Source organism: Brachypodium distachyon, chromosome 3 (assembly GCF_000005505.3).
Source record: "Brachypodium distachyon strain Bd21 chromosome 3, Brachypodium_distachyon_v3.0, whole genome shotgun sequence".
Taxonomy (NCBI): Eukaryota; Viridiplantae; Streptophyta; class Magnoliopsida; order Poales; family Poaceae; genus Brachypodium; species Brachypodium distachyon.
Window position 1 is genome coordinate 39994242 of NC_016133.3, and position 138876 is coordinate 40133117.

The following is a 138876-nucleotide window of genomic DNA, read 5'->3' on the forward strand; positions in this document are numbered from 1 at the left end:
TGGAAGGGAAAAAAAGCACTCTTTTTGAATTTTCAGTCTGCCGCCCCTTGAATTTACGAAATATTGCATCTTTCATCCTTTTCTACTGTGATGAGGCAGGTGCACGGGAGGGGTATTCCGAGGCTCGTGTCGCTAGTTTGCAAGCTTTGTTAAGTCAAACCTTTTATGATTGACCAAGTTTATAAAAAAGGTAATAATATCTATAACTTGGTCAAACTCTATCTACAAATGTGCGACAACAGTGGCGGCAAACTGCAACTTGAGGCTGCGGCGAACTGCAACTTGAGGCGGCCCCCTTCAGGCAACGCTTGCAGGAGCTCCTTTTCGGGATGACCACCAGAACCTCCGGTCCGCCTTGAACGACCATAAGCACACGTCCGGATTCAATCCCACCCTAGCCGCTGATGATTGACCGTGACGGTGGCGAGAACGTCCTCTATTTCTTGGCCTTCTCCTCCTCTTCCTCCTCCTGCGATGTTTGCGATGATCTCCTCTTCCTTGTGGACGATCTCTTCAATGTTGCAATATCGCCTAATAGCCGTCTTTTCAGCTTTGTTTTTTTAAGAGAGGTTGTGCCTTGCCCTCTTCATCAGTTGTGTTGTCAATCTATTTTTTTTCCTCGTCTCATTAAATAAGGAGTTCAAAAAGGCCTACCCTCTCGGCATGATACTACTCAGATGCTTAGCGCCTTTGAACAAACTAAGTGCCAGTTTTATTCTCGATCTTGCTGAAGATAATAAGCGGTATAGACGAAGTCTTCCGGAAGACCCTCTCATTAGTTTTTGACTCTAACAAGTTAGAGCAAAACCAAACTTGACACACGTTCGTTAAGTCAAACCACCCTCAATCTCCCATTACAAAAGATATATACCCATGACAGTTACACATGCGACATGACAGCATTGCTATTGCTAATTAATCTCTTGACAGTTCATCGATTGCTCACTTCTTCACCCGTGTCCTTTTCGTTCCTACAGAGTAAAGAAACCGATCGGTTCCGTGTCGTCAGGTTTTGTACGTCCGAACGTGCCAACAAGTGGACCGTTCGACACACGGTGATATCGCCGCCGCCCCTCCTCCATCTTTTCATCACCTAAAGAGCAAAATAAAAGGGCTCTCACCAATGGATATGATACGTTAGCTCGGTAGCTTGTACACTACTACTCAAAAGATAGATAGCGTTGTCAGGAACACACCAGTTTGGCTAAATATATAAAACGGCCGGTGTCATCCTCCCGCAAGATCTCTGATCGCGTATCCTCGATCTCGTGAATAATTCCTCCTCGATCCATTGCAAACCGAGACAGACAAAGAGGGGAGAAAGGGAGTGGTGAGAGCTAGATATCTGTGGTTAAATCTACCCTGGAGTCACCTTCGTCTACCTAATTCTGGCGGCTGGGGATAAGTCCTGGGATTTATAAGATAAGACCTCTTGGGGGCTGCCATGGGACCGAGCATAGCGATTGATGGGCTAGATCGTCGATCCGCCTCGACAGGGTCATTAGCGGCGGCCTGTAGCGCAATAGCGATCGATCCATCTAGCTAGCTGGGATCGGGGCTCTGTTGCACCCGATCGACAGAGGACAAGTTTGCTCCATTATGGAGTCCACAAACATCGATTGGCCAACGTATATTCTGTGGCCACATAGCCCGATCTCTCGCGACCAGTTGTCGATCGGTCCGGCCTGACTCATCCTGTTCGATCCACTAGAGATAACATTAATATGCAATCACTGCCGGGTTCCTATGCTTACACAGGATGATACATGGCATGCATAATCAACCTTTTTTTATAGAGTAGCTATGATCAAGAATGTGCAAACCCTCCCAAAAATCCTTAAGATCAAAAAACCCAGACATATATATGCCAAAGAACAGAGACGTTTTTTCCCCCTCTGGTTCTGCCAGCACATATACGCTCTGCTTTGCCGTCACTGTAAGGATGTTACGGATGCTTGCTAAATGCTAACGAACTCTGGCGCGAATCCGTCGCGATTCGAGCAGCCCCTTTCCTCGAGCACAGTTGGGAGGAGGAGGAGGAGGAGGAGGAGGAGGAATAGTTATCGTCGTTGCCAAAGTCCACGAAATCTGGAAAAAAAATTTAACGTTCGCGCCTCAAAACGACAGACCCCATCGATCGGCCCGTCACGTCCGATGTGGCCACCCCGCGCTGTCGATGTACCCCGCCACGACGATTCCGGCCGGGCTCACGTGGCCACCAGGACCTAGCACGCTGCGAAACCACGTCCGCTAGCGGCTAGCCACATCGAATCAACGATCATCCCCGGCCAGCCGGCCCCGATCGGCCAGAAGAAAAACGGCACCAATTATTCGTGTTCTCGCTCCGTTCCATTTCCCGAGTTCTCGATCGTCATCGGAGCGCGACCCCGGCCGCCTTCTGCACGCTTCCGGCTTTGATTCGCCGTCGTTGTAGCACTTGTTTTTTTCCAGGCCGCAAGCTAGCAGCCGGCGAAGGGAGCGCGCGGCCGGGCGAGCTGAGCACGAGACCGAAGAAAGCGACGGCCGGGGCGCGAACCAACGGCTCCTGTGTTGTTTGCGATGCGTACGTCGCGATCCGCTTCCACCGGCCGGATCGATGGGGGCTCCGTTTGCCATGTGCGGTGCCGGGGCACGTAAGCGTACGGGGCCAGGCCAAAGGCCAACCCCAGCCGGCGAAAACTACGCCGAAACGGAATAAAACGCCAAGGCCCAAGGGTACATACATGGGTGTGCAAGTGCAATGCAGACGGTTAACTGCAATCGTAGGAGAATCTAAGCGGGGAAGAGACCCAGCGACAGGGTGCGTGTCGCCGTCGTTGCATCGACCAGAGTCTACTATCTCTCTCCCTTGCTGCAGTCCTAGACAACATCCATCCCTTTGTCCTTGTCCCACCCCCCCCCCCCCCCCCCCCCCACACACACAATGTACTACCTAACAATGACCCCATTAATCATCATTGCCTTGCCCTTGCCCTGCCCCATCGTTCCATGGAGATCTTCATCATCATCACCCGTCGGCCCAGAATCAGCAGCAGCGTGATCGTCATCATTACCGCCAACAGCAGCATGATCGCCATCATGCACAGATCGATGGTCGCCCGAGGGCCATATATATAATTCTTCTCCACGGCCAAGAGCTAGCGCATTCATTCCTTGCTTGCTTCCCTTACACGATGACGCGGGCTGCCGCGGCAGAGGATGGGGTCCTGGGGAAGATCTTCTGGCCCGGGGCGAGGATCGCCAGCGGGTCGTAGCGGGCCTTGCGGTCCACGAAGCGGGCCCACTTGGTGGCGCCGAAGTGGCGCGCCCAGTCGGACTCGGTGTCGTAGTGCGGGAAGTACATCTTGAAGTCGTAGCCGTTGGCGTGGCATGCCTCGATGATGCTGCTGTTCTGCGCCACCAGCTCGTCCACCGCCGGCCCGCCCGGGTAGGGCCTGCAGAACCGGAGCAGCGCCACCAGGTAGAAGATCTCGCCCTCCGGCAGCGCCACCGACGTGTTCGGGTCCCACCTGCAGTCCGTGTGTGTGTTAATTAATCACGACAACAAAACTCAGTTATCCTTTAACAAATTGTGCCTGTGCGCTATCAGTCGCACAGCCGGGCCCGGGTGATAACAATAGTTTATCAATCATAGGACCTGGGTTTAGTGGCTGCTAATCTGAAGGCAGGGCTGGCTAAATCCAAAACAGAACGGGATGGAGAATTAGAATTATAAGTACGGCACTCTACGGACGGGCGGGCGAATCATCCGGTTTCCCGGTCAAAAACGCTGCCGCCGCAAGCAAAACGTCAGCGAGGCGAGAGAGCAGGGGAGGCTCAGGTTCACATGCGTGTGGGCTGCCCGCCCCAAATGGCAACTCTGCCACGAGAACGGCCGGGGGCGCAGTGCGGCAGACGAAAGCAATCGAAAACAATGGAGTGGTATAATAATGGCAGTGCATCGATCATCAGTGGTGGCAGAGTGTGGGTCAGCGCATAGGGGGAGTAACAGTAGCACTCACTTGCTGTTGAGCATGGGGTAGACGAGCATGGGCCCGTCGATGCCGTCGGAGAGCATGCCCTTGATGACGGTGGCGTCGAAGCGGGCGATGTCGCGGGAGGAGATGAAGAGGTTGAGCCACGGGTGCGGCGCCGCCCAGCTGCCGTTCCGCCGGGCCTCCTCCTCCACGTGGTTCACCCGCGACAGGAACTCCACGTACCCGACCTCCGCCGCGAACTCCAGGCCCCGCACGTACTTGAGCTGCCGCATCATCGCCCCCATCCTCTGCAAAAACACACATGAGCACGAGGTCAGCATACACAGTTAAACGACTGACGAGTTTTAGCTGTGCCGTGGGGACAAACAAGACGTGAAGGGAGAAAACCGAGACAAAAGAAGGGATCCTCGTCGTCACGGGCGGGCGCGCCGCTGAGGTGAGGTGGAGCCACATACATTGTTGTGTGTACCGCCTCGGCGCGCGCTCACCTCATGCGATCGGCCGTGATCCGGACGCAGCCGTGCGCACTGGGTTACTGCTGCGGTGGGTTGGTGGGGGCCGGCCGGGGCAGTTTGGGGAGAGGCACCCGTCATAGAATCCAGCGGGAGATACACGACGAGGCAGACATCCCCGCAGGCCGCAGAAAAGTACACCACCACAGCCCCCGCGCGCAAGTACGGGAATGCCCCCCCGCCCGTGCGGAACAAAATTTACTTACGGCGAGTCTTTTTTTTCTTTCTTGTTAAAGCCTACCTCGTCCACGTCGTCTTGCCGGTGGCGGTGCTGGTACAGGGCCACCTCCAGGCAGTAGAGCACCGGCCCAGCGCCGGCGGGCAGCAGCGACGGCTCGAAGTGGGCGCCGCCCGGGATGGGCACCGACGGCCAGCCGTTGACCGGGTCGTCGCTGCGCACGAACGCGAACCCTTCCACGTAATCCAGCGCCGACTCCGCCGGCCGCGTCACCAGCCACTCCGCGTCCGCCGCGTACTCCGCGAAGCTCGCGTACACCACTCGCGTCCACTTCACCTGCAAAAGCAGCCATGCCCGTCGTCCGTCAGCGTGCCGTGATTGGGCCTACGAGGTGTTCGGTAGATTGCTTTGCTTACCGTTTGTGGGGCGGGGGAGAGGGGGATGCGGGCGCGGGTGATGACGCCGAACTGGCCGAGGCCGCCGAGGACGGCGAAGAAGAGGTCGGAATGGGAGGAAGGGGAGCAGACGTGGCGCTTGCCGTCGCCGGTCACCACCTCCAGCTCCGCCACGTTGGACACCTGGGGCCCGTAGCGGTGGGACTGCCCGCTCACCCCGCCGTTGGAGAGCGTCCCGCCGACAGTAAGCCGGAGGTAGTCGGTCCAGGAGGCCGGCGCCAGCCCGTGGTTGGACACGGCCCAGTGGAGCACCTCCTCCCAGAGCGCGCCGCCGGGGACGTCCACGAAGGTGCCGGCGCCCGAGACGACGAGCTGCATCTGCGTGCCCCGGGCCACGGCGCGCATGTCCAGCACGAGCCCTCCCTCGGCCATGGCCTGCCCGGCCACCGAGTGCCCGTTGCCGCGCGCCGCCACGGTCAGGTGCGCCGTGAGCGCCGCCATGCTGACGAAGCTCGCCACGTCGTCCGCGCTCGCCGGGAACGCCACGCCGGCCGGGCGCGCGCTCACGAGGCCCCCGAAGTCCCGCGCCGCCGCGCACTCCGCCGCGTCGGCCACCAGGGTCAGCTGGAGCGCCTGGTCGGGCTCCGTGGCCGCGGCGGCGTGCTCCATGTACGCGAGCATCATCTTGACCTGGCAAGCGGAGCGCGTTTCTTGCTGCGGTGACTGTGTTTCTGTGGGAGTTGCCCGCTGAGGCTGGGATGAGCTGAGCAGACCTCTCTGCTCTGTAGTTTTGTGATGTCACTGTGCGCTCGCTTGCGCGCTGTCTCCGGCCTCTCTCTCGTGGTAGTTTGGGTCGCAGGAGTTTATATCGAGTGGACACGCGGACGTCCATTGCCATCACGCCTTTCAAAAAAAAGAGAAATCGTGCGTTACTACGGACCAACAATAAAAATACCCATATAAAATTTGTGTACATTGTGCCATCTGGGAAATATATCATGCCTTTTGTCGCCTCATGTTTTTTCTCCACCCCAGTTCTGACAGAATGCACCACCCACTGGTCCAGCCCCTTTGCTATACTATCATCTTACACCGTTCTTGTTTTCCAATCCTCTTATCTGGGAAATTTGAATTGAAAACGTTGCCATCTCTTATCTGGGAAAAGAAAACTTGCGACTGCCTTGTTTTTTCTCTTCCGTGTGAAATTCTTAAGAGAATTTTATACTTGTGGCAAGAGAAAACTAATGCAGCCATGCATTTATGACATATATATTTTTTAGTATACTCTAAAAATGTGTCTAGGTTGGACATTCGGATATGTCGTACACAATCTGTTAATATATGATCCAAACCGTGATAGAGATCTGTCGTTTCGTGAAGAAGTCACAAAGATAATACTCAAGCATGTAGACGGACAACAACGAGAAGGTAGAGCAACAACGATGAGAGGGAATTGGGATGGAAAAAATTTGGTCGCTCAACTAAAATTTAGATTTGGTCTCTTCTGTCTCAACTATTCAAAGTCTAGGTTTCGTCTCACAACTATTATGGAAGTCTAGATTTGGTCCAATTTGAAAAATCTTCTATTTTGTTCCTTTTTAGTCTGTTGAAAGCGATTTTCAAAGTGACATGATGAAGGTTTCACACACACGTTGACCTTGTCAGGTTTTTCTTTAAACTGAATACAATCAACAAATTAGGGAAAAAATATTCAAATGAATTTTGCAAAATAAAAAGATTTTAAACAATGCATAACATCTGAAAATATTTAGAAAATCAATAGAATTTGATAAGTTTAAAAGGTTTATATTTTTATTCCTCATGTTTTCAATATTTTATACTCTAGTTTTTCTACTATTATATTGTTATTTTTCTTCTACCTTAAGTAACACATTATTATTTCTTCCTAAAAAAATTTATTTTAAAAATATGCTTTTAGTGAATTCCGAGTATCCCCACAATATTATTCGTATTTTTAATTGTTTTTGGGATTTTTAACCTGCCTTCCTAATTTATATTGAACTCGGCAAAAACTTCAAAAACTTTACTGCTTTACCCTGTTTTTTTCTGACTTCGTGTCAAATCTTTTATGCTGCCTCGGCAGTTATATGTGCAAAACCGACGACGGGCCATTGTGCCGTGCAATTGTGCATGCGTGCCGCGGAGTGTGAGTGTGCTTGCATCAATTGGTACTCATGTTTTCAACAACAACAAAAAAACACTTTAAATTGTACAAATTAAGGGACCGATAAGTAGTTCTTGGTTAACTGTACAATACAGTGGCCCTTTTGTGATCAAACTCGTCTTTTTTGCTTTTTTCGTGTGACCATGGGATGACTGCGAGATTGATGTTAGGCGATCCAATCTAACGTTCGCCTGTTTGCCACTGTTGGGCTGAGTGAAATGAAAAGCGTAGGAGGGTCTAGCTATATATGCATGCATTTGGGACCTCGAAAACAATCTGGCGCCGATTCATCACTCCGCTGGAGACGACGGTTCTTCTCGATACGCAGAAACATGGGCACATGGCGTCTCCTGCTCCAGACCAGATTTGCCACGCTCGCAAAAATTTTCCTGGGGCATGCTACTGGTGCCTAGGCCCCCAACCACTAGAACTCCAAGTTCCATGACTTCCAAGGCGATTCCATCAGCTATCGCGGCTGTCTGCTGCTACACGCTGCGGCAGCACAGGCCACCTCTGTGGGCTGGGAAGGAAGTGTCGCCCCGTTGTTGCTTCGTTCGAACAGGTCCAAGAATCGTTCAACGGCATCCGCCATGAGGCTGTTCAGCAGCGGGTGTCGTTTTCCTGAAATTAAAATCTCTGGGGGCGCCCCTGTTCATGCTCAGATTAGCATGCAGAGATTTTTAAACTTGGCGGTGCTAGAAGAAGGGGAAGCATTCGTTTTGGGAATGCAACATCTAGGAGAGGAACCGGGGCACATGAGCGAATCCGCGAGACAGAGAAGAGAGAGTTCTCTGAATCTCTTTCAGGGATTCAGAAGGGAACAAGGGGGCGAGGAAGGTTTGCTGCGCTGTACGCTTTGAATCCTTCCGTCCCTTTGTGATAGTAAAACCGATTCATTATGCATGCATCATAACATCTTATCCTGTCCCTGTGTGTGACTGTGTCATCCGATATAACAGAGAACTTTGCATTTTTTTTCTCTCCGTCCTCAGATTTTTAATCGGCTCAACAGATGCGCCTAGCAAACAACAACTCCCTTCGTTTCTAAATACTTGCTGTTTTAGTGCAAACTTGCAACGTTAGGAGATGATTTGTGTGGATCTCATGGAGCCAACTCTGCTAGAACCTACAACATTAACATATGAGAGTGTCTAAAGCTCAACCGAACTCATTAAATCCTATGCGATGATGTGCCCCTTAAGATAGATCCAGCGATAACAAGGCAGTAGCATACTTGGGAAACACATTTTGGATTGCAGACAATATTTTGCACTAGTACCACTTGGCTGAAATCATGTGAGCCGTAATTCACCTCGGGCAAACTTTTTTTCTTTCCAAATGGTCATATTTTAGTGGACGCAGTGTGTTCTCGCAAACGGACAACAGGAAAACGATGTCCAAGAGCAGCATCCGCTTAATGCTTCTGACCGAAAATGTAGTTGTGTTTCTTCAACACCCTATGGAAAAACGTGTGATCTAAACGTACTTACGAGCACGACCCCCGTCGTGACCGGATCGGTGACACCGATTGGTCCGCGAGCGTGTACTTACAGTCTTAAAAACACCAGCTCAGGCCTCTCTGATTGCTCCAAATTAATTCAGCCGGGGATCCGTGTCAACGCACGAATGGTTCGACGCTTGCAGGATGCTGTCAAGGTCCAAGGGAAGGACCATCGAATCCTGTATAACTTGTCACTGTCGAAATCTGGGGGAGGCTATTAGCTAGCGAATCGTTACGCCACTGTTGCATGCAATAATTGCTGCACCGATTGCGGCTGGGTTTCGATCCCTTTTTCGATTTTGTTTGCACGTACGGGACTTTAAATCCAGGGTTCTTCACAAACGTCCTGGAAGGCTGGGAGTGTCCTTCTCCGCCTCTCTCTTCATGGCCAAAATTGCAGCAAAATTTCTAGGGATTCGGTAATTAATCATATGCTCCGTTTCATCTGCTGATTGGTGCAAAAATGCATTGTCGCGTGGTGCGGTTTGAATCGGCGGGGAAATTCCTCTTGCGTTTTATATGGACACGAAAGGGAATTCTCTCTGATGTTGTCATCCTTCATGTCATGCAGTCAGAATGCCACTTGCTGAGACGGCAGTGATTCCAGAATCTTTAACGCATGTCTCGTGCTGGTATTTGGCAACCATGATTTTGACGTCAATCTGGTGCTCCCTCCGTCCAACAAAAGATGTCTCAAGTTTGTCAAAATTTGAATGTATCTAGATATGACTTAGTGTATAGATGTATTCAAATTTGGTCAAACTTGAGACATCATTTGTTGGACGGAGGAATATTTATTTTGCATGTCACATATCAACTGTTATGGATTGCAGATAGCATGACGTGTTATGAGTCAGGCAGAAAAGATTTCACCGTGAATATAGAGAGAAATAAGATTGTCTGCAGTGTCTTTTACACCATACTGCTATCTTTGAACAACAAACATTTCAACTGAACACCCTTTAGAATAAGAGGCGTTAAGCTTTTACTCCGTATCATTCTGCCACGGTGCCACCCGAGTTATTTGCTGCTATAACATGTTGAACATCTAAAAATAGTTATCGCAATCACGCACCTCCATGCACTTTGGCATTTCCCGGAAAGCACGTGCTGAAATTCCATTGGTACACCAATGGTACAACACTAGCATCCTGAGAAATGGATTAGTTTGGATGCAGTACAGATGGATGCGAAGTATTACTACTTGCAAAAGAATTTAAGCAGATTCAGGATTTTTTTTTGGTAGAGAAACATATAATGGAAATTTGACTAGAAGGGGCCACTCCCAATCGAGCAAGTCCACCAATAATTCCCCTGAAAAGACCACTTGTGATAGAAGGCTGAATTGAGATAGAGCACAATAATTGGTCAGGAAATGTCAGTTTCACTAGGCTTAGCTTTCTTTCATACCCCCCTGAGACTTATTTGCATGGGTACTCCCGCAATCATTCCTTCAGGATGTGGATTTGTACAGAATTGCTCTTTTGGTGCATGGTTAGTACCTTGACATCTCAACTACAACTCACATGTGTTGGGCTCCGTTTGGGACTTACAATGCGCTGGGGTCAATACAAGGCTCCATTTTGAGATGACAGTGTGGTGCTGTGCAATACAGATATATTTCCCATATCTTTTTTTTGTTAATAGGCAAATAATCAATGACGGCATCCAAAGTGCCACATGAAATCGAGTTTTGTGAAAGATATTGTGATGCAGAATCAGAGCATTGATAAATTTGGATAATTTCATACGTACCTGCTCATCCATTGGATGTCCATGATTCTTCAGACTGGTAAGCATGATAGCTTGTAGAAACCACATCAAGCTGCATTTTTTATAAGTTAGTTGTAACACTGAACCTGCATGATAAGCTGAATGATTCCTACTAGTATACTGTATACGTCATGCACTCATGCTCTTGGAACATTGCTGAATTTCCGCTGCTCGTCTCTCTCTCGGGTTGCTCCAATTAGCATCCTCCTTCAAAGATGAACTTACTTGCTTCTAGTAACAGCTGTTCTGCACTTAACAAAGATGAAGGGAGAAAACATTTTAGTCAAAATACACATGGTGGCCCTATGAAATAAATGAAATTGATGTAGTTTAAATGATGTTCAAACAAAAAATGATGTTTTAAAACAATTTCAACAGCATGAATGCAAGATGTGCCCTAGATGTTCAAAAAGCTCGTATTATCTTGTTTCCTTGGGGTGAATCCTTATACGCCCCTTACAGAAAACATTAACCCTTTGTATGGCCCTAGGCCCACTTGTCATTTTCACTCGGTGACCTGCTTGTTATAGACACAGGGCGTTTTTTCAACCTTGCAGGGAAGATACAGATATAAACAAAACTTCTTTTAAGAATTGTTCTGCTTCATAGGGAAATGAACATTGGATTCAGAACACTTGGTTAGCACTTGGCAGCCCGATAGGCGAGAGGCCACCAGAAGTTAAACTAGCCGAAATAGCAGCATCCAAGTCCAAACTTAATATCTGTGCAACAAATATCAACTACAATTCTATCTTTATTTCATGCGTATCTACCTTGTTCCACAATAATTCGACACAAACTCAGACATGTGAACAAAAATAAATCGACTTTGAGAACAAAAAGGTAAATCGAAACAACTAAACCTACCTCAAAAAAAAGTAAAAAAAAATAAACCTGCTACTTTGTCTAGGATAGAATATGGATTGAGCACTATAGCGTTTCTGAATCACAATGCTTATCACTGTTGTATTGGCAAACGGAAGCACAAGTAATAAAAGTATTCATGTTTAGTTGGAAAACTGAAACTCCATAAAGTTCAGCCCCTGGAGAGGCATTACAATTTGCGCAAAGATAAGCCTGACAGACAAATCATGATCCATTAGCGTTTTGATCTACCTGGCAAATTTGCTAGACTTCTGGACTACCATAACTCCAACCCTGTTAAAAAAAATACACATGGAATCATTTGAATAAGTACTGAAATATGCACTTACTGGCGGTCGACATTACCCAAGTTTAAGTTGATTCAAGAATAGGTGCACCCAAGTAAACTGGTTGATGATAAATGTTGGATGTCTATCTACAAAAATCAACAGATAAGACTAACATCTTTAGGTTCTCAAACAAGAAAGAATGCCACTTTGGTGATTGAAATGTTGATTGACTGAAATTACATGTACTGATGTATCACATGTAATGTCTGATCCCTCAAACTGAACCATGTGGGCAGAGACCATTTTGTTACCAAATTAATATTCATAAGTGTTATGCTCAATATGAGCAAAGGATGTGTATTTGAGGAAAATACATAGAAATACCAAAATGGAGAAAATCATGCTCCAGATTATACTTGTATGAAATAGAAAATCTTTCATAAACCTGAACACCGTAGTTATTAATTACACAGGATTCTGGTATATAAAGCACATGAGAGTTCAACATAATTATAGACTGCACCAATTTATTTTAACATTCCCAACAGCAAGTGTGGCAGGGTCACAACTCTCTAGTCTCTACTACTTTGAACTGCAATTAGACACCCAAACTGAAGGAAACACCAACCACATCCAAAGGAATCGCTAAATTTGAATCTATGTACCGCAATGCAATCAATGATGAACTGGAATCCACACGTCCACCTGTGCCAACATTCCATTATCACGACCATGTCTTTCCGCTCAAGGTTCAAGGCTCCAAGGTGTTAAGAAGCACACAAACTACAGGTCAAGACAGGAAAATAAAAATAAAAAGTGAGGATAAAAGGCTCTCAGCCTAATTAAGATCTTCTAAATCTCATGATCAAGGGTTTGTCTTAATATCCATCACGAACATAAAATTGAAGGCAAGAAAATGATGGAGAAAAATCAGCTGCAGGTGAAAAAGATAGTACTGCTGAAACAGGAAGGAGGTCATCCTCATAAAGATGTTTGGGCGAGGCTCATGATCATCCATTCCTGCAGCCCTTCTTGAGTTGCAGCAGCTATGTTAGCAAGGCTGGTTTAATCTGCATGCGGCCATGTGCTCAAGGGGGCTTTTTTTGTGTAAACTAGCCAGTAATAACTTGACTAGAAATGCAATTTCTTGTGTGACCTAAAAAGGAAAAAAAAAAACTAAAACCTAGTAACATGTCGATTCTCAACACAACACATTTCATGCAACTCTAATTGTCATCTAGATAATTGAGGAATATTTATATTTATGTTATGTGCCTTTTCTTCACCTTGACCGTAGACAGTCTAGAAGACTAGAACCTCAAGTAAATACTAGCAGTCGCAATGATGTATGTGTTATTTATAAAATACAACAGACATCCAAATGAATAAATTTGATTATGATTTTTTTTCATAGTTCAATTGTAATTGTGAACTTTAATGGGGAAGTTTTCATACCTGAATTGAACTGAGATTGGTATATCCAATTGAACTGTGAAAACAACAATAGTGTAACTTTGTATCTTGCACCTAACATCAAGCTACAACTACCTACACATCAATCATAGGAGTTGACCTAGTAAACTCACACACAGACACGGCACTAAAGGTTTCGTGGGCTAATGTAACCAATACAGTTAAAAACTACAGAATTTTCACGGCTTACCAATGATAAGCAGGTAAGATGAATTTGAAGCCTGTGATGTAAAATTTACTAGGCTACTAGCATATGAAACTCGAGCAACCTGACTTGGGCCAAACGTCGGACGAAATTGCCTCCAATGTCTCTTCAGTACTGAATTCCCCGAATTGGAGAGACGAGCTCCGTCCGAGATATTTGCCACCGATAATAACCTGAAAGGCTGAAACAATAGTGAATCTCTGGAGATTCGGTGGTTGAATTACCCAATAGTCAGCAGGAATCCAAATATTCGGAACCTCCAGCGACTCAAGCGACGGCGACAATGCCACAAGCCTATCATCGCCTCCAGTTCTCTCTCCCCATTCTCTGGAAACCGAAATAAAGAGGGTTAACAAGATTTGTTTCAGAAACTCTGAGAAGCGCATCGGTGCATCTGGGACATGGGAGGCAGCAGGCAGGCAGCGCTCGAGGTGGATATTGGTGTACTCACGGCAGAAGGTGTCAGAGCGTACTACAAGAGAGGTGGCAGTGTGGCACCGGCGGCTGGAGACCAGGAGACGCCAGCAAGTCGAGCGGAACGTGAAGACGGCAATGAACAAATGAGGTCACGATTGTGCAGCCCAGGCCCATATTTGTTGCCACCCTTCTCTCTACCCAATTCGCTAAAGGCTGACGCGGCCCATCTCTAGCTAACAAATGACTAGGTTATTTCTCTTTTATAGGCCCAGGAACAAAGCAGTTGCGTAGGACCACTGCGCGGTATGGCCCCAGGCCCAGCTCTCGGGATGCTCACGCTCACTCTGCCACCGTTCTCTCTCAAAAAAAAAAAAAACGCCGGCACGTCCAAATTTACTGACGTCATTATGGGATCGACGAAGACGACGAGAGGAGTGACTTAGCAGTCATTTAGTTTTCCTATCTTATGTGTTTGTTGTGTGCTAGGTTAGTGTCTTGACCGAAAAAAGTGGCTTTTTGCGGCTGGTCTTCTCGTGCTTAAGCTTTTCGCAGTAACGTCTTGACAGTGAAGAAGTTTATCATGACTGTGCTACTATTTTTGTGACTCGTCTTCTCATGTTTTTCATAATAAAAATTTAAGATTTGAACTTGTGATGTGGTATTTATCCGGATATGTGTACATACTTTTTTGTTCCTATGAAAGTACATTAGCATATTCCGATCACGAAATACTTAGTATGTATTCCGTATTATCTTAGAGTGTCTGGTGTTTTTGTCCTTAACTAGCATGGTGCCCGCGCAATGTGCGCGGGTAGACTTTTATAATGAAATTATATTTAAATGTATTTATATTTATATTTTTGTTTTTCAAATAGATTCCTTATATGAAATTTAGATGTTATATTTGGAATTACTCAGTGATTGTTATACTTTTTTTACCTAACCAAAGTATATAGTTTTTACTTGTTTTTATTTATGTACATCTTCCTGATGATAAGACTGTTTTGAATGCTTAGATCAGTTCTAATTCATAACATGTTTTTGCAATAGAAAGGTGTTGAACTTGTATAGCTAACATATGTTTTTTTTGGCATTTCAATTTGCATGACAATGTTTTATTTTAGATATTCGAGAAAGTTTTTTTAGACCTTGATTAGAGATAGATTTTTTAATCCTCAAGTTATTTTCGTACGGATGATGCAATATGCATTTATTTTAATCCATACTAATCATATCTATTAGGACCACCATTCATTGGATGTATGACTTTTTCGTCTATTTTCTTGTCGACGTTCGACACGGAATCTCCCTTATCTCGTCATGTTTTTTCTGGTGTTGATGTTGATTTCAGTAGCCAGTAGTGAGAGCTATTTGACTTCATGTGTTCGATTTGTGGTCGTGGTCGTGGATTTGGGTGCGCCTACGGTATAGCGGGTTCTGTTGTTGGCGCAGGCATGGATTCAGCGACGGTGCATCCATGAATGTATAGAAGCCGAATATGCTTGCTAACCATGTCTTTTCATGCGGTACACATAGCATTTACGTCGCGTCGCAGTGTTTCATTAAAAAAAAATCAAATCCCTTCTGACTTTTGGTTTCCTATTTGTTCTACCTCCTCCGATTAGCATCAAGTCATTTGTTGAACATTCCATATGAGTTGTGGTTGTGGGCATGGCAGGACGTCACCAACAGCAGGAGTAGCTTGCCTTTTTTCGCTCTAGTGTCTTAAGGCATCAAACATCTGATAAATTTCTGGTAATCATTTTTCAGATTTGCTATATGCCATAATGGCTCTGTTAAGCATGCCGCAATTTGCCATAGTCAGCAATTTTAAACCTTGGTACTCGTTGACTTTTCGTGCCTGGTTATATTTGTGAAAATGATTGAATTCCAGCGTCTAGCCCATAAGGATGAATTTATTTCTATTCCTGATATTTTTTTCGAAATTCAGCTTCCATAACAACGTTAACTTTATTTTTTCCGCACATATGTTAACTTCGCTAACTTCTTACTGCCTCCATACCGATTAGAGTTAGTTATAACAAACCCCTACGTTAAACCCCTACTACTGCTGCTGCTGCTGTTGCTTTAAACCCTAAGTTATCTTAACGATTTTTTTTCTCCAGAAATTACCGATTAGTGTCTATTTGGGATTGCTCCATCAATACCGATCAGATCAGATATTAGTTTGTGACAAACCAATTTTTTTTTTTACAAACGTGTCTATGTTTTCTACGGCCCTTAGATCTTAGATCCAACGATCAAAATAATTTTGATGATGTGAATCAATGTGGAGACTCCCTTCGCGGTACCCCTCATGTTGCTTTTAGTATACAATAGAGAAATTGCGGAGTTGAACCTATTTCGGATTGCTCCGTAAATTAGATAAGATAACGGCTCCAATTTTTGTTTTCTTTCCTTTAATCTCACGTTAACTTAATGTTATGTTTCTCTAGTCATATGCCGATCTAATTCAATCTCAGTGGAACATGCCAATCTAATTCAATCTCAATGGTACGTTAACTTTCACAAAATCCTCACCGTAGAATTTTTGCCACTTTAATAAGATATTAGATTAAAACAATATTTGTTTTTATGTCGCCAAATGCAATATACTCTCCTAGGCGTATACCTCTCATTAAATCTTGACCATTATACTAATCGATCTCGTATTAGGCGATTTATAGGTCTCTACAGAACGTACGTGCAAAAGCATAGAAGTGCCAGATTTTTGTTTAATTTAAATTGTGATGGAGTGGGCCCTGATTTGTTTGTAGCAACCAAACGTGACACGTTCTTTCCTTGCGTCAGATTTGGTTTCCTGTTAGCGGTCAGCCGGTCCCGGTACATGTTTTCAACGAACAAACGTGTCTGCATTTTCTACGGGCCTTAGATCTCGGATCCAACGATCAAAATAATTGTGATGTTGATCAACATGGAGACCTTCCTCGGTACCCCACATATTGTTTTTAGTATGTAATAGAAGATTTGAAAATTTTATTTATATAGGACAATTCTGGGTACAGTAATCTGATTCCATGTCAGACCATGAGATGAAATTTGTTCTACAATCGATTTAGGTTGATTCATTTTTTAGGAGAAGAGAGACATACAAGAAGAAGCAAAAAAAAGGCAACTTTGCTCGGGAGTAGTAAATATCATGAGGACGCATAAAAAATTACTCAAATATACGCCTTGAATTTTATACATTTCTCAACTGGCAGCAATAAAGTAAGAAACACAGAAAGTACATAAAAATGGCAATTTATTTAAGGATGTATGCAATGCTTAACTACAGGATGTGAAAACAGAAAGAAAACAAAAAAATGAGAGAGTTCATACGAAACGGTCAACTTTGCAGATATTTTTGTGAGTTGTTTCCATCATTACGAAGCAAAACTAGATGAATCCTTGGCTTTATATATCACGATACCCTGGTCATTTGAGAACCAGTGGCAGACGTGTTTCCTAGCTGAATTGTTGTTGGAAAGTGGTGAGATATTCACCGATGGATCATTTCCAAGTAACAATATTAGAATCCTCCCTAGTCGATGAGAGCAATGATGGTTTAGTTGTGGTTCCAATGCCAGTTGCACCTCCAGCAACTTGGAACGAAAATCCTCATGCTGACATGCAACATGACAAAGGAACAATTGTAGAACAGGTATAGATGCCGACAAAGGAACATTTTCTAGCGAGTTATACTATGTGATGTATAATGAGTGCCATTACAATAACATTTTTATGGTTTCGTGATGCACAGCATGAGCGAGATGATATGTTGGATGAAATTCTTCGATATCTACACTTGCCAATGGTCGAGGCTGCAAAGGAACTAAAAATGACTCCCAAAGCACTGAAACATTTGAGTCGTAGGCATGGCATCAATCCCTGGCCCACTCAAAGGGTAATTTCTTCATCCTTCAATCTACAAACATGCCACTTGTTGTAGACTTGTTCATATGTTTATCAAATATTTTGAACTTATGAGTAAACTTTAACATTAAGATGTGCATACAGATCAAAGCTACAAACAAGAACATAACAAAGTTGTTGGATGCTGGAACACATGGAAATAACAAAAGAGAAGCTTCAATCCAGTTCAAAAACATGGATCTAGAGAAGAACAAGGAAGAGATGCATGAAAAGATTGCCACACAGTCGGCTGAACCTGAAATCTGAGATGTCCAATTTATTCGCTCGTGGAATGCCTTCAACAAATTAAGAAGTCGATTTAGCCAATTTCCTATAGTTCGCATGCCAACTGATTTGGCAGAGCACGAATTTACTTATACTTATTTTGTATCTCGAATGCTTTGAAGTTTGAGCTACATATCGTCTTCGGATATTGTGAGAACATGTTTGATTTTAGTTTTGCATAGAGATACCATATAAGAAAGTGCAAGTCGAGGTCGCAAAAGTTGGAAATAAACTTACACGAGCAGACTTAGGTCCAAAGCAAGTAGAGTTGTATTCTGCCCAAATTCAAGTGCATAATAGAGCCCAAGAATTTATTCACTGTTTGACCCATATTAAGAAACCTGAACAACACATTCCTTATTGGCCCACAAAGTCCCACCCTTGCACTGTACGTGATATTGCCAAAGAATAGTTTTGGTCATACAGTATAATTTTTTAAAGAGACTTGAAAACATGTACTATGCGATCGCTTAACTGTGCAAAACTAGGTTTAAATGGTTTTGCATGGATTTAGGGGATGTAATAGTAGTACCGGTTTTGCCGATAAACGTTGCTTCCTTAACTTCCGCGATGACATTTCCAGCTCAACTTAGTACCCTAAAAGGCTAAAAACAAATACAAGGACAGGGGTACACACAGCACATGACCACACCATTAGCCCATTGGGCTTCAATAACTTGGTGGGCTCGTATTGCCAGCAGACCCTTCAACAGGTTCGAGGGAGGACGGGCCTTTCTCAATCCAGCAACCAATCGGCTACTGTAGCATGCAGCAACGTCATCGGGGACACAACACTACAACAGTGATATACTCTCGCAGAAAGAAAAAAAGGAAAAAAACGAACAAAGATACTCACGGTAGAGAGCACCAGAGAAGATCCTGCTAGATCCAGTGCTCCATTCACTGCGTTGCAGCCTCTACGTACGTACGCCCCGTGCGTGCGCGTGTCCTCGCTAGCTCCTCACGGTTCACGCGGATCCGGCCTTGTTTGATGCACGAAACCCTCGCAGAATGACAATTTAAAGGGACTCACGCGCTCCGAACGGCCACCGTGCCGCATCTGCGTTGCCCCCCGTACAAATATTATAGCCCGATTTCGCGTACTGTACAATTCACAGGAGTGGAGCCTCCCGTGTGCGCGCGATTCATTGCAGCCGGTTATTAATGTCCCGTTGCGTGCGTGCGCGTCCTCGCACCGGCTCCGCTGCTCTGTCCATGCGACGCAGATCTACGCGTTCAGTACTTGCCCGGCCGCTGCAATATTGGCTGTGGCTGCCCACGACAGGATGACAGGATCCAGATTCGTGGGGACGGAGGGGAGCCGCCCTATCATTTCTTGTTTTCTTCTGCGTGCTCTTCCGATGGCTTCAGCATTGGTGTATCTCCCATCTTTTTTTTGCGGGTAAAGAACTTTCATTAACCATAGAAGGACGGGGAGTGATTACAGCATATGAATCTCACTTTCAGCATTGCTGTATCTGCATATTCTGCAAGAGGAAAAAACTTCGATGGGTCGTGTATGTGTGAAGTCTTTCAGTATCGGGCTGTTGAGGACGCAAGACAAGCTCCGTTACCAATGGCTTAATTAATTACTATTCGCACACCCTTTTTTTCTACTCGCAAGTGGTACGCGCATCCGATCGATCGATCATGCTGTTTTTCCTTGCAGTTTCCAGTAACACTTTACATTGGCCAGCTGGTCTGTTGATTGGCTTCTTTGTATGCTATTGATATTCCCCTCGTACGTCATTTTTTTTTTAAAACACGGTACAACAGCAGACGCTCACACACGAGCATACACTCGCCCTGTGAACGCACACACGCACACCCTGTCCCTATGAGCACCTCCGAGAGACAGCAGACGCTCACACACGAGCATACACTCGCCCTGTGAACGCACACAAGCACACCCTGTCCCTATGAGCACCTCCGGACCACACCACCTGAACTAGGCTCAGTTTACGACATTGTCAGTGCTAGACAGTCCATTCATATGTCGATCGATGACACTGAATCCATCGGATTCAACTGCTTCTAAGTTCCAAAGTTGTCGACCCTTTTTTATTTTCGAACAGAAAATGTTTCAGTATTGTCTATTTGTAAGTTGCCAGAAATTCGCGTTTTCAAACCTTTGGATCAACATTCAATCATTCTCATCTCCAAGTAACTTTATACTAACTTAAAGCTAAAACTTACACTAACATCTCACTTAAATTTAACACTTACATGAGTGCAAGTTTTAGGTGACTGAGAACTAGCCATCATTTCTCTCATTCCAAATTTTAAATACTCCGTACTAAATTTGTCTTTTTAACAATGCTCAAAACTCTTTTTTCCGCTCCCAATTTTAAGAGTACTGAGTTATGTACGTCTTTTTTTTATTTTGGAAATTGAAAGAATTATTCTTTTTTCAACCAAAACATCACGCTTGTGGGTAGGTCTACGTTAAAACTAGATCATGATAGTGAGTGTTGCGACATCTGTTATTTGAACGATATAGAACTAAACTAAATATATTGAGGCCCCAAATATACATTGGTACAGTGCATTGACATCTGAGGGCCATGGATAACCCGAAGACGAGATCAGACGGATACAAGAGAGTGCTCCCGGGATGCTAAGTTGATGTCCTAAATAAACTAATAAACGGTTTTGCTATAAAAAAAAGTCGACGTGTTGACTGTTAAATCTTAATTGAACGACAGTGTGTGGGAGGTGAGAAAATGAAGATCTTAATCCAACGACGGTGTGTGGGAGGTGAGAAAATGAGAATGGCATCCGGATCTTAATCCAACGACTCTAATGCGAGATTTAAGTTTTTTTTTTTTTAAAAAGCGACCTCCCAGAAAAATGAGTAAAATAAACCCCACTCCCATTCTGTCTGTAAACGCAGAAATCCTAAAATCCCAATCCATCATTAATGCTCTCGCCTTCAGCTCGAATTTACCGGAGGAGAGGAGGGGGAGTACCCGCGAGTTCCATCCATAAAACCACACGCCTTTTCCTTCAATCCCGGTCTCACGATCCGAGGGCCGCGCACTCGCAGAGAGAGAGAGGGGGAAGCGATGCTGACGTGTATTGCGTGCTCCAAGCAACTCGACGGCGGCGGGCCGCCGCTACACGAGCCGCCCGAGGACGACGATGGCGTCGTCGTCGGAGGCGCCAGAGGCCCGGCCACCCCCAGCACGAGGGAGGCTATCAAGGCGCTCACCGCGCAGGTGGGTTCTCGCCTTCTAGTTCCGAGTTCTTGAGTGCCCCCTTCGGATCAAGTTCTCTGTGGTTATTTTCAGTGTTTATTTATTTATTTCTTGATCGCAAGGCAGAATGGAATAGCAATTGCTCTTGTTTGATATTTAAATCGTAAATCCGCTTCGTTGGTGACCAAATGTATCTTCGTTGGCCCGGGAGGAACAGAAATTAGTTCGAATTTTGCAACTCATAGGACCTCTTAGGTATTGGGGCGTCTCCATTTCCCCAAATTCTCTGTGTTTCTCAGCAATTAGAACTTTCTCTGGGGTTCAGATCAAGGACATGGCGCTGAAGGCGTCGGGCGCTTACCGGCACTGCAAGCCGTGCGGCGGCTCACCGGCGGCAGCGTCGCGGCGGCACCACCCGTACAGCCACCGTGGCGCCTACGCCGACTCCGAGGTGGGCTCCGGGTCCGAGCGCTTCCACCACTCGTACCGCCGTGCCAGCAGCTCAGCGGCGTCGACACCGCGGCCGCTCAGCGGTGGTGCCGTTTTCAGCAGCGATGCCACGCCGTCGGTGAGCGCGCGCACTGACTTCTTCGCCGGTGATGAGGAGGGGATGGAGGGTTGCACAGAGGTCGACGAGGCGAAGGAGTGGGTCGCACAGGTTGAACCCGGAGTGCTCATCACTTTCCTCTCGCTGCCGCGGGGCGGGAACGACCTCAAGCGCATCCGATTCAGGTGACGCCTTGATCTCAAGTCTCATCTGTGCCAATTTTTTGCATCTTGGTAGAACAGTTACGTTCTTTTGTGTTATTTTTTGTTAAAATTAATCATTTTTTGGTTTATTTCTAACTTTAATTGAGATCCATGGCTGTAGACTGTAGTATTTCCTGCCACTGAGTATAGTAGCGCTTAATCCTCGTAAATAACTCACTGTCGTTCCAAACTTTGAGATTTGAAGGGAAAAAAAGTAGAACTTGTTTTAAAAGAACTATGGTTCAGTTTTGTTAAATGAGACAAAATTGTGCTTTATCTCGCTTTTGGCCGGTGCTGTTGTTGTTTCTTTTATGTCTTTGATTTCACTCGAAGTTTGGAATTTGACAAAAGGAGGTTGTCCGATAAGGATACAATTGAGAAGAAAAGGATAAATAAACCAATCAGTCAACTGCGAGAATATAGGAATCTCTTAGGTATCACTCTTCTAGGGAGAGTGGATGTCTCCCTTCTTACAAAATGATGCATTCCAAATGAAGTCTCGGAAGGGAAATCTTTCATCTGAAACAAAGGTGCAGAAACCGGATCACTTTAGGTGTTCTTACAATTACGTGAATTATAGAAGAAATACTTTGAGAAGTACACAACAGATTTTTAAATTTGGGGGCACTGTGCGTGAGGCTCAAAATCTATAATTTCCGTGCATGAGCCACATGCCTTCACCGTTTCCAATAGATCTGTCTTCAAGTATGATTATGGTATGCATTATCTTCCTTACTATTATTTCGTAGAGAGAGAAGTTGTTTCTATGGTCAACTCTGTCACAAATAGGTATTTAGATGATTTGCCATGCAGTTTAGTATTTCAACAGCTCTTCGAAGCGTGTCAATGTAAAACATTTCCCCATGTACCATATATTGATTTGCGACCAAATTTCCATGGCTGCTAAGGTACACTGAGCTGTATTGTGTATGTTTGGACTGGCTCTGCATGGGGCACAGGGTATGATTCCCACAGAGATCCTTTACTTAATCACTCACGTGCTGCAACAGTAGGAAATCTGGATCTGTCTGCATGTATGCTGTAGAGTTTATAGACACTTCACTCGCCATCGGAACTCAGCTAAGTAGGATGGAGTAGCTCTGGAGCGCAGCTTTCATGTTACCAATTTGCTGAATCCATTTTAGTAGTACTAGTTTTCGTGTTCCTGCTGTAAGAGGAAATCATAAGGTTAAGACAGGAGAGGCCCACCGTCCCACCAAGTCTCCTCTATTGAGTAGTCTTGATGGGGACAAATTAAAGAACAGAAAACTGCAAGTGGTGGTTTTTCTTTCTTCTTGTCCTTTTCAAATAGAGAAAAGCTAACGTTGCTTTGGTATCTTATTAATCTAGTTGATCTGCACACACACCTGCTTGCTGGGGAGCCATCCAACCTGGATCTTTGGATCAGTTGCACTTCTTTTGCTATTTTATTTGTGTAGATGTTCTATTCGGATTATATAAATGACTCTTAGAAACTTGATAAATCTGAATACATTATGAAATCAAAACAGACGCTAGTGACAGTTCTTCGTGGCCTTCTAATATGATTGTAAATCTGTTTTTAATATCTGTCGATATATCAGTATTACTAAGAATTTTTTGAGAGAAATTCGTCATTGCTTACTTTGATTGCCTGACACTATTAGGGTCACTGCAAATTCCTTATGAAAGAAGGTTATGTAATTGGGGGAAGACAATCTGGAATTACAGATGACTTCTTAACTTGTAGGGTAATTTTTTGGCTCTGGGCCTCAGTTCTCGGTTGCTGAACGGTGCTGCGCTGAACTTATTTATAACCTTCTGTGGAAAAAAACATATGAAGGCAGGAAAAAGTTAGTTAGCCAAACAACAAAATAGGCCAAAGTGAGTGGTGCAAACGGGATTATGAGAATCCACCGCAATGCCAAACGTAACATAGATCTACGCAAGGAGGTGCTTATTGATTTGACCTGGAATTGTGTGGTTGCACATTTGTTGAATGGGGTGCAGATTTGTGCATCTACCCAATTATCTGTAAAGCCTGTGATCGTGTGTTCTGGAAACAATGCCAAGTGACCTGACCCGCGGTGGCAATTCAAACGACATCATTGAGACTTCCCTTCAATACAACATCAACTCTGTTCTGAAAAAATCGACTCTGGTTTATGCAGTCATTGATTTACTGTATACAAATGACCAACTTAAAGCCTGTTACTAGACTCTTGTCTAATCAAAGTACACTGGAGTTGCCTACAGACCTCCTTTCCCTTTTGACAATTCACATCGTTTATTCTCACTGCCATAATTATGTCTCAATCAATTCAAAATCTCCACCATCATGAGTGGTTTGCAGAGTCTAGGTGCTTTATTTTCAATACAGGCTATAACAGGGCAACCACTCTGTTAATGTCTTCGTGGAGTGAGCAACTCGATCATATCTTCACTGTTGGTGTCCTTGGAACAAGAGAGAGGAAGACTGGCAAAATACAATTCTCTTGTTAAATATATCTCTTCCTCTGCCTCTGTTTATTACTATTATTTATATTTATTAGCCACCATGCCATACTTGCACACCTGTTTTTCCAAGCTTGATTGACAATGTGCTTACCAGTGTCCACTGCACTTCTTTGCACATGAACTGATGCATGATAGCCGTGAGATGTTCAACAAGTGGCAAGCACAAAGGTGGTGGGCAGAAAATTATGACAAAGTCATGGAGCTTTACAATATTCAGAGGTTTAAACAGCAAACTGTTCCTGTTCCTGGTACTCCAAGGTCTGAAGACGAGGTAAGATGCCATTTGGATCAACCTTTCCATATATTCTTAAGATTTTAAATAGCCCTCTGACCTTGTCTACCTGCTGTGCACGGCTTCCGCCTCATGAAGAGTTCCAAGGAGGATAGCCCAGAAACACCACCACTTAACAATGAGCGTCAACCCCGCATTTTCCAGAGATCACTAAAGAGCAGTAGGGCATTGGGGTCTTCATCATCTGATTCTCTTGAGCATCAGTCTAAACACCTTGGTAATATTCAGCACGGCCATCATGAACACCAGTGCTATGATTCAGTTGGTCTGGCATCAACGCCTAAGCTGTCGAGCATTAGTGGAGCTAAGACAGATACTTCATCAATTGATGCATCAATGAGGACAAGCTCATCTCCTGAAGAGGTTGATCGATCTGGTGAACTTTCAGTCTCCGTTAGCAATGCAAGTGATCAAGAGAGGGAGTGGGTAGAAGAGGACGAGCCTGGTGTATACCTTACTATTCGGGCTTTGACTGGTGGGATCAAAGAGCTTCGACGCGTCAGGTTCAGGTTTGCTACTTCCACTTATTCTTGCTTGTGGATTGGATTGAGTTAGTGCTAATGTACTTATGTTTGTGGTTAGAGACTTCGGAGGATATGAATACTCGCCAACTAAACTGATACTTCCCTAGGAATTTCACCCGAAAAGAAAACAAGTGCAACGTTTAACTCAAGTACGCTAGTAGCAATCAAGGCTTGATAGATAGCTGCTTGGATCCCTGGAACTCAGATGAAAAAATTGTAGAAAGCAGGATCCTACTCTAAGTATGCAGTAACCAGGATACAAAATTTATTAGACCACCGAAATAGCAACTAACAAGAACGTTGTTACATGTAGTAAGGCAGCTTGATGGAACTCAAGTAGTAATAACTAGCGGGGTGACTCGCCCATTTTCACGCCTAGATTTCTTATGTATTGTCATTTTATTTTATTTTTCCATAGTTCTCACAATTATTTTTCAGATTAGACTGCTACTTGTATAAATTTATAAATGGTACCCCCTCCGTTCCCAAATATTTGAAGTCATAGCTGACTAAGCTTATTGAAATCAACATCTGCAATATCAAATAAGTATACTCTGAAAATATATAGCATGATTGATGTAATAAAACTAACTTAGAGTCTTAGGTGTCGGTAGATTTTTCTATAAATTTGGTCAAAGTCTAAAAAGTTACTTATGAGGACTTCAAACATTTAGGAACGGAGGGAGTACTACTGTCAAAAATCTATGTCAGACCAAAATGTTATGCATTGCCTTGAACATCTGAAAAGACGTGATTCAATTCTTCCAACGTTAGTTTGCTGCTGCTTCTTCATCTAACACTTTCGGCCCCTCCATACTCTAGTTATATTAACCGGTTAGCATACTGCTTCCAACATTAGTTCATGTGAGTTCTCAACGGATTGGGTCATATCCTACCCGAGGCATGACTGCACGAGCAGTGCGCGTCTATGTTTGAACCTACATGGACGAATATGGACCGTTAAATTTTAAGATCAACGATGGAGATTATTTATCCTATGTGGACGAACTTAGTGACTTGTTGTCCGTCTGTTTTAATTATGTACTAGATGCAAGATGTTTTATAACTCAAGACCAACTGCTGATTTGGTGTCGGCAAAAAAATTACTCTCTGCAGCCGAGAAAGATTTGGTGAGACGCATGCAAGGTTATGGTGGGAAGAGAACCGGGCAAGGGTTCACGAGCAGTATCTCTGAAGGAAGACACATCAAATTACACTCCATTGCCTTCTTTACAGCGCCCCCCCCCCCCCCACCCCCACCCCAGCGACCCATGTACATCGCCATACATCAGGAATATTCCCTGGTTTCTCAACCATGGTCATAGAAAGCAACACTGCTTTCTACATGTGACTGACTTCATAGGCTTTTTTTTTTGGCTTCCTAACATTTGCTCTGCTTGTATGGCAATCCACATGATTTTCTTAACTATGTTGTCATAAATTCGGACAATAGACAGTTTTGACTTTTAAGAATACTGAAAGGAACTGCACTGTATTATGGGATAGAAGTGCTTCCGTGCTTTTCCAAATATTTTTGCACAAACTTTAAAGCAAACTGAAGGCTCTGGTTGCAGTTCGGGAGAGGGGCAGGGCAGCCTATTGAAGTAGGATGGAGGTCTGGAGGGGCGCTGCTGCCTGCAGTGAGAGGCAAGTCGAGCGTAGCTGGAGATGCCGGCAGCGCTTGGAGGTCCTCCGTGCATGAACGCGCCCATGAAATCGTGGTGAGTACTGGGCGGAGTGCGGTCTGGACATGGACTTTGGATAATGGGCCTGGCGTGGATTGTACTCAAGTTATCCATAACTACCTATGGCTACTCACAGTGGGAGTAACATACTATCTCCATTTCAAAACACAACTCATATAGATTTTTTTTATTTGTTTCACAACACACCTCATTTTTTTTCTTGGTACCCGCATCCGGCCAATAACTAGTCACATCAATTTACTATTAATCCAATATGAGTGGTCAGTCACTAGAAACGAGAGCTGTCTTGGTCCAAATGCACAAATCTATATGAGTTGTGTTTTAGAACGGAGGGAGTAGGTGGTAACATAAGTGACAACTAAAAAAAATTGGTGATGTGGTCATGCGGCATGTTATTAATGAGGAGAAGATGTTTGTAGTAATTAGATATGTCATTATAACATCACACAAACTAAAGCAAATTGAGTCTACAAGCTAATAAGTAACATAATGCATGACATCACATGTATGTTACTATCCACTGTGGAGATTGATTCGAACATGAGTAAATTACTCATATGGAACTGACATGGAAGAAGAAAAAGTGAAAGAAATATCTTGGAGTTTCTCTGTCTAGGCATAAAGATTGCACATAGCCACCACAAAATGAAGCCCTGCCAAACCTGATCAATGGCAGGCTGGGAGCAACTTTCTCTTCCGTTTAAAAATCAAGTAAAAGTTTTTTCTGAGAAATGGAACAAATCGCAATACCAAATGCAAGCTAAATATTACTTGTCACTTCGAATGGTGCTTTCCATTGTTTTTGTGTCCTGATTCCATATGACATCCCTTGCTTAATTTCCAGAGCTCTCTCCTTTGATTTTTCCTTTACACCCTGCCTTGTTTGTTTTATCCATCCCTTCTTCTTGCTCAGATTCAGGATCTTTTCCATTTGTGTCTCAATTAATTTGCTTGGCTTTCGCTCCTCTCGATGACTTCTTTCTTGAACGCTTGATAATTTTGTCGGAGTTTGGTTCTTTCTCTTTGATCTTCTTACTTTTATTCATGCTTTCTTGGTGGTCCTTTGGTGAACCAAAGTCTGTAGAGCTTTCGCCATCCTCAACTACGATATAAAATAAATAAACAAATATTAGGCAGTGAATAGAGATACGATCTTAAGATATGATTATCTAGACCTTTTATAGGCTAGTGCAACATAATTTTTTCAAAAGATCTTAGTTCATTTTTTCCTGCAAAATATGCAAGCAATATGCAAAAAGATCAAGAAAGGTCGCAAGGGGAGCAATACTATGATATTTAAAACTGATGGACCTTGCTATATCTAACAATAGACGTCGTCATGCACGTTCAAATAGTATATAATACTAGTAGACTGCCCGTGATTTGCTACGGAATGGTCAACAGCAACATAAGAGCTGCTATGGAATCGAGAAGAAAATAAAATACACAGATAACAACAACATAATAGTTAGACTATGCGTCAAACTACAGGTCAATGTCGTTAAAGCCTAATGATAGCTTTGATGCAACGAAAACAACAACGTAAGCAAATTATGCCTTGCTTCTTCAACTCATAAGTTTGCACGTTCTCACTTGTAAGACGTGAGAAGTAGGGGGTCGGAAAAATGAACAGACGACCACCAGTGGCGGATCTAGGATTTTATTATCGGGGGTGCCAAGCTTGACATCTGTAGGTCAATTGCCAACACAAACATTATGAATACGACCCAAGGTTTAAATTTTTCTCAAAATTACGATAATATGGATGATTAAATATGGACTCGAGCAGGAAACCACCACCAAGAACCTTGATTAGAAGAGTATTTTAGCTTTTGGTTAAATTGATTGTTAGACTTGGATATACAAATTCTACATGATATCAAATGTTTTGCAATAATGGAAAAACAAATATCATAGCATCAGTAAATCAGAGAACCTTACATCTGTCTGAAGTCTGGTCGTTATTGCCAGTCTTGTTTGTCAGTCTTTTGCGTAAGAACTCATTCTGTCATCAAAAGAGTCGGCCAAATTAATAGATGAAATATAGTACAGACATCCATAAGTAGAATCATTTTTACATGTAATAATTAATTCAGAACACCCACTTGTTAGGGGTTACTGAAGCCAAGATTCAAATTATTTGATAAGTTTTTTAACTAATTACATAGTATTTTCACAAACAATTTAACTACATAAACATATAAATAACCGCATGCATAAGAATTTAATCATCACATTATGTAAGATCCGAACAAAAAATTGAAGCAATTTCCGGTGCACTGGTATTAGCAAGTTCAGTAAGCTCTTGCAAGATATGGCCAAAGAAATGACGTGGTACTAACAAATTAATAAGCAAGATTCGGTATGACATACAAAGGTTGCGTCAATCCTAAGTGAATGAATGAGAAAAGGAAGTCAGATTGGAAGCTTAAATTACTATAGAGTTAATGATGTCATATGAGGGAAATACATAGGGATTGCTGCATCACCCTTATGATCCAATGTTCCATTTGTGATAAAAAAAAGTTATATAGACTCGTATTCTACCTAAATCATATAATCCCAATAGGCTTGTCCACTGATTTCATGAATAAATCATATAATCCCAAAAGGCTTGTCCACTGATTTCAAGAATAACACACAAGCAGATAAGCTAGCTAATCACATGGAAAACTTGTAGGAAATATGTAGTTTTCATCAATTAATTTTTCAATACTGTAATTATTTACACATAGTTAAAAGATGCATACACCAATTGTATATATTCAACATTTTGAAGACTTTTAACAACTATAATGCAGTTGAGATAGAATACAATTTATTCGATATGAAAAGTAATCATTGGAATGAAACATAAAGTTGAGATAGAATAAGTAATGTTGAAAGGTAATCACCAGATCAGCACACTTGTCAAAATTGTACAGGTCATGGACACTAGTCTTCTGAATAAAAGAACGATTGGTAATTTTTCCGGTTGAAAGGTACGTCATCGCGGCCTTCAGCGTACGAAAGACATAATGATTGACAGGATCCGTGAAGTACTGCACAATTGATTATGATGAGAAAATGAAATACATATTTTACAACAAGTGAGGCCTTGTTCGGAATGTTGTATTTTTAGTGGGAGGGTTACTATTTAGTTTAACTTTGGAGGCAGTTGAACTAAGTATTAGCCTGTCCCAGAAAAAAAATACAACTATCCAAGCAGGACCCGAAGTGTTTTGCCACAAAAAAAAAACTGAAGGGTTTGGATTTTTTTTATATACCGGGTCTTTTCTTATTCCTTCCTTTGTTTTCCTATATACGATTTCTTTCACCCATCCTTCTGGCAGCAGCACAGACGGGTTGAATTCCACGAGTGCAAGAATCTAGAAAATAGTTCTTAAAATTAGTTCCTGGCCTAAAAAGTCGAATAGTTTAAGAGAGTACATAGTTACGCTGTACGGTCAACAAGATACACACATTATCTTGAGAGCTTGTGTCGCACTGTCCTTCAGTATCACATGCACTGACCACCATTTCCTTAACATACAGTAGTACATCTTCTTTTGAAAATAGTCGAATTTCCATTGGAGGATAAATATAAAACTGTAAGAAAACATAAAAATATATTATAATCCAAACAAAACTATTTTCCGAAGTTAGTAATTTTAATGTTATTTATTGACCGAAAATTGTTACCAAAAAACTTCATAAGCGTAAAATTATATGTGGAGAGGCATTACATCATTTTGCAGATGACATATCTTGAAAAGGAGGATTCATAGAACATATGTAGTTAGACTAACCACATTAATGTTATGTCACATTTTAAACACTAAGTTAACTATGGCAAAATAGTTTTAAAAGCCAGAGTTTGACTAGTGACCGAACCGTTTATGCACTTGGTTCCTGGTTCACCGTTTAGTGCACCATTCAAACACGGTTTACGAATCCATTAAAGTCATCCAACTGTAGGGTTTAAGGCCAAAGTCATCTGCACAAAGTGAATGGGTGACTTTGTGGGTTCAAAACTAGAACTATCAAATCAGTACTTCATTTCTTCCTTTAATAATTACTAGCTAAATACCCTTGCGTTGTTACGAATAAAACAAACTGGGCTGCTCGACAAAGATAAATTAGACTAAAAGACACTATTATATATTAGTGGCACTTGCGATTAATTTTATCTCAATTTTGGTGGCCAACATCATCATTATCTTAATGATTTAATACAGTTAATTGTTTATATTAGAAGGAGGCGAGACTTTTTCCTTACAATATAAGGGGGGGGGGGGGGTTGTGACGGACCGTGTGAGGTTATGGACCAGCACCACCATTTGCACTTTTACAAGAGTAAATATAAGATGTTCTAGTTTGTTCTGACATCAAAATCCTTACATTTTGACCAAGTTTATTAAAAAATCAACCAACATCTACAACTTAAATTAGTTTTTTTTAATCTATCATGATATATATCTCATATTATACTCAACAATGAGTCCGTCTTGGAGAAAATGTAAAGCTCCCCCTCTTATGAATACTCACATCTAGTAAACATACTGAAGTTTCTTATACTGCTAGCCAACGATCTAATATACAGAGGTCATATACTTTATAAAAATACATAATACAAAGATCATCTAAAACAAGTAATATACAAATATTGGCATATGAATGAACAAAAACGCTTACCTTGAACATCTTATCCATATTCTCTCCCCCGGCTCTTATCTCAATGAACCACCCTTTTGGAAGCCATAAGTGCGTGCTCTGCATATCATGGTAGATTGGTAGAAGCCACAAATCATGGATCTAACAAAATACTAAATAAACTGAGATGACAATTAGTTAATCTAAGAAATACTAACATGAAGCGTATTACGAGCAGCACACTTCTTTGATTCTAGGAAGCGGTCATCCATCCCGGAGAAAAGGTAACTCAGGACCTCTGCCTTCATCCTTAATTTGACACCTGACACGGGAGAGATGTAATACTATACAGAAAGAAAGAAAAAGGTTAGAAAAAAATCACATATCTCAAGGAAAACAAAATTACAGACTCCATAAAAATCATATAAACCTGCATAACGAATGATCATGTGCTAAATCGAAGTACCATACAATTATTACAGAAACCCATATCCTAGATCCCTCGTTTGAGTTGACTTAAAAAAACCCACCGGAGATTAGATCCAGCCCAGACAGTTCCCAAAATCGTGTGAATCAGTGCAGTTTCTATATTACGAGCTCCAATATACGTATTTGTGCATGCTTGATATATTACACATATACCTGGTAGAAGGAGCCATCTTCACCACGTTGGACCTCCATGATCCAGCCATCGGGAAGCCATTTTGGGGGCTCCTTGAAGTCCTCCTCGACCTCTTTAACCTTCCCCTTGACATCCTCAACCTCAACTGGTTCCCCTTCCTCAGAATCTGAGGACAACACAATTGGAGGGTCCCGTCCCATTCCAACAACTTTGAAACTCACAATACTCTTCTCTCCCTCCTCTTAGATCTAAAAGAGCATGCCAAAATGGAGCGTTGGGCAATGAAAGAAGGGAGCGTATGTATTTATTTAATCCAAGGGCGTTACAAATGGACAATAGTTGGTCCTTAGCTAGCATTCTCCATGGCAGCTGGTTATCGAAAGAAACCGAGTGCATATCCTATAAAAGGACAAACACGTGATGATTTGCTTTAATATATGACAGCAAGTACAATATAAAATTTATTCATTATATCATAGAGTATCCTAATTTGATGTGCAAAATATAGTATACATTAAGTTCGTCAAAATCCCCTTTCGAGAAAAAGTTCGTCAAAATTGGAATGAGGCAACTGTAATAGGGATGGATTTATTAACAACTACAGAATGAGCTATACGTGACCTCCTTCAGTGGCGGCTTTCAGCCCCTAGAGAAACCCAAAGACCACCCTTCAGTGGCGATTCTCCTAAAACCGCCACAGAATACCCCCATCAGTGGTGGTTCTAGGAAAACCGCCATAGGGGACTCCGCCCGGCCTCCAATGGTAGACATACCAATGACGATTCTTGAGTACAAAACTGCCACTCAGGAACACTGAAAATTGTAAAAATCATTACTAATTCAAAAATCATGATTGTTTTTTCTAAATTCTTAAATTAATGCTTAACATTGGGAACAATAATATCATGCGATTTCAAGGAAACAACAATTGTTTATTTATTTATTTACATATATCACTATCTTGGTTCCAAATAACTTTTGTTAAAACACCATGTTATATTATTGTTTCACAATCTCTAGCATAAAAATGAATTACTTAGGAAGAAGATTCAGATTTTCTTTTTGATTTTTTTATGAATTTTGTAAGTTCTAGGGTTCTCTAGTGGCGGTTTTGTATTAAAAAACAACCACTGAACACCTTCCCACTGGAGACATGTAAAATTTTGTAAAATTCATAAATAGTCGCAATTTTTATAGCTAAAAACCACAACTGATGACCTCCCACACCCCACTTGGGTGGCAGTTTTCGAGTACCCAACATCCACCTGAGACCCTTGGAACTCGAAAATTTCATAACTAATTCATAAAAAATCAAACAATTGTGATTCTTTTTGCTGAAGTATTAATTTTTATTAGCTAACATGGTGGAACAATAATATCCTATGGTAATTTTTTTAAATGATCTGTAGAGTACAAACTTTTGATATACCAGAATTGAAATCTATGGCTTTAAGCCAAATGACCAAAATTTTGGCCATTTCTATGTCATAGTTCATGATAATGTATCCATTTTTTCAAAGAGATTCGTCTTGTCATGCCAAACAATGTTGCCAAAGAGGTTTAGAATATATTTTTTGGTTTAAAAAATGATGCTCTGTTTCAAAATGCAAAACATTGGAATTTTTTTGAAGCAGGTATAATTAATATGATTCAAAGTTCCACCTATCCAATTTTCACACAAAGTAGACCGAATTTCATTGTTAGTGTTAAAGGATTTTGAATGTTCTAACTTCCTGTGTACCTTTTTCCATTTAAATGAACTTGTACCGATTTCTCAAAAGTAATTCAAATTTGAACTAATTTGAACTATATGTGTGTGATAGTTTGTTCCTAATAGATACAAAAAAATCATTTTAAGTGACCCAAGTAAGAATTATGTAAGAAATATTTAACACATAGCCATGATAAGATGTATGTCGGCAATTGATGCATGTAAAATGCATACATGTACTTCGATGTTTATTATGTCAAAATCCTTAATATTTTGAGTAAATTCTATTTTTTTACCCCATACTTTTCATTTTGTGACAAAAATTACCCCATTTAGTGACATTTCTCCAATTTTACCCCATTTAGTGAAACTTTTGCCGCATTTACCCCATTTTTTTTTCCCTTTTCCCTAAACACGACCAGTGAAATGCACGGGAGCTAGGCGTGTTCATGGGTTGAGTCGAACCTAGTCAACACATCAAACCAACCGAGTTAAGCCAGCATTATAGTTTATACAGGTCAGATCGGATTTGAACCTGTCCCCAATCTTGAATCCATCTCCATAGACGTCATGCATATATGAGCTTGATTGGAGATGCCAGCATTGGGGGGCTGCAGCTGAGCATAAAAATGGAATGTCCTGATACTAATTAAGATTTCACAGCTGCCGACGCAGCAGCCAATGACAGTATTGAATGACTTGCATCTTGGTGCAGCGTGGTGTCTGATGCCAGAGAGGATGATGCCGCCAGATGCTATTTCGATATTGAGACTACAAGAGGATGTGTACATTGAACGCTAATGGAGGTGTTGGTTCCATTCTACTAGATGGTGGGAGGGATGGGTTGCAATCCGTCGAATAGGACAGACGCTTGGCTGCAATGGCTCCGGACCGGCATTGCTAGGGGTGAAGTCGGCACCGGCGGATGTGATGAAGCGGCGCACGGCTCTGACGAGGCAGCAGCAACACTACAAGCCGGTGCTAAAGGGCGCGTCATTCATCGTTTGCTGCCACAGACGTGGGGGCCCCACGTGTCATGTTTGGGGGAAAACGGGAAAAGAAATTAGATGGGGGTAAAAAGTGGCAAATGTTCACTAAATGGGGTAAGATTAGAGAATTGTCACTAAATAAGGTAATTTGTGTCACCAAACAGAAAGTAGAGGGTAAAAAATGGAATTCACTCTATTATTAGCCACAAGTTGGTGTTTTGAAAAGGTGTTGATACAATACCCGATTGTTCCATATTCCCGTTTGTTGGATGCCCCAATGTTACGATCATAAGTATAGCTGGTCAACGGGCCGGGCTTTCTCAAAAAGCCCGTCAGCCCGGCATGCCTGGCCCGTTTCAGGCTCGGCCCGGCACGGAATTAAACGGGCCGTCCCTGGGCTTCAGCCTCGAGCCCGCAGGCCAGGCCGTTTAACCTTTTTTTAAAATTCTATTACACAGTATGGAAAAATTGGATGCCGGAGGGAGACGAACTCCCGACCGACTCCCTCCCGACATTCAGTGCGCACGGGCGTACCTAGACCACTAGACCTCGTGAGCATTTGTGTCAAACATGATTTGGTTGCCCTTTTGTCCATTTGGTTGGTGAAAAAAGATTAAAAAAACCGTACATCTCGGCTGCTGCTGGAGATGAGGCCTGATGGGCTAACGGGCCCGAACCAGCCCGACCGGGCTCGTGTGCCGTGCCCGGGCTGGGGTTTCGCCGGAACGGGCCGGCACAGCCTGGCCCGTTTATAGGTTATGATCATAAGCTGTCGTAATCGGTGAAATATTACATCGGTGAAATGATAGCTTATGTTATGATCATAAGCTGTCGTAATATTACATCCGTGAAATGCTAGCTTCTTCCTTTGTTTTGAGGGGATGGTGAAATCCTAGCGGGTGAACACTTGACACTACTACCATACTTCAAAAACTAATGGCGTGAGGCAAGAGGCCAAGAGTAGGAACCTGCATCAACAACCCGACCTCTGAGTCCCTTTCCCGAGCCGACTCGGAGGAGCCTCGGTCGCCAGCCCTCAAGTCCACTCCAAGTGTTCCTCCACCTCGCCATCCCCGGTGGAGGTCGCTGGGAGAAGCCCCGTGCTATGGACAGCGGTGGCGGGGACGTGCGCGGTCCAGTCTCCTCGCGCCCGTGGCCTATCCTCCCCTCAAGATCCAAAATTCCGACGTCCCCGATCCGCGTCTCCGGCCAAGATCCCGTGCGGCTTTGTTCCGCGTGGCTCCCGTGCGGGCTTGGCGAGATCCGGATGCGGGGAGGGCACTGCTGCTCCCGACCGGCATCGCGGGTGGTGGTGGAGCGGCCTGCGCTTGGGCGTTGGCCAGGCGGCGGCGGGCGCAGATTTGGGTCGCGGCGTGGGGGTGGGGGCGCGCGTTTTCCGCGCCGCCCCGGGGCGTGGCGACTGTGGGCTGCTGCTTGTTGGCCGGATCTGGGCCGGTGCGCCTGGATTCGTGCAGCGTCGGCTCGGTCTGGTCCTACGGTGGGCTAGATCTGGTGCGTCAGGCGGTCGGGCTTCGTGGCGTTCGGTGGCCTCCGTCGGCGTCTTGGAGCGGTGCTGGTGCAGGTCCTAGCCCTTTGTCTCTCTGTGTGGCTTTCCTCCTTTGTCCGCGGTGTGTTGTCTGTGGATGTCGTTTAAGGCGTCGCTGTGCAGTCCTTTTGCACCCACCTTTTGCTTTTGCGGTCGAGGTGTCTGTGAGCGAAAACTTAAGATTCAATTTATCTGGGTCGGGCAATGACAACGTTTTTGGACACCGTGCCCTCCTTAGAGGCATTGCCTGTGAGACCTCATCTGGCGGCAGAAGATGCTTATAGTGGCGAGTCCAGCTTGGTCCTGGCCAGGATTGTCGACTTGAGAAACGCAGGAGGTTCCCTTATACAAATTGTGCTTGTCCTGGCCAGGGTTGTCGACTTGAGAAACGCAGGAGGTTCCCTTATACAAATTGTGCCTGTCGGGGCGGCCTCTTCCTTGATCCGATCGTCGGAGAAGCACACCTCTGCCTACCTTCTTTGACAATAGAGTTTGCTGCCTACTTGTCGTCGTTGGAGTGGGCGGAGATTTGTCTTGGTGGTTGCAGTTTGTTCGTAGGTAGCTTTGTTAGGCGGTTGCTTGGTATTAAGGTTTTGTACCGTTTTTCTCAATAATTCGCGCTCTTGGGTCTTCGCCCGCTTTCTCCTTAATAACCTCTTATGGTTGTTTCGTAAAAAAAAAAACGATGGCGTTGCCTTCGTTTTATTCGGACGCAAACGACAAAGCCCAAGCAACACAGCGTCAGCATGAAGCGACACTGAATCTGGAGGCCCAACTAAATCTCGGCCCAGTTGATTGATTGAAGCCATCTCACCATATATTTTCTACACGTCCTCCAGGACAGGGAACACGCGCTTCTGCGGCGATTCCCCGTCAGAACCGGCGAGCTGCGCACGGCCGTCGGCTCTCGGCGTCTGGATCTGCACGTACTCCATGGACCGGCAGTCCACCCTGAAACACAGGCACGCCGTGACGACCCACACGGCCGCGAGCGCCCAGCTGAACTGCAGGTTCGCCATGGCCGCCGCCCTCCTCGCCGCCTCCTCCGTGTCGCACGCCACCGCGCTGCGCATGGCCATGGCCATGCTCCCCTCATCCTCCACAGTCTCCATGCCACGGCACCCGGCCGGCACGAAGGCCGGGAACCACAGCACGAAGCCCATCACCACGAACCAGACCCCCTGGAGCAGCACCGACGCTGCCCGCACCACGGCCACCGCGAAGCTCCTGGGCAACACCACGGACGCGCAGGACACGACGAGCGACGCGGTGACCACGAGCTGCAGGAGCCAGTGGTAATGCCCCTCGAGCCCGGAGTGATCAGCCGAGTGCAGCCGCAGCAGGAACAGCTCCTGCCCGAACACGGACGCCGCAAGCGCGGCCACCAAGTCGCCGTGCGGGGAGACGAAGACGTCCGCGGCGAGCGCGGCGGAAGCGTAGACGGCCAGGTGGATGTACATGGTGGAGTGCTCGAGCGCGTCCGGCTGGAGGGAGATCTGCGGCGCGGGGTAATTAAGGAACAGGCCGGCGACCAGCTGGTCGGCGATGGCGAGCGCGGAGAAGGCCAGCAGGAGGTAGAGCTCCAGGTGCTTCAACGCCGGCATCGGCGACGGGAAGGGGAACCATGTGGATGAGCGGAAGCCCGAGGCGCCCTTGAGCTTGTAGGACTTGATGGTGTTGAGCGTATGCCATATTCCCAGGATCGCGAAGGCCAGGCCCGGGACCAAGTGCCCGAGGAACGTGCCCATGGCTCAGTTAGTACTTGCGTTTGTTGTTCTTGATGTTGGTATAATTCGTCCAAATGCACTAGCTTGTGCAGTGTCGACGAGGGACTGCAATGGGGCTTAAATAGACAGTCACTTATATACAGTTACTGATGACAGTGTAGCTAGCCGTTGTCAGGACGGCTTCTTTGGTTGGAGGGTAAAGCATGCGTGCTTGATTGACCACTTCACGTAATCAAGCAACTTACTTACCCACTCAACCCGCACCCGTCCAATAGTCTTAGGGAGCGATGCCAAACAAGCATTGGAGGTATTTTGCTTCATCTTCCTTCCCTCCCCCTTTCTTACTCCACATGGCGGCCCCTTCCTCCTTGCCAATTCGCCGTTATTCCGGTGCGTCTTGCCTGTACACATCGCCGCTTGCGCAAGGCACGGGCGTTAACGTTCATCTGTTAAATTTCCCGATCAAACTATACACAATCCGTGCAAGTAAACACAGTTCCGTCTTGCATGTTGCAGAGATTTGGCCAAAGGAGGATACAGAGAGTCGTAACTATCACCAGTGCTTGCCTGCTTGGACCTAATTTGCAAGGGTGGATGGAGAGCGACCACGCACTAGTCAATAGTAGTGCAGGCTGCGTTCGATTCCATTCCAGGAAAAATAATGTAGACCAGTCAGCCAAGTAATAAATGTTGCCCTAAAGTGTGCTGTTAGTAGATAACCGGATATGACAAGAGAGTTTCTGCTTTCAAAACTTTTGATGGCATCCACTGAAACTTTTGTGTAGCCCCGTGGGTGAGTCATTTTCCTCTACAAAGATTAGGTAAATGCAATTTAAGCCGATCGTAGAATACATCCATAGTCTGAGAATGGATTTTGGAGCTCAGACTCCTTGGAGCCCTTTATTTTTCAAAAAATTCCAAAGAAAAACTTCAGTGTAAATATAGATATATTTATACATATATAGTTTTTAAATAAAGGGCTTGTTCTTTTGTAATCAAGACTTCTTTCTTTATCTATAAACTATGGTGCAGGTTGGCTTTGTTTGTTGTGGTTCCCCTCAAACAAAGTTGTACACTGCTTAGCTTATCAGGAGAACCATCCAACTCGGCCCTCTGACACGGCAGCCCTAGCACAATCGATCGCCTTCCAGTCGATCGCCACCTTGTAGAATAGGTGAGGGGAAAAGATGAAAGGGGAATCGTGGATGAGATTGATCTCTTTACCGAGCGGTTTCTGCATATGTTTAGGTGTTTGGTTATCCTATATGGGCCCCATACGACGTGTCCGCGTGGAAGCATCTCAATTGAGTTTATGATATGTTGCGGACAACTGAAATAACAACAGTAAAACACAAATATATATTTTATAATACTATACTACTAGTTAGACACCTCATCATCAATAATAATAGAACAGCAAATATATTTTACTCTTAATTTAACCATCAATCTGATTTAGAAACGAGAGTGACTACTGCGTGGAGACTTTTTTTTCAGTTTTAGTGAATCTCCACCATCCACGTCCACCCACGCACCAGCTGACGACGAACACCACCGGCCACCTTCTCAACTATGGATGGCCAAACGGGCCGGCCCGGCCTGGCTTCGACCTGGTACATGTTAAACGGGCCTATCTCGGACGAGGCCCGGTGAAGCCCGATAATAGAGGGGCCGGCTGCATCCTCCCAGCCCAGGCACGGCGCGAAACCCGGTCGGGCGGCCCGGGCCCGTTAAGGCCCCGCGGGAGTCTGAGGAAGCCCATCTCTGCATAAGGTCCATCTAAGAAAAGAATTAAAAAAAGGTTAGAATGGGCCAAAATTGTTGTGCTAGGCCAGAATTTTGAGGATAGATGGATCAAATTGAGAAAAACTAAAAAAATTAAAACATACAGTATATAAACAGCTCGTGCCGGGCCGACTCGAGGACCTCGGGATGAAGCCAGCCTCGGACCGGCCCGGCCCGGCCCGATTAGTTTGTGCCGGACCAGGTACAACCGGGCCAAGCCCGCTGGGCTTTTGGGCTTTTTGAAATAGCCCAGCCTGATGGCAATGTATATTCTCAACCCACCCCTGACGACCTGCGCATGCGGGTACACACAAGAAAAAGAAAAGGTGAGCTAAAACGCACCTAAACCGCTCAATCCCGAGTTCCTGACCCCGGCACGGGCTCAGGGCACGGCCCACTTTGGCACTCACCGTTGCGCGAGGCCCAGTAATGATGCCCACGGAGCATCGGCGATTGGGCGAAGGCCAGGAAAGCACGTACGGCCGGGGACAGGCCAGGATTAGCTCGGGGGCGAGCCGAACAGAGCGCATGCTGCATGTGCGTCAGTTTGTCACGGCCTCTTCAAGTAGCCAGCGAAGTGTTGGTAAAGGGGCCTCAACCCCACCACCCCAGGCCCAGACCCCAGTCCAGCTGGTCCCAGGGCTAGCAAAGCGGGTAATCGAGGGCCTGGCCTGCTGGGTTTGCAAGATGCGTCACAGACGGTGAGGGAGTGGGCCGTCGTCGTGCATGTAAATGCAGGCAAGTGGTTGTCTGACCGTGTTTCATCCATCATTCATGGCTTGGATCGATCGAGTTTAATTACCTCTTCGCTTTCTATGTAGTCCGTACCGTTGTTCATCTAAGTAGACATTAATTCCTCCACTACGTACATGGATGGCAGTACAGTACGATAGAGTATACTACTGTACAAACAAGAGGCCAGCGTCGGGCTGACAAAATTTTACTAGGGCGTTGTTTTGGTTCAACCGTCGTCTTCTTAGGAAAACAACACATGGTTGCAGTGACGCTGACTGTTTAACACTGAAAGCTTGGCCCAAATTAAGAGAACCAGGCCCGCAACACCATGTAGCTAGCTTCGCTTTTCCACCAATCAAGGCTAATTAAGCTCAGCTAGCAAATGAAAAATCCATTCAGCAGCAAACGAGTGTTTCTTTCTTTCTTATTTTGACATAAACGAGCACTGGCCGGAATCCATTCAGCATGCGCCAGTTCCGGAAGGTTAGTTGGTGAACTCGATCTATCAATCATCCCGGCCTGGCCGACCGGTGTGTCGCACAGCGCATTGTGTGCCCGTACGTTGTGGATGCCCGAATCACTTTTAACTCCTTCGCCGCCTTGATTCGGGGCTAGTGTATCGATCAAATAAGTCAAGGGTTAGGGTTCATATTATCATCAGTCTCTCAGACATTGACAAGCTGGATATACGTACGTACGTGGCTACGTGTGCACTGCAAACGTTCGATCGATGGTGAAGACGTTAAAGTGTCAATTAAACACGATCGATCAATGCACATGGGTACTCTAGCTAAGCTATGGGGAGTATAACATGACTGACCGATCGATCTAGCTACCAAGAAATTAATTAACTGGTGAGAAATCAAGTACAGTACTTAGTAAACATCACAACGATAGACAGCTATCATTACTTTGTGTCCAAAATGTCCTCTCTGACCGCTGCTACGGTTAACGTCTGACAGTGGCACTAAACCATCACCCCAATCCCCCATAACAGTACACAAGAAAGTTTTTTAGGGAATTAAACACAAGCGCGCTGATTGTGCTGCGTTTCAATTCAAAGCCCCATGCATGCATGACGACTGTTCCAAGGACTTGTACGGTGCGTCATATCATCGGGGAAATCACGTACTGCACTGTGTACCGGCCAGCCGGCATGATATGCATGCATGCACAGAAGAAGGACGACGTACTTATTTAGGGACCATGCATCCACGAGTGGGGAGAAACAGCCGGAGCCCGGCCGGAGAGGAGTTATAGCAGCTGCATTGTTCATGTGAACCCTCTCCTCTGCCTAGCATAGCATCATCTAGGCGCAGTACTACGTATCCTATGGGAGCTACGGCAAAGATGGTACTGTATATAACGTACGTACTGTCGTGCGCGCGGTGGTCTCTGCACGTACTCTACAGGGGGGGACGTTATACTGGCCTGCACGTACATGTCTCTCGAACGGTGCATATGCAGTACGCAGAGATCTAAAACAAACAAGAGTGTGCTACCTAGAGCTACACACGCTACCACAAAACACATCATAGGTGACGGCTCATCAGTGACGGGCTCGTCAGGTCATCAGTGGCGGGCGGAAAAAACCCGTCACTGATGATGGTTCATTAGTGACGGGCTTGGTCAATGATGACCCCTCATCAGTGACGGGCCTCGCGCGCCCGTCACTGATGAACTCTAATCAGTAACGGGTACGGAGAGCCCGCCACTGATGATCACGTATGAAAAATTGTAAAAATCACAAAAACGCCGGGCTTTACATCTGTGCCCACCACTGATGACCACTTATGCGGCTTGGTCCCAACCCATTTGCGGCCCAAACTGTCCATCCTATATAACAAGTCCCCAAACCCTAGACTTCATTCCCCTCCTCCTCTCAGCCGCTTCTCTCCCTCTCTCTAGCCCGAGCGCCCCTTCTCCCCATTCTCTTCTCTCCACTGGCCCGAGCGCCCCACCTCCCCCTTCTCTTCTCACTGGCCCGAGCGCCCTCCCCCCCTTCTCTTCTCCACTGGCCGCGAGCTCCCTCTCCCCATCTCTCCCCCTGGCGAACTCCCTCCTCTCCCTCGTCTCACCCGAGCGGCGGCGCCCGAGCTCCCTCCTCTCCCTCGTCTCTCCTCCCCCGCCATCCTACATCATGCCGGCCATGGATCCGAGGAGGCACCACCGGATCCGCCTCCCTGCCCATGGATCCGAGGAGAGCACCACCGGCCGCCACACCACCTCTCATGGTAAGTTCTCTCTTCCTCTCTCCTTCTCTCTAACTTTCCCTCTCTAACTCTCTCCCTCGCAGGTGTCGTGGTGGCCATCTCCGCCGGATCTGGTTCCCCCGACCAGGCGAGCCACTGGTTCCCCCTCTCCTCTCTCGGTTAGTCTCTCCCTCTCTCTGATTTCTCTCTCCCTCTCTCGGATTTCTCCCTCTAACTCGCTTTCTATTTGGTTTACTCTGAGAGGAGGAGCTCATCGGAGAGGAGAGGAGAGGAGGAGGAGCTGCTCGTCGTTGGAGAGGAGAGGAGGAGCTCGTCATCGTCGGATCTGTTTTAGTTTTAGGTTCATTTTCATTAGTTTGGATCTGCTTCTATGATTTTTTTTGACCGTATGAATTCTCATTCTGGCGACGGGAACGGATGCTTTTTTCATTCTATGAATTCTCGTTCCGACTGGCGATTGGAACGGGGGGTGCCTGTGAAAGTGGGTGCTTTTTTTTAAATCGTGAAAATGTTTTTAGTGTCGGTCGTGGTGTTGTTGCCCGTACATTAGTGACAGGAAGTTAGTGACGGGCCCGGGCCCGTTACTAATGTACTTTTTCGTCTGTTACTAATGTAGATTTCTGTAGTAGTGACATAAGATACATCTCCTAAGGCCGATGGGTTATTCGAGCTCTCAGAGCTCCACGACTGCGCAGCTGCGGTTTTGCTCGATCTGGGCGAATTTTTTGGCGAGGTAGTTTGGTCGTTTATACCAATTGTGAGTGTTTTCTTGTCGCTGCTTGTGGGCCGGTGTCGCTGTTCAAGGGCCACCGTCAGGGTTTACATGCGCTGGCGGTTAGGGGGAATGGGTTTCTCGGTGGTTTGCATGTTGTGGTGGCCATGCATGCAGCCTGACGCGTGTTCCTCCTTTCATGCGTTGTCATGGTGCTTTCTAAAGCGAGGTTGCGTGGATCGTGTGCAGAGTTTTCTGGAGTACTCTGGAGTTAGTTCGCTGGCAGTTATGGGTTTGTGGGTGTTTGTTCTGGCGGCTTCTTCTTGGGCTGTATATATAGAGACCTGGTGGATGTTGTTTTTGATTCGTCGGCTCTCCCTCGGTGTTGATCTCATCTGTTTCCTTTCTTCTCGCCGGCGTCTGGCTTTTCCGTGTGGTTGTTTGTTGGTGTGTGGTTGACAGGTTGATTAGAGCTTTCGATCTGTTTTTTCCTCTTTCGACGACGTGGTGCGGCCGTTGAGATCGATTGGGTGTTGCTGCATGTGTGGGCTCGGCGGCTCGTGCGGAGTAGCGGTGGCGGTGGCTCTATAGGAGGGCGACGGCTGTAGCTCGCGTGGTGGCGGCGGGGACTTGAGTGGAGGTAGGCGGTGGCGCCTAATTTCGCGGTTGTGTGGGAGGCGGTGGCGACGGAGGGAGGCGACGACGGAGGCTCTCGCGGTTGCAGAAGGAGGCAGCGGCGGCGGATTTGATTTCAAGATGTCGTTAGGCATCTCTTCCCCGATCTCATAGGGCGACTGAGCGGCGGCCCACCGTCGAGGCGCCGACGAGGCACGGTTGCGGGAGGCGGCCACGGAGGTTCGCGGCCCTTCTCCTCCTCCTGGCCGCGGCGATGCTCTCCATCAATGCGTTCCCGGCCGCTGAACCCGTTCTGCCCCTGCCCGTGGGACAGCAGCATCAAGTTCTCCGCGTGCGCCGCCGTGCTCGGCCTCCTGGGCGCCCAAGCCGGCTCGCAGTTGATAGGGAGCGACTGCTGCGTGCTCTTGTCCGGGCTTGCCGCGGCGGAAGTGGCAACGTGAGTCTGCATCGCAGCAAAGGAGAGCGTTCTCGGCGCTAGAACCTGCAGCAAGGAGCTCCCCAACGGGTTCAAGTGTGTGTGCTCTCCTCCACTGCCTCTGACGATGAGGGATTGCTGTTTGGTTGCCTGTGATGTTACTCGATCTCTGATGTCTCGAGTTGTTTTGGAGTTTGGTTGTTGTTTGTTATTAGCTTTTTCCTGATTTTCCCAAGTACTCAGTGGGTGGGTAATTATGGGGAGGGCAAGCTTGGGGAATTTATTTCATGAATACAGTGAGGGCAACAGATGGGTTAAGCAAAACCCTCCCCGACTGCATCCTGAATTTGGTTCTTATTCTTAATCTCAGGGAAACTTTGTTGTTGTTCTTTCTGGATTTTTGCCATCACGGCCTTGCTCTGCTCCTCCACTTTTCTGGTCGACGATATAATGATGATATGCACTGTAGTCTAGCACTATTATAATACACAAAAAAATACTATGCTCGTGATATTTTTCTAATAAAGATGTAAAATCTGATGTGTTAGTTTCAGTGTTTAAATCTTTTTTTCCTAGCGATGGATCTTTGGTGCCGGCAATGTTTCAGGATGAGTTTAATCTGTGTAACACGCCTTGTGTCCTTATTAAATCAGTTTTGAGTGTGGCATCCTTTTCAGCTCTTCTCTAAACTTGGTACGTTGGAGTTTCTTAATTAATTATTAATCCATTTCATTCCTTTTAATTGCAAAATGACAAGCTGCTGCAGCTCTTTTTCTTGACGGGAGTTTTTTTCCAGTTATTCTTCTTTAATTTGTGACCTTCTGATGTGTTGAATTACATATATATGCTCTCCACTACGTTCTCCAGTGTGCTGCTACTAAAGGACTGCTTAACATTGTTTAATATGGACTTGTGAAGTTTCATTTTCCTGGAAGAAGAGGAGAGGAGCATGAACAAGGCTTGCAGTGTACAAGTAATTGAGAGAAGTTGATGCTTTTGGTTATTGATGTTACGGAGGAGAGTGATCCTTTCAAAAGAATTGTAACTATGTAGTTTCGTATCGATCGTATCAATTTTGTTACTTCTGCAGTACATTTTGATTTGTTCAATCGACTTGTGGGCATGCGTTTATACTGTAGAAAAGAATAGAATTTAGATGTATCTGCAAGTGGCAATCTTTCGTTTATCTGACCGCTGGCAAGCTACGCGGGATAAACGGGCTGACATTTTTTTAGAAACAAGTTGCATTACCTCTTCAGACGCACATGCACATACTCTGCACTCACGCACATCAAAACTCACACCAACCCATCTCTATACCTAATAACCCATCTCTGTACCTAATAAGACCTACAACTTATTTCTGAGAAACTTTCAAAGCCTCTTACTCCGGAAATGACAAGCACGCACTGTCGAGCCCATATGTCTCGGCAGCTGACGGGATGCGGGCAGGGAAAAGGTCCGGTACAGCAACATATTATTAATGATTGGAAACCCATTAATGACTGCGCTTTTAGTGATTAGTATTCAAAGAATCTTGTGTTTAGAATCTGAAATGCTGGAAAATAATCCATCCATTTTGAGTATGTTATGCAAATACAAGAGCTGCATAATGAAAAAGCTATTGCAAAGCATAGCAATTTGACTGTGTGCTTTTTCTAGTTGGTTTATTGCAATAATTGTTAGACAAAGCACCATGACCGCAAGTGTACCGGACGGGTTGTACTCAATCAATTTAATCAAGACACAACAGTTCGAGTACATTCCCGCAATTTCTCACGAAAAAAAAGTTCGAGTTCTTCGCACTATGGCTGACGCACGATTTTCAGCCTGGCTGGCCCGGAGGAATTTACATGATTAAGCACTTTTACAAAAAAAAAAATCAAACTGATCAGCACTAGTTCGTATTCTGGGGTGGAGATCAGCAAGGGCGCCATGGCTACCGAGAAATCGCTTCCTGAGAAGCCGTTAAGGGTTTTCAATTTCCTTTTCTAAATTTTTTTCCCTTCTGCAAACTATCACGGCAACATGCATCACATGATACAGAGGTTGGAGTGTTTCACTTTCTTTTCCGGAAAAAAAGATGTGGTTATTTTTCGAGCGTCTGCTTTGAGCAAAAAGTTTAAATCTCAATCGGCTTATTAGATTCATTGCATCAAAATTTGGACACCATCCGAACTCAATCCATCCATCGTTTGTTTTGAATGAATCTTAAAGCATTAACCAAATCTAACGGTCGAGCAATTAAATTATCTCTAACTAGAAATCAAATCAGACAACTTTGATATAAAAAAACCGAAAAACACATCCATCACACAACAACTACATGCCCGGCCAGAACGAGCCAGATGTAAACCACACGGGGACATGCATTCTCTCCTGAACGGCTGAACCTGACCGATAACCGTCAGAAACCTCCTTCCCAAGTTCCCAGCGACTTACACCGATCGATCATCTAGCTAGCTTTCCCTACGTCGTTCATCACCTCATCGATCGGCTCCCCGGCTCCGTCGTCCTTAATTGCGGATCCAACACAGAGATCTCGAATCAAGGCAGGTTTGAAATTAATTAAAGAGCTCGAAGCTAGCTAACTGATCGAAAAGTCAGATCGAAACAACAAGCTGCGCCCCACACTGCGTACGATGGATCCATCGTCTCTGTGCGAGCAAGCGAGGCTGCAGTGAGCCAGTGACAACCTGGTCTATTTATGGCATGTTGCGGCCTAGTTGGGGATGTCTGCCTCGTCTGGCCACAGACAGCAGCACAGAACGACGCGAATGACACCTGACAGTAGGCTGTACGTGCCCGTTCAGCTGTTCTAATCGCCGGTCTCTGAATTCGTTGGGAGCTTTGATGGCTCGCTTTGGTACCACATACGCATACGTACTCCACGGTACACCCCCCCCGCTAAGGCCATCCATACGTCTTTGCATAATTGATCTCACAAGAGAGGAGAGCCATATACCGATCGGAGCTCCTGCAGACCTGCAGCAAATCGAATAGTTGGTCCCTCTGCGCTTCCTGCCATTCTTGGCTAGCAGTACTCGTTGCTGCCAAAGCTTTACGGAATGTGCTTAAGAACTTCAATTGAATTAAGTTAGGAGTAGGCCAAGTAGGAGTACAACATTATTGTATACAGGTCAAATTATTGCATATATAGTGGGACAGCTAGCGTGTTGATCGAGTTTCGTCACATGCATTGGGATGTGCTCTAGTTCATCTGCTGACAGCACCTAGTGGGAAACAACAAATTGAAACTCGATCTTTAGCTCCCTGTTCTGCAATTAACTACTGGCATATATAGTACTTGTCCCAAGAAGACTGTTGTATATCAAAGACAAGCAGCCGTACCAGTACATGATTAGCGTTGCGCATTACTAACGTTCACATGCTTTAGAAGTGCAATCGTACGTGTTCCGGTACTAATCATTAATTAACAATGGTCCCATGCTAGAAATTAAGCCACGGCTAGCCAGATGCATCAATTAGTCAAGCAAGCATAGGACGGGCAGGCCAGGAGCTGCCATGCATGCCCCACAGTTGAGATTGAGCAGGAGTTCGATCCACATGCATGCTCCCTCAATATAACGGCGAAAGAAACAGCTATATAGCACCTCTGTCGCCAAGTCTCGAGGCCTGAATATATGCTCCCTCGACGGCGCCGTGCGGCCGCTAAGGCTGGTCACGGTGGCAAGTAACATAGAGTATATGTTACTAGTCTAAGTTATCATCTCCATAGTGAGTACTAACATATATGTGGTGTCATGCATTGTTTCATTTATTAGGTTGTAGACTCAACTTGTTTTGATTTGTGTGATGTTATGGTAACATATCTAGTTATCATCTCCCTCTCTTTCTTCATTTAATACCATGTCATATCACTAAAATGTCTAGTTGGCATCTTATGTTACTACCTAAGTTACTCCACCGTGAGCAGTCTAACGAGCTAGTAGTTCGTAGCTGTGTGTTTAATTAACGACTTCTCTCTGCCCCAGATCGAAATTGCTAGCTAGCCGGGAAAAGGAATTGCGCCTTTTGTCGAGCGGTGAAAAGGCTACAATCTAGCTAGCCAATGAAAGGACCTCTCGGGGTACGCTAAAGCGGAGAAATTTAGGGGAAGAAGAAGAAAGGAGCTAGAAGCATGCATGCAGCGGTAGTAGATATCGACACTTTTGGACGACGACGACGGCGCAAAGTTACATGTACGGCGCCTGACTGTGTAGACCCTTTGTAAAAGGAAAGGAGCGAGCAGCAAACGTACTACTCCTAGTCCAAGCTCGGAAGTCGGAAACATGCAGCCGGAACGAGCAATCGAGGATGAGAGTACGTACAAATCCAAACGCCGATGATCCAGCTGACGGATCACAAACTCAGCAATCAACGACGTCGTCACGTCAGTCAGTCTACACACGTTGTCCACGACACGGCCAGCTCCGGTACGCCGCCATCAGCGATTGATCGACCACGCACCCCGTCTGGCGTGCGCCTGCGCCTAGCTCTCGATCGGGACAGCGACCTCACCACGCCACGACGCCCTGGCCCTGTCCCCTGTCTCCCCCACGCGCGGCCGATGATCGCTCCGGCCGGCCCGCTCGCTCTTATCGTCAAACTCCTCGTCTTGGATCCCTTTTCCTTCTGTTTCCCCTTTCTCTCACGGGTTTATGGCGAGGGACGCGGCGGAGAGCGACGCGACTTGGCTGGAGAGGGCGGACGCGCACGGGTCGGCGTCAGGGCTGGATCGGAGCCCCTGATCAGGATGACACGGCGCGCGCTTCCCTTACACACATAGCTTTTGAATTGGGCGCGTGCGATGCGCGACGAGGAGTCAGGACTCAGGACCGATGGATCGATGATAATGGACGGAAAAGACACGGCGCGGTTTTGTGCGAACCAGCCTACTTTAGGTGCTTTGCGAGGGCTGCACGTACGGCCTCGGACGGCGACGTGTCGGCTCGGCTCCCTGCCTCCCTCGCCTTAATAATTTTTAGTAAACATATGTAAGTGAAAGTTGAGTAAAACGTCAGAGTATTCAAAATTAAAAATATATAATGAATTTGTAGATTTTTTATTTAGTGGGGATAGCTTGATGGAAACTATAATGCATGCATGTGCAAAAAATATGAGTTTTCCACTAAATAGGTGTGAATAAATTAATGATTGATGATGTGCCATGCTTGCATGTTGAGAGAAATCATGTAGTGGTTTTCTCCTACTTAGATATAGAAGATAAGTTCTAACTTTGTTGAACTCAAACTTTTTAAAGTTTCACCACCAAATTCATAGAAAAAGCTATCATTGTAGATGTTCATATTTTTTTATATAAACTTGACGAAACTTTACGAAATTTGACTTAGGACAAATTTAGAACATCTTTTATATTTAGAACGGAAGTAGTAGCAGTATAACGTATAGGGTGTGTGTCTTTTGCCATGTTGTCTCGGTCAGTCGTGTCTGCAGGTTTACTAAAAAGAAAAGGTTACGTCTGCAAGTTTATTTTTAGTACTCCCTCCGTCCCGAATTGATATTAAGTCAGTTAATTCGGGACGGAGAGAGTATGTTATAGTTATACTCCTTCATTTTTTTTATGTTTATACATCTATACATTTGAGATTGTATTAAGTCAACTTTGTCAATTTTATCGAATTTATAGATCGAGAATAAAAACTAACCGCATATTTAATACTAAATATGTTTCTAAATATAAGATGTTCTAGCTTTGTTTTAAGTAAATCTTCTTAAAATTTGATCAAATTTATATAAAAATGTGCTAACATCTACAATATCAAGTAAGTATACTATGAAGATATATATCATAACAGATTTAATAAAACTAGTTTGGAGCTGTAAATGTTGATAGATCGATAAACTTGATTAAATTTAAGAAGTTCTACTTAGAATAAAGTAAAGCATTATATATGTAGAAAAACGGAGTGAGTATCAAACAAACACAATATTATTATTTTAATAATAGTCTTAACCACTAGTTGACAACAAAATCGATGCCACTAAATCTATCATGAAAGATACATTTTCATTATGTTTTTTTAAGGCAACATACTTTTAAAGAAATTGATGGTCAAAAGTATCACATTGGAGACCATGCCAGATTTGCTAAACGGTACTTCATCGGTTCTTAAATTCTTGTTATTGTTTTAATTCTTCAAATATACAGGTATTTCCAGACTGAGAGCGTACACGATTGCGAGCACTTTAGAATTATGCACTACAAACCCTACGAGGCACTTAATTTAGAATTGAGCAAATTGACTCATCTGGCATAGTTTTACTATGCACAAAAGTACATATGGCCAAACACCGAGACTGACGCCGGAGGCTAGCTAGTCTCAAGAAACAAACAGCTTTCGTTGTCAACCCTGCATCCCCAGAAAAACAGCTGGTCCCAAGTCCCAATCAGACCGACGTCGTCCCCTCCACAACCAAAGTGAAATGAAACCCCCTCTTCCCGAGTCCCAGCTCCAATCCATCTCATTGCGTTCGCCCCATGTCCAGTACTAGTACTACGTTCTCCAATAACCTTACCCCCCGCCGTTTCCCCATCACAAATCCATGAGCAAAAATCTCCTCCACGCGCGAGCAGGAGCGGCGGCTGCTTCTCGTCTCGACTACGTTAATCTCCCCAATCAAACCCTAACTCTACGCCCGCCTAGCTAGCAGCTTGCTCGATCGACTCCATATACTATCGAGATTTGAGGAGGCCGGCCATGGGCACCGCCGAGAGAGACGCCGCGCGCGGCGGCAAGCCTGATGGGGGCATCGACTCGTTCTCGCAGCTGCCGTTCATCCGCCCGGCGGCACGCGGCCAGAAGCCGCCGCCGCCGTCGAGCTCCTCCTCTAGCCCGGTAATTCCCATCCGGCTGTTCGGGTTCGACGTCCCGCCAGAAGCTGCTGCTGCCGCGGCATCCCGGCGCGAAGTAGCAGCCGTGCAAGAAGCTGATAAAGACAGAGCCGCCGCCGCCGTTGATGACGAAGACGCGGCCTCCCATTCCCACTCCCAAACGGCGGGTGCAGGCGGCAGGAAGTTCGAGTGCCACTACTGCTGCCGGAACTTCCCGACGTCGCAGGCGCTGGGGGGACACCAGAACGCGCACAAGCGGGAGCGGCAGCACGCCAAGCGCGCCCAGTTCCACTCCGCCATGGCCATGCACCACCGCCACGGCCACGCCCACTACTACCACGCGCTCTCGGACACCGCGGCGTACCACCACCGCTTCTCGCCCGTGCCGCCGCCGCACTACCCGTCGTGGGCCGGCGCCGCCGCCAGGTCGGCCTCGTCCTACTACAGCGGGCCTGGGTCCATCTCGCAGCCCATCAACGGCAGCCCGGTGGCTCCTACAGGGCTTGGCTGGCGTGCTGTCCCAACCGTGGGGACGACGATGCAGCTGGCCGCCGCCGCGCGACGTCAAGAACTGCCGCCGGCGCCGGGGAATACTACTAGTACTATGTCGTTGGCCGGAGGAGATCAGGAGCCGGTGATTGTGGTGGGACGGCCTGTCGGATCGACGTCGTTCTCGGCGCCGTCGACCTCCTCCTCCTCGTCGTCGTCAGCTTCGCCGCACGAGCGGCGCCGCGTGCTCCAGCCGGAGCGTAAAGAGAATGTGAGTCTGGATCTGAGCTTGTAGGGTGTTGGGACTTGGGAAATGATGCTCTCGCTGTGTCAGCCTGCCTCAGCATGATTGTTTCTTACAAAACAAAAAGGCATTTTTTTTTTCTGTTCCCTGTCTCATGTTTGGATTTGCTACGGTCAGAGGCTAATACCAAATTACCAATCATGCTCCCGGCGCGTCTATGCGCACTAGCTTGTGAATTGTTGCAGATGGCTTACTGGAAGATCTGGCCTTTTAGCACGCTTTTGGCTATTTAATTCTAGATTACTTCTGTGTTCTCATTTCTGAAAGCCCTGAATCCTTAGTTACTTTCCTTTCATCCTAAATGGAATACGACATGACGTTTAAGTGGCTACCTTTTTCTGTCTAGCTAGTAAATTCCAGTAGTACTTTTAGTAGGACGACGTCCTTGTCTGAAAGGAAATGTTATGTGTCTTGGTCCCATTTCTCCAAATTCTTATCCTTTTGCTACTTTCAGTATTGACAGTTATGCTTCTTCCCGACTCTTTTAGAATTGGTCGTTCGACTTGTCCACAACCGGACACTTTGCATGCCTTCGAGATTTGTCTATCAATGCGGAAACTAAGTGGTTGCATGCCTCCACACCAGTATTGACAAACATTGACCGATACATGCGTACGTACATCTTAATTTCCTTCTTCAAAGTTTTCGATTTCTTATAAAAACAACATATCTGAAGAATAGGTACTGGGATTTAATTTATTGTTAGCTTCTAATTTCAGATCAGAATCTTGGGTTGAATAGCCAGGTTATATTTGTTTGCAAATTAATTTAACCCCAGTATTTGAAATTCAAAATTCATATGGATATATTTACTATCAGATTAATTTGTTTCCGATCACAGCTACCCAAATGCATAGTCATAACTGCCCTTAAAAAAATTGGAAGATGGTCTTGTTGGGGCTGGAGCATATCCTGTATATTATATTCAGTATATATGCAGTATGCACTCAAATAGTACTAGCATTTAACACAACATCGATGCAACATGCACATTGTATGTGCATGCATGCCAGTTCCTTTGGACCATTCCCTAGTCCTACTGCTTGTATATAAGTTGGTCATCAACCATTAAGATGGGTACCTGACCGAACTCAACCAGCTATTCATGTTTTCTTTAAAACATCATATTTCAACTAAGGCCTCATTGGATTGGAACACTGGACACAATATTTCTTGGTTCCAGAATGCATGGATCAAATTGTTTCATTTAGAACTTTTGCTTTCCGAACATGCTACTGTATTAAGTCTAGGGGTAAGTCTATAACCTTGCATTTGAGGAGATCGAAATATAGAGCACTGCTTGACCTTGACTATTGAAAACCTTATAGCTTCTGCTTTGTTTAAAGGGAGCAAAATGACCTTAAGCTGTTCCTCTGGCTGTTAGAAAGATGGGACCACCAGGTTAAAATGTATGAACGATCAATATATATGCGTGGTTATGTAAGATGTATGAACATTGTTTCGAAACCTCATATCTGAATTTTGCTGCAGGCCACACTCCTTCTTTTATCGATCTCTATCTTCTTCATTTTCTACGTCTCTACATATTGTGGAAACTAAATGCGACATTTGTTTCCATTATATAAAAACATGAAATTAAGCATCTTTACGCACGGGTTATACTATAATTTAACTGGCTTATGCATTCCAACAAAAACTGCAATCTCACTGTCAGGAGGAAAAGGCTGGAAAGCTAGCTGTTCTTCAATAATTGCATATCTTCTATATCTAAGTAGGAACTTCTCACTACCTATTTCTCTCAACATGCAAACATGGCACATCATCAGGCCCACCACTTTGCCATGCAAACCATGCCACCTCATCAAGTCATGCATGACTTTCTTTTTTTCAAGCCATGCATGTATTCATTTACAATTTTTGCATTTAATTATCAATTCAAACATGTTACCTCATCAATTATTTCATGTACTCACTTCATCCTGAAATAATTGACGTGGATTTGTATATTTTTCAAACCATGCATGTATTCATTTACAATTTATGCATTTAGTTATCAATTCAAACATATGTCACCTCATCGCTCCGTCCTGAAATAAGCCTCTATTTCAGAACTAAGGGAGTATTAATATTTTGGGAAAAATTTATCTCTCTTTATACATAATTTTGTCATGGAAACCATGCCACCTCATCAAATCATGCATGACATTTTTTCAAGCCATGCATGTATTCATTTGTATTTTTTTCATTAATCTATCAATTCCAACCGTGACATCAATTTAATCATGTCTTCCTTTTTTAAAAATTGTTCCCTTTATATACATCATTTTGTCACGTACTCCTTCTAATTCTAAATTCTTGACTCAAATTTGCCCAAATATGGATGTATCTATTCTTAAAAGGCGTCTAGATACATGCAATATTTCGACAACAATTTAGGATCGGAGGGAGTACTTCCTAAATTTTATTGTTTTAAATGTAAAACAAGAACACTTTATATTTTTTCCATTAGGTTTAGTTAATTTTAAAGTTTTAAATGTAAAACAAGAACACTTTATATTTATGCATTTGTATTAACACACGGTTCCGCGGCAACGCGCGGGTCATCATCTAGTTCCTTAAAAAGACCGTAGCAGCTGATGTAGCAGCAGAATAATCATATCATCCATCATTATGAAAAGGTCTAGAGGAAACCCTTTACAGTAGGTTTGAAATCATAAAGCATTTGTATAACATACGTGTGTACTATGTGTTTAATAGTCCCTTCATGATCGAAAGAGCTTTGATTAATTTTCCGCAAGCCTAATTAGCTAGATAGCCAGCACAAATATATAAAAACAAGTTCATTAACTAGTTGGTGCATTGGCTACGCAAGCTAGCTGACAGAAGAGTCTTTGCAGATACTGCAGTCTTTGCGGATTTTAGCGTGGGACTTATAAATTCTGATGGAGTGAGTAGTTGAGTACTCCTGAATGTCCTACTAATTGTTGGACTAGACTACGGAGCGGCGTGCCCCAGGTAACCAGCCGCAGCGGCGCCCGCGCACGCGTCTCCGTCCGCTCTCGGCTCGCTCGCCCGCGCACGCGTTCCCGTCCGCGCGCGTTTGCTGCCTCCGCCCAGCTCCACACGCACCCCAGCCCATAAATTTGCGAATCCAGCCCAGCAACTCACGAATCTAGCCCAGCTCGAAGACAGCCCAGCTCAGCACTGTGAGGTGCCTCTTCCTGCGCACAAATGGCTTCGGGGCGCTGGTCAAACATATTCAGCTAAAAAAAAACTCGTTTTAATATTTTCTCTAAATTGAACTTATTTTTCACGTTATATAATTTTGATCATCCAAAAATGCAGTGTCACTTGCACGTATCAGGAGCCATATTTGTCAGTTTAATTGAACTTACTTGCCGGATAAACTATGATATTTGTGGTTAGGTGTAAGCATGTCAATTAGGAAAAAAAAACTATCAACTATTAGTAAACAACATAACAACTAGAGAAGCGAACAATATGGCAAGCAGGATAAAAACACATGCTAACTAGTAGCCGTAAAAAAAATGACAAATAGAACCAAGAAGCATTGTTGCAACTATTAGTCCACAACATGACCATTAGCACCGGACAATATGACAAATATGATCGACTAAATGACAACTATTAGTCACTAACATGGCAACTAGGACCGAACAACATGTCAATTAGCACCAACATGACAACTAGTAGTCATCCAACATGACAAGTAGAACCGAAAAACATTAGCAACTAACGGTCACGAACATAGCAACTAGTATAAAAAATATGGCAACTAGTAGTCACCAACATGCCGTTAGGACAAAAAATATGGCAGCTAGTAATCACCCACATGGCAATTCGGACCAAAAAACATGACAACTAGGATTAAAATATGGAAAGTAGGACCGAACAACATGTCAAGTAGGACCAAAAACATGGCATTTAGAACCGAACAACATGACAACTTTTACCAAATGATGTGGCAACTAGATCAAACAACATAATAATTAGGTAGTACACGACATCACATCTGTAAACCAACGAAATATCAACTAGGTAGTACACGAAAATGGCACCCGGTAGTGCATAACATGTCGATTTTGACTCACCAACATGACAATTAGGAACAAAAAAATGGCAGTTAGTAGTCATTAACATGGCAACTAAAACCGAATAACGTGACAACTAGGAAAAACAAAACATGACAACTAGTAGTACTCAACATGACAACTAAGACCACAAAACATGGCAACTAATACAAAACAACAGGGCAATTACGACGAAAAAACATGGCAATTAGTAACTAACATGGCAACTAGGACAAACACATGACAATTAGGACCGAACAACATGACAATTACGACCGAACCATGTGGCGACTAGGATCTAACAATATGACAATTAGGACCAAATAACATGCCAACTAGGAATGAAACATCTACCAGATCTTGTTTATACTACATAGTGTATAAGACAAGAAGAGCCACGGTCTCACGGACACATGAAAGAACACAACAAAGAACACAACACAACAAAGCAACATCAATCCACCCCGACGTCGTTTAGGTCGTCGTCGATCTAATACTCTTCCGCGTCATCGTCGAGAGCGACAGCCGTCTCCTCTAGGTCAGGATGTGCTCCGCCTTCGTTCTATCACGCGTGATCTTCTCCGTCGTCCCCTGCTTCCGCTGTCTCGCAACCCTAAGGAACCCGAACGGCCGCAGGGCCCGCCCATCAGGACGGCCCACCTCAACGTGCTTCTCACGTCCTATGGCCGCCTCCGTGACACCCAACAGCCGTTCGACGGAATGCCCGACCGGGATGTCATCTTCTGGACCACAGGCCTCACCTCTACGCCAATAACAAGGACCTGCACTCCTGCAAACAAGATCAAGCAAGAATACATGCCACAAATCGATCAAAAACTTGGGCATCCTGCAGCATGGCTTGATGGCACGAGGAGCATGGTCTCAGAGATCAGTGGCAGATGTCGAGAACTCCACCAGCGGTTCATCTCCACACTACTGCGGGCGGCCGCCGATGCTCCCCGTACCTCCGCTATAGGGCGCTGCCCCGCCGCCTCCGTATCGGCCCCCGCCGCTTGCGGCCGCGACAGCAGGCCGCCGCCTCCGTGCCGCCCCGCCGCCGCTTGCGTCAGCGACCGCACGCCGCCGCCTCCGTGCCGCCCCGCCGCTGCTTGCCTCCGCGACCGCACGCCGCCGCCGCTGCTTGCATCCGCGACAGCGCGCCGCCGTCTGCCTCTGCGCCGCACCACACCGCTGCCGGCCGGTGCGCCACCGCGCTGGAGAGGGACAAGGAAAGAGAGTAGGTCAGGGCAGGGAACTGAGAAAGGAAAGAGAGAAGAGATCGAGGCAGCCAGGGAGGGAGAGAAGAGACAGGCACGTGACCCAAGTAGATTACCCGCTACTCCCTCTGTTCCTTTCAGTATGTCATCTTATGTTTTTAATCTATTTCAGTTTAAGTGTCGTTGAGAGTTTTTTAGCCAAATTTTTCCTCCTCACTGCTAGGCTGCATGCAGCAGCAGTTATTACTCATGAAAACCAAAGCGACGGCCTCTCCTCTCTCTTTCCAATTGCGTCTCCTTCCTCTTCCTTACTCTTCCTAATCTGTTTCTTTTCCCTGCCATAGCTGCGCATAGGTACTTCCTCTTCCTAATCTGTTCCTATTCCTAATCTTTTCCCCGCCCTAGCTGAGCAATTGTTTGCACTCCGGCCGCTCAGGTTTCAGAATGGCTAAGATTTGTTCATGATTAATTATCATTACTGTCATCTCGCTATGGACTGGTAAGTCGCCAACAAAAGTTTGCGGATCTCATCAAGCATGATTTCCCTCGTGGAACGTGGAAGCATGAAGTGGTTGAGTTTTGCCTGTTGTGTCTATATGTACAACGTTATTAACGAAAGTGCAGCAGTGCATGAATTAACTCATCTGGGTCCAAATTAAAGCGTGAGCCATGAGCGTGATGCTAATTTTTCTTTGAAGAACGCAAGCATGCATGCCTGACAATATAATCTCATCCTCGACAGTTTGGCATGAGAAAAGGAGGTGTGAGCCAAATTGAGATATAACTAGCAGCTAGTACAGATTTGCCGTTCCCCCAAGAACCTTTTTTTCTCAGTGAAACTGGGATCGATCACTCTGTATGTCTTACTACGAAAATAATGAAGATAGAGAAGAAGGCCAAACAGATACAGAGTGTCAGCCCTGCTATCGACGGTGCTGCCTGCATGATGGCAGGAACTGCCCATGCAAACCGCCAAAGTCGATGAAATATATGCACAGGTGAAACACGGATCGGTTGACCCTCCTTAGTTCAAACAAATGAACTAGTTTTTCAAAAAATGATGTCATTTTGAAATTTTAGTTCATTTGATTGAACTAAAGAGGGTTGAGGGTCACAATTTTGCTCATGACTGCCGGTAGCACTGTGCAAACTATTGTAACAGCCCAGAGAGAGCCGGCAGCTAGCACACCGTTCAATGATACTGGGGAATTACTGGGATCGATCTGTCTTCTGTCATCTGTATATATGTGCATTGTGCAAGACTACTGGCTCAACATATGTATGTGCACTGGGATGGATCTGTGCCTGGACTACTGCCAGTAGCCGCCATACGCATCACTGAATGCCTGCGACCCTGCGTAGCTGGTCGATCGATCAGATACAGTATATGAGCAGCAGGTTCTGCGTGTACTTGACTTCAATTTACGTCAGATTCCAGCATCAGAACGTGCTGTCATAAACTCCTAATCGATATTTATTTTTCTCTTTTAAGGCCGTCCACGTTTGATTTAGTTCATGGAGGCATAACATGTGGCTGTGTGCATGGATTGAAGCAACACATAGAAGTACATGCAGATGCGCAATTGTTCATTTTATGGTTTGAGAAATTTCTTATGTCCCTTTTTTTTTCTCGCGCATACTGCAACACTACTGGCTCGCGGTCTTCGGTCTTCCTGCCTAAAACCTGTGATATTAGAACGCAATTGCATGGGTTTGCAGGTGGAAACTACTTAAACATAAACATACTGCAAGAAATTTCCCAAGATGTAGTGACAGCCTGTCGGTAGAGCAAACAATCATTTCTTAGCTTTCCTCAGAAGTTTAGTACGGAGTAGATGTGACTGAGTGAGGACCATAAATTTTTTTAAAAATACTTCCTTCGATTCTACATTATTGTCTCAAATTTGTCTAAATATAAATGTATCTGTCCACGTAATATTTCGACAGAGGCCCGTAGTTTCAAGAAAACTTCTATGAGGCCTACAGCCTACTGCTCGAGCTGGGCCGGAGCTGGGCTGCGCTGTACGCGGGCTCCTGGCCGCTGCTGCTTTGTGGAGCGGGAGAACATCAGGCCCATTGCCTAGCGCAGTCCATAATGTACGGATACTCCGTCTGCTCAATTGTAAGGTCCGGGCAAAAATACAAGATGATTTAAAACGGAGGTGCTAGCAATTTTCCCTGTCGAGGGAAAAGCCAAGTAGCAGGCCAGTCATACTGGTCAAAGCCTGGTGGTTGCATATGGTAGACGCTCAAAGAGTAGCTCAGCGACTTGTGGGGCCACTCGTTGCCGGTGCCGTCTTGCAGGAAGAAGATGCGGTCTCCCCACTCCGGCCTGTGCTCCTCCGGCAACAGCACGGCCCTGGAACACCACCGCCCCAGGAACAGAGCTCGGTCGTCGCCGATGGTGCGCACCTTCTTCCACCTCGACGAGCGGAAGCCGGCCCTGAACACGGTGAAGTGCTCGTCAATTGGGGCTGTCCGTGCTAGCCTCCCTGGCCGCATACGCGCACGGAAGATCTCCCTGCCGACCATCAGCAGCGCGCCGCCGGACTCTGCCAGGTAGAGAAGCGTGACGCGACGGAGGGTGTCCGCAAGCGTGGGGCGTCCCTTCACGACGCGGTCGAGACGGGACAGGGCCGGCGGCTCGCCTTCGTCCTTTACAGTGACGGCGAAGAGGTCTTCGTTGTGGTCGACGACGTACAGCTTGCCCTGGTAAAAGGCCATGTCTTTGAGCCGCCTCCATTGGTCGTCGTCGCCGCTCATGGACCAGGACGGCGCCCCGGGCCGGCACAGCGCGAGCTTGCCGTGCCGCCCCTGGCCGACGACCGCGGCCACGAGGCGCGTCGAGCAGACCACGAGCTTGAGCAAGGACAAGGGCGCCGCGGCCTCGGGCTCGGGCTCTCGCTCCTGCTCTCGCCACGGGTGCCTGCAGTCCGGCAGAGCGCGCTCGGCCGCGGCCACGACGGGATCGGCACGGACGTGGACACGGGGCAGGCGGGGGAGCCGCGGCATGGCGGCGTGTGAGAACGGGTCCGCCAGCGCGTAGGCGCCGTCGTGGCACTCGAAGACGAGCCACTCGCCGCAGGAGCTGTGGTGGCCGGCGGCCGCGGGCAGGCGGAAAGGCCGGGCGTCCGCGGGGAAGCCGCGGAAGGCGCCGTCTGTGAAGGCGAGGCACGGCAGGCGCGGGGCCGCGCGGTGCTGCCGCGCGGACGAGCGCCAGGAGCGGCATGCGGCGCCGAAGCAGATGCGGTCGGCGTAGCACGGCAGGAGGCGAAGGACGTCGCCCGCGATGTCCAGGGGGAGGTCCGCCCAGGACGACGCTGACGCTGGGGCTGCTGAGGCTCGCGCCTTCTTGGGCGGTCTTTGCGCCATGTCGTCCTCGATTTCGAGAGGGCGCCGCAGAGAGGCCATTGGTGCCTTTCTTGATTCTTGAGTAGGAATCTTCACCCTCGGTGGACGCCATTGGTGTGTTTTACATGTCGCGAAACCGGGCTGTGTCCGGAGTTGATTCTGATCCCTGATTGGTGTGTGCCTCCGGAACGGGACAGGGTATTTTACTCCGTGTCCATGTTTGACCTGTCACGGTCAAAACATGAGATGTACGCGGGCGTCAAATAGAAAGAATTCAAAACAATACGCATAATGAAAAAGAGAGCAAATTGCAGTTCTTATTCTTTATTTCTATATTTGTGGCAGTGCTTACCTAATTTAAGGATTCAAACTTTAAGAAATGCGAAATTTTGGTAGACGCATTCCTAACCACAAGAGTTAACGTAATTTGATTTTTCTCCCGATTTTCAAGATGTAACAGCCCTCCAGGTAGTCTTGCTGCAAAAATTGTTTCCATGAACTATTGTTTTTAAGAAAACTGTAAAGAGACCCCTACAGTATAAACAGAAACTTAAATTCACATCCGCGAGAATTTAAACCTAAGTGTTGGGATTGAACATTCACTTCCCCAACCAAGTGAGCTAGGCTCACTCCCTCGCCATATTTAGTTGGACTCATGTAAAAAAGAATATAGTATGCACACATCATATACATCAATCAACGGTATGGAATGCCCAAAATAAATGTATGTTCTAGCGATGGCTTGCGGACAACAGCTTCCGGCACAAACAACACATGCGAGTCAAAGTGCAGCTGCAAGTTTCTGACACGACGCTCGCTCCAACAACGGAGACCCTTAGATGAGGCCTGAAGACAAGCATCCAAGAGCCTAAGGGGATTTAGACCACAATCATCCACCGATATCCAGAGCCATTGGATCTCGAGCATGAACGTAGGCAACGAAGGTCAGAAGGACAAGAAAACTAGGCAAGGCTTATGAGCAAGGGAGAGTGAATCCAAAACGAAGAGCAAAGGATGCACATTGCACGGTAAGTTGTCTGGGAACCTATCTAGCTTCTCAAGAGTCGGGATTTTCCTTTGATCGGACCACGTAAATGAAGACCCGCAAGGTGCGCTTTTTTCAGCACTAGGGTGTTAACTACTCGCCTGAAACGCCAAATCCACGCGTGGATAAAATTGTTAATATTGTTTTCGTGAGCATCCAATATAGCATTGAAATCACCCGCAACGGTCTAAGGACCGGCGCAAACTGCGCGAAGCAAAACAATCTCATCAAGAAAATCAAACTTATCCAGATTCGACGAGGGCTAGTAAACCGCGGTTAGCCACCACGGTTACGCCGATAATCGAGCAGACTCGAGTGGTGATCGGCGCATGGAGGAGAAACAATCCATACCAATTCTCACATGTTACCAAACTGGGAGGATACCGCCCCGAGGGCCAATGGCTGGAAACCCGTCGAAGCGGGAACTTAAAATAGAGCAAACATCGGAGCAGTTTACAAGATCTAGCTTAACGATTGCTACATCAGCTTGGACAATGATAGCCCTAATAGCACTACACCTAGCTAGGCACGACCACATCCAGGCGCGGAGCTAGGAATTGGCAAAGCCTAGGGCAATGTTGTTATGCGATGGAAGATGGAGCTAGCGACATCTAGGCTGTTTCTTTACAAACTAGTAGTAAATTGAGACGATTATTACTTAGAACAATCATTAGAAGTTGGATTACGCCTGGGGCTACATCCCTAGCTAGCTTCCCCAAGCGTAATTCCACCCTTGACCATAGGAAAGGGTCCACGACTCCACGTTTGCAAGAGGAGCCCTGGTCCTCCACTTGAGTACAGACTGAGACAACATCTTCCACTGAAGGACCTTGCGCAATATCGTGGATGTCGAGGTTCGGTTCAAAAGAGGCGCGCGAAGATGATGAAATAACTTGTCGGCCTTATAGCGCTTCATATCCAAATCCGAGAAGGCATGATCCGCAGAGAGGAAAATGCCAAGCTCAGACATGAGGATTCCTTCGCCTAACGAAACTTGAATAAATAGTTAATTAATTATCCAGGTTGGGATTGGATTGACATTTAATTCCTCCACTTCTATAATATCAACAATAAAGCCAAGTTTTAAATGTGACATGCAAAAGAAATCTCAGAAGATAATATGCATTGATGACGGCGTCTCTATTGGCTGGTCCTGCCATATAAATATAAGTAGGGGAACACATGTTCCAAAGCTAACACCTGAGATAGTACTATCTTCACTAGATTTGCAGTCTCTTCGCAAAACAAAAACTCCTCTCTGCGGATCGATCGATGGCGGATGCGGCCAATAAGTGGGCTTTTCTCCCGGTGGGGATTATTTGCACCATTGTAAACTTCTTCTTGTTAAACGAAGACATGGATACCTACATGGCATTGCGCGGCGTGTGCCGTTCCTGGCGCAACGCTACTGCCGGCCCCGCGGTTGACGGCACCATGGTGGACGGCGCCACAGACCCCCTCTTCATGCTCAGCAAGTGGGCAATGGTCACGCAATCCCTTCGCGCGGACGCCGGCGTCACGCTCGTCAACCTCAGCACGGGCCGTTTCCTGTCCAAGAGGATCCCGCTGCTACTCAGGTACTTCTTCCTCGGTGCCACGGGAGGCGGCCTCCTCGTCCTAGGGGAGCGAGAGCCGCCGCACCTGATGCGGGTGTTCAACCCCCTCACGGGCGCCATGGCACGCTTCAACCTTCCCGTTGTCCGGTCGGAGGTTGCCGCGGTCGCCGTCACGCCGTCACCATTAATGGTGTTCATCTCCGTCCGGCACGAGGTTCTACCAACGGCGGTTCACGGCAATTTACCCTCAGGATGCTATCAACATGACGCCCTTCGACGGCAATGTGCACCTGACCAACTGGGGATCCATTATCTCCACCTTCCAGCGTGTCGTCGTCGACGGCGCCGGAACGACACGGTCCGCGCAGACTATCGGCATTGCCACCACCATTCCTCCCCTATCATCAGCTGGTACCAGCCTTTTCTATCTGGTGGAGTCCGCTGGGGAGCTCCTGCTTGTGACTAAGAAGTGGTCCTTTGTGCCTCACTTAGTCTACAAGGTGGACATGGTGAAGAAGGCGTTTGAGCCGGTCCGGAGCATCGGCAACCGCGCACTCTTCGTCAGCTCTGGCAGGTGCTTCTCTGTGGATGCCGACAAGTTCCCCGGCGTCGAACCTGACCGCATCTACTCTGTGGAACTGTCCCTGACTGGAGCTCCTGGATTCGACAGTTACAAAGTCACCAAAGTTCATGTCGCCGGTGGCGGACCAGCAGAGACCATAGAGGACGAAAACGTTCTGCTTCGTAGAGGCTGTTTCCAGCCTGCCAGACTCGTCCAGGTCTTTGCGGAGTACTGCAAGTTCGTCGGGTATCCCGGACTAGGGCTGGCGCTCTGATGGCCGCAAGCCAGCTGCAGCTCGGATGGATCCACCGATTAATTGATGACCAGATCAGTGGTGATGTCCGTTCTTAATAAATTTGTAATCGTTTGATTTTCTCTTTGTGTGATGTAGCCGTGGATCAAAATGAGTTCTGTCGAACTATAAATTATCAGCTACTTCATTATCCAGTCTTAAGCTCAGATTGTCTTCAATTAACATTAGCAGTGTATGTGTTTTTTATGTTGGAGGATTTCATTTCTGGTGCTTTGCTGAATGGATGGATCTTTACTCCCTCCGTCTAACAAAACATGTCTCAAGTTTGTCAAAATTTGGATGTATCTAGACATGACTTAGTGCATAGATCCATTCAAATTTGATCAAAGTTGAGACATCTTTCGTTGGACGGAGAGAGGGAGTATATACATTCCTGAGCTGTTAGTTGAGAATTTCTGCGTGTGCATGACTTCAATTTACATCAGATTCCAACGTCAGACCGCTGTGGAACATACATCGGCATATGCGGTTCATTTGATGTGCTTGCATTGCGAAAACTTCTGTTTATAGTCTGGGAATTAGTTGGAGCCTTGGGATCGAGCATCACGGTGATGGGCGTGCAGAAATAACGCCATTTCTGGGCGATAACACCCATAAAATAGCACAAGCTGTTTAACTCAATGGAAAGCAGTTGCGCAGAAGAAACAGATAGAAAAGCTAAGCTAAGATTTGCTTCCATTGTTTAGGCCAGAGCATTTGCTTTAAAAGGATACCGAGCAAATAAGAGTAGAGTAAGGAAACCTTGCAGTTGTCTGACGAGATTGTACTGTTGTGCAACTGCAGTTTCAAATCACTTCAGTTCTTGTTCTATAACCCCATGTGAAACAACCAAAGCACCTTATCCAGAACAATGAAAGAAAAACTAGAAGACCCTAGGATTATCGAAGGAACAAGCTATAGCCCCAATCTCCAACAACAACATATCTGTTCTCCAAGAATTGAAGCATCTGCCAAGATCAAGAGCCAGCTCTCGCACGTGAGAAGTTTGACCGTACCACGGGATCTGGTAAGAGATTCGGATGAAATTCAACCGATTTACATAGTTAAGCAAGGAATGAACTAACATAGCAACTTTTAATTAAGACACAGGTAAGGTAATTAGTAAAACGGTTTAGAGAATATTAAAACCACCCTCTGTTCCGTTCAGGAAATGGGCAAATGGAAGAAATAAATTAGCCTGTTTTTATGGAACATCATATACAATATTTTTCAGGCGCATATATGGAGAAATATCAATCAACTTATTTCTACTCTGGATTCTGGAATCAGTATAGCATATATGTAAACAGAGATAAAGTGAACACATAACATATTATTTTATTTTCTCAGGGAAAAAGTCACAACTTTAGGAAAATAAAGTACGCGGAAACTTGAATCTACCAAAAGTAAAACACCACGTTGTTTAAAAGATATATCATGTTTCCTTCAAAAAAAAAAGATGTATCATGTTAGTCTTTGTGAGAGTCGAGTTTATGCAATCAGCCAAGCTCCATCTTCCCACACATGCCCCGAAATAAAATTTTCACTAAAATGCAAACAAATATACTCTGAAGCTCATATCACAATGTTGTGGCTGTAATAATACAATTCTAGCTATGATAGTTTTAAGTGAACAATGTCTATTTTAATGGAAAGTTGGTAGGTTCTTAGAGCCCCTAGTCACTAGGCCTCCTTCGATCACAGGAATGGAAAACACACGATTTTGGCAAGAATGCACATGTAAAAAGGAAGACAATTAACACAAGAAAATTGCAGGAATAGTTGTATGGATAGAACACAAGAGTGCCACGATCTTGTGTGAATTGAGTGAAAAAAAAAAGAGGTCAGGGTGGCTGTTGAAATTTCTATTTAGCTACTCCCTCTTTTCCAAAATATAAGGCACATAAATATACGCGCAGTCAAAGTGTTAGAGCGTTGACTACACGTAAAAGTATGTGCCTTGCGTATTTTGGAAAGGAGGGAATATTTAATATCCTATTTATGTGATCTAAAGGGTTTTTTACAAGAATGGATTGAAATCCTAGAGAGAAAAAAAAACCAGCTGTCCTAAAATCCAATGAGGGAGTTAAAATGTAGTTCGGCAAGCAAGCTGACAACAAGGGAAGATATACGTATATGCAAACATTTTCTCTTGAAGTCCCTGTCCTAAATCAAAGCTTAGCATGTGGAGCAAATAATTCAGCACTGCCAAAGGAGTACTGCCTCCATCAACTCAATACTTGGACGCACTGTAGTCTGTCCTAAATCACAAAGCAAAAACACCAAATGCTATTTAACAGACATGGATGATCGGAAATCTGAATGGCACGCATGCATAAACCTCACACAACATGTCGCATAAACCTCACACACCATGTATGATTCAGAAGACTGTGGCATCATGTCCCTACTGTACGCAGCAGATAGAGCTTGTTTTATATTTCATCAGTCATCACTACTACCATTCTACAGAGGCGCAGAGTAGCTTACCATCAAGACGAGCTCGGCGTCAGGGGAAGGGCGGCAGCCGCAGCACGGCCTGCTCGGTCTCCACGGGGTCCGACCGCGAGATCTGCGAATCAAAAGTTTAGCCAAGCGCAATCAAACCCTGAATTCGATAGACATCCCCTCAATCAAGCAACGATCTCGTGTGCGCTCGGGGAGGGGGACGGGGGAGAGGGAAGACGAACCGGGTCGCGGAGCACGGGCTTCGTGTCGTCCTCCGCAGGCCGGAAGGGCGGCTTCCGCTTCTTCGCCGCGTCCTCCGCCGAGCTCCTGCCGCTGCCGGCCCCGCTGCCAGAGGCGGACGCGGTGGATCCGCCCGAGAAGCCGGAGCCGGAGCCGGAGACGACCCCGGATGGTGTCGCGAAGGCGGAGCCTGAGCTGCGCCCGCTCACGGCCGACATGGTCGCGAAGGCGGAGCCCGATCCGCGCCCGCTCAAGGCCGACATGGTGAACCGCCGCTGCCGAGTGATGCGAGTTCCTTTTGGGGTAGCAGATTCAAATGAACTCAGGTTCGAACGCTAGACACCCAAAGGTGTGTGTAACGTTCCTGGATCTATGGGGTTTGGTGGCTAGAGAAGGAGACGGGGAATAGAGCCCAAGGACGAAGCACCGCTTCTCCCGATTCAGTCGTTCTATTTCTTCAGAGTTAAGCAATACAGAGGACTCCATCCAGATCCTTAAGTACAAGACAGGTCGGCCAACTCATGCGCGCGCAGGCGCCAGCTTACAGATGGAAGGAGTCAAGGGAATCACGCAGTGCTTCGCTCCTCCACGCCATCGGACACGTACTTTGGTGCGGGCGTCTTCGTAGTCAGGGAGACGGACCTGACATTCTCTCCCCCTTGGGCAACGGCATGTCCCCAGGCCGGCGCGTCAGGATGTTGGCGGCGAAGCAGATTCTCATCTTCCCAAGTGGCCATAGTGACAGGCAAGCCTTCCCAACAGATGAGCACCCAGGAACGAAGCACAGAGCCCTGACACACCCATTTGCGCCCCAACACCACCAAGGGAACTGCAGTGTCCTGAAGAACAGAAATTTCAGTTGGAAGGTCAGGACTTACAGGAGTGTCTGCACTGACCACCTTCTTCAGCTGAGAAACGTGGACCACGTCGTGTATTTTGGCACCCTTCGGCAGATCAAGCTTGTATGCCAACGAGCCCACACGCTGCAGAACTGTATAGGGACCAAAGTAACGAAAAGGCAGCTTCTGATTGACCCGTTCAGCGACCGAAGTCTGAATATAAGGTTGAATCCTGAGAAACACAGCATCACCCACATTGAAGGAGCGCTCCACTCTATGCTTGTCGGCTTGGTGCTTCATCCGTTGCTGAGCACGGAGGAGTTGTTGGTGCAACAGAGAGCGCATAATCTCGCGCTCACGCAGCCAAGAGGCCAGATCCGGCGCACGACAAGCATCAGGCTGAGGTAAGCCAAACTCTCGAGGCAAGTGACCATACAAGGCCTGGAATGGAGTAGTGCCAAGAGAGGAGTGAAAAGAAGTATTGTACCAGTACTCGGCGAGGTGCAGCCAATGAAACCAATTGCGAGGACAGGCGTGAACTGAGCAGCGGAGATATGCTTCCAGACATTGGTTGACACGCTCGGTTTGGCCGTCCGTTTGAGGATGATACGAGGAGCTGAGACGTAGCTCAGTCTTGGACAATTTGAAGAGCTCCTGCCATAGAGTACTTGTGAAGATACGATCGCGATCGGAGATGATGGCCTGTGGAAGCCCATGGAGCTTGTAGACATGTGTCATATAAGCTTTAGCAACTGTCAAGGAAGTGAAGGGGTGGTGCAGGGGAATGAAATGACTGTATTTAGTGAATTTGTCCACCACCACCAGAATTGTATCATGATTAGCCGAGCGCGGTAAGCCTTCAATGAAATCCAGAGATACCACAGCCCATGCTTGCGCAGGAATGGGCAGGGGTTGGAGCAACCCAGTCGGAGGGGCGCGCTCAGTCTTGGCCTGCTGACAGGTAAGACATTCACGAACGAACTTGCGCACCAATTCCTTGAGGCCTGTCCACGCAAAGAGGCGGCGGACACGATGGTATGTCGCATGAAAGCCAGAATGTCCACCGACCGCACTGTCATGCAACGCGCGAATGAGCTGCCATTGAGAATCGTGGTTAGCGCCAAGCCATATACGTCCTTGATAACAAATGATGCCATCCGTCAAGGAATAATCAGCAAGATCCTTGTCGCCAGCCACCAAGCGTGTCAGAAGGTGTTGTGTGTCGGGATCGTTGTGATAACTGTGAGCAATGGCCTCTAACCAAGCTGGGCGGCAGACAGATAATGCCAAGAGATCATCGACTGGAGGGTGAGCACGCCTGGACAATGCATCCGCGGCTCGATTACTGACACCTTGCTTGTACTGAATTTGGAACTGCAGGCCCAGCATTTTGGTGAACGCACGTTGCTGAATAGGAGTATTCAGCCGCTGGTCTGTGAGATGAAGCAAACTGCGCTGATCCGTGCAAATAGTGAACTCAGCGTGCTGAAGATAGGGGCGCCAGTGATCCACTGCCAATAGAAGCGCCAGACATTCCTTCTCATATGCGGAGAGGCCCATATTACGAGCACACAGAGCCTTGCTGAGATAAGCGACAGGGTGACCTTGTTGCATGAGGACGGCACCAATGCCCGTGGCACTCGCATCTGTCTCAACCACAAAGCGTTTGCTGAAATCTGCTAGAATAAGCACCGGAGCAGACAGAAGAGCGTGTTTCAACGTAGCGAACGCAGTGGCAACAATGCTGGTCCAAGAGAAAACCACCCCTTTCTTCAACATATCAGTCAAAGGACGACTGATTACACCGAAGTTCTGAACAAACTTGCGGTAGTAGCCGGCTAACCCGAGAAAACCACGAACATCTTTCACAGAAGTAGGCACAGGCCAATCACGAACAGCACTGATCTTAGCTGGCTCGGTCGACACACCTTTGGCAGAAATCACATGACCCAAGTAACTGATGGACTGCTGCGCAAAGGAACACTTAGACATCATCACAGTCAGGTGATGCTGCGCCAGAAGCTGCAGAACTGAGCGTAGGTGTTGAAGATGATCAGCATAACTCTTGCTGTAGATGAGAATGTCGTCCATGAAGACCAACACACTGTGTCGTAAAAGAAGTGCTAATATATCATTCATAGCATTCTGAAAGGTGGCTGGTGCTGTAGTAAGACCAAATGGCATGACCTTGAACTCGAAGTGCCCTTGATGCGTCTTGAATGCAGTCTTTGGTTCATCGCCAGCACGTAAGCGAATCTGGTGATAGCCGGCACGCAGGTCAAGCTTGGAAAACCACGACGCACCTGCTAATTCATCTAGCAACTCGTCGATGACCGGCATGGGATAGCAGTTCTTCAAGGTAATAGCATTCAGGTGGCGATAATCAACGCAGAAACGCCAGGTCTGGTCCTTCTTCTTGACAAGCAAAACAGGGGAAGAAAAGGCACTCACACTTGGCTGAATCACCCCAGAGCGCAACATCTCTGTCACCTGTTGCTCAATCTCAGTTTTCTGTGCAGGAGTGTAGCGATATGGACGAACATGGACAGGTTGCGCCCCTGGAATCAGATTGATGGGATGATCCCAAGGACGATGCGGTGGCAAGGCGGTCGAAGCAGCAAATACTGCAGGAACTGATCCATCAACTGTTGAATCTCCAGAGGAATAGCAGAACTTGTATCAGTATGCTCCGCCGCACAAAGGGAAATCACATGGAGCACAGAATTTCGGCGGGCCATCGCTGTTAACTGGGGAAACGAGACTGGCGAACACTGAGACAGCTTGGGCTGAACACCAGTCAACTGAATCATATGCCCATCGTGCTCAAACTGCATAATCTTGACCTTCCAATCCACTCACATGGGACTGAACTCCGCCAACCAATCCATACCAAGAACCACATCATAGGCTCCCAGTGGCAAAAGCCTCAGATCTGTCTGGAAAAAATGGCCCTGAACCCACCACGCACAGCGAGAGAGCTGCTGGGAGCAGTGAAGGAAGCCGCCATCAGCAATGCGCACACGAGAGGGAGTAATGGCATGAGGCTTGGCACTTAGCTTAGCTGCAATGGCGTCGTTGATGAACGAGTGAGAGCTGCCTGAGTCCACCAGAATCAGCACCTCCTGATCCTCAACGAGCCGACCAGCCGCATTGTGGTTGCCGACGTAGCGCCTGACATCGCCACCTCAGAGATGGACATTAGAGATTCCTCATCCGAGTCCGCGTAGTCCGCCGTCGGCTCGCCCGCCGCCGTGTCAGCTTGGAGAAGCTCAAGCAGTTCCTCCACGAAGTGGAGTTGGATGGTGGTGGCGCACTGGTGGCCCGGGCTGTAGCGTTCGCCACACTTGAAGCAGAGCCCTCGGGCACGCCGATATGCCCGAAGTGCACCGACGCGGTCGTCGTCGCGCCCCGTGTCAGGAGGACGCCGCTCCTGAGCCCGAGCGCCCTCAACGCCAAGACAGGTCGGCCAACTCATGCGCACGCAGGCGCCAGCTTACAGATGGAAGGAGTCAAGGGAATCACGCAGTGCTTCGCTCCTCCACGCCATCGGACACGTACTTTGGTGCGGGCGTCTTCGTAGTCAGGAAGACGGACCTGACAGTGTGGTTCGAGCCGGACCAGCCGACCGACCGACCGAGCCGGACCAGATATTTGCGTTCCCCAATCTCCAAACGCGGAGCCGCTCATCGCCCTTCTTCTGGTCCTCAATGCGCCAGGTGAGTGAAGCTAACGAGAGAAGCCGCGGGGCACACGAAGCGAGCAATGGTGGGCATCGGCTGCCAGTTCCTCCTATCCCCGGTGCCGGCGCCGGTGCTGTCCCTGAACTCTCGCCACCGTCCCGCTGTCGCCAGGAATGGCCTCCGCCGGCCGGGTGAAGGTAAACTTCTCTGGTCTGATTCACATGCTTCAGCGTTGTTTATCGTACCATTTTCTTCTTCGGATATACGGAGTTATCCTTGTTGATTTTGTTGGTTGTTCTCGCGGAGAAATCTATCTCTGCTGTATTTGGTGCTGCCTCAAAGTCTGACACGAACTCGTTTATGTGCTTGACTTATGGCTATATTTTTTTCAGCGCGACACCGAATCAGTTGTTGCTTGAAACCGGATGATTTGGAGGAATGCGCAACAAGCAAGTCGGCCACAAGTGGCAAGGTTAGTTCCTTCTCTTTCCAACTCCAGTTCTACTCCAGTCTTTAGACTCTTTACTGAACTTCTAGTACGGAGTAGTACTGTTCATAGTATTCAGTTTGCAATTTCCAGCATTATTAACTAGGGGTGTTCAAAAACGATTTTATCCCAAGCGTATAAACTGTCCTAGAGTGAATAAAAATTTAAACTAGAGGGTGATGCTTGTTCACGAGAAACAAAGGAATTTGTACTAGGGTGGTGTTGCCGGTTTAGGCCGGATTCAAATGAACCTGGCCATAAACACCCTTAGTTCTAACTGTATGATGGTAGTAGCCAGCTAGAACTTTAAGGTGATCATCAGTCACATATTTGAGAATCAAGGTTCGACATAAGTAATATAATTGAGTTTCTCGAACGAAAAGAAAATAAGTAGTGATGGAAGAGGTGAAATCTGTAAGATATAGGACTGCACATTATACAAGCAACAACCCTCAGAGCTGCATGGATAACTAGCAATTTTCTGATTATGGTTGCTACTTGCCAGAGCCTTTACAGTTTTACAGGTACCAGTTGCTTACAAGTCTGATGCACCCTCGCTTTCTCTTGTAGGAAGAAGAAATTATTCCTACTAGACGAAAATGTCTTGCTTGCCTATGTGCTGTAACACTAATCAGTGCGTCAGGCGCAACAATTCGTACACCACTTGGACTTGCCGCAAATATACAAAAGGCCGTGTGCCGGAATTGTGGTGGCGGAGGTGCTATCATATGTAAGCGTTCTGCATCACCTTGAGATCTTTCTGCTACATGTTGTCATCGGACTTGCAAATAGAGCTCCTACCTTCAACATTGTGTTCATACAACACGAACTTGCAAATAGAGTTCTGCATCACAGTATGTAACTCAGAACTACATTCTGTAAATACAAACATGCTGGGCTAGTTTCCAAGTTGATCTGTTCACACATTCTGACAACCCAGAAGATTCTAAGTCATTACTCTAGTAATCTTAGGGCTATTCTGCATTTGTGGTAACTTTCATTTTTACCACATCTTGCAACACATTGACTATTTATCTGTGCTCAGGGACTCTAGCTGTAACTGCCAACAGGCATGATGGCCTGATTTTTTCTGCGTGCTGCTACCGAACACACTGAAAAACCTGTTAAACTGTTTCCCTTCGAACGATAATTTATTTTCAGCTGGATGCAGGTGATATGTGCGGCGGCACAGGGAAATGGAAGGCCCTCAACCGAAAGAGAGCAAAAGATGTTTATGAATTTACAGAATGCCCGAATTGCTACGGTACGCTTAGCTCTTTCGTGGTGATTTTAGATACATTGATTGTGATAAATCGCACTTACAGTTCTGATGTAACCTTTCGTCGCGATTTTAGATCAACATTGGTTTTGGCATCCATTTGACGTCGTTTTTACTTTACTCTCCGTGAGCGTTAGCAGGACTAACTACATTTTCATGCAGGCCGGGGGAAGCTTGTGTGCCCAATTTGTCTAGGGACTGGAGTGCCGAACAACAAGGGACTCCTCCGTCGACCAGATGCCAAGCAGTTGCTCGACAAAATGTACAACGGCAAGATATTGCCAGATTCGTAAACGTGAATAGTATATGCATTAATCCGGAGAATAAACTCTTAAGTTCAAAAAGGCAATGCTTCACGGGAAACTGATTTTCAGATCTTCACGGATAACACAGGTTGTAGTAAAGATTATTTTCATAAGTCAATACTGACAACTGAAGCTTCGTTTGAGAAGCCATGATTAAGGTTGTTTGTATCCATATTTTGCTTGCAGCACGTTCTTGCATTGTTAATAAGGAGTTTTTTTATCTTTCATTATTATTTGTTAGCTCAAAATGAGCACCGTTCAATATTCTTCCGTTCATAAAAACGTATCATGAGTACCGTCATGGCAAATCAAAGTCGACGGTCGTAAAATTGTCGAGCTGATCAAGCCAACAGCATACTCAATTTCCTGATTCACAGAAGTCCAGCACACATACGGCCAGTTTAAAATATCCATGGCTTCAGCGAAATTCGTCCAAAAGCGGCAGCTTAATAAGTTATGAGTATAACCTCGGGATGAAATCTTACGACTAAGGTAAAACCGTAAAAGACTATCTATCGCAGATGACAACTGTCGGACAAAGAGATGCGCAGGCCATACGGCAGACGGCGCACGCATGATAACTTGTTCCGAACTCGCTCTTGGCAACGTACAGCACCGAAGTCGCTACAGGGTTTAGCGCATCAGAGACTCTAATTTGTTGCCTGGCAACATAAAATTCACATAAACGCTAAATTTTCACGGGATTATAAAGTGTAAGAGACATGGATGCACAGACCGCACGAAAGACGGCCCATGCATGATAATATCTCCGGGCTCGCTCTCGGCAACGTACAGCACTGAAGTCGCTACGGAAATTAGCGCATCAGAGACTCTAATTTGTTGCCTTCGACGATGCGAACAAAATAAAAAGAGAAGACAAGATGGAACTGCGGCGAAGATCGGAAGAGCGTCGTCAAAAGGAAAAAAAAAAGGAAATCTAAAACAGGGATCATCATCAGATCGAGGGGGCCTCAGAGATACATTAGCAAATGTGAATCATCAGATGAATCAGATGGTACGGACAAATTGTTTCACATCACCGGCCCCAACGATCTGTTTGAGAGATAGTGAGAGGGAGGGAGGGAGAGGATGGAGAAACGAGAACACAAATCAGACGATCTCACCTTGCGCTACTGATTTCGGTGGCCATGGCGGCGGCTGGTGGTGTTGCAAGAGGAGGGTCTGGCGTCGTTTATATAATGGTGGCCTTTAACCCTAGCTCTCCCCTTCCGTAGTTCCGTTCCGCGTGTGGGCTGCCCAGAATAAGGCCCAGAAAGAACGTGGGTGTATCCTGCCTAGTCCAGCTACTGGGCCCTTCACTAAGACTCCTCCTTAAGTTTTGCTTCCAGAAAAAGAGGCCCGCGATTGATGCGCATCTCACGCCTGCGCCAGGACGGTCTTGTTTAGTACCACATCGGCCTCGTGAGGAGATTGGGGATCAAGAACTGGGTATGCAAGAACATCCTCAGCGGCTTGTCTTTTTTTTTTTACAGCAAAACATCCCTTTATTCATTTATAACCAGCGTTACATCTTTGATCAAGAGAGGGAGTATGCTCAGAGGAGGATCATGAAACCAAATGAAGGGCGGCGAGGACTTTGCCAGTGCAGCTATTTCATGAGCCACTGTATTTGCTTCCCTTGGGCAATGTTTGAACGAAATCTTCACAAAGTCTGAAGCAAGGCGGGAGCAATCATCAAAGATGGCAGCCGCCGTGGAATAGTTCGGTCCATCGCTGTTCATGGCGTCCACAACATCCATGTTGTCAGAACAAATGGCAACTCGGTGACAGCCCGTGAGAGCGGCAAGTTCCAGCCCGATCCGCAAGGTGTGAGCTTCCGCCGAGAGCACGTCTTGGACGACATCAAGCTTTCTGTTTGTGGCAGAGATGAACTCGCCCGTCTGGTTACGGATAACGGTCCCCACAGTACCGTAGAGGTTATCCGCATGAAAAGATGCATCAACATCAAGCTTAGCGTAGTCTGACGGAGGTCTGACCCACCCGTGCCTGACAATGGAGCTCCGCGAGGATGCAGCACCCACAAAGTTGGCCACCAGGGCATTGATAGAGAAAGCAGATCGCTCTGGTGTCCCAATCTGCTCGCCATGGACATAGCGCCTCCGATCCCACCATAAGAACCAAACGGCAATGGCCAACCGCTCTCTGATGTGGTCAGCATGTACCGGAGATCTGAAAGGGTGACAGAGCAGAAACTCCATAATCACGGATCCAGAGCGATCAAAAAGAGATGCCTCCTTGATGATATCCAGAATTCCAAGTTCTTGCCACACAGCACGAGCTCTAGGGCATATGAAAAAGAGGTGAGCAATATCCTCAGATCCGCTAGAGCACATAGGGCACGAGGGAGAAATGTTCACATGTCGATCAGCAAGAATGGAATGGCAAGGCAGAGCCCCATGCAACAATTTCCACATAAATATTTTCACCTTTGTCGGTGCCCGTAGACTCCAGATTGCCTCCCATGTCTTGTGGTCAGCAGCCGGTCCCATGCCGTCCATGCGCCGGAGTTTCCTTCCGTGCTGAAATTCCCACTCCACCGCATACGCCGAGCGCACCGAAAAAACGCCCGACTTTGTCAAGTTCCAGGCCACAAAATCTTCCATGTCAAACGATGGAATTGGGACGGCCAGAATTCGGTTAACATCAACCGGCCAGAACAGATTGTTAATAAGGTCAACGTCCCACTGGTTCGTTCCCGGATTAATAAGATCTTCCACTTTGGAGACGAGTTGATGCTGCCTACGAGTAATAATCTATCTTGAAGAGCAGTTAGGGAGCCAGGCATCTGTCCAAATATTTATCTTGTCACCCTTACCGACGCGCCATACATGGCCGAGCTTCAGCGTACGCACACCGGCCATGATACTCTGCCAAGTAAAAAAAAGTTCCTTTACCCAGTGTAGCAGCGAGAATATTGCCATCCGGGTAATATTTCGCCCGTAGAACGGAAGCACAAAGTGAGTCATGATTATCCAAGAGACGCCAAGCTTGTTTCGCCAATAAAGCCTATTGAAACACTGAATATCGCGAAAACCCATACCTCCTTGTTTTTTGGGGATGCATAATTTCCACCGGGCAAATCAGTGCATACGTTTGCGGTTGTCTTCGTCACCCCACCAAAAACGAGATATCGCGTCTGTTATTCCTTTACAAGTAGTTTTAGAAATTTTAAAGACCGACATCACATATGACAGGATAGCTTGCGCTACCGACTTAAGCAACACTTCTGTGTCACCAGCGGACAGCATACATTCCTTCCACCCCAGAGTTCTCTTCTTGACCCGATCAACTAAGAACTGGAAACATGTCGATCGGTCAGCGCCCACAATGGCTGGCAGACCCAAATAGGTATCTGAAACGGCCTCTGTCATAATATCGAGCATCGTGCAGACTTCCTCTCGAACTTCCACTTGAGTATTGGGACTGAAAAAGACGCAAGATTTCGCTACGCTAACCAGCTGGCCTAAAGCTGCACAAGAAGAATCTGAAATCCTCTTCAAGCAAGTGGCATTAGCGAGATCAGCCTTGATCAAAATTAAGGAATCGTCCGCAAACAGGAGGGTGCTCACCGCAGGTGCATCCCGGCAGACTTTCACTCCCATCAATTCCCCTTTCTCTTCAGCATCACAAAGCAAGGCCGTCAGACCTTCAGAACAAAGGAGAAACAAGTAAGGCGAGAATGGATCTCCTTGCCGAAGTCCCCGAGTTGGCAAAAATTCATCGGTCTCTTCCGAATTAATCCGCACCCGATAATGGACCGATGATACACAAGCCATGATCAATGAAACCCATTCAGCATCAAGACCTAGCCGCAACATCATACCCTCCAGAAAACACCACTCGACACGGTCATAAGCCTTGTGCATATCGAGCTTCATCGCACATATGCCAGATTTGCCTTGGGTCTTCTTCTTTATCGTGTGAAAGCTCTCATAGGCCACAAGAAAATTATCCGTGATCAGTCGTCCTGGAACAAAAGCACTCTGAGTTGGGCTAATAATATCCGGGAGCAGCCCCTTCAGTCTAGCCGCGATGAGCTTCGAAATAACTTTGTACACCACATTACAAAGGCTAATGGGTCTGAACTTGCTTTGTAATTTCAGGATTTACGGTTTTTGGAATGAGCACAATAGCAGTCTCGTTCCATCCATCCAGGATTGTGCGTGTGTTCACCGCCTGAAGAACTTTTGCCACCAGCTCATCTCCAAGCATTGGCCAGAATCATTTATAGAAAATAGCATGGAGTCCATCCGGTACCGGTGCTTTCAGATCACCGATATCGAAAAGAGCTTTTTGCACCTCGTCAGCGGTATATGGGGCCGTGAGGATGGTATTCATCTCCGGCGTGACCTGCCGCTTTACCCGGTCGAGGACTGCGGGATCAGGGGCTGCAACTTCAGAAGTGAAAAGTGATGAGAAATAATTGGAGGCCAACAAAGAAACTTGGGCCGTACCTTCACGCCAAACGCCCGTGTCGTCCAGAAGCTTCTTAATCATATTTCTTTTCTTTCTCGCTGTAGCCGCATTATGGAAGAACATGTATTCCGGTCTCCATGCAGCAGCCAGTTCGCCCTTCCCTCTGGATCCACGCGATTTCTTCTTGCTCAGAGAGGTTTTCAATGATAAAGATCTTTCTGCTCTGCTCTCGAAGCAGCGTCATTAGCACCCCTACGAGCCTCCTCCAGTTCTCTTTTTGCTTTCTTAATTCGCTCCTGTGGACCTTTAAGGATGTTTTGATCCCACCTATGGAGCTCCATATGTACAGCATGAGTGTGCCATGCAAAGCTTGGGGCCGAACCATCCTCGATCGCGTTAAGCCACGCCGTACGCACGATTTTCTCAACTGCTTCCTCCTTAAGCCAACGAGCTTCAAACTTCTTTCCACCCGATCGAGAACGCAGCTGGGACCTTTCAAAGTAGCTCATGTCTACAAGAACTGGCCTGTCGTCAGAATGGTGATGTTCCAAATTGATCACCGAAGCACCTTGGAACAAATCCGACCAGCGAGAATTGCACACAGCCCTATCCAGGCGCTCTCTAATTTCTCCTCGTCGCCAAGTAAAGGCATCACCAATGAACCCCATATCGGCCAACTCACAATCCAATAAACAGTCACCAAAATCTCTCATCATATGGTCTGGCCGCAGGGCACCTCCATCCTTCTCGTGCTGGAAAAGGATTTCATTAAAGTCCCCCATTATCAGCCATGGTAGATCAGCCCGCCCATGTAAATCGCGGATACAATCCCATGACCAGTGCTGATTTTCCCAAGAAGGTTCGCCATAAAAGCCAGTAAAACGCTAAACACCCCCCTCCTGCGAACTGATCGTAACATCAATGCAATTGGAGGTCATATACTGGAAATTAATTTTATAGCAAAATCAAAATCAAAATAGCAAAATCAAAATCTAATCTGCGGCGAATACGATCAAATTTCACACTATCTAAACGTGACTCCGAAAGAAAGATAACATCTGCTTTAACTTGCTCCTGGAGATCCAGCAGCGCCCGAACTGCCGAGGGCTTTTGGAGCCCTTGGCAGTTCCAACTCACGAGTTTCATTGCTTCCGGCGGTACTCCTCGAGGGAGTCCACCGATCTCTCATTGTCATTGGTGTTTGTGACATCATCGCCTTTCCTCAACCTCTTCTTATCTTGAACTTTCTGCGGAGTACTTTGATTGCTCGTCGGGAGGTCAATGGAGGCACCCCCTCCATTACCACCATCAGTGATCATGGGCTCTGTAAGTGCCAGAGATTTACCTCCCTCGAAGGCGAGTCTCTTCTCTGCAGAGCTAGCCTTGCCATTCCCCGGATCGAGATCCATATCATCCTCGTTTGCATCAAACGAATTCGGATCACTATAGTTATCTCGCCCGCTTGACCGTCCACCTCCACGTCCCCTTCGAGCATTGGGGCGGGGGCGCCAGAGTGGATCCGCACACAGCCAATCTTCATAGATGAGATCTTTAGGCGCATGGACACCAGTGCCGCACTCCAGGTGCTCATGCCCAAGAAGACCGCAAACAGCACAGAACCGAGGAAGCTTCTCGTAACGGTTCTTGAACACTTGCCGCAATTTCCCTTTGATCACCGAAGACAACATCTTCAGGGGCTGATCTACCAGTATGTTGACCCGAACCCGCACAAAATTACCGCGGGACACAACAGCGTCATCAAGCTTCAAAACTTCGCCGACCCGACCAGCAAGGGCACGTATAAGCTTCTCTGTCCGATAGTTCAGGGGCAGATTGTGGATCTGTAACCAGATCGGAAGCCGGTCAAGTGTCACCGATGATGGCTTGGCGATCCCATCATACTCGGCAATCACAACGGCCATCTTGCGGAAGTGCCACGGCCCATCTTCCATCACGTGTTGCCAGTCACCAAGGCAGAAGAACTGCAGCAAGAAGAGATTCTCGCCCATGTCCTCGATGTACACACGCTTAGCTAGGGACCATGCAGATCGCATGTCCCGTTCGAACGCTGTCTTACTGTACGATTTCGGCGAATTCACCCGTGCTAGGGCAAGCCACTGGTAATCCGCCGTCAGATCTTCCTCCTCATCATCAAGCACGACGTCATCAAAATCCTCCTCCCCAATCTGGAGCTTTTCCAGGAGTTCTTCCACATCATCCCGCTTGGAGCTGCTGGATCCGCTACCGCTTGCGAAGGTCGACGCCATCGAAACACGTCTACCCGGATCGGGAGGACGGAGAGCAATAGGGCTTGGTGGGTTTGCGTTGGTGGACGAGGGGAGCGGGGCGCTACCCGTCGTTATATGGATGGGATCGATCGGAATCCGAGCCAGATCGGAGAGATGAATTGGGGTCACCATCGGCGCCGCCGAGCAGAAATCCTAATCACCTTAGGGGACTATATTAAACGAAAACTCCTTAGCGGCTTGTCTATGTGCTTGTCTACATGCTCTTTAGACGATACGAGACAAAAGAGGTTATCCGCTCGTCCATATGGATGTCCAAACGTAGACATTGTCTACATCCTCCTCCACGACGTCCACATTTCCACCACCGAGCGACGACGTCCAAATCGCCCGCGCTCGCTCCCGCCACCACCCCGAAACTTCCCGCCCCAACCGTTCCAGCCAAGGTCGTTCGCGCTGCCGTGGAGAGGTCGCCGTCGACTCGCCTCCACCGTCCGTCGTGAGGTATTTTTTTCCATCCATTCGCACTGATATGGATGAGGGGAGGGGCGCCGCTGGATTCGCCGCGCTGCCACCGTCGGAGGAGGCTAGGAGCTCAGTCGCAGGGGAATCCGAGGGGTGCCGTCGCTGGATTTGCCGCTCCGCTACCGTCGGGGGAGGGGAGGGCGCCACCGCTGGGGAATCCGACGAGGGATGGGAGCTCCGCCATTGGGGAGAAGGAGGAGGGGCGCTGCTGCTGCTGCTCTGCTGGCTGCTCTTCGCGAGGGAGAAAGGGGGCGCTGCTGCTGCTGCTCTGCTGGCTGCTCTTCGCGAGGGAGAAAGGGGGCGCTGCTGCTGCTGCTCTTCGCGAGGGAGAAAGGGGGCGCTGCTGCTGCTGCTCTTCGCAAGGGAGAAAGGGGTCGCTGCTGCTCTTCGTGAGGGAGGAAGGGGGCTCTGCTGGCTGCTGCTCTTCGTGGGGAGGAGGATGGGAGCTGCTGTTGTTGGCTTGTTGCTGCTGTTCGTGGGGAGAAGGGAGATGGGTGGTGCTGTTGTTCGTCAGAGGAAGGAGGAAGAAGGGAATTGTGTTACTCGTGTTAAGGATTCAGAGAGATAAACTGAGATGATCTATTGCACTGAAATTTAGCAGCATTTGCAATTATCTCTTGCTATTGATTTGCACTTGTATAAATCTGATCTTTTGTAGATGGATGAAGATCAAAGTTTCCTGGACATGTTGAGTTTTGGTGCCTCACAATAACTGCCGTGTAGTCCACTTGGAGAGCAAGAGGTGCCAGCAACTCAAGAATGTTTTGCAGCTGTGAAAGCAAAATCCACGAAAGGAAAGAATTGGTCTAGTGACGAGGACAAGGTGTTGATACAAGCATGGGCACACACTAGTTTGGATGCATGATTGGCACAGATCAACAATAAAGTTCATATTGGGGTAGGATTTTAGACTACTACAACAAACACAAGAATTCGTCATGGCCAGAGCGTAATCCAAATGCAATCAATTGTTGTTGGAACACTATCCGGGAACAGACCAATAAGTTTTGTGGATGCTGCCAGCAGAATATTAATAGAAATTGTAGTGGGCAGACTATTGATCAGAAGGTATGCCTATATTTTCAATTCGCTTGTAAAATTCTATGTCTTATGTGGAAGTTTTACAAAACAATTTTTTTGTGCAGCAAGCCGAGGCACATCTTTTGTACAAGACCAAAGATCCTAAAGGCAGGCCATTTACACTAGTGCATTGCTATTTAGAGTTGGAGAAGTTTCCAAAGTGGCAGACTCGCTCTTCTCAGAAAAAGCAAAAGAAGACATCTGATGCAAGTCTGGGTACAACCTGTACTGATGATGACATCGGGGCACACACAGATGATCTTGAAACAGAGAAGAGACCGCTTGGTACGAAGCGAGAGAAAGAACGCCGACGCAAAGGTAAAGCTTCTGCATCTGATGGTGATGGTTGCTCCCCAAAGACCTCACAAATAGCTATCACAAACTTCTTGCAAGCCGCTAGATTAGTAGTTTCCGCAGACCGGACGTACTCATCCGCACCATCAGCTGCTATTCCATAAGTTAGCATCCGCATTGCCGCGGCCATCTTCTGCAAAGGATGCAACCCAAGGGCCCCAGCAGCATTTCTTTTTTGCTTAAAATATCTATTCTTCTCGTCCGAATGTTCATGCTCATGCTCAAGTATAGCTAGAGCTATGTGATTAAACAAATTACGGGACATTCTACACCTGTGCGTAATTTTTTTTAATGAGATAAAGAAGCAAAAAGCAAGCGAACACATAATAATGTACAAATTACGAACCTTCGCCGAAAAAAGCTTTCTGGGTAGACGGGATTTGCTACAAAGTAGTCATTCCACAATACAACAAATTCGGCATCTCTTCCGCGATTAATTGTCTGACGTCCATGCTTGGAACCACCGGGGCGTCGAGCTTTCTCCTCTTCTTCCTCATGCTCTGCAAGTGCTGCAGCTATGAGTTCATCGTCATCAGATGAAGACGATGACGAATCCATGAGCATGAATAAAACGGATGTGTTTCCACTCATTGTGTTTTGGGAGAGAAGACACCGGGAGAAAAAGAGAGAAGCCACAAGATGGAATGATTGGAGAGAGGTGGGGAGTCTGGTATATATAGACCTGAAATAGAGCCGTTGAAAAAGTAGCCGTTGGAAAACGTAGATGTTAGAAAAGTAGCCGTTGCAAACGTAGCAGTTAGAAACCTAGCCGTTGGAAATTTGAGTTCAAATGGTAGTTCAATGGTAGTTATAAGATACTATTAAAATATATGAGAGAGAATATAGACAACTTGTATATAGACAAGCTGATGGAAAACTAGAAGATGTGAAGAAGGAATCTTTTTAGACCATTGTCTATATGGAGATATAGACAACCCCATATAGAAGCTGTTGAGGATGCTCTAAGCAGCACTAAGGGCGATGGTAAAACTTACTTACCTGGACGGGGTCAACAGGCGATCAAGAAGGCTTGTGGCCTAGATGAATGATTCACATTGCACTTGGTGATTGTGTTGGTCTACCAGCTCCCCAAGTGGGAGAATGGACATCATAATTTGTGATAGAGGGGGTACGCGTTCGCGCGGCCCCTACTAATTTGTGTAAATATAATTTTCTTTGAATATATTTAATTGATGATAACATAGGACAACATTGCGGAAGCAATTCCCTTTATTGGTTCCAATCATCTCCTCTTAACTCAATAACCAGCTCACCGGTCATCGACTCTCGTTGCATTCCTTCAAGCCCCGATGGAGGCCATCTCGTTCGCTCTTTCTTCCTAATAACTTAGTTCAGTCGCCATGTGAGGGAGCACAACCTAGTACAATGTTAGGAGAGACGTAGAGGGAAAGGTTATCCTCAAGGTTGGTTTCAATGGGGCTTCCTGAACCACGAGTCAAGAATTTCCTCGAGCTCCTCTTGAGTTGGGGCAAACGAGGCTTCATGAGTTACGAGGGAAGAATACATTTGGAATTCTAAATATTTTTCCTTATTGCCGAATCCGGGCAAAAGATAGCTTCTTCGAGCTCTTGACATCTCTCCTTGGTTTTTATTTCATGGAGAGTGAATGTTTGCATGCCCCATGAGAATTTATACGATAGGGATACATAAAAAAAAAATACCATGGCTGCCCTTAGTTCGAGAGAGGCAGTGAGGCAAGAATGAAAACTTGATCCATGTTTTGTGATGAAAAATGGATGAGAGTGGTTCATGGTGTACCATTGGCCTTTTTCCGCTCATGCCTTGCCACTTTGGATTCTAGCCTCCCCATTTCTTTTTGCTTCTATTTATTTATTTATTTATTTCTTCCACCGTTTGACCATGTCTAGGCTTCTTGCCTTCTTTGACCATGCTTTTTTTGGTTTGACCATGCCTCGTTGGCATCTAGATCGGGGTTGATTTTTGTTGAGTAATCATCGTCACATAGGATTTCAAGCGTGGCCTACATGAAGGATTTACTTTAGAATTGTATTGCTCCTAGATATGAAAATACGAGATCGCCTAGTGACGAGGATTTCGATCTATGTGAAGACATTTTGTCCAATTCCTAGACATTTGAACAAAACTTACGGTGAGACGACCTCTGGTGACTTCGTTAGTTTCAAGATCCACTGGTTTATTTTTTCGAAGGTGTTCATAAAAATAGTACGGCCGTGCATCCATTCATATAGGGTTAGGATGTGCCTACATGTGTGTTTGTGATGTCTGTATTTTTTTTTTTTGCAAGTAATGTCTGTATTGTGTTCCTTAAAAAAGGAAACTAATGGGATTACCTCCACCGTGACTACGGGAAGAGCAGACCGATGCAAAAAAAACAAAGCATAGAAGCACTTCTCAAAAACAAAATGACATGCCTTGTTTTCTCCTGAAATTATACATAATACTCACTCCGTTCCATAATTATTGTCTCCAATTCGCAAAAATGAATGTATCTATTCCTAAAAAGTGTCTAGATACATGTAAAATTTCGACAAGAATTATGAAACGGATGAAATATATAGCATAGTATTGCAAACTGGTTTTCAAAGAGCAAAATTGCAATGACGTTTCTCCGAATCTGCAAAGTTGCACCGGCATTTATCAAAGTACACAGTGGCAAACAGTTGTAAGATCCATGGTGTATTTCACTCAAATTGCGATATCATAAATTTTCAAGCATTCTAAAGGATTGTTTGTTAAATGCACTTTCAAAGAGAAAATCATCCGACAAATTTCTAAGATTGCAATTATAGGAATCAAACAACCAGGTAAAAGTTCTTTCCGAAATACAGTCCTCCAAAACTGAGAACCCTTGGCAGTTGGGGACCACGGTAAGCTCATATCGACACGCCACTAAACATTTTTTTTTTAGATAACTTAAAAGCTTTCAAACCGGGTCGCATCCCCAACACCCCGACCAGGTTCTTCACAGGTTCATCTAGTAAGGATCATACCCACGCAAGGAACAACTCAACGAGTATATGCTCATCAACACATTCACCATCACCGCCATCTGAATCACGAGTTTAGAACACCACAATACAATCCAGCGTGATGAATACAAAGTAACTGATGTCTTTTTGCCCCCCGCAATTTGGGAATTTTTGTGTCTACCAGCATTTGAATAAACTGAGGCAACGAAACAGGAAACTATGACAAGGCAGGCTTGGCTTCCTAGGGGATTGAAATCCTTATAGCAGTCAAGACTCAAGAGCGCTTCTTTAGATCCCGAAACCAAACACCGCGCGTATCCTCTGGAAGATGAGCTCCCTCCAGCCTCTCTCCGTGTTCTCCACCACAGTTGAGTTTCCATACCTGCAGTAGCAGAGGCAAACCGAGGGAGGTTTTAGATACAAAAGCAGGATCAGGAAATTTCAAGTTCAGAGCGCAAAATGACATGACAAAATTGAATACCTGTCTTCCTCTGGCACATCAGTTTGTTTCAGCTTTATGATTGTAACTCCAGACTCCGGTTCATCAAACACCAATCTGACCTGCATTTCAAGGTTCACACAGCACAGTTAGTTATGTTTTCTAGACAAGAAATGTGATCCAAAGATAATATAGGATAAAGTGTCAGCGGATGAGCTTCAGATAAGCACACCTACATTCTTATGTCTAAAGAACGACGCTATCAAAATAGAAATATCAACTACTCAGGCATACTAGAAAGGCATACAGGAAAGAGGTATCTACCATATTGACAAATAACACACACACACACACACACACACACACACACACACACTAACTTTGCTGCCCCTAAATAGTATGCAGATAGCAATCAGCTAAGATCTCAGTTGACACACAAAACTGACAATGATACTGTCTAGAACTTTGGGAAAATTTGCTAGAAGCTTAGAACTACGGTAACTCTGCAGTAATTAGTACTCCCTCCGATCCATAAAAAGTGTTGCCCATTTTGTACTAAGTGTGCGACACTTTTAATGGATCGGAGGGAGTACCACTAAAAAATCTCTGTCACCAGCCTTCAAAATAGTACTCATATAAGCACATGTCCCGCAAATGTTTTTCTAAGTAATGGGGAAGAGGCACCAGCACAAAGCTGTGCATATTCACCACATGAATTCTAGCACCCTCAGATAATAATTTAGCGAGGATGGCACTATGATGGGAAACAACTCCCTATACTAAATTAATATTCAGATAGAACCAAATGGCCCCTTCTTACCACTGTATCCAAATAATGCATATCAACATCCATAGTAAAGATAAACTTAAGGTTGATAAACTTAAGGTCACTGCAGTTTCAGCATGGGCGAATTTCAGACATAAAAGATTTAATTTCCATATCTAATATGCGATAGTTATGATGAAACACACTGATCCCAGTAACACGGTGATCAATTTCAGGCATTACAAACAAAAATATATTTGCGCATAAGTAAATCAAACATTAGCATTATGATCTTACTGTAGAGTGCACGCCGTCGGGCCAGCTCCCAAACCGCCATTTCTGCACGATCAGTTTCCCTTCCTGCAGCTCCTCGTTGACACCGGTAATGGACCCATCAAATAGGCTAAACTGCCCGCCCACTTCCTTGCTGATCCTTGCATTGCTCTGTGTGAACCCCTTCCATCTATTCTCATCCATCAAGATCTCATAAATGTGCTCCGCGCGGCAGTTCAGCTTCTCTGTCATCTCAATAGTCTTGAACCCCTCCTTTTCCTTTCCCTTGGCCTTCTTCTCCTTAGCTGCTGGCGCCGGCGCCGGCGCCTCCTTCGCTACCGGAGCAGGGGCAGTAGCCGTGACACCAGTCGCTGTAGCCGCCTTTGTGGGAGTCTTCTTAGCATCCAGCTCGTCCTTGGCTGGGCCACCCTTCGACATGATGGCTACATACTCCCGGATCTTCTCAAGGACCAGGGGCTTGCCACGGGCGATGAAGGCGTCCTTGGCGCGGGTCGCCAGAGGCCCTTCGTCGCCGCGGACAGTGATGCGGAGTTCGGGGTCCTCGTCGGCGTTCTCGTCAGCGAGATAGGGGACCTCGGCGGCGCCGGTGACCTTGACGACCCCCGACTCGGACGTGGCCTCGGCCTCCCAGGAGAGCGTGAGGGAGAGCTCGTACCCGGGGATGACCTTGCCCTTGCGGATGTTGACGTAGGCCTCGCCGTCGAGCTTGTCCAGGGTGGTGGTGCGGAGGGTGAGGCCGCCCTCGCCGGAGAGGACGGGGAGGCCGGCGAGCAGAGCAGAGAGCCGGGCGCGCGACCACTCGAGGCAGTCGCGCTCCGCCCAGTGCCAGTTGTGGACGTTCGCGCCGTCCGCGCGGTCCTGGACTATCCACCGGGCGTCGCCCTCGCCGAACTTCGCCATGGGGGCGGGGTAGGCTTAGTTAGGGTTTGGTCGGGCTAGATTTGATTAGGCTCCGGATCTGCTGCGTGGTGTGGGCGGAAGGAAGACTGGAGATGGGGAGCTTTTAGAATTAGGCCGCCGGCTGCTTCTGGATGCTTCTGTCTTCGTTTGGAATTGTCTGGAAGATTAGGGGGGAAAGAGATGGTTTCTACTTTCTAGGAACTTCTAACCCAAAGGGCATATATCTCTTCAGTTTTTTGAACTGCTTCCGGAGATATTTGAAATTTCAAACGTTGAAAACCGATAATCAAATTCAAAAACTTGGAGGAAAAGACGCTGCTGCTAGATGGTGCGTCCATGAGAGTGTCAGTACATTCTGGCTTCTGCACATTGGTGAAACTAATTAGAGAAAAAAATTATGAACCATCTCAGGAGTGAGTATTAGCGCTGAAGCCCACAGCGTCTGCAGCACAGTTCCGTTTTGCAAAAAAAAAAAAAGGTAAAAATAAAAATAGTCGACGCCTGAGAGATTCGAACTCTCGCGGGGAAACCCCATGTACTTAGCAGGCACACGCCTTAACCACTCGGCCAAAGCGTCCGTGTTGAAATAAGTGGAAACTGGAAGCTATATATTCCGTATATGTTAGTTTTTCACGTCTGATACGTTTGTTTCTTCGGTGCAGACGCTAGGAATAAAGCTAGACGTTCAATGGAACATCATTCATTCATTTGCCATCGTCATTGGTCAGTACTAATTTCTTTCTGTGTCACTTTCATTGGAGAAATGGGCCCATAAAACAAGCAATCAACCTCGTTCTTTTCCGGGCGTAGCTTGACCACTGCGGCCTAATCTGACTGACTTTTAGTTACGTAAGCTGGCACCTCTTGTGATCAAGTGTTCAAATATCTGCGTGTCATGCAACTCCTTCCGTCTGACTCAAATTTGTCTACAAATAAATATATTTATATAATAAAATGCGTTTAGATACATGTAATATTATGACACTTAATATGGGACGAAAAAAGTAGTAGAGTTCACCAGCAAAATGACGCCAATAGACCATCAGGAGTAATTAAACATCTCGAGATTATTCCTCCTCGAAGAAGAACTGTGGCATGTCATGCCCGCACACTTATACGCACAACTGTCATCTGTTTGATCTTTCTGCACACAAAATGTAGTGTTTTGTCCATCGTGGGTCAGAAAATGCGACATAGTACTCGCTACTTGCTTGAACATCAACCTTGGACCAAATGCATCACGCCAAAGTGCCCAATCCCTTTGATTTCTTGCGCACTCCTCGGCCAAGTTTTACGAGCCGTGGTACACCGCGGCGCCAATCAACGCACGGAGCAACACGAGAGCCTCCCCGGACGGCCGCCGTACGATGACTGATGAGAGTCGTGTCGTGTGACCCCCGCGGCTCTGCTGCAGGGCGGGCCCCTTCGCGGCCGAAAGTTAGCGCCCCCAAAGCAGCCGAGCCGAGCGCACCCACCCAATTCCCCCAATTCGGCAATTACCCCCCGCAAGGGGGAGAAAGGAAAAAAGAAAAGGAAAATCGAAGCGACGACCCAGGCCGGAGTCGGAGGCACTCCTCCCACCCCAAGCCGCCCCAGAGGCGACAGCGAGCCATGTCCGCGTCATCCCCTCCTCCGCCCGACGCCGCGGCGGAGCCCGCTACAAGCGCGGGGCCGGAGGCCTCCGCCGAGCCCGCGGTGTTCTACTGCTACGAGTGCGACTCCACCGTCTCGCTCCCCGCTCCGGCCGCCACGCAGCCCTCGCGCCTCCTGCTCTGCCCTCGCTGCCGCAGCGACTTCCTCGAGGAGGACCCCAACCAGTCCAACTCGTCCCCTCCCCCCCCGCCGCCCCCTCCCCCAGGCTTCCTCTCCGACTCCTCCTCCGAGGAGCCCGAGGACCTCGACCTCGGGGTCGACCAGACCGCCGCGCGCGCCTACCTCAGCCGCCTCGTCCGCCGCCTCTACGACGATCCCACCTCCGTCGCCACCGCCGCCGCCGCCGCGGTCTCCGTGCTCCAGCAGCAGGGCCACCGCGGCGCCGGGCAGGGCCTGCCCCCGGCCACGGCCGCCTCCATCGCCGCCGTGCCCACGGTCGAGGTGTCCGAGACCGCCGAGGTCTGCGCCATCTGCAAGGACGACCTCCCCCTCGCCGCCGCCGCGCGGAGGCTCCCCTGTGGCCACCTCTACCACTCCGACTGCATCGTGCAGTGGCTGGAGATGCGCAACTCCTGCCCCGTTTGCCGCTCCTGCCTCCCGTCCACCGACCTCGAGGAGGTGGAACCCTCGGAGCTGGATCCGCCGCCCACGCGGATCACTATCCGGTTTACTACCAACCGCCGCTCCCGTGTCCGCGGTGCCAATGGTGCGGTGGCTCCGGTTGCGACGTCCCCGACCCAGCTCGCCCAGGCCATGACTGGGGAAGGAGGTGCTGGACCCGCGAATAGCCAAGAAACCGTATCGTCTGAATGGCCACCGCCTCCTGAGTCTGATGCTGCCATGTCAGAGGCCCGTCAGGGTGAGGGCTTCTTTGATTGAGCCAGATGTTGAGTTTGCTGGTAAGGACGTTTTGACAACTACTCAAATTTATTTTCTGTGTCCATGTAGCATGAATTGAACTAATTATTTTTTAGTGATGCCTAGTTCTGTGATGTGGGCTAGTTGAATTACATTTGGTGATGCTAGTTGATCAGGGATAAGATTGAATTGCTTATTATCCTATACACGTGAATCTGAACGTGGAGTTAGTTTATACTTTATACAGTTGATTAGATAGCCAGTTAGCTTACATGTGGCGATATGTGTGTTTTTGTTAATTATATGAGGCTTGTTCCATATACTGCGACACTTTTAGGTACATCTATAATTATTTGTTTAGTTGTCACATTTTTCCCATTTTGGTATCATGTTCATGTTCTCAATTGAATCAATGCTTTTTGTTGTGTATTGCACGGTTGATTATATATTTGTGATCTTTGCACTTCATGTGATGTGTTTTTTCCTTACTAAGAATTTATTAGGGGCTTTGCTTTTGGTGCCTTTCTGGTTTTTGTTCCAGGATTATTGAACAAAGTTTTTTTTTTTGCCTTCATAGTCATAGTTGAAGTTCTGTTTGGGATATTGATGGGTTAAAGCACAATTGCTAATCATGCTAGTCTTACTTCATGAAAATATGCCTTTCTTTGACTATGTCTTAATGTATTACACTATTGCCACGGCATAATTGTCCCCATTTTTTAAAAATTACCATGGCTGAAAATGCTAGGTTTATTAAGTTCCATTGCCTTATTGTTAAACATATCAGTAGCTAGAATGCTCGTACTTATGCGGTAGCACTGCAAGATAATCTCGAGTGAATAGCATTTCCTTGCGTGAAGTTTAATTCAAGTAAAGAAAGTTGTTTGTCAGACTGTTTGAATGGCCTATACATGTTTACTTATTGTAATTATCAGAATCAGAGAATGTTAATTATCGTGTGTGAGTTATAGTCAACTTTGTTGGCAAATAGACTTTAGGGAGGTATTTGTTATACAACAGTCCACAAAAATTTTAAAACTGTGAAAGTGAGTATGTTTGAGTAAAGATGTGATGTACCTATGTAACGGCGGGCCTTCTGTGATTTGCCTGTCGTAATTATCAGTTACATTATTAGTGTCATCATCAACGAATTCCAAGTACAATTACTATGACTGACTGCCTTGATCAGTGCTCTTTAATATGCTGATACTTTAATAACCTGAATCTTGTTCCTACTTCTTGAACCATGAGTTCACTCTTTTTTTTTTGTATTACTAGTACTCCCTCTGTCCGGAAATAAGTGACGTGGATTTGTATGTAGTTCTTAGTTACTTGTTCCCATCTCCATCATTTCATTGATATGGTTCTGCGGGTTGCCATTTTTCACAGACCATGCCTTCTCACAAATTCATGTTTTTTGACATTAACAAATGTGCCTGAAGATTGTGTGCTATTTGTTCTCTATTTTGACAACATGTTGGGAGCTTTGAAGCCTAGAATTACTCAATTCATGGAAATTGTGTGCCTATCACATAGCACACTTAAGCAGGGCCGCATCTACGAATTTGAGGCCCACATGCAAAATCCAACATGAGGCCCTAAAATTGGGATAGTCTGCAGATAACTAGAATATATTTTTCAAACAAAACCAAAACAAATGATTCAATTTTGGGGTATTTTTTGTTGTTTTGCATTTTCTGTGTCGAACTCTGATCTTGGCTAACGGGAATCAGATGTGACTACTGTATTAAGTTTTTTTTTTCTTTTCCTCTCCCTAGCTCACATTGGGCTTTCTGTTTAGCCATAATTAAGTATCTGCTTAGTATTAATTAAATCATTTCTCACATAGAAAGTACTACTCCCTCTGATCCTAAATTCTTGACTCAAATTTGCCCAAATATGGATGTATCTATTCTTAAAAAGTGTCTAGATACATGTAATATTTCGACAAGAATTTAGGATAGGAGTACTAGTTAATAATTTGGGGGCCCTGTGCGGTCGCCCACCTTGCACCTGCTAGTATACGGGCCTGCACTTGAGCACAATTAGTCGAAACTTGCCCATGAACTAGAGAATTACGTGATTCATGGAAATATACTAGGCACACATCCCCAGCTCCACTCAGGTAAGATCTACGACATCAATTCAGGACATCAATTCAGTTGGACCGATGCTGACCTGGACCCTGGAAACATTACGAATTACTGTGTGCATATCACCCTACCCTCCATGTCATTTGGTTTCTGTGCTTCAAGCTATCATTATAATCTCTGACATCTAACATGATATGAAGTTAGACAGCTGTTTTGACTTTTGAAAGGCTTGTCATGTTATTTTGAGTTGCTCGGTCTAGCCTGTTATTATGAACACTGGAACCACCTTTACTAATGTTCACTCTGCGCATCATATAGAAACACTTCATGTATCCAAAAAGAAAAGGTGGCGTACAAAAGTGCTTGTTATTCATTTCTATTTTTGTGAATACGACATTACTTGCGGTAAGCTTGAATGGTGTGCAAACATTAATAAAACAGGGACATAGGAGCAGCAATTAAGTTGTGAAATATGTGAATTGTACGACGTATGATTAAACTGATATACCCAAAGGGTAAAAGTTTTGGTGAAGCTTCTGGAAGTGCAGTATCACATGTTTGACTTCTCTGACCAAAGATCCACTCTTATGAACTTGCTGGCACCGTACATTTTTCTTTACAGCTTGCAATCTCTTCCTTATTCTTAAGCTGCCATTCCATCTATTTTTCAGGTGATAAGATTAGCAGGTAACTGTTGTTAGCCATCAGCCAAGAAGAGCAGAAAGAAGGTCGCCATAAGCCTGCTCCTTCCGGTTTCTGCTTTTGATCCGAACAGATTGCCTCTGCCAAGTGTCTTTCTCGCGCATGATAGCATGCTGTTACATGGTGAAAGTTGTTCATGCAGAGACTGGGAGTATTCGTTCCATTTCTTGTCAATACCTTGTATATTGGTTAAACTTGTTTCTTGCGTAATAAATATGTAAAAATGGTACGTGTGTTACTTTACATGGTACCCTTCGACTTGGCCTACGCTGGCAGGATAAAGATGGGAACCGTTGCTCAAGAAGAGGCCTTATCTTTCTGAAGGGCGGGCATGTTAGTTTACCTGATAGGCGTTAGATTGCTGAGAGAAAATCCGGGTAGTTGTTTGGTGAAGCTAACAGTGTATGGTGGAACTGTGGCCGAGCCATATCACATCATGCACATCGTCAAAAATTCTTTCCTGTTCAGTTCTGCTACTTGCAGAGGATGTGCGAGAGATCAATTGTGAAATTCACATGCAATGGTAAAGAGACGACAGGGCTTCTCCATTTGTTTTTTTATGCCTGTGTATTTGTGTTGTCAAATAGAAGTGCCAGTGATCGTGCAAATAGAAGTGCCAGTGATCGTGCAAATAGAGGAAAGATTTATCTTAAGATTGTGGGGTGTTCTTGAGTTTTTTTTTTAACTGTACAAGATTATATAGTGTAGTTGACTGGTTGCATTCTGTTCGCACATAGCTGAAGTTGCGCAAGAGCTTTTCTGCAGATTATGCACTGAAGCAGTTTCAGGCAATAGCTGTAAGTTATATTTTGGGAAGATTCTTCTCCCAATACATGTTTTACTCATACTTTGATGCTTCTATGCTCAACTATGTTAAAATCTTCTCTCTCAAACATGCCAAATTGACATGTCCTCAGGTGAAACAAACATCATGCATTCAAATGTTCCCGAGAGTACCAAAGCTGTTGCAGTTACATTATTGTGAATTTTTACTATAGTACATTAGTGGTGCCAGTTAATTACTGAAAAGAGAATAATGAACTCATTATTCATCATGTCAACAAAGAAAGAAAGTGATGAACTAATGAACTTTTGTTACATGAATAGCAAAGTTACATGATGTGCCATCACTTATTCATCAAGCAAAGTAGAACAACTAAGACCAAAGCAAAAAACAGAAATTAAGATGAAGACAAAATATATTAAGCAAGTGGATAGGTCCAGACTCCAGTTTACATTTCAATCTCAAAAGCCGATGCATGGAAGCTATCTCATAGCCCAGACATCAACCAAACTGATCCATAGAAACAACTCTTTGGTCTTGACTCCGACAACCTTCTTCAGTTTGCTCTTTTCGGCGAATGCAGTCACCTAGTTGCAGTTGGCAAAGGAGACCGTCTTCTTGATCTTCTTGGACGTGTGCTCCTTCTCTTTCTCTGAACGGTCCATATGAACCCGCTTGCGCGGTTACACGAACGGCCTAACTCCTCAATGCCATCAAGGGGGATAGGCCGTTGGGGAGGCCAAGTTCCTGAAGAAGCTCAATGGACTTCTGCTGTCCGACAGCGCTGCCTCTAGCGTTCGCACTTGGAGAGTATAGGGAGTAAGGCGCCTGACATGACACATAAGCTAGTAATGAACTAATGATACTACAAAAATAAAGTCCATAGTGAATGCTGGTGCGTTTCAAACGTTATGCATAGTAGGTTCTACTGTTTGTCTGTCGTAAACCTTAAACTGTTGTTCTAATTCAAAAGGAATGATCCCGTGGCTTGTTCAGTGCGAGCATCATGGACAGTCCTGATCATGGAGTAGGTTGTTGAATGTATTTTTTTTTAGATCAAATGGCTTGTTATTTTCAGATGACCGGTAGTATATCCCAATGAGGGTGTGTACAATGGAATGACATCAGCCTTTTCTTAGCGATGCCACATATGATAAAATCTGACGTGGAAGAGAGAGAAATTAAGAAAGGCACAAGCTTTCTCTTAATTAAGAGATGATCTCTTCACAAGAACGATAAGGCAAAAAAAAGGCAAATTCCCCATTGTACTAGATTTCATCTTTTCTTAACATATATTTATTTAATTTTATTCATCTAACTATTAATTGTAAGATAAGGCAATAAGAGATGACCTATTGTACAATATGTTTTCTTGTTTTTTCTAAATGACGTGGAACACATAAGAAAAGGCTGTTTTATCAACAATTATACATGAACAGCGAATGTATACTTGTATAGAAACTGCCAAATATTGGGGGTAATTCAAATGTGCACCCAGGTGAAAAAAAAAGTAATGAACGAGTGAAAGGAATGGGTGGACAAAGCAAGGCCAAGACCAGTTAGAAGACAACCCGTCGATGCCACCCAGACAGGAGCTACCGCTGGTTGGCCTCACGCAATAACGCCCCAGAATCCAATCGAACAGGGCCGGATCCGGGCAGAGGCGAGTGGGGCTCGTTTGAGATGGACGCAACGTAGCGCAAGGGTGGCAGCTGCGGAACATACCAGATTGGCATGCCCGAGGCACTCTCAGGGAGGCAGTCCGAGAGCGAGACAGCAAATATGCGGTGCATATCTTTACTATTTTTTAATTTCCAGTTACGATTTTAGTAGTCCGTAGGCTCGTATGTCGTCTCACCCCCATTCCAATGATCTCTCAATCACTCTCCTGTTCCGTCCGAAAAATCAGGATCGGAAAATTAGGACCGATCGTTCTCCTTTCCTGATCACGCTCCTCTCTCCTCTCTCCCGATCTCTCTCTCTCCTACAAACCCTGATCCCATGATCTCTCTCCTGCAACCCCCGATCTATTGATCTCTTTCCTTTCCTACAGCACCGATCAAACCATCCAGAACAGCCCCCTTCCGATCCAGATCAAGAACGAGCGCCTTTTCCCCTTCGCAGCCCGCAGGAGCGTTGCTGCCCTCCGGCCGCCGCCCTCCCGCGTCACACTGCAGAGACATTGGACTCATCCTCTGTATTACCTCCTCTTGGCGCCTATTTAGTGGTTAATCATCTCAAGTTTGATTGCAGTTTATCCTGGCTTCTCAGTTCTCTAGATGGTGTTATCCAGAATGAGTTGGCTACAAGGAACCTACATTATATCAATGGTGTTCGTCTGATCAATTGCAGGCATCAGGTCCCTGCATTTGTATTGCAAGTACCTGAAACCTGTAGGTTTTCTTGTGAGAGTGATGGTAATCAGTTGCAAATTGTTTAGCTGATGTTTGTGATTGATTATGCCAATTAAGGACTCTTGTTGTGCATTTTATGTACTGTTGGCGAGCTTGCAAGCATCTGAAGTTAGGCACCAGGTCTGAAGTTTGGCTACTTTAAAGTTAATTTGTTGCTCTTGTATCGGATATTTCTTTTACACTATGACGCAGCAAGGCCTGACCATGCGCTATACTGTTGAGACTTGAGAGAGGCCTTATTATTTCTTGTTATCATGGCTTAATGTTTGCAACATTGCGTTCATTTGTTCCGTCACTTGTTTATCAATCGTGTGGTACTATCATATGCACATGCCAATTCTTTTGATTCTGTGAATTAAGTATCACTGAATACCATTTGCAACTCCTTATTGAGTTTGTGCACCTTAACTCGAATGTGCATGAGAGATGAGACCGAATCATGTGTTAATTATATAGACAATTTATTAATTCTGATGCTCATTCTAGGAGGTTGATTCGTCATGGTCCTTTGCATTAGTTTGGTTCCTTTAAAGGAAGAAATGTTTTGGTTTCTTTCCAACAGTTTGTTATGGTGAGAAGGATTCCAGAACCGAACAAGCTGCTGAAAGATATCTTTTGTTTGACCAATTGATTCTTTACCTGAAAGTTGCAGCCAGGTAACCACTGTTTCACTATATTCTTTTTGTCATCTTTTTTGTAGTTGTTCTTTCAGACAAATAGGATTAACAAATGCTTGGCCATGCTCAAAACCGTTGATTCAAATGTTCTGGGCAGTAATGCTGCTCCTGTTGTTTCATTCACAAGATCTTATAGTCCTGACTCAGATGAAAATGAATTGAATTTTTGTTTCTTAACTTTTGTTGTGTTACAACATCTGTTTCAGGAAAACAGGGTTTAGAATCATTGTAAGAACAACCTAGATCTGGTACGTGCATATGCTCCCTTTTTATAATAAACACAGAAGAATTAGCAGTAGCAGTTACTTACTTACTGGTTATGGTTTGGTTTGAATTGATTTTTACATGTGCTTCTTACAACACCAGCTGGGAGGATAACTGAAATCAGAAAAGCTTCAGAAGGTTTTGTTTACCTTATACATAATTCATTATTAACAGAATTTTGTCATGAATGGAAGTTACTTCTGACGCATAGAATTTACACTGGGTTATTGAGATATTTATTGTAGAGTCAATCTACAGTGCCAGGTTTATGAATTGAGATAATAACTCCTATGCAAAACATCTTGTGTCTTCTTGATACTTCTCTTTCTGAAAACACTACACATATTTCTGTTAATTTATCATTTCATTTGCTTCTGTCATGCACCTTGGCATTTTCATGTTCTTTATACAAAATTTCCCATGCAGATTCTGAAGGCTAGAGAAGTCAAGCTTTAGCATTCTTGAAATTATGCTGATTGTTTCTAGGGAACTCTACTGACAGGTAATGCATGCATGGACATTTTTATTACTAATGTCTGGACATGGTACTCTGCCCATTAATGATGTCTTATATTTGCCTTTCATTCTTAGTTCTGACTGAACTCTTGTTGACTCTTAATTGTTTGCCAGATTTGCTAGACAAATAAGAATATTATACACCCTCTATCTAAAATTTTGTCCATTGCATGCATGAACATTTTTATTACTAATGTCTGGACATGGTACTCTGCCCATTAATGATGTCTTATATTTACCTTTCATTCTTAGTCCTGACTGAACTCTTGTTGACTCTTAAGCGTTTGCCAGATTTGCTGGACAAATAAGAATATTGTACACCCTCTATCTAAAATTTTGTCCATTGCATGCATGAACATTTTTATTACTAATGTCTGGACATGGTACTCTGCCCATTAATGATGTCTTATATTTGCCTTTCATTTTTTTAGTCCTGACTGAACGCTTGTTGACTCTTAAGCATTTGCCAGATTTGCTGGACAAATAAGAATATTTGTACACACTCTATCTAAAATTTTGTCCACTGAGAGGAATATTATTAATATAATACTATTTATCTGTCTATTGGCATCTCATGCCAGAAAACTGAACAACGGCGAAATAAGATATATAAATTTCAGACAGTAGATGTATTTGATTGGCCACTTGATTTTTATTTCAGACCTGAGTTAGTGCTTCAAAATATGAAATTGTAGAGGTTATGTGAACTTTTTTCTTTAACTATCCAAATGGCAACTGAAATTTTTATTTCTTCAATGAACTATCATGTGATGGTAGGTCCCATGCAGCAGCATCTTTGTTGTGCTACTGGTTTCACGGTGATATAAATGACATTGAGTTTTTTATTCACAGACACTAACTCTAAGTATGTCCAGATTTTCCTTCAAACTGGTTATCTGTATTTATTGATTTGAATGATATGTGGTCTCCCTTGTTGGGTCTTATCTTGTTGTTCCTCTTCGACATTATGTCATTATTATCTACGAGGGCAATCAACTATAATTTGTATATATCATCAATTTTTGTATGTCTTAATGTCAAAAAAAAATCAAGCGAGATGTTTTCCTCGGAAAAATATATCAAGTTGGACGTCGGCAATCAATTAGAATTTGTATGTGTCATCAATTTTTGGATGCCTCTTTAATGAATCAAGCTTTACGTTGGTAACTAAAGTAGAAATTTGTATATATCATCACTTTTTTATGTCGTTTTTAATTAATCAATTCATCATTGGGTTAGTCATTAAATTTTTTTCCTTTTGCTATGCACACTGATATATGTATGTTCCAGCTTGCATCACAGGAAATGAAAGTGTATGTTATTAAGGCAATGGATGGTGTGTTGTCAGAATGATCTATCTCTATTGTATTCAACGTTTTGCCTTGTGTCTCCACGCTCGTTGTCTATTTCTAGGACAAGATTTTTATGTGAGTGCTTTTGCCGGCGTTCAAATAGATGATACTATACAATTTTATGAAAAGGGTCCATGACCATCTTTTTTTTTGTTAAATCATTCATGTCAATTGTATTATTTATTAGCCACCGTCGCAATTAGTGACCACAAACTTTGGAATATTTTTGCACATACAGAATGCCTCAGTATATGATAAATAGTTACTACATGTCAATTCTTTTGATTTTGTCGTTTTTATTTTGTTGCAACGCACGGTCACTTAAGTAGTTAAACCTTAACCCCATGTCCGCCACTGCCGCCCGGCCAGCTCATCGGGCCACCACGCCGGCCATACGATAGCAACGCGGCTGCCGTGTCCTGCCTCCGCCGCTGGCCGGCCTGACCGCCTGATCTCCGTTCAAGTGGGATCCGGTTTTCGTAGAGCTGCCTATTAATCACGCTCCGTTTGTTGGAGTGAACTAACGAACAGGTAGCTGCTCTGGCTTCCTTCCAGGAATGAAATGATGCTAAGAAGAACTGAAGAAGATGTGCAACAGTGGCCTGCTCCTGGAACCTCGATGCATGAGAACAGTTGCTTGCTCCTGCATAGTACGGGAACAGTTGCTTTGCGCCTTTGCTTGCCCCTGCATATAACTGCAAGCAAGGTTTCTTCGCAGCGAAGACTGATCACTGATGAGTGATGAGCCAACTTGTTGGGGGCAAACTGTGCGTTTCGCAAGTCTGCGAGCGACAATAAATGGGAGACAGATAGATCGTCGACGTTGTCGACATGTAAAATTAGTAAAGTAATAAATGGTAGTACCACAAGCATGCTTAGCGTGCTACTTAGATCACCTGGACTTTGGAAAAAAAGAAGAGGGTAAAATAGACATACCATGGCCTTGACCACACTCGGTGCTCAAGATCGTACTCAAGATACTTTCACCGGAAACCCCAAGCCCGGCCCAAATATTATTTTAATCATATTTGGACAAAACAAAACGGAAAGCTTTTACCAGGAGTATGGACTATGGAGGGGCTTGGCCACTTGGGGGCGTTTTCACCGGAAAATAATGGGTTTTCACCGGGAAATATTACTGTCGAGTCACCATCAGCTTTTGACATTTGTTCACTGGTGGTAGAAATAACGTTTCTTGGAAGTCGGGAGGCGTCGTAATTTCGCAAATCTGCTCTGCCGGAGTATGACTGCAACAACAGTGCTTCATAAATACTACAGCGAAACGATGTTCTTCCCAACGGTCACCGAAGAAAGAAAATGAAACCAGCGTGTTGGCCTCGCATCACACCCACACGTGAATGAACATTTCTACTCGTAACAATGTTCATTTTTATAGGCGGCAATGATCATGGATCAACGGGTTAACTCTCCATCTTCTGGTCTTAAAAAACAAAGAGATGGCTGGCTAAACAACAAATCCGGGTTAATTAATCCCACCGAAGCAACATCGCTTCTCCGCATCCAAAAATTCTCACGAGAACCAACCAAATTAACAACGGCGGGTATTTACAAACAGTTGCTCGCCGCCGGCGGTGGCGGCGGCCGCGTCTGCGCGGCCAGCGGGAAGCCACCGCGGGGCGAGGCGAACAGGGCAGCGAAGGCGGAGGAGGTCCGCTGCTCGGGCGCGGCGGCGGCCTTGCTGATGACCTTGGAGGCGGAAGAGGATGCGGCGGCGGCGGGGTTGGAGGCGACGCGCTCGCAGGAAGGACACATGGAGAGGGTGGTGGCCGGGAGGTGCATGTAGAAGGGCTGCGCCGTCTTGAGCGCGCGCAGCTCCGAGAGCTCCTTGTGCAGCCGCCGGTTCTCCTCCGTCAGCGTCTCGCAGCAGCGCTTCAGGTACTCGCAGTCCACCTCCGTCTGCTTCAGCTTCGTCCTGTTCGTTTCGCGCCGTCGCCGGAGAAGAGAAGGTTAGGAAATTTGGACACGCCTTGAGGATTTATTTTAGCCAAGGACTAATTAGGAGATGCTATACCTGGCTCTACGATTCTGGAACCAGACCTCGACTTGGCGTGGCCGGAGGTTCAGCTGCTTCGCTAGCGCCACCTTCTGCTTCTGCTCGCGGCGGGCCACGGGAAAAAAACAGCATCAACGTAAAGAGTCAAAACCAAAATCAAAGGCAGAAACATTGGAACAAGGGAGAAGTTTGTATGGATCGATGCGTTGCTTACGGGGTTAAGGGTGCTGTGCTCCTTGAAGCTCTCCTCGAGGAACGCGGACTGGTCCTTGGAGAGGCGCAGCTTCTTGCGCGCCGACGCTCCCTCGTCGTCGTCGCTCGCGCGGGATGACGACCGCTCGCCACCGCCGGCCAGCGCCGCCTCCGCCGCCGCCTCGCTAGTGCCCAGATGGCCGCCGTGCGCGGAGAGGTCAAACGGGAAGGAGCCGCCGCTGTCGTCGTTGGGCGAAGAAGACAAGGCGGCCGCCGCGGCCGGGTCATCTTCTTCCTCCTCCAGCTCCGTCCCCACCGCCACCGACGGCATTCGGTTCACGTCGAACCCCCGCGCCGTGGCTTCCGAACGCCCTGCCGAGAAAGAAAACACGGCACGCACCCACAGTTACGGCACCATTCTTTCGCCGATGCAGATCAAGAACACTTATTAATCACATGAAAACCAGCGCGCTCACCAGTGTCGGAAGGCCACCGGAGCCCGTGGCTCGAGACGAGGCTGAGTCGCACGGACGGCTCCGGCGAGGCGGCGGTGGCCGCAGCCCACCATCCCGCTCCCGCCGCCGCCTCCCTCCTCCGCTTATCGCCCTCCTGATCTCCTCCCCTCCCGGCCCCGACCCCGAGCCCAAGCACCAGCTCCGGCGCCGGCCTCCCGGCATCCGCCACGGCCGGAGCCTCCCCCAGGCTCAGCCCCAGCTCCATTACACCCACAGCCAAAAGATCAACCCGCCAAGACAACTTCGTGAGAGGGTTTATGGAGCTCAGCTGCCCTCTTCAAGTGTGTGCGGCAATGGAGACTACCACTGGCTAGCTAGATAGGAGGAGGATGGCTTGGAGGCACTGGGGCTTTGACCACGACTGGACGAGAGACAGCGGTTTGACGAGAGCACGTGAGTGACCCGGCAAAAGGGAGCAGGCAGGGGGGATCCGAATCATAAGGACAGGATTAAAAAACACCGAACAGCCCGGCGAGGCACGGCACGGCACGGCATGGGGACTGGCACTCTGGGAGCGCTTGGATTGTTGGCGTTAAAAGATCCAAAGGAAAGAAGAAGATGCAGATGCAGTGCAAGTGCAGCATGGGCCGGGGCCGGGACTCGGGAGCTAGTAATAATTATGTTAATCATCACCGGGGGCTACGTATCTTTCTCCTTTCGTGAGCAGCGCCCACGATCTTTACCAGAAAGCTGGTGCCGCAGGCAGCCGATGCTGCTCTCGCCGCTCTGCGTGCGTGCTCGCCCAAGATGTGCATGCGCGTAGTACGTATTTTCTTGGAGCGCGCACAAAGTTTTCACGTCAGGTGCTGGGGACGAAGGTGGAATGGACAAATTCGTTTTCAACGGAAGCATCAGACCTTCATCACTCAGACCTCGGGTTCAAGTGCGTTTGCCTTCAGAATTGGGATTAGGGCATGTCTCTTGACATCTTTTTTACCATTAAGCAGGCAATAATTACTTACCCTGCAGTGTGTTCTACTGGAGTAGTAGAAAAGAAAAGCCCCAAAGCCTATATATGTCTAGGCTTGCACAAGGGTACACTAACGGGCAAATGATTACGGATGGATGCATGCAGGGGCAGAGCCACGCTGCCACACGCGCATCCATGATTACGGCCATCCGACGCCATCACCATCGCCTACGGCATGTTGTCTGTCTGCTACCTGACTGATACTATTAAGCACTGGTGATGTGCACAACGGGGATATATTTAGCAATCCTGGTGATGTGCACAACGGGGACAGGCTCTCGTCGACGGGCGGTGTTTGTTCGCCCGCTTCAATCATGGACGATCGATGATGGTGTCGCTGCATATGTGCCCGTGCTACAACTACTCCAGCAGGCAGCTGCTATCTATAGCTCCGCCCCTGTCTGTGGCCGGACATGGCTCGTGTACCATGATGGCTTGGCTTGTGGTTGGATGCATGGGCGTCGGCGTGCAATTATACGCGGTGGATTCATTCGATCACCTCCCCCATGCGTGCAATGCAGGGGTGATTATAAACTGTCCGAGAATGTAACAACGACCGTTTCGGCCTCATTGAATAAGACCGTGCACCTGAATAATTTCACGAGCTAGAGGAATAGCAATTAGTTAATGAAGATTCCGTGACACAGGACCCTACTTGCTGCCAGGTTAACGTCCGATGCTACAGAAAAATATACTCGGTATATTACTATAGCAGCGGTACGAGTACATTTGTTCGCTATTAGTGCTATAGCCGGTGTCGAAAATCAGAGGAATTAAGCAAAACTATTCCTGGAGTACGTACACTGACCATGCATGCGCCCCCATTTATTATCACACGGACATTGCACGGGCCGCCGGGACACACGCCCGCCATCCACGGCCGGCAAGGCGCGGCCCACACCATTACGTTTTCCCACCGCCGCTGCATGCGTGACGGGATCACGCGTCGTGCCATGCCGCGCGCGGCAGGGGCCATGACCCGGTCGGCACGGGATTTATTTCGTGCGTGGCGTGGCGTGGGGCGGGGGCCCGGGCCCGGGCCGTGCGTGACCGAACCACGACGGGCGGGCGGGCGCGCCAACGCGCCGGCCGGCCGTGTCCCTCCGGCCAGTACGTGCGCTGTAGCTTGTTTTTTGCTTGCTCCTCTGGTCTGGTCCATGCCTCAATCGCTCCATGGTGCGTGCTCTGAGTCTGGGACGGGCGAAGAACCGCGGCGCGCAACGCATGCATCCTGATCCAGGCTTGTAGCCAAAACGATGCAGTGCTTCATTCCGTTTTGCCGCCGGCTCGTCCTGCATGCTTGCATCTGCAGTTCTGCACCTCCTCGTTTCTTTCATTCTTTGGCCTGATGTTTGCTCGCTCTGATGCATGCTCTCCCTCTTCCGGTGCCCAGTAGCAGCAGCCCAGGCTCACATGCTAAAACATGGTGCGTATTCGATGGAGTGCTTTTGCTTCTTGTACAAATATTACATGTATCTAGACGTTTTTTAAAATAGATACGTCCATTTTTAGACAAATTTAAGACAAGAATTATGAAACATATGTAGTAACTTATAAACATGTGACGGGTATGTTTTCATTCGATTCGAAGAAAAGATTTTTTTTTCTTTCCTTTTCCGCTTCATGTAGCAATCACGCTGCATCCGGCGAGCGTTCAATCAATGATCTATCTATCAGGCGATCCACTGGAGGGTTGCCGCATGCGGCCGTCCGTCTCCTGCTGCCCATCATTTTGTTGAGGAACCGGCCGGGGGTGGTGGTCCGCGGCGGCGTACGTCACACTTGTCACGCCGGTCCGGCGTCGGTGACCCACGGGCACGAGCACGGACCACGGCCTCGGCAATTATTGAAGCCATGCAGAGCAATCAAGGGCTTTGCGCAGGCGATCAAGAACAGTCCGGACAGCACGGCCCCCACGCACCCCCGCTTCCTAGCGCTAGGATATGATCTGCCGTAGCAGCAGCTAGCCAGGGAGCACAGGTGACGCACGCGGCTCCACGGCCCTGCAGGACCGTCGCATGCGCCAACTGCATCCATGCCTGGTGCCCCCCCTGATCCCACCAGCTGTAGCTCCATCTCGCCCGTCGATCCACCCAGTTTGCGGCCCGCAGATGAGCACCGGAGCCCACAGCGAGCGGCGTGTTTGGTGTGTGCACGCGCCGGCACCGCTGCAAACAATTACGCCCCTGCACACGGTCACGTCGCCGCTGCTTTAACTCGAGAAATCTTTTGACCCAGATAGATAGATGGATGCTGTGGATGGCGAGCAGATATCAGAGCGGCAGTGTGTAGTTCGGACGCGCTACATATGAAAGCAGCAAGTAATTACCACCGCGTTCGTTCGTCGAGCAGCCTAAAGACGACTACGATTGTGTCAGGATAATCTTGAGTTTGAGTCTAGCTAGGTGCATGTGTTCGTGTCCTAATCAGATTAGGAGGGTGTCTATGCGTGAGTTAGTAGTGTTCACGTGCATGTTTGATTCAGCGTGAGTTGTGTTCGAGTAGGACTAATATTCCGTATGGTGTTGGGCTTGTGCGTGTATATATACGCATGCAACCTTCTGGCTTGTAATCAAGGTGGTGGGATTTGATATGAGAAGAAATAAATAAAAAAGGCACGACAGTAGTATTTGGTCAAATAAATTCCCGATCGTGTGCGTCTTCATGTGACTGATCTTTGGGCAAACCCAACATTTGGTATCAGAGCGAGGTCCAAGATTTGAAGACGTGCTTGCCCCGGGGAGGCGATGTGCTAGCGCCTCGGGGCGGGCATCAGTGGCGGAGCGGCGTCCGCAGATAAGAGCGGGCAACAGCGGCGGCGGATCAGATCCGACGGTGGCGGTTGTGCGAGGAGTAGCGTCCAGCGGATCAGATCGGGCAAAGTTGCGGAGTGGTGTGGATTGGATTGGATCGAGTTGTCATCGAGGTGGGCCGATCTTCCAGTAACGGGAGATCATAATACTGATCGCCGGAAAGTACTCGGCATCAGGACAAACTATCGTCGGCAAGCTCGTTGAAGAGTTATGCGTGTCCAGATCAGCGTCTGTGAGTCGTGGTTGTGTTCAAGTGCTCGTCGGTGCGAGGCTCTGTTGCAATGGAAGCATGTCACAGTCAAAGGTTGTCCGATATGGTGTGTCATCGGAGCAAGAGATCGACGTGCGTGCAGACGAGGTGGCATGTGGTCATCTGCGTGTCTCGGCGAGAAGATCAAGTTTGGCGTGTAGTGGGACCATGACCAGTTTAGTTGAATGCCTGTGTGAGATTAATGGTGTGTCTAATCTGCACGTAGCACACGAGATGTGTCCGCGTGGGCTGGTAGTCCGGATCATGCGTTGAGTTGAGTCGACGAGTCGTGAAGCTGAAGAGAGAGCCAAAAGCAAGGGGAGCATGGAAGACGTCAACTTCAAGATTAGGGGGAGATTGTTAGGATAATCTTGAGTTTGAGTCTAGTTAGGTGCATGTGTTGGGTCCTAATCTGATTAGGAGTGCGTCTATGCGTGAGTTAGTAGTGTTCACGTGCATGTGTGATTCAACTTGAGTTGTGTTCGAGTAGGACTAGTATTCCATATGGTGTTGGGCTTGTGTGTGTATATATACGCATGCAACCCTCTAGCTTGTAATCAAGGTGGTGGGATTTGAAATATTGAGAAAAAATAAAAAGAGAGGCACAACAGGTGCATCTGGCCAAATAAATTCCCGATCGTGTGTGTTTTCATGTGACTGATTTTTGGGCAAACCCAACAGATTGGACCGAACAAGTCCTTCATTGACTCAGCATCTGCAAGTTATCTATTATATACTAAAAGCAATATGATGTGTACCGAGGGAGGCTCCACGTTGATCCACGTCACCTCAATTGTTATTACTGTTGGATTAGAGATCCAAGAGCTGATGTTGGATTAGAGATCCAAGAGCTGAAGAAAGATGTTAAAAAACGTTTCGCGTTCTTCTCTAGGTCACCTAAATTGCTACGTTACACTATATGTCACATTGATGTACGTGCCAATTTTCCTATCTCACAGCAAACGGACCAGGTCGTTTCTCTTTTACCAGAAAAACAAAGAACAAAAAGGCAACGTAACATGGTTGGAGTGTGTTGGGTTCGGTTCGCTTTTAGCAGCCACGTGACATTCAGCGTACCATACGTTTGAAACGTACCCGGTCCATCCGAACGTCCGTAATTAAAAAATCTTACCTTTTTACATGCTTTGTCTACTTTATTTATTTGTATTTATATAGTAATAAAAGCGCAGTAAGTCAAGATTTAACTTGTGGTATTTGTTTATTTTATACTCCCTCGGATTCTAAATTCTTGACTCAAATTTGCTCAAATATGGATGTTGTTGGAGATATGCCCTAGTGGTAATCATGTGATGATGTTATTTCCTATGTATTCATGAGTTATTGTTATTGTTCTTGAACATCATCACTGATATGTATCAATAAATACATGATTTGTTTGTGAGACTATATATTCTATGATGTTGTTCTAATGGTCCCTGGTCATTGAGGTTATGCGGACATATAACCTAAATTAGCAATGTGAATCAGTATGATGACTATAGGGCAAGGTGTTGCCGACTGATAGCATGAACTCGACAATGAGATTGTTCAGTCGGACAGACCCGCACTGAAACACAACGAGATGATTGTCATTTGTTAATCTCAAGTACAATGTATATGCCAGTTCTAGACTTGAGGTCATCGCATGAGCTTGGAATGTGAATCGGCCTACTTAGGAGTTGCCAAACGCTACTCCGTAACTGGGTGGTTATAAATGTAGCTTTCGGGTTTGTTGAGAAGCATGCTGCGATTTGCCCCTCCTATTCGGAGAGATATCTCTAGGCCCTCTCGAGTGATCAGATTCGAAAATCATGGCCATGCGACTTGGGTTAAGTGTTAACCCGTTCGGAAATCTGTATCACAGGAACGAGAAGAGAGTCGAGCTATCCACAAGGATGACAAGCACTCGCCTTGAGCTCGACACACATATCGTGAGGCCAAAGGAATGTTGCATATGACACATTGTATGGTTCGTCAATATACCTTGTGGTCCCTCAGAAGTTGGCACGTACTGTTAGGCGCCGCTACCAACTATCGACTTGAGTCGGTGCCAGTGGACGAGTAAGGTGTTACTCGGGCCCGCAGTCCGAGCTCGTAGTCGTGTCCGACTGACCGCGAACCTGAAGGGTCACACGCTTGAGGGGTGGGGACCGAGTTGGATCGGATCCAACTCGTATCGGGCTTAAACTCCTGACGGGCCTCAAGTGTTGAGCCCACTAGGAACGTCTATATAAGTGGAGAAGACCAACCCGGCTAGGATTACACCAGTCCAGACGCGAGTTATACTCGGTTGTCACACCTCCACGCCCAAAACCTTGTGATCGGATCTAGCAGTCCGCCGCACGGAGTTCCTCCATGTACGTGTGGATACCTCGGAGGTGCTACACTTGCGGCGCTTGAACGAACTGCTCGTGAGATCGGTGAGGAGGAGCAGGCCGAACGACTACTCGGCATCGACACGCATCATCGACTCTACTTCCGCTGTGGGTCTGCGCGTCTAGTGGTAATCTCGTGATCCATTATCTACAGCATTGATCCGGGCGGAATCGGTAGAATTTTTATTTTGTGCTAGCGTAGCCTACCGCGTTCCCCAACAAATGTATCTATTCTTAAAATGCGTCTAGATACATGTAATATTTGACAACAATTTATGATCGGAGTGAGTATTATACTAAAACACATTGAGGGGCGGAGCATAGCTTTTGGAGAGGGCTCCCGCGAAACCTACGCAGTTTTAGCGCCAACCTAAGAAAAACGCTATTATCGCCGTTAATCACACTATACCGTTATATTTTTAGATCGTTAGCGTGCTAAGCTGCCCCTCTGACCATGTTGTGGGGGGCTTTTAGCACGGGCACGGCCTAAAATCCCATCGCATCTCGAGCACTGCCTCAGCTCATTATAGTTTTCTTGATTTGAGCAAATACATCAGCTTAAATGCAGCTATTGTCCCAATATATGCCCTGCTGGCATTACTAGGGTTATGTAACACCTTGCTGGCATTACAAGTGGTGTTTCTAAGTGTTCAGAAGTTCCTACTAATGTCAAGGAGAACTTTTTTTTATCATATGACGCCTCATTTATTGATACTTTTGTAAGATTTTTAAAAATCCGCTAAATGTCTTAGCGCCGCTGAAGCACGTATAACTTCTGGAGCAGGCTACCGCTAAATGGCTTAACCAGCTATTTAAAACTATGGGGCGGAGGCACCACGTTGATCCACATCATCTGGATTATTTTGACTATTGGATCTTTTATCTAACGGGCATGATTTAACTGAGTGCGATATATACGATGGGCTAGCAATAAAACATCAAAGTGGTTTATTTTGACCATTAGATCTTATATCTAACGGTCAAGATTTAATGCGTCAGATATATTTGTGTATTCTATTTCTATTATATTAAAGCACACAATGTGGGGTATCGAACGAAGGCACCACGTTGATCCACATCATCTAAATTATTTTGACCATTGGATCTTATATCTTTTATTGGACGGAGGGAGTAATATATCAGATGGCATACGTTACGATTAGTGGTAATTAAGTCAAAATTTGTTTTTATGGCCTGATAATATATATATATATATATATAGGCTACCATCAAATGGCATACGTTACGATTAGTGGTAATTAAGTCAAAATTTGTTTTTATGGCCTGATATATTACTCCCTCCGTCCAATAAAAGATGTCTCAACTTTGACCAAATTTGAATGCACCAAACACTAAGTCATGTTTAGATACATCCAAATTTTGACAAACTTGAGACATCTTTTGTTGGACGGAGAAAGTATGATTATTGGCATTAAATCAATATTTGTTTTCATGCTATTATAGGACGTCAATATATTAAGACATTTCAACTTTATTTTTCTTTGTTTTGTAGGTCATGAAAAAGTATTACAGTAAATACATTAATCATAATCTACATCCGTATTTTTGCAAGAATACGATATCAATGGTTTCTTAAAGAATTATAACTCTAAGTATTGACACGTGGCCCTAAATTTCAACACCGGATACTAATTGACAATAGATATGAGCGAATGGTTTGCTAGCAGATTAGCGAGACACTCACTGCTAATAAATATCTTAAAAACTAAAAAAACTAAATTTTAATCTGAGTATCGATAGACTAATCATGTGAAAGTTTAAACTCGCATTGTGATTTATACCACGAAAGACACACCTACTATTATAGCTTGTCATACACATGATCTACCAATGCAAACAACCGATACACATGAACTTTATATATTTTTTTATGCATATGTGACAAAGTTGGTAGGTATTCTGAACTTTAATTACATGAACTAAGGTGACATCACCTACAGATGATCAATCGGTGTGATTGGCCACTAATAATGGCCCCGACCGAGCGAGGCACAGGATTCTCGTCCGTGGAAACTCGCCATTAATTAATTCTCGTCATATTGCTCTACCTTGTACTACTCCTGCTGCTACTGCATCTATCGGAGGTGTACGTGTGTGTGCGCATAAATTGAGCTCGGGCATAGTTAAGCAAAGACCGAACACACCCGGCGTGAGTAGGGGGGCGGAGGGCCGCTGCGGGTATGCTTTCCGGGGCAGGCCAGCACGGTCCGTTCGCCCTTGCAGCGTTCGTGGCAAAGTCCGAGGTGCAGTGCAGCGGCAGACCATTACTGCCCATATCTTCCTCTCGCCTGCGGCCGCGATCTCGCGCCGAAGGACGTGCCGTCGCCTAGCGCTCGTCGCCGTGCGTATATGCGTAAATGCATGGCGCGCAAGCCTGCAACGTACTGTTGCTTATGTTCCATCCATGGAGCCTAGCTACGCAGTACTGCGCATATGCAAGCGTTCGGCGCGGGTAACATACGTACGCTACGCCCTGGGGGATCAATGCTCGTCGCAGGGCTAGAGATCTGGCTTTACCTGTCGGCAATTAGTAAACGGTCCACGGTTCCTACGGCCTACGTATAGCACGTACGTACACCAGCTACCGAGTAGTAGTACGTACAGAGCTCGCAACCCATTCACACTCACGGCCTTGTTCTCCCTCAATTGGTTCGATATTTTCACTCCCTCTCTCCGTCATGAAATAACGTGGATTTGTGTAAAAATACAAAATCATAACGTTCAGTAATATTTTCTTACTGCTACCGGAGATGCTCGAATGCTGTTCTTTTTTCTTGTTGTTCCCGACAAAATGGCGACACTCTGAAACCATATTTTCAGTTTGCAAAGGGATATCTTCCATCACGTTTAGCTAAAAAAAACACAGAGAGAGAAGCGCCATGTTTTAGTAGTGGGCGTGGCTATGTATCAGACACTTAATCTATCTATCTATCTATTATATACTAAAATCATATGAGAGATCTAAGAGTTATCTAACTACAACCGTTAGATCTACGGAGCACGGTCCAGAACCAAATCGCTCTGTGTCCCAATTAAAAACAATCAATCTCCCATGTACTCCGTCGCCTAGCCCGGACGCCTCTCTGGCCGTCTCCTACCTGTCCTCATCTTCTCCCGTCCTAGACGATGGCTGCGGTTCTTATTATACCAGCAACGCAGGCATATATCATCGGGCCTCGATCGTTGTGACATTGCAGCATATGCCCCGACTGCAGGTAATACCGTACTGGTCTCCATTGTCCCCGTGATCTATTTGATGTAATCGATCTTGCAGAAACAACAACGTGCATGCACAAGCTGACAACCACTTAATCCTAGAAAACTGATTGATCCTTGCACTAACGCTGAAGGCGTGTCATCTTCTCTCCAGCATATGCAAGCGTTCGGCGCGGGAAACATACGTACGCTACGCCCTGGAGGATCAATGCTCGTCGCAGGGCTAGAGATCTGGCTTTACCTGTCGGCAATTAGTAAACGGTCCACGGTTCCTACAGGCTACTGCTTACATGCATATAGCACGTACTCCAGCCTCGCTCTAAATCTATTGCTTCGATATTTTCTACATCGTCATAAGCGTCTGATGCTGATCTGATGCTCTGATGCTGATCTTTTTTCTCGTTGTTCCCGACAAAATGGCGACACTCTGAAACCATATTTTCAGTTTGCAAAGGGAATTTTTTTTCATCACGTTTTAGCGAAAAAAAAGAACGTAATTTCAAATAACCACAATTTTTGGGGCAATCGTCTCAATGAGCCCTAGTTTTTGCTAATTTGTCCGCATAGCTACGCATTTTCGGTCAGGCTGTCTCAACTAACCCAAAAACATAGGTTTAAACCCGTTTGACAGGATTCCTGACCGATGGGCCCCGCCTCTGAGGTGACATGTCGGACCCCACCGGACCTTGTAACCTGCATTTAACTCCTTTGGTGCCCCTTCTGTTCCCGGTAACCCGCATTTTCAGGTCCCTCATGGCACCTTACCGGTGAGGGCCACTTGTTAGGAATCGTGTTAAACGGGTTTAAACTTGTGTTTTGGGCTAGTTGAGATAGTCTGACCGAAAATGTGTGGTTCTGCGGACAAATCAACAAAAAGTATAGTTCGGTGACACAATTGCCCTAAAACTGTGGTTTCTTGAAATTTACACAAAAAAAAGAGAGAGGGAGAGAAGTGCCATGTTTTAGTAATGGGTGTGGTTATGTCTCAGACGCCTAATTTTTAAGCAAAAGTATTAAATCTCAGTCGACGTATCATAATTGTTGTATTATGTTGTTGTTCTCGACAACAATTAGAGTAATGGGTGCCAATCCTCGATGGCACAAGTGTGGGTATAAAAGTAGAGCGTGTACGCCGGCCTTACAGCGAAGGTCGCCGTACACTTGGACAGGTTGACACGTCGATATTTTTTTAATAGGTTCGGTCGACCCTGCGGGTACGACTTAATCCTATGTTAGGAAAGGTTTCGAGGGGGTTGTTAGCCAAGTGCTTGGGCCGAGCGGATCTTCCCAAGACACCTTTAGCGAGAGATTCGTCGGGGCCGGCTCGTAGTTGGACCGAACGCGTCTTTCCAAGTATCGAGGTTAGGATATCCTCGGAACTCTAACCCAACCCCTTCTCCTTCGAGCCCGTGCCAAAAAAGGTTAGCTCGGAGCCTTGGAACTAGAGTCCTTTAGAAGGCTTCCTCGAGGCCAGTCTATTTTCAGTCGAGAGCGGCGCACGAGAGCGAACCTTAGAGGGAGCACTCTAGCCCTCTTCTCTTGAGTTTATTCAAGTTGAGAGTGAATGATACATGCTCCTCAAGGGGGGTATTTATAGACTAGGGATCCATAACAAAAGAGCATGACTACCCTTGAGGGAGAGAGAAAAGTGGGGGCAAAATGGTAAAAAGTGGTTCTTTGGTTCATAACTTTTGTGTGCACCATGTGGAGGAAAGTGAGGGTTGGTCCATGGTTCACCATGGACAAAAAGCCTCATCCCCACACACCTTTCTTGCCCCCTACTTTAGTTCATTCCACCATTTGACCATGGCATGAGAGGCTTGACTTGTTAACTTGTCTTCCTTTGCCACGTAGGATTGACTGCGCCACGTGAGCGTCTTTATGCTTGGGAAATGTTGACTTAGTCGTCGCCACGTAGGATCCCGGCTCATATAAGGGTTTTATTTTACTACAACATATTAGTATCTGGATGTCATTTCATTTGCACTCTCCTTTTCATCATTTGTTCAAATAGCAAATCACATATCCAATGGCCGAGTAATCGAATTATCTCTAAAAAACCAGGCGACTTAGATATAACAAAACCATTTATTAGTTAAGTCATGGGTATTTAGACTTAGCATAGGATGTCGTCTATACACTCCGTACGCCACATGGCGCAAATTGGATGTGTGTGCTGTAGAAAGACAGTCGAAACTTTGGAGTAAGTGCTCTCTCCGTTCCGTATTAAGTGACTCTTATTTCTCCAAATATGGATGTATCTATACCTAAAAATCGTTTAGATACATGTAATAGAAAGTCACTTAATACGGAAATAAAAAGTCACTTTAAGAAATTTCCACTTATATGTGCAAATGTTTAGTGCAAGAAGGAAAGCTCCCACCACATATTTGCGGGAATCACTTGGACCGCTCTTGTTTGAGTAAATTGCACAGAATCACCACATTTCGGTGAGTTATCACAGGAACCACTGGTTTTGCTAATTTTCTTGAAGAACCACCGGCATTCCATGAAGTTTTAGCATTTTGCACTGATTCTTGGGTTTGCGGCGCGTAAGCAGGTTTCTAACTGACCGGGCCCACCTGTCAGGTTGACCAGCCCGAGCCGGCGTTAGCTCCGTCCGTTAGGAGCGTTTGTCCGTCCGAGCCGGACCAGGTGAGCCAATATGATAAGTGGACTGAGTACTCTAAGTGGACCGACCGGCCACTCTCGCCCCGACAGCTCGAGCTCCGTCTCCACGGTCCGCCGCCGCCGCCGTCTCAGTCGTCGCCCGAGCTCTGCCGCGCCATGGTTTCCTGGACGAGCACGAACGAGGAGTACATCTTGTACGACCCCCCCAACGAGGTTAGTACGCTGGACTGTATGGTTAGGGTTTGGGAATATAGGGTTAGGTGTAGCAATTGAGGTCGCATCTACCCGGTTAAATTTGGATTTTGTTCATGTAGCCACCACGTTGGATTCACGTCCGAGAGTTTGCAGCTGGAGCCGGTGAGAATGTAGTTTGCCACTGCCTCTGCCCGGTTAAGATTCGGGTGGCTTACGAAGGGACTGATGCTGGACGACGCTTATTAGCATGCGGTTTGAGGTGAGCAGGGTTGTTGTGCGTAATGTGTGAAATTTGTGAGCTGTGACGACAATATTTTCAGTTGGCAGGACGGGGTTAAGCGCAACTTCTACCAGTGGCTCGATCCTGAGTGGCCAGGACAAATGCAGCACGTGCTGACGAAGATGTGGGAAGAAATTGATGAACTGAAGCAGTCTAAACGGCATGAGATGCATCGTTTGAATCAGGGGAACAGTGTCATGCATGAGCAGGTTAGGTTGGCAATGCAAGAGCTTGAGCAGGAAAAGAAGAAGGCAGAGGAGGAGAAGAAAATGGCAGAGGAAGAGAAGAAGTAGGCAGAGAAGGCAAAGGTCAGGCTTGCAGAAGAGTTGCTTATGTTGGGGTTGAAGCTGAAATCAATGAAGATTTGAAGTAGTAATAATTTAGAACTTTGTCACTGTGGCATGTACTGTAATCCTTATTAAACCCTTAATTACTACCTACCAACTTTCCCCAAATCAAAACCCTAGAAATCGCAGCTACTAAAACCCTACAAATTGCAGCTACTCAAACCCTAGAATAAGCAATTTGGGTCACATACCTGGCATCACCGAGCGAATCCGTCCAGTGCTTCGTCTCCGACGAGCCCGCGAACGCGGACGGAACTGACCCACCACCGAGTGACTCCTGAGCCGCCGCCGCCTGTGACGCTTGTGTCGACGGAGCAGAGAAGACGAAGGACAACGGCTCGAGCCAGTCCATGTCGCCTCATTCAGCTTCGTCGAAGCCTTCTCCGCCGCTGCAACCGCCATCGAATCGCCGGCGACGGGTGAGGAGTGGAGAGAAGAGGGGCAGGTCTGAGACTCGGTCGGGTCTAGGGTTTACACCTGGTCCGGCTCGGACGGACAAACGCTGCTAACGGACGGAGCTAACGCCGTCTCGGGCTGGTCAACCTGACAGGTGGGCCCGGTTGATCAAAAACCTGCTTACGCGCCGCAAACCCAAGAATCAGTGCAAAATGCTAAAACTTCACGAAAAGCCGGTGGTTCTTCGCGAAAATTAACAAAACCGGTCGTTTTCATTTAAGCTCACCGAAATGTGGTGGTTCTGTGCAATTTACTCCTCTTGTTTCTACAGCTACGCACACAGTTGCCCCTTCGTTGTGCGCCTCGTCGCTAGTAGAACGTCGACAGAGCCCGGGCCGCGTATCGGCACGCCGAGCGCTAATTGGCTGGTGTGGGCCACGTCGATCCTAAAATCTCGTCCAAATCATGGTAGGCCAGGCCCACCTGTCGGGGTCGCGGCGACAGGCAGCCCAGACGCAATCATTAGCGTGGTCCGATCGTCCTCACCCTCTCGAGCCTCGCGGGTTCCCACCGAAGACACGAGCTGCCGCAATTATTTCCCGGTGATTGCCGCCGCTCCCTGCGGCTCCATCGGCTCGCGGCTCACTCCGGTGGCTTTGGCTTAGCTAGACAGGCCGGTGGCTGTGAGCCCAGTCGCCCTTGCGTGTTTTTGGAAACGAAACCTGCCATTGCGTTTGCACGGCCGCGTCACGGGCGTAGAGATCATACTAGTTCTCATTTCTCTTTTTTTTACCGGTTACTAGCAGTGAAAGTGGTGCAGTAGTAACTTGCAGGAAGAAGAGGAAAAGAAAACCGAAGAAAAAAGCTTTGAAAGGGTCCTGTGGACAGCAGGGCCCCGGCTTAGCATGCGACCAAAGAGAGGAGCATACACATATGTGACGCGCGAGACAGACCGTAGTGTGGCAGCAGGGCATGCAGGGCGCCCCCTCGGGACGAAAGCTGCAGTATCGGCCGGCCCTATCGCGATTCAGGCAGGCAGAGCTAGCAGGCGAGGCGAGACGACATGTCCTCGCTCTCTCTTTCTCCATCTCTCGTGGTGTCAATCATGGCACATGCTCCAACCAATCATCGGTCTCTCGTTCTCATCTGTCCCTCGTGGCTGTGTGCATTCGATTGATGGCTTTTCCCTTTTTCCGAGAAAAAAAATCTGTCTTGTGTACACAAATGCGGAAATGCCTGCACTGACCGACCGATGGATCAAACAAAGCAGCTTAGCGTCAAGATGCGTGTGCATGCATGGCCAGTGGCATGTGAGCAGCGCCGCAGTACTGGCAAATGGCAATGCGTGTCCAGGATACATGACCTCTCACTTTCACTCGTCAGTGGCCCCTGTGGTTTGCCACGGCTGAAAGTCTGAATTCTGAACCCGTTCCATGCATCGGGGCTGAGACAGAACAATGGTCCGGCCCAAGCAAAAGCAAGTTGGGCCTGAGATTCCTCGCGGGCCATCTACCGGAATTCTTAGTTCACGTAAAGCCCATAAACCAATGAGGATATGAACCTCCGATAGGGACATACCGAACATGGAGACCCTTGTTTCAAAAGGGTGTAGCTATTTTCTTAGTCCTCTGTTTTTTATTAAAAAAATTACATTTAAGTCGATGTATCAAAATTGGTAGATTAAGATCTGATATTATTCTTCACTCTCTCATCTTCTCATGTGCTATCGTGGATTAAGATCCGATGACCAAACAAGTTATTATTTAGAAAAAAAAAGAAACTACTACGACCTAAAGCGTGCGAAAGGGCTTCATGCGTGACATTGTACATGAAAAGCTGGAAGGCATCACGAAGGGCAAGTCCAGTTGAGGGTTGGTTGGACAAATCGTGATGGGCATAATATGGTGTTCAACAAAATCCTTCCTAATGGGTTTTTGACGTGTGGGCAGACGAACAAATGAACACTCCCGATTCTCTCCCTAAATTATGGAAAGAAATGAGAAATGTGAACAAATTTTGGATAAATGGGTGTCTACGTTGGGTTACGTTTTTTGTTAATGGTTCGTCAAATTGACAGTTGAGAAAGATTTGACGGTGTTATTGGCCCAGATGTTAGTCATCTAAAGTCACGTGAAGTCACTTCACAGAAGCACGTCCTTCCCCGAGGTCTCTTGCTACAAATCTTTCATATACGGGATCATGGTGTATGAATGCAATACGTAGGATTTGTTTTTCAAAGACAACCCATAGAAATTTTGGAGGTCTTGTTCCTTCTATCCAAAGTTTTTTGTAGGAAAAAAGAATGTAAGAGTTGTAATCCTTCAAAATGTAGGTACAGATCCTTCGAATTAAGAGAGACCCTTAAATGGCAAATATACTACTCCTATGGCCCGAATTATTTGTTCCGAATTTAGTACAAAGTTGTTTTAAATCAGCGACTAAGTAATTCCGGACGTAAAGTACATGCCGGAGGATACAGATCGATGCAGGTTCGCATTTCCAACTCGCATGGCTTACGTGACCACGACCGGCACGGCCCGGAGCGGGACAGCCATCTTGTTGGCCGTGGTAAACCTCTCGCTCATATCCAGCTCGTCGGCCGACACGCCGTCCGGCAGCCGCCACTCGAACGCGTGCAGCAGCGACGCCAGGATAAACGGCACGACCCGCTCCGCCAACGGCACGCCGGGGCACAGCCTTCGCCCGGACCCGAACGGGATGAATTCGAAGGACTTCCCCCAGAAATCCACCCGATCCGCCACGTCCACGTCCAGGAACCTCTCCGGCACGAACTCGTCGGGCCTCTCCCACGCCGACGGGTCCCGCATGATCGCCCACGCGTTGAAGATGACCGTCGACCCTTTCGGCACGGCGTAGCCGCCGATCTCCACGCCTTCGTCTGTCGCCAGGTGCGGCAGCAGGATCGGCGCACCGGGTGCAGCCGCAGGGACTCCTTCACCACGGCCTGGAGGTAACGCAGGCTCGCCACGTCGGCCTCCTCGATGCTTTCCTTGCCGCCGAGGGCGTCGCGTATCTCCGCACGAGCCCTGGCCATGGCGCCCGCGTTCCGGAGCAGCTCGGCCATCGCCCACTCCACGCTGAGCGTCGTCGTGTCGCTCCCGGCAGCCAGGACGTCGAAGAGTATGGTCGTCAGGTTGTCGCGCCCGATCTTGCCTTCGGAGACGAGCTCCAGGAGCGAGTCCATGAAGTCCCCGTGCGGGAACTTGTCGTTGTCGGCTGCCATACGACGGTCGATTATGGCGTCCAGTATTCGGAAGATTTTCTCGAAGCGCCTCGCCGTCCAGCGACGCCACCCTTGGAGGTCGAGACTACGGAGGAAAGGGACGAGGTCGGAGACGTTGGGCTTGGCGACCGCCTCGATGAGGTCCTCCACGAGCTCCCGCAGCCCCAGGGACGAGTTTAGGTCGGCGCTGGAGACCACGTCGACGGAGCAGAACGCGCTCGACATGAGGTTGAGCACGCCGCCGTACACGGCCTGGCCGAAGCTCACTTCCCGCCCAGCGCGGCAGCGGAAGTGGCGCACCATGTCGCGCACCTTGCGCTCGCGCGCGCCGCGCGCCGCGGCGAGCCCCCGCGCGGAGAAGACGTGGGCGGCCACGATCCCGCGCAGGGTCCTCCAGAGCGGGTCCGAGCTGGGCAGCCAGATGATGGAGCGGCCGGAGAAGCCGAGCGCGCGGGAGGTGTCCGGGACGGCGCGCGCGGCCAGGCGCCGGTCGTGCCTCGTGAAGGCCTCCCGCGCCGCGTCGCGCGAGGAGACCACCACGGCGGTCGTGAGGCCGAGCTTGAGCGTCATGACGGGGCCGTGGGCGCGGGCCAGGCGAGCGAGCGTGTGGTGGAGGTTGCCCCCGAGGCTGAGCACGTTGCCTAGAATGGGGAGCGGCGTGGGGCCCGGCGGCAGCCGGCGTTCCGTGCCGGTCGCGCGGCGCCCGCGTGCTGCCTGCAGGTTGGTCAGGCAGTAGTAGAGGAGCGAGACGACGGTGAGCACCGTCGCCCATAGCGGCCAGAGCTCGATCTCCATTTCGTTCGTCTCGTGGACGTGGGTTGTTCATCGTGGCCTGGCGGGAGTCCGTACGTTGATATAAGCACAGATGCCGGTGCCGTTTCACTGGTTGATGAGTTGGCTTTGGGGCTCTCGTGTCGTTGTCGAAAATTGTTTCGAGCGTCTTCGAGATGAGCCACCACGGATTTTGTACTACTCCTAGCAAAGTTTCAAATAAGCACTCCTGTTTTATAGAGATCGTGTCTACATCAAAAGGACCGGGACACTCATCAGGCAATCACATTCACAGCACTTCCCTCTAAAAAAAATCACATTCAGGGCAGACGAAGTACAGTCCATGCAACAATGGCACGAGACGTTCGAGACAGAACTAAGGCTGTGTTTGGGCTGGGACTGAGGTAGAATGGAATGGAACCACTCCGTTCCATTCCATTCCTATGAGAATGGAGTGGTTTTATGTTGTTTGGTTTCGGAAATGGATCGGTTATAGATTTTGTTTGGTCTATGGGATACGATGGAATGGAATGGTTTCATTTTGTGTTTGGTTTGGGAGATGGAATGAGATGAAAGAATGTACTCACCTCCTGGTGAGGTTAATCTCCAGGAGTAAGAAATAGAACTGATCTACTCTTCATGATTTTGAAAACACAAGGAAAAAATTTGGCAGCATTTTGTTTGTATTTTCTCTCATAGACAGTTTAGAATACATGAACATAATACATATACGAATAAAACATACTAGTAGATGAAGCATCAGATCCATACATTACATATAGGGTCCATACAATTAATCACATTACAAGTCCAAAATACATCACAAATAGCATACTACTACAGTTAGTAGAGAACATTAGAGGAGTCCATACAACAGCAAAATATGCCAGCCTACATTAGAGGAGTCCATAATAAGCCTTCATAAGCATCCAATCATCCCATTGTACCGTTGGTTGGACCGAAGTTCTTCGTGACAGGACCGAAGTTCTTCGTGACATACCTAGTCACCCAAATCAACTTGTTAGAAAGGCTAAGCGTGACAAAAGCCCTTGCAGTCGATGGATTATCCACAAGATGAGCATAATAGTGAACAAGATGGCCCTCCTCAAATCCAGGAAGGCCGTCCAACGCATCCCAAAGACCTTCTTGTTGGGAATATGCCATAGAGGCAATCATGTATGATGTAATTCCCAATGTATTCATAAATATTATTGAGTTGTCCTTGTTTGAACATCTGATATGTATCATTGAATATGTGATTTGATTATGGAACTATGTATTCATGTTGTTCATACTAAATTGTCCTTAGTCATTGAGGTTGTGCTGGACACATAACCTAGACTAATGTGAAAGTTGGCTGATGACTCGGTTCCACTTGTCATGGGCATGGTGATGTCATTCCAGCTTACACGGACTCGGCTAAAGAGTTTAGCGAGTCGGACTGACCCATATTGAGATGCAACGAGTAGGTCGTCATTTGCATGTCTCAATCAATGTAATCCTTAGACCTGAGGTTATCGCACAATCCGAGTTGTGGATCACCAACTTAGGTTCTGTCAAACGTTGTTCCGTAACAGGGCAGTTATAAAGGCAGAGTTCGGGTTGACTGAGAATCAAGCTGTGTGATGTGGATAACCAAGATGGGATTTTGCCCCTCCGACTGGAGAGATATTCTCTGGGCCCTCTCGAGTGATATGATTCGGGAAGCATGGCCATGCGCGACTTGGTTAATTGTTAACCGGGTCGATCGACTAAGAGTTAGTCGGATGAATCGTATATCACAGATCGAGAAGAGAGTTGAACTATTAAAGTGATGACGATTAATCGCCTATAGTTCGACAAGGTATATCGTGAGGCAAAAAGGGACTAAGACGTATGTCACATTGGAAGGTACGTCGTCATGACTCGATGGTACTTGGGAGTCGGCACGTTCTGCTAGGAGCCGCTACCGATTGATCGATTGTGAGTCGGACTCTAATCGTGTCCAAGTCGCCATGAGCCTGTGGGGTCACACACTTAAGAGCGGGAGCAACTATTTGGTCGGGTTGGACCCGAACTGGAATTGGGCTGACAATGCGAGTTGGACTCGCAGGGTGGATGGGCCACAAGGCTTGGAGCCCACTTCCACTCGATATATAAGCAGGGGCGTGGGATGCCTAAAGGGCACGGTTTTTTCCACTCTCATGCGTTGAGAACCCTAGCCCGATTCAGTTCAACCGTCGCACCGGATCTAGCAGTCCGCCGCCGGAGCTCCTCCTCGCACGTGTGGATACCGGCAGAGGTGCTGTACGTTCAGCACTTCGACGATCGCGGGATTGGATCGGCTGGATCGGATCGAGGGACTGCACTGCATCAAGGCGCCGCATCAATAATCCGCAACTGCGCGTCTAGTGGTAATCCTCGTGGCCTTCTACCTCGGCTAGATCTTGGGAGTTCGCGTAGGAATTTTTTTTGTTTATCTCTACGCGCCCCTTCAGTGGTATCAGAGCGGTAGCTTCTGGTATTAGGCCCTTGATCGCGCATATGTGATATGCAGTAGGCATTAGATTGGATCTAGTTGCTGTTTTGGTGGTCGGTCTATGAGATAGATCGGTTTTGTACAAGGTTGATTGGATCAATCATACTCGGGGATATGGATGATCTGTTGTCCGTGATCATACTGCTAAGGTCGTGGAACGACATACCCCTACCGGTCGGTTTCCGCCATCGGGGTATACTGTGACACGTAAATCCAGTTGCGGTGATCGAAGATCAAAGAGTTTGGTCGAATCGGAACACAGATCGGATCTGGGTAAAATTGTTTTATCCGATGAAGAAATCCATGACCGGAATCCATGAAGCGGGACCGCCGGCTTCGCCCTGTCGTAGCGCCTTAGATGTCGTTGCGAGATTCACAACGCCGATAGATATCGTTTCTATGCATAACTTGTTTTGCAGGATGTTGTGAATGGTATGGCTTATGTGCATGTGATGTGTGTAATCCATACGTGATCTGCGTGTCACGTTTTTTGTCAGCCGGTTGGAGCCTAGGTGCTGTCATTTATTGTATAACGACCTGCGTGTCGAATTTTCCATGTAATTTCCGTTCACTAGCTAGTGTAGCTACTTGGAGAACCTGGAGGACATGCAATCCGATGTACAAGTCGGCGACATGGAGTAAGGCGGCACGTGACAAGAATTGGCACGAGTCTACTTACAAGCTTTGTGGAGATGGAGATCACCATGAAGAGAGCCATACCATTTCACATTATAATTGCTTTATTTGTGTTATTGTTATGTCTCAGTTTTACCTCTATCAGATAGTTGGTAGTTTAAATCTCTCAAAGAAGGTCTAGTCGGTCGCCCCGCCAAGTGCTGCACCATCACAAGTTGGACATTCTTGGTAGTGGGCTCATGAAATTGAGGTGCTACCAATTCTTTCCAACTAGGTGGGTTTGAGTCGGACTCTTACAACGGAAGCACTTGGTAAGCTAGACGAGTCCATCACAACGGTTGTGGGGCTCGGGGCTCGGTAGGTCGGGAGCCGAGGCATGTGATGCCACCCGACTAACAGGAGTCGTATGAGATGCGATTGGCAAGGTGTTGCCTACCCAGATCACTTGGCGGCTAGCGGTGATGCTAAAGCTCACTAGTCGTTTTGCTTATTTAGGATCCTGAATCACTTAGTAACCATCGGAGAGATGTTGGTTCTAGTGGGAGCATAAGTATTAAAGCGTTTAATATTCCTGCTCTTTTATGAATACATGTCTTAAGTGTTTTGCATATTTTCTGTTGTAGATCAATGGCACCTAGCAACCTTCCTCATTTGTCCACTTTTGCGTTGAGGTCGATCCTAGAGAAAGATAAACTTAATGGAACTAATTTCACCAACTGGTATCGTAATCTGAGGATAGTCCTCAAGCAAGAAAAGAAGGACCATGTTCTAGACACTCCACTCCCAGATGAGCCTGATGAAGATGCGACAGTCGCTGTCATGAATGCCCACCGTAAGGCTAGAGATGAGTCTACGGAAATTAGCTGTCTTATGCTTGCACACATGGAACCGGACTTGCAGCAGCAGTTCGAGAATGTTGAGGCCTACGATATGATCGAAAGCCTCAAAAGTATGTTCCAGGCTCAGGCAAAGACCGAGAGGTATCAAGTCTCTCAAGCTTTGCTTGGCTGTAAGCTCAAAGACGGCGATCCACTGAGTCCGCACGTGATCAAGATGACTGGTTACGTGCAGTCTTTGGATAGGCTGGGTTTTCCCATAAGCGATGAGTTCGCTACAGATATAGTTCTGAACTCTCTTCCTAGTGCATATGCTCCGTTCATCTCGAACTATCACATGCATGGTATGGATAAGAAGCTCACTGAACTACATGGGATGCTCAAGACAGCAGAGGCTGACCTCAAGAAAGGCACCAGTCAAGTGTTGATGGTGCAGAATAAGGCTAAGTTCAAGAAGGGTTCTTGGACTAAGAAGAAGAAGGCTAAGTCAGGAGGCAAAACTCAGGACTCTGTCCCGAGCGCTGCCTCAGGGACTAAGCCATCTCCTGCAGCTGGATCCACTTGCTTCTATTGCAAGACGGATGGGCACTGGAAGAGGAACTGCAGCAAGTTTTTGGCTGACAAAGCCAAGAGTGGAAGTGGGACTTCTAACTCAGGTACGCTTGTTTGTAATGTTATAGACATTTATCTTGCTGATGCACCTAACAGTTCATGGGTATATGATACCGGATCAGTAATTCACATCTGCAACTCGTTGCAGGGGCTGGTAAGAACTAGGAGCGTGGCAAGAGGCGAGGTTGATATTCGAGTCGGCAACAAAGCGAGAGTCGCTGCGTTGGAAGTCGGCACGATGCAACTTCATTTACCTTCAGGATTCTTAATGGAGCTGAATAATTGTTATTATGTTCCAGTGCTTAGTCGAAACATTATTTCTGCCTCATGTTTAATGAGACAAGGTTATGAGTCGAATATTAAGAATAATGGTTGTTCTTTATATTTGAAAGATATGTTTCACGGCTTTGCACCCGTCCTGGACGGGTTATTTATTTTGAATCTTGATAGTGAATCAGTCTATAACATAAATGTGAAAAGGTTAAAACCAAATGATCTGAATATGACTTACTTTTGGCACTGTCGGCTTGGTCATATAAGTTGGAAGCGCATGAAGAAGCTCCATGATGATGGACTTTTAACTTCGTTCGACTTGGAGTCGTTCGAGACATGCGAGTCATGCCTACTCGGCAAAATGACCAAGACGCCTTTTGCAAGGAGTTGTGAAAGGGCGTCTGACTTGTTGGATCTAATACATAGTGATGTATGTGGCCCAATGAGCACGACAACCAGAGGTGGTTATGAGTACTTCATTACCTTCACTGATGATTTGAGTAGATATGGATATGTCTATTTAATGAAACACAAGTCGGAAGCCTTTGAGAAATTCAAGGAATTCCAGAGTGAGGTACAAAATCAACTCGGCAAGAAAATAAAGTTTCTACGGTCGGACCGTGGAGGCGAGTACATGAGCCATGAGTTTGATGACCATCTAAAGAGTTGTGGAATAGTTCCTCAGCTTACTCCACCGGGTACGCCGCAGAGGAACGGTGTATCAGAACGGCGGAATCGGACCTTGTTGGACATGGTACGATCAATGATGAGTCGAACAGATCTACCTTTGTCATTTTGGGGATATTGTCTAGAAACTGCAGCGTTCACACTAAACAGAGTACCATCGAAATCGGTAGAGAAGACACCGCATGAGATGTGGACTGGCAAAAGGCCGAGTTTGTCTTTTCTTAAGATTTGGGGCTGTGAAGCATTCGTCAAGCGACTTCAGTCGGACAAGCTCACGGCCAAGTCGGATAAGTGTATTTTCGTGGGGTATCCAAGGGAAACCTTAGGGTACTACTTCTACAACCGAGAAGAGGGCAAAGTGTTTGTCGCTCGGAACGGTGTCTTCCTTGAGAAAGAGTTTCTCAGTCGGGGAGTCAGTGGGAGCACAGTGCAACTCGAAGAAATTCGGGAGGAACCTGCTAGAGGCGAGTCAGCTACAGTCTTAGAGGCTGAGCCGGTCGTGGTATCTATGCCGGTAAAAGCACCAGAACCACGGAGATCTGCTAGATTGCAAAGTGCTCGTGAAGTATTACTGTTAGACAGTGATGAGCCGACAACTTATTCGGAAGCGATGGTGGGATCTGATTCTGAGTCATGGCTTGGAGCCATGAGATCTGAGTTAAAGTCCATGGATGAAAATCAAGTTTGGACCTTGGTTGATCTGCCAGACGGTGCAAGACCCGTCGAGAGCAAATGGGTCTTTAAGAAGAAAACTGACATGGATGGAAATGTTTCTGTCTATAAAGCACGGCTTGTCGCGAAGGGGTTCCGACAGGTTCAAGGAGTTGACTACGACGAGACCTTCTCGCCCGTAGCGATGCTTAAGTCGGTTCGGATCATGTTAGCTATAGCAGCCTATTTCGACTATGAGATATGGCAGATGGATGTCAAGACGGCTTTCCTCAATGGAAATTTAACTGAGGACGTGTATATGATACAGCCCGAAGGTTTTGTCGATCCGGCTAACGCTGACAAGGTATGCAAACTTCAGAAATCCATTTATGGACTGAAGCAAGCATCTCGGAGTTGGAACATTCGCTTTGATGAGGTAGTCAAATCTTTTGGCTTCATCAAGAGCGATCATGATTCTTGTTTGTACAAGAAGTTTAGTGGGAGCAAAGTAAATTTTCTAATCTTATATGTGGACGACATATTATTGATAGGAAATGATGTCTTGATGTTGCAAGAAACCAAAGAATCATTGGAAAGGAGTTTCGCAATGAAAGATTTGGGTGAGGCAACTTACATACTGGGAATCAGGATCTATAGAGATAGATCTAGGCGGCTCATTGGATTGAGTCAAAGTACATATTTGGACAAAGTGTTGAAGAAATTCAACATGGAATCGTCTAAGAAGGGATTCTTACCGATGTCCCATGGTGTAAAGCTTAGCAAGACTCAGTGTCCTTCGACAACTGATGAGCGAAATCGGATGAGTGCGATCCCGTATGCTTCGGCAGTCGGATCCATCATGTATGCCATGATTTGTACTAGGCCTGATGTTTCCTATGCTCTAAGTGCAACAAGCAGATACCAGGCTGACCCTGGCGAAAGCCACTGGGTAGCAGTTAAAAACATCCTTAAGTACTTGAGAAGGACTAAGGACATGTTCCTAGTTTATGGAGGTGAGGATGAACTCAGTGTAAAGGGTTACACGGATGCGAGTTATCTCACCGACTCAGATGATTCTCGTTCGCAATCTGGATATGTGTTCGTGATGAACGGAGGGGCTGTGAGCTGGAAGAGTTCCAAGCAAGATACTGTGTCTGCGTCTACAACAGAGGCTGAGTATATTGCTGCCTCGGAGGCAGCAAAGGAAGCCGTTTGGATCAGGAATCTCCTGATTGATCTTGGTGTGGTTCAGGGCGCGTCCAATTCATTGGACGTATATTGTGACAACAATGGTGCTATCGCACAAGCCAAGGAACCTAGACAACACCAGAAGAACAAACATATACTCATGCGTTACCACCTCATTCGCCAGTTCGTCGAACAAGGTGATATCAAGTTATGCAAGGTACACACGGATGCAAACATTGCAGATCCGTTGACAAAGGCGCTACCACAGCCTAAGCATGAGGCGCACATGAGAGGTATGGGCATTAGATGTCTAGACATATGATGTCAAGATGATTGACTCTAGTGCAAGTGGGAGACTGTTGGGAATATGCCCTAGAGGCAATCATGTATGATGTAATTCCCAATGTATTCATAAATATTATTGAGTTGTCCTTGTTTGAACATCTGATATGTATCATTGAATATGTGATTTGATTGTGGAACTATGTATTCATGTTGTTCATACTAAATTGTCCTTAGTCATTGAGGTTGTGCTGGACACATAACCTAGACTAATGTGAAAGTTGGCTGATGACTCGGTTCCACTTGTCATGGGCATGGTGATGTCATTCCAGCTTACACGGACTCGGCTAAAGAGTTTAGCGAGTCGGACTGACCCATATTGAGATGCAACGAGTAGGTCGTCATTTGCATGTCTCAATCAATGTAATCCTTAGACCTGAGGTTATCGCACAATCCGAGTTGTGGATCACCAACTTAGGTTTTATCAAACGTTGTTCCGTAACAGGGCAGTTATAAAGGCAGAGTTCGGGTTGACTGAGAATCAAGCTGTGTGATGTGGATAACCAAGATGGGATTTTGCCCCTCCGACTGGAGAGATATTCTCTGGGCCCTCTCGAGTGATATGATTCGGGAAGCATGGCCATGCGCGACTTGGTTAATTGTTAACCGGGTCGATCGACTAAGAGTTAGTCGGATGAATCGTATATCACAGATCGAGAAGAGAGTTGAACTATTAAAGGGATGACGATTAATCGCCTATAGTTCGACAAGGTATATCGTGAGGCAAAAAGGGACTAAGACGTATGTCACATTGGAAGGTACGTCGTCATGACTCGATGGTACTTGGGAGTCGGCACGTTCTGCTAGGAGCCGCTACCGATTGATCGATTGTGAGTCGGACTCTAATCGTGTCCAAGTCGCCATGAGCCTGTGGGGTCACACACTTAAGAGCGGGAGCAACTATTTGGTCGGGTTGGACCCGAACTGGAATTGGGCTGACAATGCGAGTTGGACTCGCAGGGTGGATGGGCCACAAGGCTTGGAGCCCACTTCCACTCGATATATAAGCAGGGGCGTGGGATGCCTAAAGGGCACGGTTTTTTCCACTCTCATGCGTTGAGAACCCTAGCCCGATTCAGTTCAACCGTCGCACCGGATCTAGCAGTCCGCCGCCGGAGCTCCTCCTCGCACGTGTGGATACCGGCAGAGGTGCTGTACGTTCAGCACTTCGACGATCGCGGGATTGGATCGGCTGGATCGGATCGAGGGACTGCACTGCATCAAGGCGCCGCATCAATAATCCGCAACTGCGCGTCTAGTGGTAATCCTCGTGGCCTTCTACCTCGGCTAGATCTTGGGAGTTCGCGTAGGAAAAGTTTTTGTTTATCTCTACGCGCCCCTTCACTTCTGGTATTTCATCACCACCACCAGCACCCTTCTCAAGAGCTGCAGCAATCCTTTCAAGGCCAAACTTGATTGTGGACAGCATAGGATCTTCGTCTTTTGCTTCAATCTTTGCCTTCTTTCGTGGTGGTTGTTTGTTATGTGAAGACTCTCCAGCATTTGCATTAGCAGACTCACCCATATTAGGTGACATGTTAACCTTAGTACCACTTTCATTAGGTGTGTCTTGACCATCTTCAACGTCAAGCACTTCCACAGCAATAGGATCATTTCCAGACTTGGCATACTTACTCGTTGCCATAGATGCTCCAAAAATTATTGCCATAGCATTATAGTGCTCAATAGTGGTGTTCAAGTAGCTGGCATCACCTTTGTGGTCCTGCAGAAATATGAAAAAGATTAGCACAACATGTGTATGAAGGTAGAATGCTATGAATATAAAAATAACAAGATTACCTTCACATGGTTTGCATAGTGGTCATCAGCAAGACGAATGGTACTAGTATCCTCATCCCATAGAGCACCACTCAAATTCCGAAGCTTTGTAACATTGATCCATACATTTCTTCATTTTTTAAGGTGGTTGCTAATCTGAGCGTCAGTGATTCCTATCTTGAAATGTTCATTCAAATCCTTTGCACAGTTATTAAGGTGCATCACCTTGAATCCACTTGAAGTTCTTGTGCCAGTAGCCACAAGGTCAGCCAAAAAGCTTAGCATCATGCTAGACATTGAATTTGTCCACACAATCTGTCAACTCCCACTAGGTTGTCCCACATTCTCTATTCCTCTCCTCGCCGGCCTCCTCTCCCGTCGCCGACCTCCTCTCCCTGCCGCCCTCCTCTTCTCCCCGCCGGCCTCCTCTCTCCCCTCCCACCGCCGGCCTCCTCTTCTCCCCGCTGGTCTCCTCTCTCCCCCACCGCCGACCTCCCGCCGCCGACCGGATCTCCCTGCCGCCGACCGGATCTACTGAAGAACGACTGGGATCTCGTCAGGGATGGAAGGGATCTGGTGGGGAGCTCACGGGGAAGATTTTTCGGAGCTGCTTTTTCGGGTGGGGGTGAGGATAGAGCGCAGAGAGAGAGGGGTGGGAGGTTATGCGAGGTCTGATTTCTCGCCCGGGCCCACACGTTCCGCGGCCCAGGCCCACGCATTCCGAGCGGAACGCCCTCATTCCTTTGTTTTGCTATTATGTGTTGGTTCTGGATCTGAGAAGAATATTCCCATCTGAGGAACCACCTGGTTCCGTTCTACTTTTGTGTATTCCAACAACCAAACGCAGGGATGAAGGCAAAACGAGGATCGGTTCCATTACATTCCACTGTATTCCAGAATCCAAACACAGCCTAAGGGTACAGCAAATGCATGGTCTCAACTCTCCGCAGGTTCTGAATGTAAGTACAGATTAAGGAGGCATGCCTTCGCAGTTCATACACGCTCCAGAATAATTATAGATACATAGGCGAAACGAGGCGTACGTCCCAGCGTGATCTTCAGCAGACCCCTGTCTTCTTGTTCTTAAGCAGGTCCATACAGGCCGAGGCGAACTCCTTCTCGGTGTCCAGGACGCTCTTCTTCGTCACCACGCCATCATCCATGCCCTCGCTGGCTTGCGTAGCAACCGCAGTGGTGATCTTCACGGCGTGGACCGCGTGCGCGTCCAGCTCGCGTAGGACCTTGTTGATGTCTGCGATGAGCCGCTGGGCAAGGCTCCGGCTGAAATCCTCCCTGATGACGACGCGGAGGACGGCCACGTGCTCCGCGTCCGCAGGCATGGTGTAGGCCGGCACGATCCAGCCGAACCTCCTCAGGTTCTCGGAGATGTCGAACACGGTGAATCCAGTGCTGTCTTTGAGCGAGATAGCTAGCAGAGGTACGCCGTCCTCTTTGGAGAGGACTTTGAACCTTCCTGTCGCCTCTATTCCCTCCCTCAGTATGGCTGCATTCCCCTTGCAGTTTTCCATGATGTGCTTGTATCCCTGTGGAGACACCAAAACAGCACTTAATGCACTGACTTAATGACAGTATATCTATCACTCATCCATGTGTAAATAGGGCAATGTTGTCTCATGACAAAATTATCTGCAGTTTGCATATGGGGAGAAAGAACACGGACACATACCTCGAAGCCTAGACGTATCAGTTGGTAGTATTGTGCAATTATCTGACTAGCACCTGCACAGATTTTGCCATGCACTTGAGTTATTGTAGCATAAAAATAATTCATGGTAAACTACAAAACAGTAGACAGTAGTATTAATCCTTAAAAAAAACAGCAATATTAACCTTTGGAGAAGTTCAGTGTGAATGTGGGCTGATCTGTCCCTAGATAGTTTATGTGGAAAATGAGTTCGTCAGGCAAATCGTCTTTGCTCCGCCAAATGACCCAACCAACACCAGGGTAAACAAGGCCATACTTGTGCCCACTAACATTGATGCTCTTCACCAATGGTAGCCTGAAGTCCCATTCAAGCTCAGGCTGAAGAAAAGGGGCTATAAATCCTCCACTTGCCGCATCAACATGTATCGGCACATTCCACCTGCATTACGTATATGATGGTGAATATCTAGCGTAGGTCACTCTTTTGCATTGCTATACTTGGAAAACCAGAAACCATATGCATAGTTTCAAGGAAATATGTTTATTTTTAAAACAACATTACACCATATAGAGCTACCGCTGATGGGCTGTGAGAGAGATTCAAAGCGATGAGTATGATAAATGTTCAAAGCAATTAGCAGTTAGGCCCTCTTTTGAGCGCAACCGTTTTTGAAGGGGAAAAATTTGGATCAGTACTCCTTCTGCCTCCCTTCTGTCTTTAACCAAGTGTTGCCTACTCAAAAAAATTGGCAGTTCCTGTGCACCTTCCAAACACCTACTTTCAGAAATCCTATCATTACAGCTTCCAAATACCTCCTTTCAGCAATCCTATGGTTATGTTATAAACGGGATGAAACAAGCCATCACATCCTAATCATGTGTTTTTTTCTTCCTATTTCCTCATTCCAAAATGGTATTGGCTTTTGTGTAAATTCTAGTTATAATAATCAGCTCAGCATATATACAAAGAAAAAAAAAACAATACAAAACTGATGATAACAGGGTAATTAAATTGTCATGGTTTCACTCAAATTAGGATATAACTGAACAAACTAATTAGATATAATTGACAGCAGATAAAATGCATACCCAGTTTCCTTGTTCTTCTCCACAAGAAGGTCATTCAATAATTTAACATCTTCGTACTCTCCAGTTAGAGTAGATCCCAAGATGGCTGCAACACAGATAGTATTTTCATCCACCATTTCAACAGCCTTCAAAGGATCCATGACATAGTATCCTTCAGTTAACTTGACCTCCTTCAATTCTACTTCAAAATATCTTGCAAATTTTTCCCAGCAAACCTAGGAAAAAGAGAGGTTACAAGGGACATCTTTTTGGTACATACAGTGGTTAAAGTCAGAACATTTTACTCCGAAACACAACAAAAATACCTGAACATTCGCACCGGTAACAATGTTAGGTTTGTCACATGGCTTCCCCTGCTCCTTCCTCTTATTTTGCCACTTCCTCTTGAATGCCAAACCTGCAAGCATAATTGCTTCGGAGGATCCCACTGTTGAAACTCCAATAGCTGTCTCATCCTCCTTGATGGGCGCATTGAACAGGTGAGCGATCATATTTACACAACGGTTCTGCAAAATAGAAAGAAGTAAAATGAGGGAATGCATGGGGTGCGCAAACTCAGTAACTTCTCCGTGCATTCCAATATACATATATAGGAACATATGTAGCTAGATCCAACAACCACAGCACCAATGGTAGTAGCAATTCATGAAAAGCATATCAGGCTGATTTACAGAAAAGGGTGGATCAAGAGGCTCTCCCCATGTTCGAGGAAAGGAGTCTTCCCTCTATGGGTTTGTAATAGGTTTTGTAATGAGAACCAAGCATACCTTGGGTGGTCAGCCAGGTGTGCTGGCAGCCCACTTGAGTTCGGTCCTTGAAGGTCGCACTTTGGTGTCTCACTTAGTAAAAATTATATATGTATACACTGTCAGATTGCAATTGCGCAGCTCTTACAGTTTAAATAAAAAAAAAGGTTTAGTAATATGTTCTGCATGGCTGGTCGAGATTCAGACAGGTCGTTACTGTTGTGACCGACAAGGTGAAACTTATCCATCCTTGTGGAAAACCATCCTTGACACAACTTGTCCACAGATCAACCATATGTAACGAACAACCGTCAGTTTCCAGCTGTTGAAGCAGCACATTAGCGGTCACTAACACTCTACACAATCAGTAAATTATGGTTTAAGAAGATTGATACTGATAGACCAGTGGATCACAAACAGCCCGTGACATAGAAGCAAGTTCAGACTGGAACTTGCGATTTTGGCGTCATCCACACTGAAGATCTCCATACCATGAATAACCGAAACTCAGGTTGTCTGCACCCTGCAGCTTTTGTGCCAAAGGCAGCCGGTCGCCGGAGGGGAGGGAGCGGCAGAGCAGAGCAGTACAGTACAGTCGAAGGAGTATTTCCGTGCACCAAAACGCCCAAACGGAAGCTGGGACCTCGGATCTTTCTATTCTTGGGAAACTTTGCCCTAGATTATTCCTTTGGAAGACACACAAAAATGTTGGGAACTGTCGTCCCCTTGCCCGGTTGCCCCGAATTGGTACGGAACACGGGACACGCACGCCCCCCAAAACAAATGGAGAAATCGGGAGGAGGAGGAGGAGGGAGGGACCTGGAGCTCGGTGGTGACGGGGTACTCGTCCATGTCGACGTAATTCTTGTTGACGGAGTCCATCATGAGCTTGGCGCACTCTGGCTCCATCCACGTGGTGACGAAGGAGGCGAGGTTCAGGCGCGGGTTCCCGTCCAGCATCAACTCGTCCGTGATGATCTGGTACGCCGCCTCCTTTGGGATCGACTGCTCCGGCATCCGGTACCTGCACGCACACAGTGACCGCTCAAATCAGCAAAAAATAGGACATTAACTCGCCGCCAATTAAGCGCGCGGTCGTCGTTGGTCACCGCGGGAGCTCCTCGCGGACGTAGCGCGAGGCGAAGGTGCAGGCGACGGAGTCGCCCGCGCTGGAGATCGCGCGCGAGAGCACCATGGCTCTACTGCTCCGCTGCTACTGTGGGAGGAAGGAAAAGATCGGGGGTTCTCGTGGGGGCGGACAGCGGGCTTGGTGGTGTCACACCGACGGTGTGTGTGGTGTGGTTCTTGTACTTGAGCGCTGGTTAACGGGGGGAGGGGCTTAACGGTTGCCAGTAGTGCTACTGCTACGTGCTACCGCCTACCGGGCAGAGAGTGGAGGGGGAGAGCGAACTGACCGGGGGAGTTGGTCGCGGACGTAGCGGGTGGCGAAGAAGGTGGAGTGCAGCGGCTCGGCCGTGTCCGAGCCGGTCGCGGCCACGGTCAGCACCATGTCGCCGACTCGATGTCGCGGTCGCTGGCGGGGCTTGTCCGGCAGAGGGACGGTGACGGCAGGTCGGCCAGCCGCGCGGAAGGAATCGATCGATCAAGAGAGGGAACTGAGGAGAGCTTTCGTGCCTTCTTCGGGGCCCCGGGGGGAGAGGGACGGGCGGGGCGGCGAAGGAACGTTTTGTTTAGTGTGCCGAGGCAACACGTACGCGCGCTCCGTCACACGCGTCGGAAACGCGGTGAGTTGGCCAGTTTTATTTGCCGAGGAGAAATGCTACGTGGCGGGCCGGCATGGGTTGCTGCGTGCAGGGAGCCACTTGGTCAAAAATTCCGTGGACTGGGATACTCCCCGAGGTGCACTTGGAGCCTGAAAAAAATAGTTACAATCTGTACACAACGCCAATTTGTCTCATTGTTTAAATACAGATATATCTATTCGAAAAAACGTCTAAATACATGTAATATTTCGATAAAAAATTTCGAGAAGAGCAAGTAGCAGTACTATGCAATATTCTTGGACTTTTTAGGGAAAACCCGACTAAAGGGAAGACGCACTGTAGGAAGACCAGAAGCCAGTAAGCCACAGAGCATGTATTATTGTGGAGTAGCAAAGTACGTAAACAAGTGGCTTCTTGGTAATTAGGGTGCTTTATTCTGTATCCGGTGCTCGATTATTGCTGCCGCTGGCCCAGTTAAGTCAGAGATGATGATGCTCCCGATGCGCGAGAATAAAGCGTGTGCTTGATCATGCGATGCAGACACTGATTTATCGCCCGTGGAGCTGCTTCGGATAGGATGTGTCGGCAGAGACTCGAGATCTCGAAATGGATTATCTGCGTCCAACCCTGAGAATGGTTGTGGCGGGCGATGGGCAGCTGAGGTTAGGATTACTGATCTTTTTGGGTGGGATCATTAGCTTGCGTTAGTGGGTGTTTTACAGCCACTTGTTTTGTCCAGGTGTACTCTAGTACTGCATTAATTCTCGATTTTGCAGATAGTGCCACGTCCTTGTTTCACGTCTTGATAAAACCGTTTTTTTCCTTGGAAACGGATTTCATGTCTGATGTGTTTGTACACTTCAAAAGCAAAGGGCGTGAAACAGTCACGACAAAGGTAAGAAGAAAAATGGCTGAGCTGATTGCAAGATCCTTGACGCCGTAACGTGTGTGCATAATGTTTTGTACTTATATATGGGATCTGACACACCAAGTATTTCTGAGGTTCAGACTTCAGAGACAATGGCCAAAACCACAAACTTGATCCTTTTCTCAAAGTTGAGGCAAAACTAACTCTTGTTCAAAACTTTTTTCGAATCTAACCCTTTTTAAAAACGCCACTCACACTGGCGTTTCAATTACAAAGGAAACGCCATAGTCTTTGGCGTTAGGGCTGCCGTAGCGTCCGATCAGCAGCCGACCGGCCGTCCGACGTGGCATAGGCAAAACGCCATGACCTTTGGCGTTTCCTGACCGATGACAACGCCAAGAACTATGGCGTTTCCCTTGTATACTCCTGTATGATAGCCGGAACCACCTCCTCGATATATGATTCTCCATGCGCATGCTACCTGGCTACGGAGTAGCTCTCTATCCGATCGCATGCCAAGCCTCTCTCTATAGTTGCTTCTGCCGCTGAACATGACCACCACGGATCCAATTACTGCTTGCCCCGCGTGGCCGAGCTAGACAAAAATGTTGCGGGGGAGGAAAGCCATCAATTTGTTTGACTGAAATTTGTAGCCTCAAGACAAATTATATTGATATTAATTGTACAGATTGGTTACAAGATATAGGTACAATTAGCCGTGCAGTGACTTGAGATATAGCCACATCCTTTTTAAAAATATACTCCCAGCCTACATTTCGGTATATACAACGCCTACACGTATCCCTATAGATGTGCATAGTTCTTTCTTTAAGGGGACTACCGCGGGCAACGGTGAAAGAAATGCACAATAAGAGCATCATCAATGCAGTCGAAAGACGTCGAGCTGTCGAGCCCACACAAACAATGTGTCGTCGTTGTAGCGAAGGGAATCACACATTTGAGGCCAGACCACGGCAACTACGTAGCCGGCAGAGTCGAAGGGTTGTGCGCCACTAAGACCCACCGCTACGCCAATTTACCGCAGATGAAGTTGAAGGGCAACTCACAACCGAAAAACTATACATCCACTTGCCGTCGGATAAGCCGAATGACCACACACAACCGAGAATACAACACGACACCTACGTGCCGACAGTTAAGACGAAAGGCATCACATGCCGAGACTGCACCAAAAAAAAAAGAGAAACGCACTCTCTCGCCGGACACAAACCAACGGCCTTGGCTAAACAAGACACGAGAAGAGATTTGCGTAATTCTTGTGTACGAAAACGGAGTGAGAATTTTTTTGCAAACAACCTTATATTGCAAAAAAAAATGGCCAAGTGCAACACTACTAGCAAACTAGTGCGAGAAAAAACGTTGCTAGGACTATTCTGTCATTCTTCCTCACGTAGTTCAGTTGGCCGTCTAGAAACGAAAGAGATATATAAAGAGGAGCCAGCGACTTTTATGGGTAAGGAGTAAGGACACACGAGCCCTGAGTTGATGCCTTGGGCTGAAGCGCTGCAGACATGCGAATAGACTGACCTCGTGTATGTGGGTCGATCGAGCAGCTTGAATCACTGAAACACCAGCAGTCTTGGCGTTGCCCACGGGCTGGAAACGCCAAACGTTGTGACATTTCCCCGAAGACAATGGCATTTCCTTCGTAATCGAAACGCTAACGTGTGTGGCGTTTCTGAAAAAGGTCAGATTCGGAAAAAAAATTGAACAAGGGTTATTTTTGCCTCAACTTTCATAAAAGGGTCAAGCTTGTGGATTGGCCCAGAGACACTCGAGTAGTAGTTCGAAAGCTCGTAAAGAATACTCTATGAAATGAAATGGTTTGATTTACCTGGAAACACCCATCGGTCCGGGGTGCTTCGTGAAGTGCGTTCCAACTTCCATATATCTTTTTCCAGAAGTGTCACACCATATCTGTCATTATCAACGGAGGCACGGAATGGCGCGATTCGGTGGAGATTTTGTTCGAAGACATTCGTTCGGAGTGTGTTCAGCTGTGGACCTTGTTCGGAGTGTGTTCAGTTGTGGGCCTTGTTCCTTGTTTCAGTCGCTTAGGTCGTCTCTGAGGTCCTGCTTTCGTATCTACTTCCTCGAAATATTACATATATCTAGACGTTTTTTAGAATTAAATGCATCTATTTTTGGATAAATTTGAGACAAGAATTATGAAATGGAAGAAGTAGTTTTTGTTAAAAAAAATTTAATTTACTGAAAAACGCTGTTTTTAGGTTTAAGATTGAAATACAGAAAAGCCCCATCCCCTTTAAGCCGTCACTTGAAAGAAAAGGTGAATGGAAAATTGAGTACAGGACATCATTATTTTCAGCATTTGCATATACACACCGTTGAAACATGTCGTTTCTTCATTACAATTTTGCGACACAGTTGTCAAGACACAATGCATTGACTAAAATGAAAAGTTTGACATTTTTTCTTGGAACGGCCATCCGCTTCCCCCAAGGTGCGTATCAGTAGCTGAACTATTTTCCATTCTATGCAAATCAATAGGGACAAGAATTAGAGACTATAGTACGATCAATTCACGTCTAATTGGAAACAGATCAGGGGGGAGAAAATTACCCATAAGGCACTCAGGACGGTAATTTCACGAGAGAAAGTCAAACTTTACGTTTGGATTATATGATGTGTTCTACTACAGCAAATATAACACGAAAGTATAAAGACGCTCTGTATTTGGATAAAGGCTGGAAATAACGGTGTCATGTACAGTAACTAATTTCCTCAACAAAAAAATTGTTGCTCCGAAGAGTTGAAAACAGGCCGAAGCAACCTACAGGATAGCCGGCCCAAATAGGCCCAGAAGGCCCGGAGAGGGTGCTGCAATCTTGTGACATCCCGCCACATTCCCCAAACCCCAACCTACATTTCCCGCCACAGCCAGCCCGTACTTTGCTTCTTTCCCCCTCTCCCATGGCGGCGCCGTCGGCGGCCATGCGCAAGAAGCTCCAGCGCAAGTTCCGGCTCAGGGGCTTCACCCTCAAGGTAGACGCCCTCGAGGAGGCGGCCACCTTCCTCGCCCGCTTCCCCGACGCGGAGGACGACGCCCTCGATCTCCTCCTCGACGAGCTCGACAAGGAACCGCGTAACCTACTCGCTCTGCCCTAGCCCTACACGCCGCTGCCTCCAATTCCTTCTCATGCGGCTTCGTTTTATGGTTTGTTGTGACCCTGTGCTGTTGGTTTGTGGGTCCGCGCAGTGAAATCGTCTATACTGGACGGGGACGCCGTCCGGCGCGTGGTGTCCCTGCTTGTCGAGGCGGAGGAGGCGGTCGACGCGGCGTCGCCGGCGGCCACCAGCGCCCGTTCGGCGCTGAGGGTGGTGGACTCATTCGTCGTGCCGCGGTTCCAGTACGACCCAATCAAGAAAGTGTTCTACGAGTATGTACATGCCGCTACTTCCTTTTAGATCTGGGGAATTGGCACTGGGGGTTGATTGTTCCCTCTTTTATTTTGTCGTTTTGCTGTTGAGTCATTCTTGAATATTGCTATATTTCCAAATTGAGTTCTCGCAGGTGGATGCTTTCGGAAGCTGGTGTCAATTCAATGCCTGATTTGCCTAAATATTAGTACTAATAATTAAATGAACCTTGATGACATATTGCTAATTTGCAGAATGGATGCAGGTCATAATTTCAAGGGTAGAACTCTTTCTTTCTTAGCTTAGGGAAAATGTTTCCAAAACACCTTCTGTCCTTTCAGTAAATTGTGCTTGAATATAGTTTTGACAATTCATTAGCTCGGACATGAGGATTGAATCTATTTTTAAAACTCAACTCGTTTTCTTTTTAGGAGGTACTATACAATAATTCGGTAGTATGTCACATAGGCCCCCCTTTAATGTTAGACTAGAACACATGACTTGCTAAAACAGCATTTGTTCATGCGTTAACCACTTATTTCACGGAGAAGTCAGAGATGGTGAATGACCTTTCAGATCTTCTGTTTGTTGATTTATGTTCAATTATGATGTTTATATAGGCACACTGGCAGATTAGCAATTC

At 46.6% G+C, this 138876-nt stretch overlaps 16 protein-coding genes, 2 long non-coding RNA genes and 3 other non-coding genes across 29 annotated transcripts in view; 9 read left to right on the forward strand and 12 right to left on the reverse strand.

The window, feature by feature from the left end:
* Window positions 1-2692: 2692 nt before the first annotated feature.
* On the reverse strand, window positions 2693-5953 carry LOC100825123 (cytokinin dehydrogenase 11). The gene is made up of 4 exons (XM_010236896.3): window positions 5084-5953; window positions 4731-5003; window positions 4002-4264; window positions 2693-3509 (listed from the first exon to the last, which is right to left on the reverse strand). The coding sequence occupies exons 1-4, from the start codon at window positions 5744-5746 to the stop codon at window positions 3167-3169; spliced, it is 1542 nt and encodes a 513-aa protein (XP_010235198.1). The 5' UTR covers window positions 5747-5953; the 3' UTR covers window positions 2693-3166.
* A 3648-nt stretch (window positions 5954-9601) lies between these two features.
* LOC104583721 lies at window positions 9602-13898 on the reverse strand. Of its 5 annotated transcripts, XR_002965742.1 has the most exons (4): window positions 13805-13898; window positions 13611-13680; window positions 11638-13526; window positions 9602-10767 (listed from the first exon to the last, which is right to left on the reverse strand). It is a non-coding gene; the product is annotated as an uncharacterized LOC104583721 (long non-coding RNA). The 5 variants fall into 5 exon arrangements; XR_002965743.1 differs by having other exon boundaries at window positions 11638-13534; window positions 13611-13890; XR_731658.3 differs by having other exon boundaries at window positions 13611-13889.
* Window positions 13899-20896: 6998 nt separating this feature from the next.
* Window positions 20897-27113, forward strand: LOC100825431 (protein Brevis radix-like 1). Of its 3 annotated transcripts, none has more exons than XM_014900087.2 (5): window positions 20897-21188; window positions 21493-21899; window positions 24549-24684; window positions 24784-25214; window positions 26278-26758. In XM_014900087.2, exons 1-5 carry the CDS (start codon window positions 21036-21038, stop codon window positions 26552-26554), a joined length of 1404 nt encoding a protein of 467 aa, XP_014755573.1. In that variant the 5' UTR covers window positions 20897-21035; the 3' UTR covers window positions 26555-26758. The 3 variants fall into 3 exon arrangements, with proteins under 3 accessions (XP_014755573.1, XP_024317502.1, XP_003574596.1); XM_024461734.1 differs by lacking the exon at window positions 26278-26758 and adding an exon at window positions 26804-27113 and having other exon boundaries at window positions 20901-21188; XM_003574548.4 differs by having other exon boundaries at window positions 20904-21188; window positions 26346-26502.
* Window positions 27114-27214: 101 nt separating this feature from the next.
* On the reverse strand, window positions 27215-35520 carry LOC100826562. 2 transcript variants are annotated; one of them, XM_003572224.4, is made up of 8 exons: window positions 32210-35520; window positions 31786-31911; window positions 31610-31687; window positions 30398-30523; window positions 30202-30303; window positions 29830-29976; window positions 28877-28940; window positions 27215-28037 (listed from the first exon to the last, which is right to left on the reverse strand). In XM_003572224.4, exons 1-8 carry the CDS (start codon window positions 32387-32389, stop codon window positions 27874-27876), a joined length of 987 nt encoding a protein of 328 aa, XP_003572272.2. In that variant the 5' UTR covers window positions 32390-35520; the 3' UTR covers window positions 27215-27873. The 2 variants fall into 2 exon arrangements, with proteins under 2 accessions (XP_003572272.2, XP_014756225.1); XM_014900739.2 differs by lacking the exon at window positions 29830-29976.
* A 1586-nt stretch (window positions 35521-37106) lies between these two features.
* Window positions 37107-38261, reverse strand: LOC100826875 (transmembrane protein 45A). The gene has a single exon (XM_003572225.4). It carries the CDS (start codon window positions 38181-38183, stop codon window positions 37260-37262), a length of 924 nt encoding a protein of 307 aa, XP_003572273.1. The 5' UTR covers window positions 38184-38261; the 3' UTR covers window positions 37107-37259.
* Window positions 38262-50998: 12737 nt separating this feature from the next.
* Window positions 50999-52727, forward strand: LOC100827175 (zinc finger protein 8). The gene has a single exon (XM_003572226.4). The coding sequence runs from the start codon at window positions 51381-51383 to the stop codon at window positions 52296-52298; it is 918 nt and encodes a 305-aa protein (XP_003572274.1). The 5' UTR covers window positions 50999-51380; the 3' UTR covers window positions 52299-52727.
* A 6733-nt stretch (window positions 52728-59460) lies between these two features.
* Window positions 59461-61190, reverse strand: LOC100827489. The gene has a single exon (XM_024462157.1). It carries the CDS (start codon window positions 60985-60987, stop codon window positions 59728-59730), a length of 1260 nt encoding a protein of 419 aa, XP_024317925.1. The 5' UTR covers window positions 60988-61190; the 3' UTR covers window positions 59461-59727.
* A 1958-nt stretch (window positions 61191-63148) lies between these two features.
* On the forward strand, window positions 63149-63994 carry LOC112271690. The gene has a single exon (XM_024461447.1). It carries the CDS (start codon window positions 63245-63247, stop codon window positions 63992-63994), a length of 750 nt encoding a protein of 249 aa, XP_024317215.1. The 5' UTR covers window positions 63149-63244.
* Window positions 63995-65054: 1060 nt separating this feature from the next.
* Window positions 65055-67547, reverse strand: LOC100827793 (counting factor 45-1). The gene is made up of 3 exons (XM_003572228.4): window positions 67073-67547; window positions 66873-66954; window positions 65055-65406 (listed from the first exon to the last, which is right to left on the reverse strand). Exons 1-2 carry the CDS (start codon window positions 67331-67333, stop codon window positions 66892-66894), a joined length of 324 nt encoding a protein of 107 aa, XP_003572276.1. The 5' UTR covers window positions 67334-67547; the 3' UTR covers window positions 65055-65406; window positions 66873-66891.
* Window positions 67548-71591: 4044 nt separating this feature from the next.
* On the forward strand, window positions 71592-73887 carry LOC100825738 (protein PHOTOSYSTEM I ASSEMBLY 2, chloroplastic). Its single transcript, XM_003574549.4, has 5 exons — window positions 71592-71786; window positions 71982-72061; window positions 72647-72806; window positions 73248-73340; window positions 73518-73887. Exons 1-5 carry the CDS (start codon window positions 71672-71674, stop codon window positions 73646-73648), a joined length of 579 nt encoding a protein of 192 aa, XP_003574597.1. The 5' UTR covers window positions 71592-71671; the 3' UTR covers window positions 73649-73887.
* A 739-nt stretch (window positions 73888-74626) lies between these two features.
* On the reverse strand, window positions 74627-74705 carry LOC112272122. Its single transcript, XR_002965818.1, has one exon. It is a non-coding gene; the product is annotated as a small nucleolar RNA snoR117 (small nucleolar RNA).
* A 5945-nt stretch (window positions 74706-80650) lies between these two features.
* Window positions 80651-82624, forward strand: LOC100826054. Its single transcript, XR_138297.4, has 3 exons — window positions 80651-80847; window positions 81527-81936; window positions 82014-82624. It is a non-coding gene; the product is annotated as an uncharacterized LOC100826054 (long non-coding RNA).
* A 669-nt stretch (window positions 82625-83293) lies between these two features.
* Window positions 83294-83454, forward strand: LOC112272070. The gene has a single exon (XR_002965769.1). It is a non-coding gene; the product is annotated as a U1 spliceosomal RNA (small nuclear RNA).
* Window positions 83455-85305: 1851 nt separating this feature from the next.
* Window positions 85306-87795, reverse strand: LOC100826260 (activator of 90 kDa heat shock protein ATPase homolog). Its single transcript, XM_003574550.4, has 3 exons — window positions 86777-87795; window positions 85756-85835; window positions 85306-85656 (listed from the first exon to the last, which is right to left on the reverse strand). The coding sequence occupies exons 1-3, from the start codon at window positions 87671-87673 to the stop codon at window positions 85563-85565; spliced, it is 1071 nt and encodes a 356-aa protein (XP_003574598.1). The 5' UTR covers window positions 87674-87795; the 3' UTR covers window positions 85306-85562.
* Window positions 87796-88168: 373 nt separating this feature from the next.
* Window positions 88169-88250, reverse strand: TRNAS-GCU. Its single transcript has one exon. It is a non-coding gene; the product is annotated as a tRNA-Ser (tRNA).
* Window positions 88251-89283: 1033 nt separating this feature from the next.
* Window positions 89284-93611, forward strand: LOC100828707 (E3 ubiquitin-protein ligase SIRP1). The gene is made up of 2 exons (XM_003572230.4): window positions 89284-90225; window positions 92949-93611. Exon 1 carries the CDS (start codon window positions 89285-89287, stop codon window positions 90203-90205), a length of 921 nt encoding a protein of 306 aa, XP_003572278.1. The 5' UTR covers window position 89284; the 3' UTR covers window positions 90206-90225; window positions 92949-93611.
* A 6740-nt stretch (window positions 93612-100351) lies between these two features.
* LOC100826574 (homeobox-leucine zipper protein HOX27) lies at window positions 100352-102285 on the reverse strand. The gene is made up of 4 exons (XM_003574551.4): window positions 101669-102285; window positions 101215-101564; window positions 101019-101098; window positions 100352-100919 (listed from the first exon to the last, which is right to left on the reverse strand). The coding sequence occupies exons 1-4, from the start codon at window positions 101910-101912 to the stop codon at window positions 100553-100555; spliced, it is 1041 nt and encodes a 346-aa protein (XP_003574599.1). The 5' UTR covers window positions 101913-102285; the 3' UTR covers window positions 100352-100552.
* Window positions 102286-117484: 15199 nt separating this feature from the next.
* Window positions 117485-119423, reverse strand: LOC100826887 (cytochrome P450 76M5-like). The gene is given in 2 exon segments (XM_010236898.3): window positions 117485-118130; window positions 118133-119423. Coding segments are annotated over 2 exon segments (1524 nt in total). The 5' UTR covers window positions 119241-119423; the 3' UTR covers window positions 117485-117714.
* Window positions 119424-122827: 3404 nt separating this feature from the next.
* On the forward strand, window positions 122828-124259 carry LOC104583723. The gene is made up of 2 exons (XM_010236899.3): window positions 122828-123862; window positions 123967-124259. The coding sequence occupies exons 1-2, from the start codon at window positions 122998-123000 to the stop codon at window positions 123981-123983; spliced, it is 882 nt and encodes a 293-aa protein (XP_010235201.2). The 5' UTR covers window positions 122828-122997; the 3' UTR covers window positions 123984-124259.
* A 5329-nt stretch (window positions 124260-129588) lies between these two features.
* On the reverse strand, window positions 129589-133652 carry LOC100827187 (glutamate decarboxylase). The gene is made up of 7 exons (XM_003574552.3): window positions 133349-133652; window positions 133059-133263; window positions 131799-131999; window positions 131494-131708; window positions 130590-130843; window positions 130426-130478; window positions 129589-130282 (listed from the first exon to the last, which is right to left on the reverse strand). The coding sequence occupies exons 1-7, from the start codon at window positions 133432-133434 to the stop codon at window positions 129797-129799; spliced, it is 1500 nt and encodes a 499-aa protein (XP_003574600.1). The 5' UTR covers window positions 133435-133652; the 3' UTR covers window positions 129589-129796.
* A 4085-nt stretch (window positions 133653-137737) lies between these two features.
* Window positions 137738-138876, forward strand: part of LOC100828214 (DNA polymerase epsilon subunit B) — a 5679-nt gene continuing 4540 nt past the window's right edge. For both annotated transcript variants that reach the window (XM_003574555.4, XM_014900305.2), the window contains exons 1-3: window positions 137738-137958; window positions 138073-138253; window positions 138854-138876. The exon at window positions 138854-138876 is cut by the window's right edge and continues 131 nt beyond it. In XM_003574555.4, coding sequence (XP_003574603.1) covers window positions 137787-137958; window positions 138073-138253; window positions 138854-138876 — 376 coding nt within the window. In that variant the 5' untranslated portion in view covers window positions 137738-137786. The remainder of the gene's footprint in view (window positions 137959-138072; window positions 138254-138853) is intronic.

Bases quoted from the DNA above. Each gene is read 5' to 3' on its own strand.
- LOC100825123 (XM_010236896.3), bottom strand. From the start codon at position 5,746: ATGATGCTCGCGTACATGGAGCACGCCGCCGCGGCCACGGAGCCCGAC. The intron at 4,265-4,730 runs GTAGGCTTTAAC...GTGTTTTTGCAG, and splicing joins GGCAAGACGACGTGGACGAG to AGGATGGGGGCGATGATGCG. The intron at 3,510-4,001 runs GTGAGTGCTACT...CACGGACTGCAG, and splicing joins TACCCCATGCTCAACAGCAA to GTGGGACCCGAACACGTCGG.
- LOC100827175 (XM_003572226.4), top strand. From the start codon at position 51,381: ATGGGCACCGCCGAGAGAGACGCCGCGCGCGGCGGCAAGCCTGATGGG.
- LOC100825431 (XM_014900087.2), top strand. From the start codon at position 21,036: ATGCTGACGTGTATTGCGTGCTCCAAGCAACTCGACGGCGGCGGGCCG. The intron at 21,189-21,492 runs GTGGGTTCTCGC...TCTGGGGTTCAG, and splicing joins TCAAGGCGCTCACCGCGCAG to ATCAAGGACATGGCGCTGAA. The intron at 21,900-24,548 runs GTGACGCCTTGA...GATGCATGATAG, and splicing joins CTCAAGCGCATCCGATTCAG to CCGTGAGATGTTCAACAAGT.
- LOC100826574 (XM_003574551.4), bottom strand. From the start codon at position 101,912: ATGGAGCTGGGGCTGAGCCTGGGGGAGGCTCCGGCCGTGGCGGATGCC. The intron at 101,565-101,668 runs GTGAGCGCGCTG...CTTTCTCGGCAG, and splicing joins CCGGTGGCCTTCCGACACTG to GGCGTTCGGAAGCCACGGCG. The intron at 101,099-101,214 runs GTAAGCAACGCA...CGCCGCGAGCAG, and splicing joins AGCACAGCACCCTTAACCCC to AAGCAGAAGGTGGCGCTAGC.
- LOC100826875 (XM_003572225.4), bottom strand. From the start codon at position 38,183: ATGGGCACGTTCCTCGGGCACTTGGTCCCGGGCCTGGCCTTCGCGATC.
- LOC100827793 (XM_003572228.4), bottom strand. From the start codon at position 67,333: ATGTCGGCCTTGAGCGGGCGCGGATCGGGCTCCGCCTTCGCGACCATG. The intron at 66,955-67,072 runs GTTCGTCTTCCC...TTTGATTCGCAG, and splicing joins AGCCCGTGCTCCGCGACCCG to ATCTCGCGGTCGGACCCCGT.
- LOC100827489 (XM_024462157.1), bottom strand. From the start codon at position 60,987: ATGGCCTCTCTGCGGCGCCCTCTCGAAATCGAGGACGACATGGCGCAA.
- LOC104583723 (XM_010236899.3), top strand. From the start codon at position 122,998: ATGGCACCTAGCAACCTTCCTCATTTGTCCACTTTTGCGTTGAGGTCG.
- LOC112271690 (XM_024461447.1), top strand. From the start codon at position 63,245: ATGGCGGATGCGGCCAATAAGTGGGCTTTTCTCCCGGTGGGGATTATT.
- LOC100825738 (XM_003574549.4), top strand. From the start codon at position 71,672: ATGGTGGGCATCGGCTGCCAGTTCCTCCTATCCCCGGTGCCGGCGCCG. The intron at 72,062-72,646 runs GTTAGTTCCTTC...TTTCTCTTGTAG, and splicing joins AGTCGGCCACAAGTGGCAAG to GAAGAAGAAATTATTCCTAC. The intron at 72,807-73,247 runs GTAAGCGTTCTG...AGCTGGATGCAG, and splicing joins TGGCGGAGGTGCTATCATAT to GTGATATGTGCGGCGGCACA.
- LOC100828707 (XM_003572230.4), top strand. From the start codon at position 89,285: ATGTCCGCGTCATCCCCTCCTCCGCCCGACGCCGCGGCGGAGCCCGCT.
- LOC100826260 (XM_003574550.4), bottom strand. From the start codon at position 87,673: ATGGCGAAGTTCGGCGAGGGCGACGCCCGGTGGATAGTCCAGGACCGC. The intron at 85,836-86,776 runs GTAAGATCATAA...CTTGAAATGCAG, and splicing joins CCGACGGCGTGCACTCTACA to GTCAGATTGGTGTTTGATGA. The intron at 85,657-85,755 runs GTATTCAATTTT...CTGCTACTGCAG, and splicing joins GATGTGCCAGAGGAAGACAG to GTATGGAAACTCAACTGTGG.
- LOC100826562 (XM_003572224.4), bottom strand. From the start codon at position 32,389: ATGGGACGGGACCCTCCAATTGTGTTGTCCTCAGATTCTGAGGAAGGG. The intron at 31,688-31,785 runs GTTAGTATTTCT...CATGATATGCAG, and splicing joins CTGCTCGTAATACGCTTCAT to AGCACGCACTTATGGCTTCC. The intron at 30,304-30,397 runs GTGTGTATCTTG...ACTATTTTCTAG, and splicing joins ACACAAGCTCTCAAGATAAT to ATTCTTGCACTCGTGGAATT.
- LOC100827187 (XM_003574552.3), bottom strand. From the start codon at position 133,434: ATGGTGCTCTCGCGCGCGATCTCCAGCGCGGGCGACTCCGTCGCCTGC. The intron at 133,264-133,348 runs GTGACCAACGAC...GTGTGCGTGCAG, and splicing joins GTCCGCGAGGAGCTCCCGCG to GTACCGGATGCCGGAGCAGT. The intron at 130,844-131,493 runs GTATGCATTTTA...TACGTAATGCAG, and splicing joins GAGAAGAACAAGGAAACTGG to GTGGAATGTGCCGATACATG.